This window comes from Phocoena phocoena, chromosome 10, assembly GCF_963924675.1.
Source record: "Phocoena phocoena chromosome 10, mPhoPho1.1, whole genome shotgun sequence".
NCBI lineage: Eukaryota > Metazoa > Chordata > Mammalia > Artiodactyla > Phocoenidae > Phocoena > Phocoena phocoena.
In genome coordinates, this window is record NC_089228.1 from 72,720,549 (window position 1) to 72,827,343 (window position 106,795).

Below are 106,795 nucleotides of genomic sequence, written 5' to 3' on the forward strand. Positions count from 1 at the left end.
TTCATGAGTTAGATCCCAGTACAGCCTGGGTGGAGAAGCACAAGACCCACGCTAAGAGGAGAATGCCCCCAGACGGAAAGAGTCACAGGCCCTAGCAAACTGCCTTGGCAGGAGCCACAGGAGCATGTGTGGAAGAGGGTTCGAAGGGAAACACACCCAGGAGCGTGGAATGTAAGATCCAGTTTGGCCAAACTCATGGCCATGGATGCTCATCCAGGATTTGGGACTTCATGTATTGGCTTGAGCACCTGGGAGAGGAATTCATAGTCTGCTAGCTTGCTTAACTGAAGCCTGGACTTAATGGTAACCTAGAGTTCATAAACTTGAAATGCCAGAATTTCCCTGGCATACTATAGAGGAAGGAATCCAAAATCTCAGAGAGATGGGAATGCTGGATTGGATTTATTATGTGCAATCTGCTTAGCCACCCCTAGCCATGTATTTTAAGGGAGTCTGGAAAACACTCCCTTCACCAACGCATTAAGAAATGCATTGGTAAGGGCCACCAGCATCCTTGGCTAGCTCTGACGGCTGTCCTCTGTAGGCTGGAGATGCTAATGGGGGATGCTGGATAGTGAAACTTAATTCCTTGATCTTGATGAGAATAATGGTATCCTGGTGCGGTAAAGAGCAGACGGTAGTACTTAACAGCCAAAGGCAAGGTAACTACAATGACCCAGAATAAAGCGTGGGAAAGAATGCTCATCAGGTGGACAAAGTGACAGGCGCTGGACCGCGGTCAGCCGTTTCCCTCAGGCACTCCAGGGCTTGTTCAGTGGACCCATGATGGCAGGGATGGAAGCTATGCTTTGGCTTAATAACATGGTCTTCCCCTCTCTGAGGCTAATCTGGCTGTAGCCAGTGCTGATTGACCATCCTACTTACAGCCTGATTGGGTACCATTCTCACCTGGTGTAGACTAATTTGACTGCCCACCCCCCGCCCCCAGTGTGGATGGACTGTGCTTTATCCTCAAGAGAACAGACACAGGGGATTTCCCTGGTGGTCCAGTGGTTAAGACTCCACGCTTCCAATGCACAGGGCATGGGATTGGTTCCTGGTCAGGGAACTAAGATCCCACATGCCGCTAGGTGCAGCCAATAAATAAATAAATACATAAATACATACATAAAATAACGTATATAAAAAAAGAGAGAACAGACACATATTCTAGGTATGAATTCACCGCTGCCTACAGTACTTCTGTCAGTGCCACCATTTATGGGCGTACAGAATACCTCATCCATCACCATGGCATGCCACATAACATGGCCTCCAATGTGGGCACACATTTTATAGCCAAGGAAATGTACAAATGAGCTCACACCCAAGGCATCCACTGGTCTTACCATGTGCCCCATGACCCAGGAGCAGCTGGCTTGATAGAATGGAGGATTGGCCAGCTGAAGGCACAGTTAGAGCAGAGCTAAGAAACTACACCCTACAAGGTGGAAGTACTATCCTACAGGATGCGGTGTATCCTTTAAACCAAAACCAGAATCGTATTATATGTAACTGAGAGGTGGGGGTAGCAGCAGCCTTTCTGCTATTATAGCTAAAGTCTGTAGACTACTGGAAGAACTTTTGCTACCCATCCCCAGAACCTTGCCCTCAGGGAATTTGGCAATCCTTAGCATTCGAGGGAGAAACATTTGCACTGTGGAATGATCACAGTATTGATGACTTGGAAGCTGAGATGGCCCTGGCCATTTTGGTTTCTCATGCTACTGAACCAACAGGCTGAGAAAGGGGTTACTGTAATGCCTGGGTTGACTAACCCCAGTTACCAGAGAAAATAAGCTTGCTACCACGTAACAGAGGTAGGCACTAGAACTGGAACCCAGGGGATTCACAAAGTGCCTCTTAATAATCCTCCTCTCGTTGTCCTGGTTAGCAGAAAACTTCAGCAACCCACAGTGTCAAGACTACCAAGGACTCAGACCCCACAGGAATAAAGGTTTGAGTCACCACCAGGTAAAGAACCCAGTCCCTGGTGGCGCAATGGTTGAGAATCCACCCACCAATGCAGGGGACACAGGTTCGAGCCCTCTTCTGGGAAGGTCCCACGTGCTGTGGAGCAACTAAGCCCGTGGGCCACAACTACCGAGCCTGCGCTCTAGAGTGCGCGAGCCACAACTACTGAAGCCTGCACGCCTAGAGCCCGTGCTCTGCAACAAGAGAAGCCACCGCAATGAGAAGCCCTCGCACCCACTCACTGCAACTAGAGAAAGCTCGCGTACAGCAACAAAGACCCAACGCAGCCCAAAATTTAATTAATTAATTAATTGATCGATTAAAAAAAAAAACTGCCCAGCCAAGGTGCTGGTAAAGGATAAGAAGAATACATCGTTGGAGGAAAAAGTAGGCAGCTCTGAATATGAACTTAGGCCTCATAACCCCCATTGTCCCCTGCTAACTTATGGGAGCTAATATTTTAGGTTTCAGTGGACATATGACATCACCTCCCAATGATATAGTAGGCAATGTGACCCAGTGTGTCCTCTGTGCTGGGGACATGGGTTTTTCTTCTGGAAAATGCTAAGAGGAGCTTCCTGCGGATGCTCCAGATTCCCCCTCACCCCACAGCCCTGTGCCCCGGAAAGCTGAGCGGCATCAGAGGACTCCCACACCCCGCCACTCGGATTCAGCCAGTGAGGGACCAGTCGGGGGTCTGAAGATGGGAGGATAGTGAAGACAGGGAATTTAGTCACGGCTTCCTTCCCTGCAGAATCAACACTACCTACAATGATTGAAGGTCACAGCTATTGTCAGGCACCCTCTCCACACAGCTCTCTCTGGCTCGGGGTTCCTGTCATCTGCTCCCTCCCCTCTTCAGACCTCAGGTGCTGACACCCCACTATTACTAACCATGAGGTACTGCAGCAGCCCCAGCGATTTCTCCATACCCCGCCCACACCTTTATAAACAATCACTTTATTAAACTCTCTTCAAAATTACCCATCAGTGTTCCTGCTAGGACCCTGGCACATAGAGCATGTATTTTAATTAGGATTCGTTTTGGCAATGAGCAACAGAAAATCTAAAAGAACAATACAGTACGCAAGATAAAAGTTTTTCTTTCTTATATAAATTAAACTTGGTGTTAAGCAACCCAAAGCTGGTATGGTAGCTCCAAGAAGATCAGATCATACTACTTTTTGTATCTTTTAAAAATTAACATAACAAAAGATTTCCAATAGCATTACAAACTCTTTAGAAAGAATCAAGACTTGGCTCAAGTACCATCTTCTAAAGCATTTGTCCTGATGCTCATTCCAGCTCTTGAAGAATAATCTCCCTCTCTCAGAACCCCGGTTTCTACCCCTAAACAGACACACACACACACGCACGCACGCACGCACGCACGCACGCGCGCGCGCGCGGGCATCTGTCACGCTAGAGTCCCTTATCTGTTTATGAGTCTGTCTCCTTCTTTGACTGAAGGGAGCTTCTCTTTTTGTCTTATTATCTCCAACCCCAATCTCTGGCATAAAACAGAGACCAATAAATGGGTCTGAATGAAAGGACATTTTAAGGCCTACAAAATATTTCATCATGTAGACTCACCCTAGATTGTTCCTTTATTTAACATTGAACATTTAGGTGATTTTAGTTTTTCATTTTAAATATTATTGTAGGATTTTCATTTGATTAATGGAATAGGTGCCCCTGGAAGAGACTTATACTTGCTGTTTCATCAGACACAGGCATGCTGACCCCATTTGCCCCTCTGGCTACAGTCTAATCAGATAGGTCAGATTTACACTCAGTAATTATCTGGTAATATCAGCAATCTTCTCTAAGAAGCCCTGCTACTTTTCCTTAATTTTCTTTTTCACATTCTATGTGGTTCATCTCAGTTTAACCACAGCCCTGGTTTTCTACCTGTGCACGTGAAAAAAGAGAGGAGAGGGATAATCTGCTGTGTACCAGGTACTCAGGTGTGTCCTCATATTTAATTGAATTCTCCCCAAAAGCTTGTGAAAAGAGTTTTGGAGAGACAGACCTGTAAACACAACCCTGTAATGAACGCACAGTTCCACCACTTGCCTGCTAGAGAATCTCCTCGAAGTAACTTCATTTTTCAGAGCCTCCGTTTCCTCGACTGCAAAACTGGGATGAAAATACCTGATGTGTGGTTGTGAGGATTAAATGAGATGTCTGTGAACATGGCCTGGCTCTAGGTAGCAGGTCTGCAAATGACAGGTTCAGTCCCAAGTGAGGAGCTCAGAGCAGGGTTTCAGCTCGGGGATCTAAAGCCAGCATGTCGGGGCATCCTCACCGCCCTGGGGGAGGGCATCTTTAGGACCAGCAAGACTGTGGGGTCAGGGGGAGATTCCTGGGGCTCCTGGAAGGAGGGAATCGTTTTAAGAGAGGGCAAAGAAAGCTTCCAGGCCGACCTGTGTCCAGGGAGCTGGGAGTGGGCCAGGGGAAGGGTAGCTGTCTCAGCGCGAGGGGGCCCAAGCGGGCAGCCGGCGAGGCAGGCGGCTGGCTGCGTGGGGTGGGGGTCTTCGGCTTTCTCGTCCTGGGAAGATCTTGAAATTCAAAAAAACGAAGCAAGCCGGAGGGCTCTTCCCCATCTGTATTGTGGTAACTGAGCCCGAGCTAGCACCTCCCCAGGCTGGAAGGCGGGAGAGTCGTTAGGGACACCTGCCTCTCTCCCTCCCCCGCCCGGCGGGAACCCACCGAGACTGCGCGCACCTGGGCACCCGCTGCGCCTGGGAACACTTGGCGCCGGAGGCCGCCAGGCTACCCCGCGGGAAAAGGGGCGGGAGCGCAGCCCTGGCTGCAGGGAGTCCCTTAGGACACCGGAGAGTGCTATTGACATGATTATTAAAATAACCATCCAGAAGGAAACGGAGTGAGGCTGGCACCAAAATAAAGAAATCCAGGAGCCAGGAAGAAGTAAATCCGCCAATGTAAAAGACATTAACACGTAATAGAGAATGTTTTGCAAATAGTGGTGACAGAAAGGATTATTTATGAATAATCCTGGGATAACTGATTAGCTCTTTGGGGAAAAAAAGAAATTTAGATACACACCTTCTATACTACACGAAAATTAATTCAATTCCTGATGGAGTTAAATTGGGGGCGGGAGATTAAACTACAAGTGCACAAAAAAGACAATAGAAGTAGGAATGTATCCATCCTTTGGAGGAGAGAGAACTTTCTAGGCTTGAAGGAATGAGATAAATCCCAATAGGGAAGATGGACATGTTGGTTCATACAAAACAAAACAAAAACAAAAAAACTGTAGGCTTAAAAAAAAAGTGAAATTAGAAGTAGTCAGTGAGGAGCTTCCCTGGTGGTGCAGTGGTTAAGAATCCGCCTGCCAAAGCAGGGGACGGGTTCGAGCCCTGGTCCAGGAAGACCTTACATGCTGCGGAGCAACTAAGTCCACGCACCACAACTACTGAGCCCTGTCACCTACAGCCAGTGCTCCACAACAAGAGAAGCCACCGCAATGAGAAGCCTGGCACCACAGCGAATACCCAGCGCAGCCAAAAATCAAATTAAATTTTTAAAAATACATTAAAAAAAAAAAAAAACATTAAAAAAAGAAAAAGGCTGGGGCTTCCCTGATGGCGCAGTGGTTAAGAATCTGCCTGCCAATGCAGGGGACACGGGTTCGAGCCCTGGTCCGGGAAGATCCCACATGCTGTGGAGCAACTAAGCCCGTGCACCACAACTACTGAGCCTTGCTCTAGAGCCCGCGAGCCACAACTACTGAGCCCGCGTGTCACAACTACTGAAGCCCGTGCACCTAGAGGCCGTGCTCCACAACAAGAGAAGCCACCGCAATGAGAAGCACGTGCACCGCAAGGAAGAGTAGCCCCCTCCTCCCCACCTTGCTGCAACTAGAGAAAGCCAGTGCGCAGCAACGAAGACCCAACACAGCCAAAAATAAGTAAATAAATAAATTAAAAAAAAAAAACTAGTAAGACACTAAGACTACAAGCAGACAACAGACAATACAGTGAAGGAGACAAGTAAGATGGGAAAATATGTTATCAGAGAAATGAATACCATTTTAACTGAAGAAATTAAGATTTTTAATTTTTAATTTAATTTTATTTTTTAAAGAAATGTTAAATGCTGATGGGGATGAAGTGGACCTTTCATACATTGTGGTGGTTTTATACTAACATAAATTAGTACAACAGGTGTATCAGGGAGACTTAAAACACAGAGGCCTCTGATGCTCAATCATTAGGGAAATGCAAATTGAAACCACCATGAGATACCACTTCACACTATCAATTATGATGGCCACTATCAAAATTAAAATTAAATTACCATATGATCCAGCAATTCCACTTTTGGGTATACACACAAAAGAACTGAAAGTACGATCTTTTTGTTTATTTGTTTGGTTTTGGCCATGCCACGTGGCTTGCTGGGATCGTAGTTTCCTGACCACGGATTGAACCTGGGTCCAGTGAGTGAAAGCACGGAGTCCTAACCACTACACTGCCAAGGAATTCCCTGAAAGTAGGATCTTTTTTGCGGTAGGCAGGCCTCATCACTGTTGTGGCCTCTCCCGTTGCAGAGCTCAGGCTCCGGACGCGCAGGCTCAGCAGCCATGGCTCACGGGCCTAGCCGCTCCGTGGCATGTGGGATCTTCCCGGACCGGCGCACGAACCCGTATCCCCTGCAACGGCAGGTGGACTCTCAACCACCGCGCCACCAGGGAAGCCCTGAAAGTAGGATCTTGAAGAGAGATTTGTATGCCCATGTTCACAACAGTTAAAACGGAAACAAACGTTGAGGGATGTCCACTGAGAGATGAATGGATAAGAAGCAAAATGTAGGATGTACATACAGTGGACTATTATTCAGCCTTTTAAAAAAATTTTTTTTTAATTTTTAATTTATTTAATTTATTTATTTTTGGCTGAATTGGGTCTTCGTTGATGTGCGCGGACTTTAGTTGCCGTGAGCTGGGGCTACTCTTCGTTGCAGTGCGCGGGCTTCTCATTGCGGTGGCTTCTCTTGTGGAGCACGGGCTCTAACGCACAGGCTCAGTAGTTGTGGTGCACGGCCTTAGTTGCTCCGCGGCACGTGCGATCTTCTCGGACCAGGGCTCAAACCCGTGTCCCCTGCATTGGCAGGCGGATTCTTAACCACTGCGCCACCAGGCAAGCCCCAGCCTTTTTTTTTTTAAATGTATTTTTATTTTATTTTATTTTTGGCTGCGTTGGGTCTTCGCTGCGGTGCGCAGGCTTCTCATTGTGGTGGCTTTTCTTGTTGTGGAGCACCGGCTCTAGGTGACAGGGCGCAGTAGTTGTGATGCATGGGCTTAATTGCTCCGCAGCATGTGAGATCTTCCCGGACCAGAGCTCAAACCCGTGTGCCGTGCATTGGCAGAGGGATTCTTAACCACTTTGCCATCAGGGAGGTCCCTATTCAGCCTTTAAAAAGGAAGGAGGTTCTCACAAGTTACAACATGGATGATGAACTTTGAGGATATAGTGCTAAATGAAATAAACCAAGCGCAAAAGACAAATACTGTATGATTCCACTTTAATGATGTAGTCAAAATTACGGAAACAGAAAGTAGAATTGTGGTTGCCTGGGGCTGAAGGGAGGAGGAATGGAGTGTTTAGTTTTGCAAGAATTCTGGAGATGGATGATGGTGGTGGTTGCACAAGAATGTGAATGTACTTAATGCCACCGAACTTGAAATGGTTAGGATGGTAAATTTTGTTATATGTGCTTTACTACAATTTAAAATTTTTTAAGTTAAACAAATCCCCCCCCCACAAATCACAGAGGCCTTTAAGCCAATTTTAAGGAAATAAGTATGAATTTGGAAAATACTTTATGACCAAAGATATTTATTGCCCCAAACTGGAAAACCCAAATGTCTGAAAGTAAAGGAATAGCTAAATAAACTATAGTACATCTGTAGTTCTATGTTTTAATAATGTTTATTTTCCTGATTTTAAAAATAATACAGATTCATCATAGAAAATTTAATAAATGAACAATTATAAAGATGAAAATAAAACTATCCAAAAGCCTAACATGCAGAGATAACCATTGTTAACATTTGGTCTGCATCCTTCTAGGAACAGTTATATATTTCTTATACAAAATTGGGTATATATTGTCCATTTAAATTTGCATCCTGTTTGTTTAGACTTTCTGTGTATGTAATCATGTATACACATATATAAAGAAAGGGAGAAAAAAATAAAAAATAAAAAAAAGAAAGGGAGAACATTTATTGACTTCTTACTATGTATAGAGAATAATGCTAGAGCTGCTTCATGGATGATCTTGTTAAATATCACAGAACCCCTTTGAGGTATTATCATTCCCATTGTACAGATGAGGCAATGGAGGATTAGGGAAGTAAGTAATTTGGTGAAAGTCACACAACTCCTGAATGATATAGTCAGGATTGAAAGCCAGGTATTCTGGCTTCACAGCCCACACTCTGAACCAAACTCTCTTCTATATCCCAAGTCATTAAACATTCTTTTGAAAACATTTCTTTAAAAGCTGCTGCATAGGGACTTCCCTGGTGATCCAGTGGTTAAGACTGTGCTCCCAATACAGGGGGCCCAGGTTTGATCCCTGGGCAAGGAGCTAGATCCCGCATGCCGCGACTAAGAGCCCACGCAGCCGAATAAATATTTTTTTAAAAAACTGCTGCATGGGGACTTCCCTGGTGGCGCAGGGGTTAAGAATCCGCCTGCCAATGCAGGGGACACGGGTTCAAGCCCTGGTCCGAAAAGATCGCACATGCCGTGGAGCAACTAAGCCTGTGTGCCACAACTACTGAAGCCCACACACCTAGAGCCAGTGCTCTGCAACAAGAGAAGCCACTGCAATGAGAAGCATTCGCACTGCGACAAAGAGTAGCCCCACTCACCACAACAAAAGAAAGCCAGCGTACCCCGCAAGGTAGACCAACATAGCCAAAAATAAATAAATTAATTAATTAATTTTAAAAAAAGCTGCTGCATAATATTCACTAACATAAATACACCAAACATCATTGAACCGTCTCCTAGCATTGAACAATTAGGTTGTTTCCAATTTCTCTTGGTTTTTTAATATAATACTTCAAAGAATATTTTTGTGCATAAATCTTTGTCTTATAATGACTGAATCTCTTATTATTCCCTTAGGGTATATACTTAGATGTAAAGTTTCAGGGTCAAAATAACAGCTACAGATAAAGTTTAGTGGAGTCACTGAAAATAGAATTTATAAAGTTTTTTGCGGGGAGGGGGCCGTACCCTGCGGGAACTTAGTTCCCCGACCAGGGACTAAACCCAGGCCCATGGCAGTGAAAGCACCAAGTCCTAACCACTGGACCACCAGGGAATTCCCTAAAAAGTTTATTTTTAAGAAGAGGTTTGATATGACAGGGCAGGGAGTATGTGGGAAATCTCTGAAATTTCTGGTCACTTTTGCTATAAACCTGAAATGGCGCTAAACAATAAATTGTATTTAAAAGGGTTGTAACTACACGGAAGTAAGTTTATTGGGCTTTTTGGCTATCATAAGGCCAGCCATCAGAAAACAGTTCAAGCCCTGGCTCTGCCACCTGCCAGCTGTGTGGCCTTGGGAAGGTCACTCAATCTCTCTGAGCCTCAGTTGTCTCACCTGTGAAATGGAACTCACAGTTGTTGGCTGGATGGAATGAAGTGCTGTATGTTAAGCCCCTGACCTACCGTCAAGTGCTCTGGATCCTGTAGATGGCAGGGGCAGTGACTGGGAAAAGGCTTTGCACACTGTGAAGTGCTCTTCAGATGGGAGGGGGTGTGGCATTTGACTCCTGGTGTGGTAGTGGCACTCTGAGCTCCATGGACCCGTGAGAGAGTGAGAGAAGGCTGGGTTTGGGGGCCAGGGTGAAGGTGGGAGGGGCCCCTCACCTGGGGAAACGGCTCCGTGGTGGAGCAGCTGAGATGCAGCTGGGCCTGTGGCCTGCGAGGCAGTCCTGTGGCCGCCTCCTCCCCCAGCCCACAGCCCAGGTCTGCAGCTGGGTCCTGCCTCTTCTCAGGTGGGCCATGCCTGGGACTTGGCTGTTGCTTCTCCTGGCCCTCGGGTGTCCAGCCCTGCCCACAGGTGAGCGCCCTCCCTGCAACCCTCTCTGTGCCCCGTTAGTCCGCCCAAGCCTACTCCCTCACTCTGGGCGTCCCTAGGTGTGGGAGGGATGCAGGCAGGCAGGACAGAGGTACCTGGGTCCCCTGGGGAGGGTCTCACCAGAAGCCCATCATCCCCTTCCCCATTGTATTATACCTCCCAGCTATCTTGCTCTGGGGCCCCCAAGTCCTGCTCCCCTGGAGCCCACAGTGTTGGGAAGAAGGGTATTCACCTCTCAGAGCAAGCTGGACAGGTGTGTATGATGGGGGGGGTAGCCTGGCTGTGTTGTGTTATATGGGGTGATGGGGCACGGGCAACATGGTGAGGTCCCACCCTCCTTACTGTCCAGTCTCCTACCCTCAGGGCTCAGGGTGTCTCACGTTCACTCCCAGCTCCCCCTAAAAATGGGCTCTCAGAAGTCTCAAGGCTTCAGTGACTTCCCAGTGTATTGACCCCCGACCCCGATCCCGGTCCTCCAAAGATCAAGGCTGGAGACAAAGGAGTCAAATTCTGAGAATTCCAGCTTCATCTAGAAGCTCGTGCATGTTTGCATGTGTGTGGTGGGGATAGGTCCTTGACTTTGAGTTGGGGCATCTCCTTGTTCTAAAGCTGGCCCCCAGTATGTCACCACCTCGCCCTCGCTAGGGAGATAAACCACACCCATGTGGATCGGGGAGAGCCCATGTCGGGAGGCCTGAGCTCTGGGAAGGAAGCAGCTAGGGTGAGGAGGAGCAATCCTGGCAGGTTTCATGGAGGAGGTAGATGCTGAACTCAGCTAGGGCAGTGTGTCTCTCTGTACAGCTGAGAAGGCTCAGGAGGTTGAGGGTCCTGGAGCTCATTGCCAGCCTTCTCTCCTCCCTTTGTGATGCCCTATCAATATTAGTATTGATGATACTTATCTGCCAAGGTGTTTTATATTCATGATTTTTATTCTTCACAGCAATTTTACTGGGCTGGTGTTATTAACCCCATTATATCAATGGGACAATTAAGACTCTAAATTAAGTGGACAAGTCAAGAGTCAAATCAACTCTGTCTGAGGCCATGTCCCAGGCTTGGTCCACTGTGTCATGTAGCAAATCTTAGTCATCCTTCCAAGTGGGGTAGTCTGTGGGATTTGGAGTCACCGAGGTCTGAATTCAAATCCTGAGCGGGCTACTTACCCTACTCCTGCTTCTAGGTCAGTTATTTGACCTTCAAGAAATCTTTTGTGAGGGAATTCCCCGGCAGTCCAGTGGTTAGGATTCCTCTGCAGGGGGCACAGTTTCAATCCCTGGTTGGGGAACTAAGATCCCACATGCCACGTGATGCAGCCAAAAAAAAGAAATATTTTGTGAGCAACCCCCCCACCTCTAAGTCCCCACGAGATTCTATGGCCTCCCTTCCCGGCACCCTGGGGCATTTCTTTAGCCTGGCTGCACCTAACTCATGGTGTGAATTTGTTTGTAGGTTTTTTTGTTTGTTTGTTTGTTTGATTTATTTTATTTATTTTTGGCTGTGTTGGGTCTTCGTTGTGACACGCGGGTTTTTCATTAGGGTGGCTTCTCTTGTTGCGGAGCACGGGCTCTAGGCACGCGGGCTTCAGTAGTTGTGGCACGTGGGCTCAGTAGTTGTGGCTCGAGGGCTCTAGAGCACAGGCTCAGTAGTTGTGGTGCACGGGCTTGGTTGCTCCGCGGCATGTGGGATCTTCCCGGACCAGGGCTCGAACCTGTGTCCCCTGCATTGGCAGGTGGATTCTTAACCACTGTGCCACCAGGGAAGTCCCTTGTTTGTAGGTTTTAACCTTTGAGATTTTATTTATATGAAAAGATATCCAACTGTTCTTTTTTTTTTGGCTGCACCAAGTGGCTTGTGGTATCTTAGTTCCCCTACCAGGAAGTGAACCCAAGCCATGTCATTGAAAGCACTGAGTCCTAACCACTAGCCCGCCAGGGAATTCCTGATGTCCAACTATTCAAAAATAAGATTTTGTCATATATTAAATGAGTCATCTTTACCAAAAAGAATAAGTTTTTGGAAAATCAGGACTATTCTGAAAGATATAGGACAAATGTTTGCAGTACCCACATGACTTACTTTTGTTTTTTTAATTATAAAATAATACAGACGTACACTTTATTTAATTAATTAATTTATTTGGCTGTGTTGGGTCTTAGTTGCGGCACTCGGGATCTCCATTGTGGCATGCGGGATCTTTAGTTGCCACATGTGAACTCTTAGTTGCAGCATGTGGGATCTAGTTCCCTGACCAGGGATCAAATCCGGGCCCCCTGCATTGGGAGCGCAGACTCTTAACCACTGGACCACCAGGGAAGTCCCCGGACATACACTTTAAATGGGTGAATTGTATGGTACGTGAATTATATCTAAACAAAGCTGTTAAAAAATACTACAAACTTACAGAAAAGTTAAAAAATACTACAAACTTACAACAAACAACCATGCATACTCCACTCAGATTAGCAAATAGTTAAAATGTTGCCATATTTTAATCAAATATTATTTAAAAGAAACAAAAAGTTACAGATACATTTGAGGCCCCTTTTGATCTCATTCCAGATTCTATTTCCTTCCCTTCCTCCTCAGAGGTAACCACTCTCTTGAGGCTGGCACAACAAGGTACTATAAGTATTTGTTTGCATCTGCTGTCTTTCTCATGGGACTGAGATCATTGAGAGCAGGGACAATATTTTAATTAATGTGTATCCCCAGTGCCTGGCACAGAGAGATTCACGTATGATAGGTGACAGAAGGATGGAAGGATGGATGGATGAATGGAAGGAAGGGAAGATGGATAAATGGATGGATGGATGGAAAAACATATAGATGGGAAGTAGAAAGAAGAGATGTAGAGTAGACGGATGATGGAAGAAAGGATGGATGAGGGACTTCCCTGGTGGCACAGTGGTTAAGAATCCACCTGCCAATGCAGGGGACACAGGTTCGAGCCCTGGTCCGGGAAGATCCCACATGCCGCGGAACTACTAAGTCCGTGTGCCACAGCTACTGATCGTGTGCTCTAGAGCCCGCGAGCCACAGCTACTGAGCCCGCGTGCCACAACTACTGCAGCCCACATGCCTAGAGCCTGTGCTCCACAACAAAGAGAAGCCACTGCAATGAGAAGCCCGCACACCGCAACAAAGAGCAGCCCCTGCTCGCCACAACTAGAGAAAGCCCGCGCACAGCAACGAAGACCCAATGCAGACAAAAATAAATAAATAAATAAATTTTTTAAAAAAAGAAAGGATGGATGAATAGATGGGAGAATGAAAGGATAGAGGGAAGGAAGGTGGTTAGATAGGTAAATGCAAGGAGAGAGGGATGGATGAGTGGGTAGAAGGATAGATTGATGGTTGGTGGAAGGATAGATGGAAGGAGAGAAATCCAGAGGGAAGGATATGAGATCCTGACCTGGGAGGGCAAGGACAGACCTAGCCCCCTACAAGTGCGTGCTCTCTTGCAGGTGTGGGCAGCACACCCTTCCCCTCTCTGGCCCCACCAATCACACTGCTGGTGGATGGGAAGCAGCAGACTCTGGTGGTTTGCCTGGTCCTCGACGTTGCACCCCCTGGCCTTGAGAGTCCCATCTGGTTCTCAGCTGGGAATGGCAGCTCACTGGATGCCTTCACCTACGGCCCTTCCCCAGCAGCTGATGGCACTTGGACTAGCTTGGCTCAGCTTTCCCTGCCCTCTGAGGACCTGGCAGCCTGGGAGACCTTGGTCTGCCACACTGGACCTGGGACTGGGGACCACAGCCAGAGCACACAGCCTCTACAGCTGTCAGGTGGGGACAGAGCCTGGGCCCCTGTGGTTGCTCCCTGCCCCTTTCACACACCCTGAAACCAGGATATGGTGGCAGGGAGGGCAGAATCCAGGCCATGGGGGCATGAAGGGCATCTAAGTGCCAACCATCTAGGTGATGCGATGTCTGGGGTCAAAGGAGGGTGGCTTCAGGGCCCTGAGTCCTGGGATTTGAAACAGTGATATCTCATTCAAATCCAGACTCTGATGCATGACTTCCAAGAGGTAATAATGTCTCCTCCCTCCTACGTTAATATCTTTCTATGTATACCCAGGGTTAATATCTATATCTATATCACCCTAAATATGACACCCTGTTAGAATCAAACAATAATTAAATAGTAAGTTGCTATCACTTACTTATTGTTTATTCTGTGCCGGGCACTGTTGTAAACACTTTACACTTATGAAGTAGGTCATATTATTCTCATTTTATAGGCACAGAAAGGTTACATAACATGTCCAAAGCCAGCTATTATTATTGACCAGATGACTTACTTTCTCTTTTTGAATTATGTTTGTTTTCTCAACCTCCAAATAGGAATGTTTGTTGAATAAATGTACTGCCTTCCAAAGAAGGCTGCTAAGAAAATTGATTCCTTGTCTAAAAGTGCTGAGGCATCTCTAGGGGCAGGAGGACAGCCAGGAGAGAGGGAGATCTGGGCCCCTCAGAGGACTTGCTGCAGATGGGCTCAAGATTCCCACTATGGGTTCATTTGTCCATTTATCCAGTGCTCCAAGAAGAGCTGCCCTGAGCAGGGCCAGGGCATAGCACTGGGGTGGAGGGCACAGCCCATCCCAGTGACTTACTCCTTTCTCCTTGACTCGCAGGAGAAGCTTCCTCAGCCAGGACCTGCCTCTGGGAGCCTCTCAGGGGTGAGTACCAGGAACCGGGACCTCAGGCCCTGTTGGGCTCTGGGCCTGATGGGTCCCCTCAAGAGGCTGCCTTGCTGGGTTGGGGCACTGGCTAGCCTGGGCCTCTGTCTACCCCTGGGTCAGGTGGGGATAGATCCTCTGACCCCAGCATAATTCCTGGACGCCAGTTGAGAAGCACAGGTGAGAGCTAGCAGAAGGGTCCTTGAAGCTCTCCTTGGGCAGCTCAGAGGGATGGTCTCAGCATCCGAGCCTTGGGAGACTCTTAGGAGTCTAGGGAGCCTCGGAAGACAGAGCGGAGGAAAGTCCCACCCCCCCGCTGGATGCAGTCATGAGCCAGGTTCTACTTCCCTACCAAACAGAAATCTGAGCTGGTGTCTCTCCTCTGCAACCAAATGCTAATTCCTGCCTGGCTTGCATCGCCTTGGTTGCTGGGGAATCAAAGTAAATGAAGGCTAGGAAGGTGTGTGTTATTATCACCAGTCAGAGCTGAGGTTAGACACCAGGAAGGACGTCCCCTGGGTTCCCTCTCCTCTGGTGAACCTTCTCGCGTGCGTGGGGCTGAGCGCCAGCCTCTAGGCCGCTCACAGGCTCCTTTTCTCCCGCAGGGACCCGGGGCCAGGCGCTGCGGCTCGAAGCGCTGCGGCTGCTGCTCTTCAAGCTGCTGCTGTTGGATGTGCTTCTGACCTGCAGCCGCTTCCGCGCCCCGCCCGCCGTGCGGGGGTACCCGGCCCGGGCGCCTCGCCCTGGGGACCCCGGGCTCCCCGCGGCCCCGTGGGCGGACCACCTTCTCCTCCCGCAGCCTCCGCCACCGGGAGGATCGTCCGCAGACCCCACCGACTGGATTCGCCGCAATGATGGGTGGACCACAGGCCGAGGGCTCAGCCTGTCCACCCCGCCGGCGCTGCAGCCCCGGGACGGCCGCTGGGTTCACACCCGCCCTCCGGGTCGGGATCCCAGGAGCCCTGTCTGGGAGGAGGGGGCCGCTGGTGCTCAGGGCGTGGCGATCGGGACCCGCCCTCAGCATTCCTGCCTCCAGCCTTGCAGCATTTCTCTGCGATCTGCCTCCTCCAGCCGACCCCAGCTTCCCCGGGGGCTAGGCTCCGTCTCCCCCCTCAGACTGACTGCTTTCTGAGGGAAAAGGCTTTGTCTCTCCCATCAGATTGGAAGTCCCTTTAGGGTGGTGATTGACCCAGACACTGGGACATTTGAGGTGCTTATAACTGAGAACAATTAAAGGAGAACTTATATGACACAAGCAAATGAAAAATATTTTAACTCCTGTCTGCTCTGGGAGGAGGGAATTTGGCAGATTTACAGGACACAGAAATCTGGGAAGGCTTCCTGAGGGTGAGAGCCTGGAAACTGCAGAGTGGGGCTGGGGTTGGGGTGGATGTGGTCCCAACTCTGTCTCCTTTCCTCGTCACCAGGCATGGGGCAAGGCCCCCTCCCCCTCTCTGTCTCCTCACCCTCGCCCTGACCTCTCTGAGAGGTCAGGGTGAGGAGCCCATGAACCCAGGAAGATGGGGCGCTGGTCCTGATGTGAAGTCTTGTACAGACTTGACATAAAAGAATAGGGCCAGGGGCTTCCCTGGTGGCGCAGTGGTTGAGAGTCCGCCTGCCGATGCAGGGGACACGGGTTCGTGCCCCGGTCCGGGAAGATCCCACATGCCGTGGAGCGGCTGGGCCCGTGGGCTATGGCTGCTGAGCCTGCGCGTCCGGAGCCGCAACGGGAGAGGCCACAACAGCGAGAGGCCCGCGTACCGCAAAAAAAAAAAAAAAAAAAAAAAAAGAATAGGGCCAGGATTCCAGAGTAATAGGATCATAACCACTGCCAAGAGCACAGATAGTAATTCCAAACGTATACATTATTAATCAATTAAGGGTCATCATTCATTTGACAAATATTCACTGAGCTTCAACTCTGAGCCAGGCACTAAAGAGGTTTTAGTTTCGTTTTGTTTTGTTTCCTAAAGAGGGTTCTTGCACTGATAGAATATGAGGCTCCCACGATGGGGTGTGACCTGTGTGTCCTCCGTTAGTCCAGCTCTTGCAGGAAACCCTGCCTTTTCCAGAGTTTCCTCTCCAGTGATCACCCCAAGAATCTCTGGGCGCATTCATGTGAATCCAGATGTCCCCTGGGGCAGTGCAGGACAGTGCCCGGGATCGACGGCCCTACTTCAGCCGTCCTTCCCCCGACGCGGCGGAGAGCAACTGTACTCTTAACACTGCCCACACACGTGGCGTCAGTGACTCCCAGCTTGCCGGAGCCCCTTTGCCCTTTTAGCTACTCTTCCACGAAAACCCTCACCTCTCCCCCACTGTCCATCTCTCACCAGCCTGTAAGGAGACTCTCCCAGCTCTTTTTTGGATCCTTCAAGGAGGGACAGGGCACAACTTCTGGGGAATCAACCTGTCCACCATCCCCACAGAGCCGGCTCCTTCCCTAACACACAGAATGAGGGAGGGGTAGGCTGGGTGGGGGTGGGGGCGTATCCAGCCATAATCTCAGAATTTCTCCAGCCACTGTCCCTTCCCAGCTCTCAGCCCAGATGTTAAGCCCAGGGCTCCTGCCAAACTAATCTGTCTCCGTAAATGTCCTCTCAGAGGCCCTTTTGTTTATCCTGGAAGCAGGCTTCCCTTAGCTTCAGCGCTCCTACCCATCTTGCCCCCCTTCCCCCAATCCTGCCCTGCCCCAGACTCTGAATCCCCACTGTGGCTGCATTAATGTTATTTCCCAAGAGGGTTCCTGGCCAGACTCTTGAGCCTCCTCAAGTCGTTTGAAGCCTAGAGAGCATGGAGGACCTCAGGACAATGTCCTGACCCTCTACACTGTGGAATTCTACATACCACAGCTCCTGCCTATCCAAAGTGCCTTGTCACCCACACAACTCTTTTAAGCTAAGAAACTAAGATCAGGGGCTTCCCTGGTGGCACAGTGGTTAAGAATCTGCCTGCCAATGCAGGGCACAGGGGTTCGAGCCCCAGGGCACAGGGGTTCGAGCCCTGGTCCGGGAAGATCCCACATGCCTGGAAGCAACTAAGCCCGTGTGCCACAACTACTGAGCCTGTGCTCTAGAGCCCGCGAGCCACAACTACTGAAGCCCGCTCGCCAAGAGCCTGTGCTCTGCAACAAGAGAAGCCACCGCAATAAGAAGCCCGTGCACCACAAAAAAGAGTAGCCCCCACTCGCCGCAACTAGAGAAAGCCCACACGCAGCCAAAAATAAATTAATTAATTAATAAATAAAAAAAAAGAAACTAAGATCAGGAAATAACAAGTCAATGGACTGAGCATCAGTCCTTTAAAATCTTTATAAAATAGCATAAATATCCAACCTCTAGGAAGGAAACAAGAGGCACTGGAAAACACGGATTTATGGACAAAAATGGAATTTGCAGACAACCTCCCAGAGAAGCAGCCTTGGTCTGTGCGTGTCCATAGAACACTGAGCTCAGGGCCAGCCTGAAGCAGCCCCAAAGACCCAGAGAGTCCTCCTCTTGATGACACAGCACAAGGGGGTTCCACTGAGCAACTCCTTGTGCTAGGCACCCTGTTGCTGGGGAAGCGGAAGGGAAATCAATCATTCATTAGCCAAGTCCCTGCCTTGTGGGAGCTCAGAATCCAAAGAAAAAAACAACAGGCCAGAAAAGGGAGCCAGATTACACACTAAAAAGAAAATTATTGCATGAACTTTTTACAATCTGCTCAGTAAGCCTTAATTCTATTAACCCGTTTGAGCGTTGCAGGAACAGGCAAGTCTTGAACAGCAGCTAGGAGGATCACTTTGTCATCATACAGATTAAAACTGAGGCTCAGAGAGGAAATGATTTGTTCTAGTTCTCACTGGGACAAATCTAGCGTTACTGGGCCCTAAGAAAGCTGCTTGAAGGCTGGGGACTCTTGGAATCGTCCAGGTCTCATCCACAGCGCCTACTAGAGTGACCGGCAATTAGAACAATAGCAACAGCAACAATAATAATAATAAAATTTAAGAACTGGTGCTCAGTTAGTACTAGCTTCATAATGACCCCAGGGGAGAAGCGACGTGCAAGGAGGCGGAGAAGGCAGTGAAGACTCTCTTTCCCATACCTTTCAGGACCAGGGCGCTGCTTCCTCTTCCCTAGTCCCGGTCCTCCAGCCCCTCCCAGAGCCTCCGTTATGGGATGGGAAAAGATGTTGCCATAGGTCACTGAGGGCACCATCCGCTCTCTCATTGGCCGAGGCCGAAAAAAGATCGTTCTCCGTTTCGCTAGAAGGCAAACCCCGAAAAGCCCATTGGCTGCCTAGTCCGCGGGCCTTCGTCGGCTCTGGGGACCGGACGAGGCGGCCTAAAGCTGGAGTAGGCAGGAGGGGCTCCTCGTTGCCCTGGTTACGCTGAGGCACGTGTGCAGTCCCGGAAGCGGCTCCGAGAAGCTGCCTAGCTCGCGCAGCCGGAGGAAGCGCAGCCGGGTCCGCTCGGGTCGGGTCCGGCTGGGCCATGGAGCCGTTACCTGAGCCCGCGTCCCGGCCCCGGCCCGGGCCCAGGCCCCGCTGTCTTCTGCTTCTCCCCTTGCTATTGCTGCTGCTGCTACTTCTGGCGGCCCCGGAACTGGGCCCGAGGCAGGCCCGAGCAGAGGAGACCGACTGGGTTCGACTGCCCAGCAAATGCGAAGGTGAGGGGGCGGGGCTTGAGGAGAAGCGTCGGGGGATCGAAGGCCCTGGGCTCTCCAGCGGGTCTCCACTCCCTGAACCTGCTATGTTCCTGGCCCTGTGCTGGATGTTGGGGACACAGGGGCGGGCGAGAGTTCAGGTCTCAGTGCACTTGGAGCTCAGAAATCGGTGAAAACAAGCACTTATAATCGGGGTAGTAGATGCCGTGGTAGGGGAGGCACAGAACTTTGGGGGCTGGGTGAGGAGCATCTAAATCTAGCCCAGAGATGGGGGGAAAGGCTTCGTCCAGGAAGCCCTGAACGATTAGGAGTTAGCCGGGTGAAGAGAAGTGAAACCACAGATGGAGAGGCCTACAAGCAAAGGACAAGTTTGAGGAACTGAAAAGATCCACATGACTGGTCTTGGGGGAAGAAGAGCTTGAGACGCTCCCTTTGTGCCCTCACGGCAACCTACTTTGTGTCATTGGAAGTCTCCCCCACTAGCTGTGAGCTGCGGGCAGCGACCTTGACTCAGATAGCTATTCACACAGTGCCTAGTAAGCAACCAGTAGTTGTATTTAGAATAAGTATGAGTGAAGGGGGTGGGGGCGGGAGGAGGGTCTGAGGCCAAAGGGTCACTTTAGGAGAAGAGAGCCTGGGGGAACTTCCTGAGGGAGGAAGATTTTAGGAATATGGGAAAAGAGTGAATCCCAAAGGCCTCCCAAGGTGTGGCACTGGAGAGAGAGAGAAGGAGAGGGAGTGGGAAAGAGAGAAAAGAGCGCCAGCACGTAAACCAGCAATTCAGGACTGGGAAGGGCCTACCTTTTATTTCCTCCCCTCCATTTCTCAGTTTCCTCCTCAGGCCTTTACACCCACTCCTTCCTTCTCCCCTCCCTAACCCCAGCGCCCCACGAAAGTTGGCTATAAATCTGTTGCATCCTAACACAAAGCGTACAGTCGGCCAGAGGTTCCCCAAGCACTGGGAAGTGGGGGTAGTTTGGAAAGCATAATCTTTCTGTTTGAGAGATTAAAGGTGAGATGATTCAGAGATGAGCTGACCTCACTGGTCGGCCTCCCAATGTGGATTCTAGCCTCTACTTTCTCCCTCACTGTCTTGAATAGACAGTCAGAGGGTTTTGATGCCTTCCTTTCTTTCACTCTTCTTTTAGTCATAGCCAACATCTTTTGGGGGTTTCAGTTCCCCTTCTCATTTCCTATCTTATTCTAATACCAAAGAGCCCTTACTGTTTCTCTTATTATTCTCATAGTCTAAGAAGTTCACATTTCTTTTCCTTAGACTCATAATAGCACAGAGCTGGCAAAGATCTTTAGATCATTCTAGTCCAACCTGATTTTGTAGGTAATTAATAAAAATAATTTTAAAGGGATTTTCAGTCATAGGAAGGCTTGGCAAACTCCAACCCTTAGGCTCCTCTTAATCGTGTATATTTACTTTTACTTTTCACTGTGACATCTTTGGTATTAAGTGCTGACTATCTGGCCAACAAATCCTGCCTCCTGGCTCAGTAGCCTGAGTGGAAGTGGCCTTGGCACAGAGGAAGGAGAACCTGCCCAGAAAAAAGTGGGTGGATGTGCATGAGGATCTGGGGTCTGTGCCATGAGTCTCCTCCAAGTCTGGCTCTGGGTGGGACCCCCAGAGGGGGTCTTGAAGAGGTAAGGTTTGGAAGAGTTGGGCAGCAAGGTTGTGGTTGATGGGTATAAGAGAGATGAGTTGATGGGTTCCAACCTCCGGGGCCTGGCATACTGCATGTTGAGGGTGTGGAAGCGGGGGGGCACAGGAGCCAGAAAAATGATGAGCTTGTACACAGTACAGGACAGAAGAGGGGAGGGAGCCCAGATGGTCCTGGATGGAGAGCCAGGGAGGTGAGACACCCACAATTCATTGCAGACTCTGAGGTCACTGGCTTACATTTTGGAATTTTCATGTGTTCCAAGTTCTCCAAGCCATCTATTAATGCATATGCTATAAAATTTCACCAAACAAGCCTGCAGGGGATTTATTTGTTTCAGTAGTAAGTTGGTTTTCTACCCAACTCTGCTGTTGGTGTTATAACAACGCTGATGGCATTTAGCCTGCAGACCACATTCCACTCGGAGACGTCAGAAGCTGCTCAAGCACCAGCACAGTCTCTCTGAGCAATATTTATCAAGTATCCAACTGATAAAGTCCAAGACTAGAGGAATAAAGAAAAAAGTCCAGTACATGATCCTCATTTTGAGTGCCCTTGTAGTCAAATCAGAGAGACACATGAGATGACGGAGGCCCTTAGTGAGAGCATGGATCCTGCAGAGTCTCAGAATGAAATCAAGAGCAGGTGGGATTCATCCAGAAGGGCTTCCTGGGGGAGGGGGTTTTTAAGGTGAGGTTAGGAGAATGGACAGACAACCCCTGAAGGGGGACATCATGCACTTTCCTGAAGCCCCAGGCACTGCCCACTTTCAGTGGTAGCACTCCTTCTGCAATGGTAATTATTTGTTTACACTTCTCTCTGCTCCATTAGACTGAGTATCTAGAAGGGAGGGACCTTCTTTCTGTCTGTGTATCCCCAGGCAATGCCTGACACAGGAGTTGCTTAATAACTGTTCAAGGAAGCGTAAGAGGAAATGAGAAAATAAATGAACAAAAACAGTAGAAACAGGCCTGTGGGGGGAATGGAGCAAATTAATTTGGTAGGAACAGAGAGCTGGTGTTGGAACAACATATGAAATCAAGAAATAAAACAGCCATAAAAGACATTTTGGGGGGCTTCCCTGGTGGCGCAGTGGTTAAGAATCCTCCTGCCAATGCAGGGGACACGGGTTCGAGCCCTGGCCCAGGAAGATCCCACATGCCAATGGAGCAACTAAACCTGTGCACCGCAACTACTGAGCCTGTGCTCTAGAGCCTGCAAGCCACAACTACTGAGCCCGCATGCCGCAACTACTGAAGCCTGTGAGCCTAGAGCCCGTGCTCTGCAACAAGAGAAGCCGCAGCAATGAGAAGCCCGCGCACTGCAACGAAGAGTAGCCCCCGCTCACCGCAACTAGAGAAAGCTGGCGCGAAGCAAAGAAGACCCAACACAGCCAAAAATAAATTAATTAATTAAAAATTTTTTTAAATAAAAAATTTTAAAAAGACATTTGGGGAACAACTGGGGAAATTTGAATATGGACTGAGTATTAGATGATATTGGAATTGTTGTTAATCTTCCGAGTATGGTGATTTTTATGGTTAGGTAGGAGAAGGTCCTTGTTCTCAAGAGATGCGTGATGACTTGTTTAGGAGTGATGTAAGTCTACTTACTTTCAAAATGGTTTAGCAAAATCAATGTGTGTATTGTTGACATCTATTATTATCACATTGCTTTATATTATATATTGGGGAGAGAGTGTGATAAATCATGACTGTTTTTTTGTTTGTTTTTACTAACAACTATTGACTGTGAGTGGAAGGTATATAGTTATTCGTTGTACTCTTTCAGCATTTCAGCTTTTCTATATGTTTGAAAATTTTTTAAGTAAAATAAATGATTGTGGGGGTGAGGAGCAGGAAGGAGCTGGGAGGAATGAAGCCAGTAGGAATAAGGGCCAGGAGTGGACAGGGGGCAGTGGATCTTGGAGCCCGCTTTCACCTCCTGAGCTCCATTTGGTGGTCTGGTGCTAACTCCTTTCTCTGCCCCAAGCATTGACTCAACCCAGTCCCGGAGAGGCGTCCACTCGGGTCTGTTTTGCCGGGAGCCAGCTCCCGTCAAAGGCTCAGATGCACTCAGTAGGCTGTGCTGTGTCTCCTTCCCCCAGTGTGTAAATACGTCGCAGTGGAGCTGAAGTCAGCCTTTGAAGAAACTGGCAAGACCAAGGAAGTGATTGACATGGGCTATGGCATCCTGGACCGGAAGACCTCAGGAGTCAAATACACCAAGTCGTAAGTGAAGTGGTAGGGAGGGGGGCACTGGCCTGGTCTGCTTTGTCCCTCGAGGCATCAGCAGCTTGAAGTTCCCTTCTCCCTTCTGGCTAGGCAGACCCACCAAAGGGAGGCAGCTCTAACTGAGACCTAAGTTTGCCCACTGGTTCTATCCCCAACTAATTGTGTGGCCTTCATAAATCCCTGAATGCCTCTGGGCTTCACATTCCTCATCTGTAAAAGCAAGACTGTTGGACCTTATCAGTGATTCCCAGGCTCTTGGATTTTATGGATTAATTTTTTTAAATATAGGATTACTGGGGAATTCCCTGGTAGTCCAGTAGTTAGGACTGGGCACATTCACTGCCGTGGCCCGGGTTCAATCCCTGGTCAGGGAACTAAGATCCCGCAAGCCTCGCAGCGTGGCCTAAGAAAAAAAGAAAAGATTACCAACTTTTAACTTTGCCAGGTATAAATATTAAAAACAAACCAAAAAACACTTCCATCAACTATGATCATCCTTTCAAAATGAAGTGATATCTTAACATCAAACTTTAATACATTTTACTTTATTTTTAAAAAATCTACTGAATCATTTAGCTTTATTAAAAAAAACAAAAACAAAACTTCCTTCCCGTAGAGCTGTTAAAATTGTGTCTCTCTGGTCTGTGTTCCAGCATTTCAGAGCCCCCCCCAGATGACCTATCTTCCTTCCAGCTCTGCCTTCCCGTTGGTGAGATGTGCAGGTGTTGGGGTAGCAGGGCTGGAGGGACGGACCACTACTCCACGGGGGTGAGGAGGGGAACTCAGGCCCTCTCGTGCTGCTGTCTCGGCAGGGACTTACGGTTAATCGAAGTCACTGAGACCATTTGCAAGCGGCTCCTGGACTACAGCCTACACAAGGAGAGGACCGGCAGCAACCGATTTGCCAAGGTTGGGTTTGTGCTGGCCCTTCATCCCCACCGGGGCCAGGCTGCATGTTTAAGTGTGTCTGCTGGTCTGGGTGCCACTGAAAGATCGTGCCCTGGGAGCATCCCTCCTCGGTCTCTCCCCGTTCTTCATCCATTGCTGTTGGCACCCCTCCCTCCTGAGCGGCCTGACTTTTCAGTGGCAGTGGGCACATCCCTGATGGTCTGGGCCTGCCCATTGCGGTCCTGCCTCAGCCCCAGATAGAAATGCTCCCGGGTGGCAGCCCCTCGGAGGCCTAAGCACTCGTGCAGGGAGAACTCAGGCTGTGCCGAATTGTGAGTGTTTAGAGGAGATGTCAGAAGACTCTTGGGGAGCGGTGACTGCCACGTCCCTCCTCTGGGCCCACAGGGCCCCTACCTGGACCTCCATCATGGTGCCCTTGTGACATTTATTGTGCTTACTGTGTACACGAATGCTTCTCTCCCTGGAGAATGAGCTTTCTTGCAACAAGGCCCATGTTTCTTTGTCTCTGCATCTTCCATGTTTGGTAGGAGAGTTGTCTCCCACATTTCTCCACCTAAGTACCCTTATAGCAAAGGAGATCCATCAGAAACCCCTGGGAAACCTAGATGAATAGTATCAAACCACAGAAGTCTTAGGTTTTATCTTTATAATGGGTGTTAGTGTTGTACTTGGTAATAAATCCATGTTTAATTTAAAAATGTTTCACATTATTTTCCGTAGCAAAAAAATTAGAACCAACCTAACCATTCACCAGTAGGGGAGTGGTTAAATAAATCAGTGTGGCCATTCAGTAGACCATTTTGCAAAGTGTAAAACGAAGAATGAGATAGCTTTTTATGAACTGAACTAAGATCATCTCCAAAGTATATTATTATTATTATTTTTTTTTTTTTTTGCGGTACGCGGGCCTCTCACTGTTGTGGCCTCTCCCGTAGCGGAGCACAGGCTCCGGACGCGCAGGCTCAGCGGCCATGGCTCACGGGCCCAGCCGCTCCACGGCACGTGGGATCTTCCCGGACCAGGGCAGGAACCTGTGTCCCCTGCATCGGCAGGCGGACTCCCAACCACTGCGCCACCAGGGAAGCCCCAAAGTATATTATTAAGTGAAAAAGGCAAGGTGCCGAATGGTGTGTATGATACATACTGCTGCTTGTGTAAAAAGTGGGGGTGGAAGAGAGGATATATTTGTGTGTATATTTGCTTCTAGTCGCGTGCATGATCTCTGGAAAGATAGAGGAGAAATAGTGTGTTGTCTCCGTGGAGAAGAATATTTTTTATGAAACCAAGAGTCCTCCCTGCTTCGCCTGTGCCTCTTCCCCTCAAGGAAGGACACAGGCCATAGGAAGAACCCGAAGCAGGGAGTGGGCCTGGATATGGAGGAGGTCACAGTGAGAGGAAAGAGCCAAGACCAACTTATTTCCTGGTAAAGGAGTATTTGTCCAAAGGGCCTGAGGGCAACAGCAGGCTTTTTTGGTTTTTGGGTTTTTTTATAAATTTATTTATTTTTGTCTGTGTTGGGTCTTCGTTGATGCGCACGGCCTTTCTCTAGTTGCAGCGAGCAGGGGCTACTCTTCGTTGCAGTGCGCGGGCTTCTCATTGCGGTGGCTTCTCTTGTTGCGGAGCACGGGCTCTAGGTGCGCGGGCTTCAGTAGTTGTGGCATGCGGGCTCAGTTGTTGTGGCTCACGGGCTCTAGAGCGCAGGCTCAGTAGTTGTGGCACGTGGGCTTAGTTGCTCCATGGCATGTGGGATCTTCCCAGACCAGGGCTCGAACCCGTGTCCCCTGCATTGGCAGGCAGATTCCCAACCACTGCGCCACCAGGGAAGCCCCAGTAGACCTTTTGGAAAGAAGGAGTGAGGGGAGGCAGGACAGGGCGTGTGTGTGGAGGGGTTGTGGGATGCAGGTCTCAAAGAGGGGAGGGGAAGGTCAGGACAAGTGTGAGAAGCTATAGGGGGTCTTGATTTCCAGCTGGGTCCTTGGGCCTCCAGCTCCACTGGGAGAGGAGGAGGCAGGGAGAGGAAGGGTCTCTGCCTCTCATGTCTGGTCGCCTCTTCCAGGGCATGTCGGAGACCTTTGAGACGCTACACAACCTGGTGCACAAAGGGGTCAAGGTGGTGATGGACATCCCCTACGAGCTGTGGAACGAGACCTCTGCAGAGGTGGCTGACCTCAAGAAGCAGGTACGGACCCCTCGGCCCTCAGAGGTCAGCTGTGCCCCACAGAGCTGGGTGGTGGGGGGTCCTCGGCTGAGGAAGGCCACCAGGAGCCGGGGGACCGTGGTCAAGTCGTTTCACCCCTCTGGCTGCAGCCTCCTCGGGAATCAGCCACCAGCCTGGTGGGCGGCGGGGCTCGGCTGGGCTCCTCTGGGAGAAGTCGGCGCCGGGCTTTGCCAACGCGAGGCGTTGTGGTTAACAGTGCGACGTGCTGGTGGAGGAGTTTGAGGAGGTGATCGAGGACTGGTACAGGAACCACCAGGAAGAGGACCTGACTCAGTTCCTCTGTGCCAATCACGTGCTGAAGGGCAAGGATACCAGTGAGTCTGAGGGCACGTCAGCCCTCGATTGTGTTGTTTGCCTTCCCCTCAGGGGAGGTGGGTAGGGGGAGGACAGAAAAGAAATAAGAAATGGGGGCATCGTAGCATCTGTCCTCAGGGAGCTGGATGGGACAGGGTGGGGTCAAGGCCTGACGCGCCCGGTGCAGAGTAACGTGTGGATGCCTCAGGTGCCCCAAAACGGGCCTGGGACCACAGCGAGGCAGAGCTGGGACGCGTTCCAGTCGCCTCCCCCAGTGGCTCCGCAGCCAGTGCTCCTCACCCAGCAAAGCAGTCTGTTGACGGTGTCTCTCCTCCTTGCCCCAGGCTGCCTGGCAGAGCGGTGGTCTGGCAAGAAGGGGGACACAGCCGCCCTGGGGGGGAAGAAATCCAAGAAGAAGAGCGGCAGGGCCAAGGCCTCGGGTGGCGGCAGCGGTGGCAGCAAACAGAGGAAGGAGCTGGGTGGCCTCGAGGGAGACCCCAGCCCCGATGAGGACGGGGGCATCCAGAAGGCTTCCCCCCTCACCCGCGGCGCCCCCGAGGAGCTCTGAGCCTAACTCCGCTCTCCTGCTGACCCAGAGCCCTGACCTGGGAGCTGGAGGATCTGGGCCCCGGCTCTGGCAGACAGAGCGGCACCGGGCTTCAGCTGTGCCTGCCTGGGCTGCGCCTCTTCTGCCGCAGACAGACTCCAGCCCTGGAAGAACTCAGATCAGCTGTGGGCAGCCCAGGCCAGCCTTTTCCCTCTGCCCAGCGTTCCTCTCCTGACCCAGACTTCAGGCGGGCTCTGCACTCTGAGGACTGCCCAGGACTCCAGTGTGAACTTGGACAGGCAGGTGTCGAGCTGGGCCCTGGGACTGGGGCTCCAGAGCCCCGCACCCCCTCGCTTCTCTGGCACTGACACCGGGAAGCAAGACTGAGGCCCCAGCTCCTCCTCTCTGCACCCACCCCTCCTGTGGACACCTTGCACTCTGCCCAGCCCTCCCCAGGGCTCACAGAGTAAAAACCTTTCGGCCTTTTTCGTTTGGATTTCTGAGTCCTTTTCAGCCCCTCAGAGGGGCCTGGAGCCCCCTGTGGCTCTTTCCTGTCCCTCACCTTCCAGCCTTGGTGGCTGAGGATGGGAGGCTGTTCCCATCCTCCCATCACTGAGGCCGAACCTGCTGACTGTGGGGAAAGCAAGTGCAGGGAGGGCCCGGGGGCGCTGGGGCGAGGGGTGGGCCTTGGGTATGCGGTGGGGCCCCTCAGCTGCTCTTGGTCTCCCCGAGCCCCCCAGGCTGGGAGGGGCCTCACTTGTGCCCTGGCACCTGGCTGCCCTCATTCCTTCCCTCCCTCCCGCCTCTCCTCTCCCCGCCACCAAGGCCTTCCCGTTGGTTGTGTAAAGTGTACGCCAGTGACCCCACCAGCTCCCGCCCCTCGTCTCCACCTCCGCCTGGCCCTGCCTGTTGGTCTTGAACCTTGTTCCCTGATGACCATACCTGACCACTCCATGCTTCCTAGCTGTTGTGCCCGGAGCCCGCAGGGGAGGGAGGACACCCCAGTCCCCCCAAAACAGCTGGTTGCACCATGTTCTCTGGGAGTAAGGGAGAAACAGGAAGGCTGGCCTCTGGGGAGAAGGGATGGGAGGCTCCGGCACCTCCTTGTCTGTCCTGAAGGCAGAGATCTGTGGTGGGTCAGAAGCAATAGTGGTGACAGCTGCGAGTAGTCAGTGCTATAACCCTGCAGTGCACTCGGGTGGGCGCTGTTAGCCCTGTTTTGTAGAAGAGGGAACTGAGGCTCAAGTCACAGGACACGCCCGAAGTCCTGTTGGCAGTGGCACAGCTGCATGCGGACCCTGGCTTTGAGACCCCAGCCCACTGTATTCCCACAGCCCCAGGGCCCCTCTCCCAACACCTGGCACTGGCCATGTGATTCGCATTGAACTGGTTTGGTTTCTTGCCTGTAACCCATGCCCACCAACAAGTCTCTTTTAGAAGGAAAATAGGACGCAGCCCCTGCTTCTAGAAAGGAGAGAAGAGTGGAAGGTCCCGCCAGCACTGTGCCCACACCACATCCCCTGAGCACCCGCACCCAGGCTCCCTCACACTCCAGGCTGGGCACAGCAGGTAGGAGGGGTCACTGCTGAGGTGCCCCAGGAGGATTTTCCCAGCTTCTGGCAAAAAGGCTCTGGGGTCCCCCCAACTCGGGCTCAGCCCCTCCCCGCTCCCCAGGGCTGGGAACACCAAGGCCATAGAGAGTGGAGCAAACTGGAAGCTGCTTCTCTGGCCCATGAGGCTTAGAACAGGCCCTTGGAGGATGATACTTTTTGGTCTAGCGCCCCCCTCCCCATCTCCAGCACTGATACTGGTGCCTGTTGAAGGGGCTATGGGCAGAGATTCCAGCCCAGACTGTGGTCCCATCCTGGACTCTGGTCTGAGCATAGGAGGTGACTGCGGGGGTCTGGGATTGGAACCCAGGGCTGGGGAACCATTTGCAGGCCCCTGGACTGTCTAGGATTTGGTGGACAGTCTCTGACCACCCCCATCCTGTCACTAACCCACAGCACTTCAGTACTTGGCTTAGGTCTGTCCCCAGAGCTTCACTGTCCTTAGAACAGGATGAGACAAAGACCTATCCCCTTACTGGGGTGTTGGCCCAGGGGCCCAATCCCAGGCCTAGGCCCAGACCAGAGGGAGGGCAGCGCTGTGACTGCTTTGCTCTTTGACCTGTGGCTGCTGCAGGATGAGTGCCCTCACTTGCCCCCCATTCCCCACAAGGCCAGGCGTGTTGCACACTCACTGGCTCTGCACGCACCCACCCCAGCAGGCAGCTTCTCCCTGGCCCAGCCTAGAAAAGAAGGAAGGCAGGATCTGGCTTCCCAGGTTTTTCTTTTCCTCTCCCCACCACACACACAAGCCTTTCTGAACTGGAGTACTGCCTCCCACTTTCCCATAAGGTTGAGGGGTCTGGCTGAGCTTGAGTGAACCTGATTTCAGTCCCTTTGTTAGAAACCCAATTAGAACTGGGTCTCCTACCCTCACCTGGACATGAGAGTCACTTGGATGCTTGTTAAACATACAGATGGGCCCCCCTCCATACTTGCTGGGTTGGGGAGTCTGTGTGGGTCCTAAGATGAGGCCAGCTGCAACCCACTCCACCAGGAGAAATTCGGGTGTTGTGCTAAGAGGGTCCAAGACCTCAATGAAGCCACACTGGAAGGAAGTCTTGTCCTCAGAAACAGGAATTATCAGCACCCCAGAGAGGATCTGTCTCTCTGTTGGAGACTTTTGTCATCCAGAACCACAAAGGCTGATGGACAAACCACAAGGCCAGTTTGTTCCAGTTCAGTGACAGTCAAGTCTCAGGGGTTGGGGTTCTGTAGTCTCAGAAGTGGCTGCATCGGGGCCTCTGTGTATTCGTTTTAAGGAACAGCTCCTAGGAGGCAGGCTCCTCTCTCTATTTCCAAGTTCCTGGGTGGTATTTTCATGCAACATCTTTTCGCAAGTTAGAAAGTGGTGCTTTTCACACCTTTGACTCCCCATCTGTCAGAAAGTTGTTTTAATAAAAGTTTTGTTAGAATAAGACACTTGACTGCCAGAATTCCTGCCAGAAAATGATAATAAATATACAAGCCCATGAGGTTTGCAGTTTGAATGGAAGCCCTTTAAATAAGGACACCTTGTGCAGATCACAACTTGTCCACATGTGCACAGCAGCCCTAAATCACTTTAGTTCACAAGTATGAACAAAAGTCTTCATATCTTTGATCTTGAAAGAAAAACACATTTTTTTCGTGACAGATGCATGGTCCATGCCTAACTGGTTTGTGGAAGGACTCTGTGTACTAATCCTAGCAGCAGAGCCAGCCGAATCCCTCTTGAACATCCACCGATGGCCTGGTTTGCACTATTAAGAAATTTCACTGGAGTAATAATAGTAGCCACTGTGTTTTGAGTGCATATTACTATGTGGCAAGCACAGCTCTACATGCTTTAATTAATTCATTTAATACAGCTGTGATCCACACAAGGCCATGGATTTTTAAACACGTTATCGAAGTAAAATACACATACAGAAAAGTACACATAAGTGTAAAAGCTCAATGAATTTTTACAAACAACACCAAAGTCACCAGCATGCAGATTGTGAAACGTTATTACCATCACTCCAGAAACATCCCACACACACCCTACAAAAAGAACAGGGATTTTTGTCTACTCTGTTCACTGCTATATTCCCAGTGCTTAGTACAGCGGTGCCTGGCACAGAGTAGCTGCTTTCCCCCCCACTGCCGGCCGTACCACAGGGCTTGTGGGATCTTAGTTCCCAGACCAGGGATTGAACCCGGGCCCTCGGCAGTGAAAGCTCAGAGTCCTAACCCCTGGACTGCCAGGGAATTCCAAGAGTAGCTGCTTAATAAATATCTGTTGAATGAACGGAGCACAGAAAGTTTACATAACTTGCCCAGGCCACACATTTAGGAAGTGGCCCAGCCAGGTTTTGAACCCAGATGGAATGGCTTCAGTGCCCCGGGGCATAGCCTCCATGCCATAGAATCTTGCAGCCATAGCTGGTTGGCTCGTCCACCATCCTCCCCTTAGACATGGCTCTCTCTTCTAGAAAGCAGACCAGCTGCTGTCCACTAGTCTATTTATGTCTTCAGAGTTTAAGGTTGGACATGCAGTTAGGAGTGAATTAACCAAGTTTTTCTCCCTTTTCAAAGTTTACAGTTTTGTATAGCTTAAAGGAAGCTTGACCTTTAACGCTGCCCTCGAGAGCTGGCTTCTCTACAATGTCTTTAAGAGGAATCCAGTTGTACTCATTCTTTCTTTAAAAGTGTACTCTGCATCTATCAAGTTTATACAGGCCAACAGAGCTTAAACTTCCGCTAAAATGGGTGTGATTCTCTACAGGAGATGTAGCTGCACATTGAGACGGGAGAAGTGGGCCAACCCCAGCACCAGCTCCAGGGGTGGCAACATCTCCTACCATCATTACTTTTCTAAAATAGAAAAGGTTCTCTGTCCAAAAAACAAAACAAAACAAGACACTCAAAAAGCCAGGTGTGGGAATTCCCTGGCGGTCCAGTGGTTAAGACTCTGCGCTTCCACCACAGGGGGCACGGGTTCCATCCCTGGTTCAGGAACTAAGATCCCACATGCCACGTGGCCAAAAATGTAAAAAAAAAAAAAAAAGAAGAAGAAAGTAATGTAGCCACCATTAATTAGTGTTGTAACCCACCAATATAGGGACCAATTTTATACTCATTTGATGGGGCTTTATTAAAGCAGAGTGAGTCATGTCATATATTGAAAAGGCTAAAAAAGGATCCATTGTAATAAATCTGCTAGCAGAGTTCATGTGGGTGGGTGGCATCCCAATGGTCAATCTGGACAGATAGTCAGCAGAGAAGAGTTTTTTCCAGCTGCTTGGACTAGAGTTTGGAAATTGGCATCCCTCCTCTGAGCAATGTATTTCTACCTGTTCTGAATCAAAACAAAACCAGCCAGAATGTCTTCCATTTGTAGTTACTGTATATACATAATTCACAATTCTAAGATTTTCATGTGTCCTCAAATAGGTATAGCCTTGGAGTTTGTCCAGTTGCAGCCATGTTCCCAACCTAAAATCTCTTTGCAAACATATTATACATTTGGGGATGAAGAATTTAGTCTTTTCAGCCAGTTGCAAATAATAAGCATTGCATATTAAAAATATCACCTTATTTTCAGCTAAGTCAAACTGTAAATTGATTTATATTCTGTGACCTTCTCTTCCATGGCCCAGGGTTATCTAAATTTGGGTTTGGGTTATCTAAAATTCACATAAAGTAACCAAGTAAAACAAAAGGCGGTTTTGATATATTTCAGTGGGTAGAAGACATGGACAAACAATTTAGCAATGAAGGACTGCCATTACTTGGTACGTTTTGGTGGTAATTACAGACGATTACAACAATTAAATACAATTTTCTACCCAATGAAATACCAATGAATAATATCTTCATGTAGAGAAGGTTGAAACAAACATTTGTTTTGGGTGACAGCATCAATTAATAGAAAAATTTCATTTGGAAAATAATTTCATCATAACCATCCACATGTTCACTCTTTTGAAAAACTGTGGGAGCATTTTAAATGTTCAGAGCTTGGGGAGTGAGTAAACAAGTTGCAGCACATCCTCTCAGTGTAGCCAAAAAATGCTTAAGGCCAAGTAATTTATGGTCAAGAGAAGAAAATATGCTTTTGATAGTTAAAAGCAAAAACAAAAAAAAGAAAAAAAGGCCCATGCAATTCCATGTGAACTGTGATCTCGACTTTTTATTTAAATGCCTCTGGATGAGAAAGAAATCAAATAATTACTAACTTCAGGACAAAAATCTTGTCTTTGAAATGAAAAGTACGTTTAGAAGCTATTCACAACCTATATATATTTTTTAAAAAGCCAAGTTTACCATCAGCATTCATATTATTTCAAAAAATCATAGACTCCCTAGTACAGTGTCTTTCTAAGCCTGTAGCCAAAGACCTGTCTGTAGGGTCAGTGTGAGCACAGACTCCACTGCTTGGGCATGGGCAGGCCCATTTGAGGTCGTCTGTGTGCTAAAAATAGAAAGGTAAGAATGATTACATATCTTTGGGGTTCCTCCAGCTCCCGGATTCTATAGATGGTAAGAGGGGGAGGGGATGGGGAGGCTCCTTTGTTCTAAATTCCATACCTCCGCTTTTTCTGAAGCCAGAAGAACAAAGACAGATGGGGAAGGCTGTTCTTGCTGTCTTGGGCTTCCCTGGGTGGCATCATTTTCCTGAATCCACCTCAGTCCAGGGTCTTGTCCCAGGAAGAGACCTTCTGCTTTGGGGAGGAAGGATGGATGTACAGTAACCAAACGAAACGACCAATTTATGAAGTGACAGTGAGCAATATGACAGCAAGAGCACCAAGCACTCCCAGCCCTGACCCTGGACTTCGCACTCTGTGGGCACCTCCGTGAAAAGCAGTTGGTCTTTAGAGGGGCGCTTGGTTGGAGAGGAATTGGAACCAGACTTCACCTTAGGCAGCTCAAAAAAAAGCTTGATGCCTCACCTACAGGACAGAGGTACACCTGCCCCCAGGTGGGTGGAATGATTCCTTGGGCCAGAACTGCTCCTGGACTTGAGTGGCCAAGCCAGCATTTACCCAGATACTCCCCATTCCTTCCTTCCTTCCCTGGCTGACCAGGCCCTCCTTCAGCTGGACAGGGTTTTTTTTTTTTTTAAGATTTATTTATTTTATTTATTTTTTTGTCTGCTTCTGGTCTTAGTTGCAGCACGCAGGATCTTTGTTGAGGCATGCGGGGTCTTTCGTTGTGGCGTGTGGGCTTCTCTCTGGTTGTGGCGTGCAGGTTTTCTCTTCTCTAGTTGTGGCGTGCGGGTTCCAGAACGTGTGGGCTCTGTAGTTTGCAGCAAGCGGTCTCTAGTTGAGGCCCGCGAGCTCAGTAGTGGTGGGCTTAGTTGCTCTGCAGCAGGTGGGATCTTATTTCCCTGACCAGGGATCGAAGCCGCGTCCCCTGAATTGTAAGGGGGATTCTTTACCACTGGGCCACCAGGGAAGTCCCTGGACAGTCCTTCTTTAGATACTCGAATACCTTTTTTTCCCTGCTAGGGAGGGTCCGGCCCTGGGCGCCCATCTCTGTGGACTTAAAAGTTTCTTTCCAGCTTGGGGCGGGGGTGGAGCGGGCACTCTCACTTCTCCCCTTTCTCCTGGCCCTTCCTGGGCCCTCCTGCGACCTGGGTTAAGTGGGCAGGGGTCTGGGAGGGTCCCTTCTCGCCGAGGGATCGGCCAGAGGGCCGGATCTTCAGGCGGGCGAGAAGGGCTTGTCCAGGATTGCCAGGCAGCGCCCTCCCCGCGGCCCGAGCAGCCGCGGCCCCGGGCCCGGAGCCCAGCAGGGGCGTGTCCCCACGCTCACCTGCCATTGGGCAGGTGGGGCAGCCGGAGCTTTTGCAGGGGCCGTATTATAAACGCGGAGCCGGTGGCAGCGGAGCAAGGGACGTCGCAGAATGGTGGACAGCGTGTACCGGACCCGCTCCCTAGGGGTGGCGGCTGAAGGGCTCCCGGACCAGTACGCGGACGGAGAGGCGGCGCGCGTGTGGCAACTCTACATCGGGGACACCCGCAGCCGCACCGACGAGTACAAGGCCTGGCTGCTCGGGCTGCTGCGCCAGCACGGCTGCCAGCGGGTGCTTGACGTGGCCTGTGGCACTGGGTGAGCCCGGGCAGGGGCCAGGGGACCGGAGTGAGCGGGAGCGGGGAGCGGGGAGCGGGTGGTGGGGAACCGGGGTGAGTGGCGACCCGGGGCATTGGGGCGACGGAGTTGGCTCGGCCCGGGCAGCTTGATCGCAGGACCACGGCCGGGCACGTCAGGGCAGCCTCCTCCGCCGACCCTGAGCGGGGCGGGGGCGCGACGCCAGGGCCAGGAATGAGTGTTTGCCCAGGCAGAACAGGCAGGGCGAGGCCGACGATGGCAGGACGGGGCCCAGGAGACCCAGGGTGAGAGCGAGGGTGTGGGCACATCGGGTGGGGAAGGCGGGTTCAGGAGGGCGGCGCAAAGGCCGGGCTTTGGGGCCACACCGACCTAAGCTCTGTTCGGGCTCCAGCGCTGCAGCGTTAACACTTGTTCGACATGTGCCTCGGCCAAAGTACTGTGCCAGGTGCTTTTGATACACCAGTTTTTAAAATCCTCACAAAACCCCATGAGGTAAGAAGGGATATCCATTTACAGCTGTAGAAATTTGGCCTCAGAGAGGTAAAGGTGGAGAGACGATGCGGACCCAGGTTGTTTAGGGTCTGACCTGTGCTCTGAACCACCATGCTGGGAGTTCCCTGGTGGCCTAGTGGTTAGGGTTTCGCACTTTCACTGCCGAGGGCCCGGGGTTCAACCCCTGTTGGGGGAACTGAGATCTCACGAGCCTTGTGGCGCAGCCAAAAACAAAAACAAAAGAAATCATGCTATACTACCTCCTGTGCTCAAGTTACCTAACTTCCAGGAGCCTCAGTTTGCCCCATCTCTCAAATCGGGATAACACCATCTACCTTACTGGATTGCCATAAGGATTAATGCACCTTTGTAGAATACCTGACTCGGTGCTAAAACAAAAAAGAAAAGTTGCTACCGGGTTCTCAGTAACAGATTTGCCAGGTCAATTGAGGTCAGTGGAGAGAGGCTGGGGACAGGATATAGAGGAGGCAGAAGTGTCCAGCACAGGGTCTCCTCCTTGCCTTCCCAGGCCCCCCTGACTGCCCCTCTCTGCCTGTCATCCCTGGTCCTGCCCAGGGTGGACTCCATCATGCTGGTGGAAGAGGGCTTCAGTGTGACAAGCGTGGATGCCAGTGACAAGATGCTGAAGTATGCGCTTAAAGAGCGCTGGAACCGGCGGCACGAGCCTGCCTTTGACAAGTGGGGTACGTGGGTCCAGCCAGGCGCCCTCAGCCCAGCCACCAAGGACACGGTTCTCTCTGCCCTGAGCTCCTTTAGCTCCTGTGGTGGGTGTTTTGTTTTCCTCAAGGGAGACAGTAAAACCACTGTCATTTCCCTGAAAAGGGAGGCTTAGGCACCAGAATGAGGTATTGAGTACGAGGGGCTAGTTTTAATTATGTTTATAGTGTCTTGTCTTTCCCCCAAATAAAAACCCGCTAAGCACAGAGCCTTTCTTCCCAACCATGGCTTCCTCCTCCCTGGGCCCCTCTTCCCCTTCACCCTCCATGTCCATAATGATCCCCTCCCCCTGACTGGATGGGGAGTCCCTGTGTGTGTCTTAAAGGGGAAACTGAGGCAGGACTCCACTTGGTGGAGGTGGGTACTGCTGGTACCATGGTGCCACCCTGATCCCTCTTCCCCTTCCCGGCCCTCAGTCATTGAAGAAGCCAACTGGATGACTCTGGACAAAGATGTGCCCCAGCCACCACGGGGTGGCTTCGATGCTGTCATCTGCCTTGGAAACAGTTTTGCCCACTTGCCAGACTGCAAAGGTGAGAGAGGATGTGGCCTTGGGCGTGGACACTGCTTTGAACTATATCCTTTCCATGCCCCTGGGGAGGAGAAAGATGGGAGGGAGACTGGTGCTGGGGGGCCCTGAGCAGACGCAGCCTCTCTGTCCCTGGCCGGCGGACTTCAGGGGACCAGAGTGAGCACCGGCTGGCCCTGAAGAACATCGCGAGCATGGTGAGGTCAGGGGGTGTGCTGGTCATCGATCATCGCAACTACGACCACATCCTCAGCACAGGCTGCGCACCGCCAGGGAAGAACATCTACTATAAGGTGGGGCCCCTGGGGGAGGGGCCGCCCAGAGAGGGAGGTGTGGTACCGGGGTCCAGGTTCCATCGGTAGTTGCAGAGGCTAACGCAGCTAACCACCACCTGCAGAGTGACCTGACCAAGGACATCACAACATCAGTGCTGACGGTGAACAACAAGGCCCACATGGTGACCCTGGATTACACGGTGCAGGTGCCAGGGACTGGCCAGAGCGGTTCTCCTGACCTGAGGTACCCACCTGGCAAGGCAGGGGGGGTGGGGGGGGTGGGGTGAGGGTGCTGAGACCACCAGTCCTCATGGTTGGCCAGGGGCTCTGTTGCAGTAAGTTCCGGCTCTCCTACTACCCTCACTGTCTGGCATCCTTTACGGAGCTGCTTCAAACAGCCTTCGGGGGCAAGTGCCAACACAGCGTCCTGGGTGACTTCAAGCCTTACAAGACGGGCCAGGCCTACATTCCCTGCTACTTCATCCACGTGCTCAAGAAGACAGACTGAACAAGCCCTCAGCTCCCACAGCCCTCTGCCCAGGCGCTGCCAGGCTCTGTCTGGGGAGGAGGTACCAGCAGCCCCACACCAAGCCCAGCCCCCTCCAGCGCAGATCTTGCGGGTGTGGGGAGGGGCAGACTGCAGCTGGGGGACAGGGATTTGGGTTCAGGCAGATGGAAGGCTGAACAATATAGTTCCTGCCGTTTTCAGGTTCTGTGTACCTTGTGTTTGTATCAGAAGGATCAGGCTCCTGCGGTGCCCGCCCTGCCCTCCCGAGTTTACTCCGCCACCGGCTTGCTCTTCTCCATGCCAACCTTTTAGACCACAACACCAGCAGGGGGCGGCATATGCTTTATTTTCAGCCACAGATGGGGCTCCCTCAGGACCTGATCCTTCCTCCTGAGCAGAGGGGCCTTAGTCCTGCAGCTGGCCTGGAGGGCGGACAGGTGGGAAGAGGATGCCTCCTGAGCTCTCTCGGGGCTCCTGATGCCACTCGGCACTCAAGGGAGTGCCTGGAGGTAGACAGAGTTCAGGTGGGTCGGTGGCACTGGCCTGAGAAAGAGCCTTTGCTCTCTCAGGTCTCTGTGGAGATACCTTTAGCCCCTGCAGGCAGGGTCCCGGGCTGCAGGAGGCTCCTAGCAGGCAGCAAACTTGCGCTGGATGCTCTTGTACCGGAGCAGCTCGTGCTCGCTCACCGAGGGCTGTAGCCGGGCTGCAGCCTGTAGCAGGTCCTCCGTGGTGAGCAGCAGTGCCGAGCTCCCGGGCTCCAGGCCTGGGGGTGACAAGGGGGGGAGGCCAGCTGGGGCACGGAGGCTGTGGTCTCTGCCCAAGCAGGGGAGCACCCTGGTAGGCACCTTCTTGCCCAGAGTCCCCCAGGGGTCAACAGTCCCTCCTCTGAAATCCAGAACCAGGCCTGGTGCCCACTAGGTCCTTGGCTGACCTCTGGGGCTGGTGAGTGGCTCACCTTCCTCCAGGTCCCGAACCCTGCGTTTGAGGGCAGCTGTCATGGCATCGGAGCATAGGGAGTAGAGGTCTGCGCCCGTCAGCTGGGGTGGGCAGTGGTCCAGCACGTCCACCAGGCTCACAGAGGGCTCGAGCCTGAATCTGTTGTGGGGATACAGGAAACAAAGAGACTTACCTGGCACCCCCTACTCTGTCAGAAGGCATCCCTGACCAGCTTACTGTGCACTCTGCACTTATCCCCTAACCATCCCGAGGCCCAAGCCCTGTGGGGGTCTCCCTCTAACAGGGCATACTTGCGCGTGATGGCGCTCAGAACACGCAGCTGGGAGGCGCGGTCCTCGCTCACTCCTACAAACACCAACTTGTCAAACCTTTAAGGAGACAGCTGGGCGTGAGTGCCAGGGTGCCTGGCATGAGGGTGGAGAGGCACCGGATGGGGGTCAAGGGACAGGCCCAAATGGGCCTGGCGGAGGTGAAAGGTACGGGGTGCACACCTGCCGGGCCTCAGAAGGGCAGGGTCCAGGAGGTCTGGTCTGTTGGTGGCTCCAATCACAAACACATCCTGAGTGCTGTGAAGCCCGTCCAGCTCGGCCAGGAGCTGAGACACCACCCTGTGAAGGAGGAAGTGAAGGTGAGAGAGTGCCTGGTCCATCCTCAGCCTCTGCCCTGCCTGTGGTGTTCCGTGCAGGCTGTCTCCACAGGGCCCCCTGCCCGGTTGTGCTCTGTGTACCCCTCCACACAGGCCCCCATCTCCTCAATGCCCCACACCCAATTCCACGGCCCCTTTTAGCTTCTGTTACACTATCGCAGAACCAGTAGGGCAGGAGCTCTTCGGCTCCGAAGACTAGTGCAACCTGTCTCACATCCCTCTGTCCTGGACCCCAGATTCCATTCTGGCTCAGACCCCCACCTGTCCATCACACCTCCAGAGTCTCCACTTCGCCCCCGGCTTGGGGCCAAGGAGTCCAGTTCATCAAAGAAGATGATGCATGGAGCTGCGGCCCTGGCCCTGGCAAACACTTAGGAGAGAGAAGGGCCCACAGGACAGGGAAGCCCAGGGTAGGTTTGAAGTCAGGAGATGGGGAGGGAAACCCATGTTGACAACTCATCACTAGCACTTCAGGTAAGAGGCCCCACCCAGCAGGAACCTGACCTGGGGAGAGGAAGACTAGCAGTGACCGCGAGCAGCCTGAGGGTAGGGGCGGCTCAGGGGGCCAGAAGCCCTGCCCCCACCCCCCACTCACCTTGCCGTACATTCTCCTCGCTTTGGCCCACGTACATGTTGATCAGCTCGGGCCCCTTCACGCTGAGGGAGGGGATGGGAGAGGGTGAGACTCCTCAGACGCAGAAAACACACAACACACCTCCTGCCCCCTGCCGCTGCCCCCAATCCACCCACCCTCCCTGCCAGGCCCCCTCGCCACCTGAGGAAGGTGAGGCTGCACTCAGTGGCCACTGCCTTGGCCAGGAGGGTCTTGCCCGTGCCAGGGGGCCCGTGGAGCAGAAGGCCGGAGCGCCTCAGGCCCAGGCTCGGCAGCTCAGGGTGCTCTAGAGGGAGCTGAATAGTCTCCAGAATCTCCTTCTTCACCTCCTGCAGCCCGCCCACATCGTGCCAGGACACCAGGGGGATCTAGGAGATGGAAAGGGCACAGTTGGACACGTGCTGGTGGAGGGAGCTCCGGTCCCACCTCCAAGGACCTGGAGTGTCTACCTTGGGGGCTCCGACGGCCTGGGAGTGAGCTGACTGCAGCTGCTCCAGCGCCTGCCCAAAGTCCTCAGCCAGGAGAGGAAAGCCAGCAGCACACAGCTCCCCCTCATCCTCCGCACTCAAGCCACCTGCCCAGCTGCAAAGGAAAATCCAGGGAGGCCTCTGGAGGACCGAACCTGAGGTCTCCTCCCCATAAGGGCCCTCACCCTCCTCCCTTCCTCACCAGCCCCTACCCACCCATACCGCCTCTTGCCGCCTTGCCCCTCCTGTGCCCAATTTCTTTACCCCAAGTTCTTGATCCTGGTGCAGGCTGCCCGGCTGCTGTGGGTCAAAAGGGCATAGAGATCCCCTACCACAAAGCCCTGGGGAACCACAGGAGAGGACACGTGAGCAGGTCACAGTAGGCAGGAACCCTTGCGGGGCTGGACCCCTGGCTGGAGCAGAGGCCCATCACTGATGCCTCGGGTTTTCTACCCTCACTTGCACACTTGCATGGCAGCAGGACTGAGTACCCCCGGCAAAGAGTGCAGGGCGGCCCGTATCCTGCCTGGGTACTCACTGCACACCGCCGTGCCAGCTGCGCCAGGTTCACCTCTTGGCCCAGTGGGAGGTGGGCAGTGAGGGCCCGCAGGATGCTGAGCCGCTGCCCCTCTGACAGCACAGGCACCTCCAGCTCGTGAGGAAACGCTGTCTGCACATCCACAGGCAGGTCCTGGGCCCGGCTTGTGGTGGCCACGACCATCAGGGGAGGGCAGCTGCAGACAGGGAGTGGGCAGCACTCAGGGCAAGAAGGTGGCCGGCAGCCCCTGAGCACTGCCTCGTCCTGAGGCTGGTGCAGGAGGGCAGGGAGGAGGGTAGGGCTGGGATGGGACAGGGAGATGGGCGCCCCAAAGCTTCCTGGATGGGGCATCCCCCCTACACAGGGCGCTCAGTGAGGGCAGAGGCTGTGCTTTAGTGTCCCCCAAGAAATACCAGGGACTGCATCCTCCTCCCTCTGGGTACCCCCATGCCCCTCAGCTCAGGGCTGCCTGGAGAGCAGCCAGATGGGCAGCAGACGTCTAAGAAGCCACTGAGGGGGTGGTGAAGAGAGGGCTGGACCCTACCCCCTTCCAGGCCCAGCGCTGGATGATACCTGGGGAGGGGGTCTTCATCCAGGAGGAGGCGACGCAGTGTGGCCACCACACGGGCATCCTCGCCTAACCCATCACGGTCCCGGCCCAGCAGGTCCACAGCTGTCAGCAACAGAACCACAGGCCGGCAGCGCCCGGCCCGGGAGAAAGTGGCCTGCAGTTTTGTCTCCACAGCCCCGCTACTGTCTGCACAGAGGCTGGAGCAGGGCACCTGGGGAGGGGGTCCCGATGGGCCTGTGAGCAAGGGAGCAGGGGTGACTGGGGCAGGAGAATGGAGGGAGGAGTCACTAGAAGGTACAGGCCATCTCTTTTTGGAGGGCAGGGATGGGGGAGGAAGGTAACACTGGCCAAGTCCTAACTCTTCTTTACCCTAACCTCATTTCCTGGACTGTCCACCAAAACCTTGGAGCATCCTCCTTCTTGAAAGCATCTCTCAGTAGCTCAGCATCACGGGACTATGCCTGACCCACTGGCCCACTAGGCTGAGGTGGCAGGGTCAGGCTTGTAGCCAGGGGGAGAGGGAGAATCTGGGCTGGGGAGGAGACGTGGTTGGGATCTACTCTCCAGGGACCCTCACCTTCAGTAAGTGGAGCCCGAGGCAGCTGCAGGCGGCAGCGACTGCAGTGGTCTTCCCACTGCCCGGGGGGCCCCGTAGAAGGACACTGCCTGTTCCTGTCAGCAGGGCACCCCTGCAACCAGAGAAGAGACGTTTGTTTCCTCCATTCTGCCCAAATGTGAGAGTCCCCAGTGACACAGGGCCCCTTGGATCCAGAAAGCAGACACTATCCTTGAAGCAAACCCCCTCCCCAACCCTCGGGGCTGTCGCCACATGGTGAGGCCATATTTCCCACACCACCTTGGTACTCTGGCAGGGGCATGGAGCATATCCAGCAGCTGAGACTAATTCTCTTTTGTCATCAAGAAAGTCTTGGCTATTCTGTCTGGTTTGGATTGTACTGGGCGGAATTAGGGAGGCGTGTGTGGCTACACTTAGGCCACTGGTATGAGGACCTGTGTCTTTCAGGTACAGGATGGTGAAGGTCAGGATGGCTAGTGGGCTCCCCAAGGGGAATGGCAGTCTCAGAGACAGTTGTCCCCAGTGGAGATTCTTCCTCCATAGCTGACCCTGGAGGACCGTGGTTATCCCAGGAAAGGAGCCTGGGAATTTGCTTACAGAAAGGACATGGGCTAGTGGCCTGGGCCTAACAGTTGGAGGGAGGTCCACCTAATTCTTCCACTCTGAACAGGGCATTAGGAACTACTTGTCTGGCCTGCCGCTCCTCCAGGGACGTTCTCAGCAGGCTTTTCTCACACAGAGGCCTCACTCACCCTGGCTGGAGGCGAGGCTTCAGGGCAGCACAGAGCTCAGTCACCAAGCCCTCCAGGCCTGGAGGAGACAAGCTGCTCCAGGGGGTGGATTCACCTGAAGGGAGCCTTGGAACAAGGCTCAGGGTAGAACCCACCTGTGAAAGGTGGGAGGAAGCTTTAGTTTCTAGAAGTTTTTTTTTTTTTTAATTTATTTTATGGTTAACTTACAATGTTGTGTTAATTTCTACTGTACAGCAAAGTGATTCAGTTATATAAACATACACATTATTTTTCATATTCTTTTCCATTATGGTTTATCCCAGGACACTGAATATAGTTCCCTGTGCTATATAGTAGGACTTTGTTGTTTATCCATTCTATATATAATAGTTTGCATCTGCTAATACCAAACTCCCAGTCCATCCCTCCCCCACCCTCCTTCCCCCTTGGCAACCACAAGTCTGTTCTCTAGAAGTTCTTTCTGCTCCTTTCCCCAAGTCTACCCCCACCGCTAGGGCCTCACCAAGTACAAGGAGGTGTGGGTGGTGTCAGCTACGTAGGCCCTGGTTGGCCCATCCGGAGCTTCCCCAACTGTTTTCTTCACTTTAAAAAACATCTCCCGCCACCTGCAGGAAAGAGGCCCAATGAACCCCAGATCCAGAGCACACACACCCCTCCCCAAGGGCAAGGTGGCTGTCTCAGTCAGAGGTCCACTGCAGGGACAAACTCAAGAGCAGCATAAATACATGTCCCTAGACATGGCGGAGGTGGGGAGGAAGTGGGGAACGTGGAGGAAAAGGAAAGCAGATGGTCTTTCTTATCTCCCTGACTGGATCACATGCATTTTGAGTGCAGGAACTGTGCCTGTCCTCCGCATCCCTCATGACAACATCACCTGAGGGTGTGTTTCTTCAGGTAAAAGGCCTGCCCACCCACTCCAATGGGAGAAGCCACCCCTGCACCAAGCAGTGACCATCTGACTGTTTTCACTGGCTTCGGAACAGTCTCTCCCTCAAATACGTACCCACCAAGGCCACCCAAAACCTCCGAGGAAAGAGTCCCTTGGCTCTTATTCAGGCATCCACAAACCCTAACTGCGGGCAGGTCCCTTCACAATGACATTTAATGATTAATGACTCTGTTTTGGCTGCACATTAGAATTATCTGTGAAACTTAAAAAAAAAAATCAACATCTCTCAAATACTGTATGATTCCATTCAGTAGATTAGTGGCTGCCAGGAGCTGAGGGAAGGAGGGAACAGGGAGTGACTGCTAATGGGGAGGGGTTTCTTTCTGGGGCGATGAACATGTTCTGGAATTAGTGATGTTGATGGCACAACCTTGAGAATATACTAAGAGCCACCGAATTGTACACTTTAAAAGCATGAATTTTGGGCTTCCCTGGTGGCGCAGTTGTTGAGAGTCCGCTTGCCGATGAAGGGGACACGGGTTCGTGCCCCGGTGCGGGAGGATCCCACATGCCGCGGAGCGGCTGGGCCCGTGAGCCATGGCCGCTGGGCCTGCGCGTCCGGAGCCTGTGCTCCGCAACGGGAGAGGCCACAGCGGTGGGAGGCCCGCGTACCGCAAAAAAAAAAAAAAAAAAAAAAAAAAAAAAGCATGAATTTTATGGTATGTGAATTATATCTCAATTTAAAAATTAACATTTTCCTTCCTTTGGAAAAAAATAAAGACTGCACAGGTCCCAGCCTCACCCTGCTGCTCCAATAGGTCTGGGGTGGGACTCACGCATTTGTATTTTTCGAAAGCTCCCGGCCATAACCAGGGCTGTGCAGTCACTGGCTAGTGTCAGAGTGAGTTAGGGTTACTCAGCCTACTAAGGGGGCGGGTAGCAGATAGCAGTCACAAGTCCAATTTTCCAGATAAAGAAATGAACTACTCCCATCTCTAATCCTCAGGCAGAACAGCAATGACAGAACCTGGGCCTCTTTAAGGTCCAATCAGGGTGCAAATTCCTTTGCTCAGCGCCTCACAGTCACAGAACTGCTCCCTCTGGCAGCACAGGAGGGTGGGGGTGGGAATGCTTTCAGGTGGAGGGGGAAGCATACCAGGTTAGTATTATGAAACTCACGTAACCATAGGCAGTGATTGTGGTAAAAACTAGAACATAAGGAAAACGGTCCTACTGTTATTCATTATAAATAAATGATGGAAATAAATAAATAAATAAATGATGGGTGGGTCCATAACCTAGACTCAGTCAGGCTGAACATCCTGTCAGAGTGCATACAGCAGGCAGTGGAATCCAAGGAGGAACAGCACTGAGGCGGGGAGGGGGAGGGAGACATGCCCACCCCCTTCCACGGAGAGTGGAGGGACCACCTCAGTGAGCACACGGGCCAGACCTCTGGAACATATCTGGACACTGCTGAGGAACACCGGGTTGCGTTCCCAAGAGCCAGATGGGAAACAGTGGAGCTGGAACCCATAGGCCTGGCGTGGGAAAGCAGAACGCTGGGGAGTCTGAAGGGGCTATAGTGGACTTCCTTGCCAGGGATCACAGAAGCCTCCCTGCAGGGCTTCCCTTACCAAGTCCAAGAAGTGGGGCTAAAGCACTCATCTCTGTCCTTGGACCCACCTGTCCATCCCAACCCTGCTTTCCAGGACCTGCTCAGGGGGGAAGAACCATGTGCTCAGCACTCAGAGGAGGGAGACAGGTCTCCAGGGGGCTGGAATGGCAGAGGTCCAGGAACAGGATGGGCTTGCCAGTCTGCCTCAGGAGGGCCTAGTGCCTGTTTTCCTTTCAAAGTACAAAGGGTGGGCATTCTGCAGTTTTCCTACAGAAAGCTAGCTCATAGACATTTGCTATATTTAAGATGGGATACAGAGTAGGAAGTGATGGATAGCAGCCTGGCATTCTCCACCAGGCCCCAGTTGTAGATTTGAACTGGGAAAGCTCAAAGAGGTGCCCTGCAGCGCCAAGTGGGATTACATGGGGCACTTCCAGCCCCTTCCTCTAGGTACCACAGCCCTGACTGAGACTGGGGAGACAAGAGTGCTGGCCAGAACCCAGCTCTGAATACCGACCAAGGACGAATCAGGCGCTCCAGACAAGGTGTCCCTCTCTTGGCAGAGGGCCCAGGCTGGCTCGGCCCGGAACCTTGGGCACTATGGCTCTTATGCCCAAGTTCCTGCAGGCGGGTCCCACCACCTCAATGAGATTTCCTGGAAAGTTGGGTTAGTGTACCTACCAGCTGTCTTCTCCTTCTAGTAAATCCCTACAGGAAATCAGTCCTGGGGTGTGGAGGTACACATTCTTCCCCCTTCACATTAGGCCAAGTGGTCTCTGAATTCTTCACCTCACCATTTTACATGCAACTTCTGTAGTCAGAGTCAACAGGAGGAGGAGAAAGGTTGGACTCCTTGTTTTGGGTCCCTAGCTCAGTTATGCTCTATTTCTCATTCTATTGAGGATAAGTAAAGAGGGAAGGCCTCCCAAGGACAGCAGAAATCCCTCCCTCCCCTGCCTTGGGAGACAGGATTGAAAGCAGCATGTGCACATTCCATCCATTAGGGTAGAAATCAGGGCCTGGGTCTCCCCCTGCTGAGTGTATGGGAGGTGTGGCCTAAGCAACACTGGTTAAGAATGGAAAGCAAGGAATCTCACCTTGGTCTAGGCCATTAAACTGTTCTAAATGCTTTACTTTATCTAGGACCACCGATCGATTTGAGGATAAACACCCCCAAAAGCTAGCAGGCTGTGGTTCTTAATTCTTTTTTCAGTCACACGCCTATTTGAGAACCTGAAGAAGGTATGTGCCTTCTGTCCAGAAATATGCGTGACAACAACAAAATGTTCTTATGCACAAAATTATTCCATTCAACTTGAGGACTCCTGCACCCAGGTTAAGAATCCCAGCTGTAGGAAAGGAGGCAGCTGCGTACCTGGGCAGTTTCTCTGGGCTTCCTTCCAGGATCTCTACTTGTCCGACTGTTGGCACACACAGAACATCCCCTTCCTGGACTGCCCTGTAACACAGCAGTGGCCCTGGTCAGCTCACGATGGGAGTCAAGAGCATGGGCCTGACACGTGCCCGCACAGCTAACCCCAACATGCAGACTATTTCTTAGGGGCCTCCTGCCCACCCAGAGATCCCAAGCAGTTGTACAGAGAACAAGTCTGACCTAGAAAGAGCTGCAGGAAATGGCAGAGAGGCTAGAGAGGGGATCAGAGACCAGAGGGAGGCAAAGCAGGATCCCGGCTGCTTTGGGGTCTTCCCAAATGAAAGTGGTTTCTCAGTTTAGGATGGCTGGATTCACCTCCTGGTCCAGATTACTCTTCTATTGTCCGCCTGACACAGCAAGAGGCTTCTAGCCATAATATTGCCTTAAACTGTGGCCTTTTAAAATCAGATGCTCTGTGGTACCTGAATCTAAGGCATGGGATAGGAGGAGAGCAATGAGGGTAAGATGCTATCCTCCTGAAATGGGGACGCAGCTAACCTGGGTGTCTGAAAGTGCCGGTAAAGAACATGGTCATACGTTCCATTAGTGCTGTAGTGAGGAGAGGACACAATTTCGATGTGTAACTCTTTGGCAAACGGAGGCCCAGGCAGCACTGAGCAGCTTCCTTTGTCTTCAGGGGTGCTGGAGCCCTCCAAGTATCTCTATTAGAGAAATAACCACCACCTTATAACCTTCTCCCAAGGAGTCAGGCTCTACCCAATCCCTTAGCAATCAATATTTCTGCTTCCATCCTTTATCCTTTCCATAACCATAAGGCTTGTGGGAGAGGAGACCTAAGGTAGCAGAGCTGAATACCTATATCTTCCTGAGAAAACAGAAACCTCTCCTTCTAATGGGCACCAGGAAGAGATTTCTGACTCTGACTTTTCTGACTCTCCCTCCAAAAAGTTCACCAGGAAAGATAACCATTCCGTAATACCTTTATACTGGCCCAGAGCCAGTGAAACAGTAAAGACATTTAATGCCCACAAGTCATTTGAGTGACACCAGGCAGCCACTGGGAATATTAATTGGACATTAGTGGGGACACTCTGAATTCAGGCTGTAGTTAAAGGATATGATCACAATGAAGCTGAAAGGGCTGCGTTAGCTGAATGAGCTCCAGTCTGAGTAATCCAGTATTTTCCCTCCATTCAGAAGGAAATCCACACCTAACTCCCAATCGTGCGTATCTTATATCTCTTTTTGACATCCCATAGCACTAACTGGCTATGCCAGCATTACCTAATATAACTTTCTACAGTGATAGAATTGTTCTATATTAACATGTGGATGTTGAACACTCAACATATGCCTAAAGCAATTAACGAACTGAATTTTTTACTGCATTACTTTCACTTGATTTAAAGTGCCACCAAGGGGCTAGTGGCTTCCATACTGGAGAGCGCAGGCCTAAACCATACACCTTAATTAAAAAGAAGACTATATTTGTACCCCCAAAATAATTACCTTCTTGAAGTAAACTTCTTAAAGGCAGAAACCAAAAACTCCTCCTGGATATATTTAATAAAATATTAAACTTAAACACCAAGCACTAAAGATAATAAGGAGCCCTTCCCTTCAAGGAATTTACAATGTACAGTTGAGCCTTAGACAGATTACATGATCATAACAACACAATAAAATAAATGCTCTCTGAAAGGTACAATGCAAAATGCTATAGTAAGAAGAAGTAATGTTAAATTTGTGGTGGTGAGATTATATAAGGCTTTGAGAAGATAGCGCCACCTTTAGATGGGCCTTCAAGGAAAGCATGGTAGGATTTTAACCGAGGCTAAAAGAATAGGAAGGAACTTGAAGTCAAGGATAGCATGAGCAAAAGTTGGGGGTATCATCCTCCATACTACCCAGTACAATACTGGATACACTGCAGCAATTCAGCAAACAACTGACTAGATTTAGTAGAGTAATATATACAAGTGGTAATTTGTCTGTAATCTTCACCTTTCACCCAAATCGTGAAAGCCCTTCCCATGCACCACCAACATGTTTTTAATTGTAGAGAATGGGTAAACAAGGCTAAGAGGCATTAAGTGAAAAGTCCAAGATCTAAAGGAGTAAGGGACCTAAATTCTACAGCTCTGATCTTCTAATTCAGTTAAGACAAAGAAGAGGGGACAAAGACGAGGAAGCATTCCTGACCTCAGTCTGGTATCCTACCTGAATTTTAAGCTCTCCCACCTCCAGGGGATCACAGCCGAGATTAAAAGCCAGAGTAGCAGGCACGAGGGCCAGTCCGTCAGCGAGGGGCTCTCCCAGCTGCCCAGAGCTGGGTCCCAGCCTTTCACAGACGTCCCAGCGAGGCTCTAGGACCTGCACCGTGGCCAAGTGTGGCTGGGAAGTGTTCGATGACTCTCCAGCCCGGGTCACCCACACCCATTCGCCCTGGAAGAGGCTGAGGCTACGGAGACAGCTCCGGCTCACCCCCAATGCATCTCCAGTCCCTCCCAGAACTCCCCGGAGTCGCCGGACTGTGCCAGAGGCCGCGAAGGAGGACACCACCGGCGGGGGTGGGGGCCGGCTGCTGTCCTCAGTCTCCGGACCCAGTTTGGCCCGCCCACGGAGCTCAGTCACAGCTAGTCGCGTCCCTGGGCCCAGTAGCCCTTGTAACGCCGGCCGCGTCTCCAGCACCCGCGGTCCGGGTACTGGCAGGGTCTCTCCGCGCCTCACCAGCAACGGCCCGACTCTCGGTCCGAGCCCGGGCCCAGACGAGGTGCCGAGCAGCGCCCAGCCCAGCGCCGGGGGCCGCCGCACCGGCCGCGCCCGCACCCATGCCCCGGAGCCCAGGGCCAGGAGCCGCAACAGCGCGCGGCTCACCAGCAGCTGCGGAGGCCCCGGCCCCTGCTCTTCGGTGCCCGCGCCCGGTCCCTCCAGGGCGGCCACTAGCAGCGCCGGCCCTGCCGGGCTCTCCCCGGCAGGCCGCAGCGCCAGCACCAGGCCCAGCCCCGCCGCAGGCCACGGGCCCCCGGGCGGCAGCAGCACCGCCAATGGGGGTGTCTCCGTCGGGAAGGGCTCCAGGACCCGCAAGACTGCCAGCGCCATGGTGACAGAAAACCAACAAGCACAGAGCACAGCGAAGGATGGCGCCTTCGGGAGCCGGAGAGCCAGACGTCCAAGCGGCTCACACGCCGCTTCCGCTTCCGTCAGGGGAGGTGCGAGGGAAGTGGGCGTGGCGTCTGGTGCAAGAGCTTGCTCCAGGAAGGTGAGCTGAACCTTGGATCGATCCGGGTGGTGCCATGGTGGCAGTAACGCAGTCACTGTGGTCGGGTAGTCTACGCAAGCACCCTTTGAGAAGTGTTTACAGGGATTTACCTTCCGCGCCTGCTTGGGGAGTAACGTCCTGTCAACTACCCTCCCCATAACATGTACTTAACCGTTTATTGAATGATCAATGAATGGTCATTATGTTCTGCATCAAACTCGGCCCACTGCTGGGAGCTATGGGTGGAGTGTTTAGGAAGGAGTCCACTCTGTGGAACTGTAGGCACTGAGGTTTGAGGGTTGTGGGGAAGGTTGCAGAAGGGAGTGATAGGATTATAAAACTGGCTCAGACGGGCTTATGGGGATATGTAGTGGCTGCTGGCTGAATTACTACATGTGATTCATGTAGCCCTGGAGTGTTTGGTGCTGCCACACCTGTTCCAACACATCCTACACAAAACCCACGTTCCAGTGTTTTTTGTCCTGTTTGTTCTACTCCCACCAAGCTTGAAGCAACGACAAAGTAGCCTCACATTTTCATCTCTCCAAAACCAGATGCTCTCCCCCCACCAATCCTTGCAGACTGGAGATCCATTCCTAACTTTCACCCTACAGAGGAGTGAGCAGCAGAGCAGACAGAAGAGAGAGGTTCAAGGTTTCAGTCATAAGTACCAAACCAACAGCTTGCTTGCTTCCCATCTGTGCTGTTAAGAGTTCATCCTTGTCTCCACCTCCACTGCTCTGTATAAAACACTTGGACACTGGCTTGCCGCACTTTCAGTTATTAACAATATTCTTGCATTTAGAATCAATGGATTGGGGACTTCCCTGGTGGTCCAGTGGTTAGGACTCCATGCTTCCACTGCAGGGGGCACAGGTTTGATCCCTGGTTGGGGAACTAAGATCCCACATGCCGTGTGGTGTGGCCAAAAAGAAAAAAAGAAAAAAGAAAAGCATCAGTGAATTGGTTGGTGGCAATCTCCTCCTTCCAGACCTTGCATTCTCTTCCTTGCATTCCCTGCCTAACTTTCTCCTTTCCTTCATCTTGAGGCAGTCTTCTACTTTGTACATTCTACTTTCCTGAAAATCTGAGAGGTGAATATTAGATTTACATGTTATAAGGTTTTTTTTGATGTGGACCATTGTTTTTAAATTAATTAATTAATTAATTTATGTTTGGCTGCGTTGGGTCTTTGTTGCTGTGCACAGGCTTTCTTTAGCTGTGGCGAGCGGAGGCTACTCTTCATTGCGGTGTGTGGGCTTCTCATTGTGGTGGCTTCTCTTGTTTTAGAGAATGGGCTCTAGGCATGCGGGCTTCAGTAGTTGTGGCACGTGGGCTCACTTGTTGTGGCTCACAGGCTCTAGAGCGCGGGCTCAGTAGTTGTGGTGCACAGGCTTAGTTGCTTCGCGGCATGTGGGATCTTCCTGGACCAGAGCTCGAACCCATGTCCCCTGCATTGGCAGGCGGATTCTTAACCAGTGAGCCACTAGGGAAGTCTGATGTGGACCATTTTTAAAGTCTTTATTGAATTTGTTACAATATTGCTCCTGTTTTATGCTTCGGTTTTTTGGCCGTGAGGCATGTGGGATCCTAGCTCCCCGACCAGGGATCGAACCCACACCCCTGCACTGGAAAGTGAAGTCTTAACCACTGGACCGCCAAGGAAGTCCCTATAAGGTATTTCTATTCCCTAGAGAGACAAGAAAATATTTTTTAAATGTTTGATTATATTTCCTAGTCCTAAACCTGAAATTGCCCAGTTCTACATCTTTAAAACAGCTTGCAAGAGTATACTAGGAGAACTTCCCTGATGGTCCAGTGGCTAAGACTCCACGCCGCCAATGCAGGGGGCCTGGGTTCGATCCCTGGCTGGGGAAATGTATCCCACATGCTGCAGGAGTTCACATGCTAGTTCGCATGCCACAACTAGAGATCCTGCACACAGCAACGAAGATCCCATGTGCCGCCGCTAAGACCTGGCACAGCCAAATAAAAAAAAAAAAAAAAGACGGACTTCCCTGGTGGTGTAGTGGTTAAGAATCCGCCTGCCAATACAGGGGACACAGGTTTGAGCCCTGGTTCAGGAAGTTCCCACATGCCACAGAGCAACTAAGCCCGTGCACCATAACTCCTGAGACTGCACTCTAGAACCCCTGCTCTGCAGCAAGAGAAGCCACCGCAATGAGAAGTCCGAGCACTGCAATGAAGGTAGTCCCTCACTCGCTGCAACTAGAGAACGCCTGCGCGCAGCAGTGAAGACCCAACACAGCCAAAAAAAAAAACAAAGAATGTACTAGGTACCTGAATTCACAAGGATGGAAGTTCCCATTTGATAGTTCTAAATTATTATGTGGCTCTGTCCCCTGCCTCTCAGAGGAACCAAGGACTGGGAGGATGGTGGGGTGAGTCCAAACAAGATATGCCTCCTTTACACAGTAGCAGGCAAGCTCCAGGCCTCATGGCTATCGTGCTCCTTGAGGTCTTGGGAATGGGTAAATACATCTGGTATCCTGCCTGGGTCAGCATCCATACAGACACAAATATCCATCCACAAATAAACGTGCTTTCCTCCTAGGCTTTTCCCCCAGCAAATAATGGTTGGCATGCCTTCCACTCTGCATTACCTTGAAATCGTCATTTGTCATTGAATGCCAAATATTACTTCTGTAAGATAGCCAGGAGCCTAAATTTTGTTGCCTTTACTTCCATACCTCTTGCTCTTCAACCTGCTATAACGTTCCTTCCATTCTTCTGAAACTTTCCTGCAAAGATCATCTGTAACCTCTTAACTGCAGAATATAGGTGAGGTTGTTTGATCTTTTGTTTTTTTTGACAAAAAATGCATTTGTTTATTTGAAGTTTAAATTTCACTGGTTTTCCTATATTTTATCTGGCTGCCATGCCAGGAGCATCCTATTTTACAATGAAATCATGCCTAAAAGGAAGACAATCAGCAGCAGCCTAAGTTTCATGATGAAGTATTTAAAACCACTACAACATGCATTGTTGAAAGAAGAACACAAACAAAAACTTATTTTAAAAAACATAGGCTATACTAAAGTAGAAAACAAAATCCAAAGGGAAAGATAAGTCATCACTCAAAGATCCTTTTTTTTTTTCTTGTGGTACGCGGGCCTCTCACTGTTGTGGCCTCTCCCATTGTGGAGCACAGGCTCCAGATGCACAGGCTCAGCGGCCATGGCTCACAGGCCTAGCCGCTCCGTGGCATGTGGGATCTTCCCAGACCAGGGCACAAACCTGTGTCCCCTGCAACGGCAGGTGGACTCTCAACCACTGCGCCACCAGGGAAGCCCTCAAAGATCCTTTTAATACATGTGGATGGAACCCCATTGGGTTCCAGTATCCTCCTAAGTTCTTCACATGTCATCCATCCTTTGTATCACGGAGGTGACAAATCATCCTGAATTCCCTTCTTGGAGCAGAAGGGACTTGGACCTGCGTGCAGGGTCCTGGGAAAGTCACTTGGAATGTGTTTTCTGGTGGCATTTGAAAGTCCCCAGCTGACGGAAGGCACTGTGACACTCAGGACACAAGTAGGGTTTGAGCACAGAGTGAGTGTGTCAGTGAATGTTGAGGTTCCCGCTGTGGCTAAAGACTTTGTCACAGTGCTCACATCGGAAAGGCTTCTCCTTGGTGTGGATCCTCTTGTGAGCGTGCAGCGTGGAGTCGTGGGTGAACTTCTTGGGGCAGAGATCACAGCAGTATGGCTTCTCTCCTGTGTGGATTCGCTGGTGAACCTGCAGGTCCGAAGGCTGCATAAACCCTTTGGAACAGATATTTCATTTAAAGGGTGTCTCTCCCATGTGTGTCCTCTGGTGAAGGGTAAGCTGAGATGGATAAGGAAATCTCTTCTTGCATACCATATTCATAGGGTGCCCATCCCCAGGCTTCTTTTCCCTCAGGAAGACTGGTTGGTCCCACTGTGCTAGGTGTACCAACAGAACGGGACCCAAGTTGTCCTGAGAATTCTCCTTTGTCCAAAGACGTGGCTTCTTCCTGACGCACTTCTTGGGAAGTGGGACTGTTGGCCTGTTTCCATTTGAAACATCTTAGACTCCTCGGAGAACCTCTTCTGTATCCACTCTTAGTGGAAACTTCTCCCTCAGGACCCTTGAGAATTTCAGCCTCTTGAGATGCTGTTTGATCTTGATCTTACTCAACCTTTCTCTGGGATCTGACACTATTGACCAATCCTCTTATACTTCCTTTGCCATTATGACACCAGTTTACCTCCTACATCTCTGATGGCTTCCAGAATTCATCCTCAACTCCTCCCTTTCCCTTACCATCCTCCCCACAATCCTGTGAATCAACAAATCCTGAGCAACCACAGGCTTATTCTTAAGCCTTCTCCAGTAGTCAACCTGCTACTGGAGTTGACTTTCTGAAACATTCCTCCAGCCACCTCTAGGTTTGTGTAATTTAGTACATTGTATCTTTTTTAAAATAAATTAATTTTATTTATTTTTGTTTGCGTTGGGTCTTTGTTGCTGCTGGCGGGCTTTTGGAGAAGGGGGGCTACTCTTCGTTGCAGTGCGCGGGCTTCTCATTGCCGTGGCTTCTCTTGCTGCAGAGCATGGGCTCTAGAGCGCAGCCTCAGTAGTTGTGGCCCATGGGCTTAGCTGCTCCACAGCACGTGAAATCTTCCTGGACCAGAGCTCTAACCCGTGTCCCCTGCATTGGCAGGTGGATTCTTAACCACTGAGCCACCAGGGAAGCCCTACTACATTGTTTCTTAATCATCTATTTATACACGGCTGTTAACTTCACCAGACTCTTAACTCCTTGAGGGCAGGAACTGATCTTATCCATTAGGACACTGGCTTTGGCAGGGTGGGGAGTAAAGGATGTATTTCCGAGACACTCAACAATGAGGTAGCATTTCCTCTGCGTTCCCAAGTGCTCAGGTCTAGCCGGTTCCCCAACCCTAGAGCATATGCAGTAGGAACGGGGATCCTCTTCCCAAAGTTGCAACAAACCCTAGATTCTCATCTCATTTCACCCCGGTCCCGGCCTGCCAGGCTTCCCCTTTGATCCTCCTCAAGCCTTGTCTTGGAAAGGATGCCCTCGAGGGCTCCTGGTAGCTCTCTCCACCGATTTTGCGTAGGCAATTAGTGTTACGTTACCCTGACGAAGAAAGGCACCCTTCATTTTAGGGCTTCTTTCCTTCAATTCGGACTGGGCGGAATCGCAGTGGGGAAAGAGTGAGAACCACTTTAGAATTGAACGGGCCGCGAAGAACGGCCGAGGCTGAGGCACACCAGATGCCGAAGTGCAGCACTGGGTGCAAAGCCCGGGCATCCCCTGACCCGCGCCTCTCACGCTAAGCTCGACCCCCTTTAGGGCGGGACCTCCCACTTCAGCCAATTCTGGGAGCCGAACCCTGGCGGTTTGTACTCTTCCTTTCCAATGAGAAAAAAAGGAAGCCGCTTGGTTCCAATGACCAATCGGAGAAGGCGGCGCCTGGTTGTCAGGCAGGTTTGTAAGAGTTCGGGCCAATTGGAGACACAGACACCGCTCGACCCGGGCGCAGCGCGCAGGCGGTGGCGAAGAGAAGCCGAGCGGGCCGAGCGCGGCCGAGCAAAGCCGGAGCCGGAGCGGGGCCGCAAGAGCCGGACCGGGTCCGGACGGGTCGAGATGCCCTATAAACTGAAGAAGGAGAAGGTAAGCGTGGCCCTTTCCCCCGCGCCTCCGCCTCGGGGCCTGCGCGGAGCTCTGGGAGGGGCCCGAGCCAGGCCCGGGACAGCCCCAGACTGACCCTCCCGTCCGGCCCCCGCAGGACTCCCGGGGCCGGCCCTCCGCCCCGGCTGCTGGTCGCACCCCCAGCCTGTGCCGCAGCTGAGAAAGCTCCCTCCCTTGTCCGGCGTAGAGTCCCCCGACATGCACCTCCCTCCACCGACCCCCGGCCCAGGGTAACCTCCTCCCTCCAGATCCTGCCCCACTTCCAGGTTACTCCCTTGCCTTTTCTGCCCCCATCCCGCCCCCATCCCTTCCCCATCCCCTCCCCATCCCCCACCCGTTTGCCGTTTGGGACAGCCGCTTATCTTGAGATTGCACCTCCTTCCAGAGCTAAGCCCCCTCTCCAGCCTCGCGCAGCCCCTTCTCTTCCCTCCTCTTCCCACCCGCCTGGGCCTGGGCCTGGGCCTGCCTTCTCCACCGTCCCCTACAGCCCCTTCTCCCTCCCTGCCAGGCTCCTTGACCTAGAACGGCTCTGCTTTCTCTCTCCTCCACCGAATCTGGCCTAGGCCCCTCCCTCTAGTTCTTCCTTAACACACAAACTTGTAAACCGGGACTGAGCCCTTCCTTCTGCCGATGGAACCTCGGAACGTCAGGGTGTCTGAGCGCATTCAGTGCAATCCCTAGTGATACAGATGAGGAGACTGAAGCCCCGACAGGGGGACAGGGGAAGGGACTTGGCCAAGGTCACACAGCCTGCTGGAGGCCCAGCTGTAATATCAGGTCTCCTGACTTAAAGGCCTCTTCTGTTCCAAAACCCCTCTAACAGGCATCAACCCACTCCCAGGTTCATCCTCAACCAGTCACCTTTCCTAATCTGGACAGGCTACTCCCCTTATTCCTAATTGAAGATAACCTTTGCATTTTTCCTTTTTTGTACCAGTGCTGGGTTTCTGCCTTTCCTGGGCCACACTGTCCTCGAATTGGGAATCTGCCCTCACTATCAGATTAGCTATCCTTCTTACTCCACAGGGCAGCCACCCCTGGACACCCTTGCCTTTGTCTTGTTGTCTTGACACAGACTGTTTCTTGATGCTGCCTTCTTTCGCCTTCCTCTTCTACCTCCGAACTGCCTTCTCCTCTTCTTCATCCCTGTCTTTCCCTACCCTCTGTTTCCTGCTGTTGCTGATGTCTGACTCAGAGGTGTGGTTCCTTTGAGGTACAGACGCACACAGAGGATGCTAGGATACCAGTTCCAGCCTCCCCCAGCTTCTTCTTTCCTGGGGCTGGTCCTTCATGGTGGGTGCTAGCTCTGGCCTGGTGTTCTGCTCACCCACTTTATGACCCCAGAGGTGTCTTGCTTTCATTTGCCCTCTGATTGGCTGGGTTGCTGGGCTGCCATCTCTGACCTTATCAGTTAAACTCCCTATCCTGGGGCTGTTGGAGATTTGCCAGGCAGCTCGGATTCTGGATTGTCCCCATAACCTCTCAGGGCCTGAGATTCTGAGTGTTGAGTTGGTGGTGGTATAGCAGGCACTGAACCTCCTTGGGTGCTGAGCTGGGCAGGTTTGGGTGCCCCACCCAGGCCCTGTGTCTTTGGGGAGCAGGCATGCTGAGGTGGTTTGGGCAACTTAGCGGTAGGTGATGCACAGAAAAGTCAGCCACACCAGGGGCTGAAGGGCTCCTACAAAGAGTGTGGAGAGCAAGGCAATTCAGGGGAAGCTGGTGAGGTCCTCACTGATCTGTAGTTGTTAGTCTGATGGAACAGATACTGTCCCATCCACAGAAAGCCTTAATCTACTAGAGGACTGAGAAGAAAAAGAAAAATTCTTAAGACTTGCTAGGACCACAGGTGTTAAGTGTTTGGTTGGGAAAGAGTATGGGAAGGATTGGTTTGCATGGGGCCAGGCATCTCTGATCCCCTTTAAGGTTTAACTTTCCACTTTTGATTTCTAGTTGCATTTGGCCTCCTTCAGTGGTTGACAAGTCCTGACGATGTCACTGGGGTTTGCCTAAAAGGGGTGGGGGCAGAGAGGAGGCGGGGATGGAGGGTCTGTTTTGCTCATCCATCACCTCTCCCCTTTGTCCTTCATCTCTGCTGGTCCCATGCCTGGCCTAACCTCATGGCCTCCTCCCTGAAGCCCATCCTGAACCCTTAGTTGGGGGTGAGCTCTCCCTCCTCCTCTGGATTTGCAGAGTACTCGGTAGGTCACTTATGGCCCTTTTGTGTTCCCTTGGACTGGAATTAATTGTAGACAAGTCTTTTCTTCCCCCTTGAGGTAATAACTAAGTTCCATTTTGGTTTGGCATCTCCTTGTACACAGTAGGTGCTCAATGGATGAGTGCTGAGTCAATCCTTGGGGAGATTTTCATCCTTCCTCTTCCCTCATGTTCTGATCTAAGACTTCTCTCTTTTAGGTTCCTGGGTGGTGGCGTGCCTCTGCTCCCTCCCACACTCTTCTTGTTCATAATAATAGTAATAACATTGACTAACATTTCATTTTTCATGTGCCAGACACTGTGCTAAAGGGAATTAGGGGTACTTCCCTGGCGGTCCAGTTGTCCCGTGCTTCCACTGCAGGGGCCACAGGTTCGATCCCTGGTCGGGGAACTAAGATCCCGCATGCTGTGCGGCACAGACAAAAAAGAAAAAAATTTAAAATTTAAAAATTTTTTTAAAAATAAAGGGAATTAGGTACTTTGATTGTCAGCACTTAATAGGTGAGGAAACAGGCTCAGCGAGGCTAGTTAACTTGCCCATGATTGTATAGCCAGTAAGAGCTGGGCCAGGAACATAGGGCTGGCTCTAAACCACATTGCCGTGCAACACTGGACAGCTGGGCTGGGCTGAAGTGTGTGCATTTCACCTGCTCTGCGGGAGCCAGGGAGCAAGGGTGGTGGCCTGGTTCCCATGCCCACCCCCCAACACCACCCCCCAGGCGGCCGGGATCTTTCTTCTGCACATTGCCTGAGAGATATGTCTGAGTGCTGCAGGGTGGGTGGAGGGGTTCAAAACGGAACAAGGAGCTCACGATCAAGGAGAGAGGTGAGACGTGGGTGCAGATGGGCCAGCTTTGTCCGAGAGGCCCACGTCTGGGGTGTGTGCAGACGGTCACCTCAGTGTTGCGTCCTGCCTGCACCCCCCCCTCATCCTTTTCCTCTCCACCCCACACTCTGCACCACTCGCTGGCCCCTCGGCAAGGGGTGAGTGTGCCCCGCCTGGTCAGTGGGCCCTGGGAGAGTGCCTAGCCACCCAGAGCACAGGGCTCCTTCCCACTGCTATGACTGCCTGGAGCTGCTCCACACCTGGGAACGGCTTCCTGCCTCCCCACCCCCACGAAGCCTTCCCCCTGCTCCAGCCTACGCAGAGCTCTCTTCTCCCTGAAATCCTTTTGCCCCCATGGGTATAATCACTGGATTTAACACTTCTCACTGAAGGGGCTCAGGTGCTATCAAGGGGCAGAATCTCAGAGCTAGAAGTGATTTCCAAGGTCCTCCGATCCGATCTGCATTTAAGGCTCGGGACCCTTTTGCATCATGCCTTGGAGGAGGCACGAATGCACCTCTGCTTGAATGCTCTTGGGTTGGGGAGCTTACCGCCTCACTAGGCAGCTGGTTTCTGTGCAGCTGCTCCAGGAGAAAAGTCTTCCTTCTTTGGAGCCTCAGCCTGTCTTCCTGCCACTTCTGCCTGTGGCTCTTGGGCCTCTGGATCCACATAGAACAAGTTGCATCTTTAGTCCACATGGCAGCCCTTCATTTATTCGTAAAGATCCCTCTTGCTCCCCCACCCGCCATGACTCCTCCCTTCCATTGTTAACTATCCCAGTTCCTGCAGCTGTGGCTCTCAGGACCTGCTTTTGAATCTACTCCCTCTATGGGTTGTATATTCCCCGAAGAAAACCTAGCATTTGTCTTTGTCCCTCCCAAAGTGTGATGCTCTCGACTGAACCAGATCCTCCAGAATGGCCCCATCAGTGCCAAGGACGGGGCGCTTCCACGTCCCCTGGTGCCAGGCACTCTGCACAGGTCTGTTAACTGGATGGCAGGTCACATGAGCTGCCGTGGCAGTCACAGCACATGGATGATTTGTGTTGAGCTTGCAGTCAGACCTAAATCCCCAAGTCTTTTTCACATTTTCCTCATCCTGTCCCTGGGCAGTTGCTTTTTTTTGGCCCAAAGCATAGGAAGAGATGCTGGGCAGGCCAGGGCTCTGAGCCAGCAGCTAGGTTCCCAAGGGAGACTTTGGACTAGTGCTCATTCTTTATAGCAATTCTGGGCCTTATCCCCATCCCTGTCCTTGTGCTCGTCTACCGAGGCGTTCTTGGGACGATTCCTTTACCTGTTAGCATCCCTGGGCCCCACTGATTATGCCAGTAGCAGTTTCTAGTCTGGGTGCTGTTTGTGATATCCTAAAAAGGCTTCCAGGTCTTTCCAGACGGCCTCGAGGGTAGAGTGGTGACTCCCTTCCCTCCAGCATGAGAGCCTCAGGCCCCCTCTGCCCGCTTTAGCCAGAAGCCAGTCTGAGCAGCCTCTTCCATGCTGCTTCTCCCTTGAGCCTCGTCACCCTGGTTCTTACTTGACCGAGGCCCTAACGCATACAACAGCCTTGTGAGGTGAAGGAGCACGGTCACGCTGGATTATTGTGTGTTAGAGTTGTCTTCCTAACCAGATTCTGAACTCGTTGGTGCCTTTGAGGGACTGAATCTCCCTTTGTGTACCCCAACCTGCCACCCCACCGCCCCAGGTTTAAGGTAGGTGCTCAGTGGTGCTGATTGACTGATTGATTCAATTGGACGGAGGAGAATTACAACAGAGACCTGAGGGATGAGGATGAGGCCTCTCCCTTCCTTGGCATCTGTTAACTCTACCTCCGTCTTCTCCCTTCAGGAGCCCCCCAAGCTTGCCAAAGGCGCGGCCAAGCCCAGCAGCTCAAGCAAGGATGGTGGAGGCGAGAGCGCTGAGGAGGTAATGAATGTGGGCATAGCCCTAGTTACAGTGCAGGCGCCAGTTCCACCTGCTTGATGGCCAGTGGGGTGGGGGATCTCAGGGGGCCGGAGATTATTGGGGCAGAAGGGAAGGATACTTTCATAGCCAGGGAGGGGCCTGGACAGCGCATCCAGACTGCCCTCAGGCAGGCTTTCCCTTTGGCAGCTATGAACCAAATAAGCCCTCCAGTTTTTCCGATTCCGCAGGGATTCCTATGAAAGTCAGTTCTCTGTCTACCAAAGTGTTGAGAATTCCTTTTCTCTTAGGGCAAAAAGCTAGGGGCACTGAGTCCTGGGGAGGAGGGAAAAGTACACGGGTGCACATGGGTGCTCAGTGGGGTGACTTCAGTGTAGCTCTGGGTGGGGCAGGGGTGGGGAGTGCCTGATGTCCTTGAGTCGGGCAGGGCTGGGCCCAGCTCTCTTGGTCCCGATCAGATGGGAGCCGCTGAAGGACAGGCATGAGCAGAGGTCAGCGCAGCTTGGCAATCTAGGGCTGTAAAGCAATAAATGGCAAGCAGAGAGCACACAGGGGTGTGGAGGGACTTAAGGAAGTCCAGAGTGTGTCCATGGAAGTTTGGGAGTGTGCTCAGTGAGATGCTTGGATGCTGAACGGTCCTGGGAGCACACTGAGCAGGTGCCTGTGTTACCCGGAAGCTGGTGATCCTTGCTTTCTGTGCTTCCTCCCTCCTGTGCTAAACTGTTCAGAGGGATGGAGGTGAACAGGAAATGGAGCTGTCTAATTCTGAGCAGGTCTTGTGGATTGGGGGCAGGTCATGGAGAGGAGATCGATTAACAAGTGTTTGGTTGGGGTTAACTCTGGATTTGGATTTTTCTGGATACTTCTGGTCCCTGTCACCTCCAAAGAGAGCCAAGCACTTTTCACACCTGCGACCATCATTTTACCCTCACTTGAGTGATGGGAGGAAGCAGGGAAGGTTTTCTCCATCTTACAGACGTGAGAGTTGAGGACCACAGAAGAGAAATTCCTCCTTCCTCTGCACATACACTGGCATCTGAACATGTCTCTAGGCCAGTCCTTGTCACTCAGTGCTGGCACTGTTGGTTCCCGGATGTGTTTCTCTCCACCAGACTGTGAACTCTGAGGGAAGGAGCTTGCTTCTTCCCCACACCTGGGTGCTGACGCCCTTGGTTCACAGGAGATCACCAGGAGATGCTTCTGGAGGGCACACCCTCTGGGCTCAGTCTCCCCTTCAGGAGCCGTGACATGTGTGGGACCCACAGGGAAGGTGGCGGGAGCCGGCAACTGATACTCAAAGCAGCAAGAGACTTGGAAACAGGATTTAAAGGGACAGAAAGGAATAGCTTGGGGGGCCACTCCTGCCTTCTACCTGACTCCCTCCTGCTCATTCAGTTACTAGACAGATTGGCTGTCATTTCCTGGAAGTAGCCCTCCTTGACCACCTGCCCCCATCCCCATGCCCAGGACGCGGTCAGGGCCCCTGGTACCCAGCATCACTCCACGGCAGTGCTTAACCACAGCTGTAATGAAACAATTCCGTGGGAATTCATTGTGTGTCAGTTGTCTCCTGTGTTAACACTTAGCTCCTGAGAGGCTCTCGCTCACACCGAAGGGCCTGGCCCACCGGAAGCACCAGCATTTGAATGCATTAGTGAATGGATGAGCAAACAAACCAACTTCAAATTAGACCTGGAAGGAACCCTCTCCTTTCATAGGAAAACGAAGGCTCAAGCAGCTTAAGAAATAAGCTGAGACCAGCTGCTGTGATTTCTCCACCGCCCTCTGGAAGAGGAGAGTGTCATGTTCACCTTGGGCTCTGTTTTATGAAATGCCGCTCAGGGCTCACCTGTCTGAGGCAGCTGCAGGAATTCTCCATGATTTTGCAGAAATGCACCCAGGTGGCCCCAGGCAGTGGGACATGGAATAGTTGGGGGCCAGGCTGTGAGGCCCAGGTCATCAAAAGCTGTTTGTCACAGTCCTTCTCTTGCCCTTTTTCTTTTTTTTTTTTTTTTTGATGTGGACCATTTTTAAAGTCTTTATTGAATTTGTTACAATATTGCTTCTGTTTTATGTTTTGTTTTGTTTTTTTTTTGGCTTCGAAGCATGTGGGATCTTAGCTCCCGACCAGGGATCGAACTTTTACCCCCTGCATTGGAAGGCAAAGTCTTAACCACTGGACCGCCAAGGAAATCCCTCCCTTGCCCTTTTTCTAGTCCAGAATTTTGGGTTCTTACAGCCAAACTTACCTCGTGTCAAGCATTTGCCAGTCTTTCCAACTGATCTTAATAATCTATAGCAGCCAACATTTATTTTATTGAGCAGTTACTTGTGTATTAGTTTCCTAGGACAGCCATAAGCAATTACCATGAATTGCGTGGCTTAAAATACCAGAAATTTATTCTCTCATAGCTGTGGAGGTCAGAAGTCTGAAATCAAGGTGTCAGCAGGCCATGTTCCTCTGAGGTTCTAGGGAAGAATCTCTTCCACGCCTCTCTCCCAGCTTCGGTGGCTTTCAGCAATCTGCTCCTTGGCTTGTAGAACCATCGTTCCAATCTCTGCCTCCGTCTTCACTCAGCGTTCTCCCCGTGCCTCTGTCTCTGTGTCCAAATTTCCCTCTTCTTATAAGAACACCAGTCATCTTGGATTTAGGGCCCACCCTAATCCAGTATGACCTCATTTTAACTTGATTACATCTGCAAAGACCCTGTTTCCAAATACGATCACATTCATAGATGTTGGGTTGATGTGAATTTTGGGGGGACACTGTTCAACCCAGTACAGTCTGTCCCAGGCACTGTGCTAAGTGCACATGCATTTAATCTTATAATCGTCTCATTTAATCTCTACAGCAGTCCCTGAGGTCATCTGTTATCATCATTAGCCCCATTTTACAGAGGAAACTGAGGCTTAGTGATGTTAAGTAGCTTTTACTCAGCAGTAAAACAGCAGAGCTGGAATTCAGCCCAGGTCTGTGGCCAGTCCTCCCGTGTTCTTAATGACCTAATAGACTGGTTCTAAGATCCTAGAAGAGTCTTAGAATGGAAAGGAGCCTTGAGAGATTAGGTCAGACTCTGCTACAAGGCAGGGGTCTTTCCTGGCCTGTCTTTGGAAAAAGCATTTCAGTGCTGTGGACTTTTCTATGTGCTGTGCCCTGTCCTGAGTTCTGGGAGCAGGGACAGAGGGAGGAAGAAACGATGCTGGTCTCCCCCACTTCAGCCTGACATCACTGTAGCCAGAGTTGTTACCCTAAAAACATTTTTGGTCCTATCAGTCCTTTACTTAAAAGCCCCTCTTGGCCTCTCATTGCTCACAAATTCAAATACGCAGCCTCAGGCCTCCTGGGCTGGCCCTGCCCTGTTCTTCCAGCCCCTCTGGACTTTCCGTCTTCCAACCCGACAAGCCTTATGTGGCTCAGGGCTCTTATTGGTGTCATCCCATTGGCCTGGACTGCTTTATCTCTCTCTTTTCATTCTTTGCCTAAACCCGTGTTTATCCTTTAAGAGACAAATCAAAAGTCACCTCTTCAGGGAGGGCTTCCCTGATTCTTCAGGCAGAGTTTGTCACTCAGCCCTCTGAGTTCCTGAATCCTTTGCGGCACTCTGGTTTTGCATTGCCCTGTACTAATGGCCGCTTTCGTGTCTGTCTTGCCCACTGGACTGTGAGCTCTTCGAGGGCAAGGGCCATGTCTTATTTACCTTTTAATCTCTAATGTGTAGCATGATGTTTACTGAATAAATGAATTAAGAATGGGTATGGGGGGGCTTCCCTGGTGGCGCAGTGGTTGAGAGTCCGCCTGCTGATGCAGGGGACGTGGGTTCGTGCCCCGGTCCGGGAAGATCCCACATGCCGCAGAGCAGCTGGGCCCGTGAGCCATGGCCGCTGAGCCAGCGCGTCAGGAGCCTGTGCTCCGCAACGGGAGAGGCCACAACAGTGAGAGGCCCGTGTACTGAAAAAACCAAAACAAACAAACAACAACAAAAAAAGAATGGGTATGGGGTTAGCCAAAAAGTTCATTTGGGTTTTTTGTAAGCTGTTACGAAAAACCCAAACGAACTCTTTGGGCAACCCAACAGCGCTCTAGGTGTCAATACAGGAGAGAATGCCTCTCTGATTTTCAGGGTTTGAAACTAAAATGATCTTCACTCAGCTAGTTAATTCATTATGCAAAAGCTATAACATTAATCTTTGCGTTTTTCACTGATAATTTTATCTTTCATCTTTCTCCTACAGTACCTTCTATAGTGCTTAACTTATATTTCTGCGTCCTACTTTATGTTTAAATATATGGGTTTAATGATTACCGGTGTCTGTGTTAGGGTCAGGTTGGAATGGAATTGGTTCAGAGTGGGCAAGTGTAGTTGCAGTCTCCTGAGTGTGAGGGTGGTGTATAAATTCAAAGCCCGACTGGAGGGGCTTCCCTGGTGGCGCAGTGGTTGAGAATCTGCCCGCCAGTGCAGGGGACACGGGTTCGAGCCCTGGTCCGGGGAGATCCCACATGTGGCAAAGCACCTAAGCCCGTGTGCTAAAATTACAGAGCTTGCACTCTAGAGCCCACGAGCCACAACGAAGAGTAGCCCCCACTCACCGCAACTAGAGAAAAGCCTGCGTGCAGCAGCTAAGACCCAATGCAGCCAAAAATAAATAAATAAATTTATATTAAATAAAAAGCCCCACTGGATTGCAGGAGGCCCGAATCTAGGAAGGCTTCTTGGAGTTTGGATCCTGTTGCAAGTTTAGAAGTGGGAGGAGTGGTTGTTCAGGCAGAGGAGACAGCCACTGTGGAGTCTCAGAACTGGGAGCAGGCAGGTCACCAGCTTGCCTTTGGGCCGTGTCCACCCATGCTGATGGCTGCAGAAGGTTCTCCTGGGAATGCAGCTGCCTCTCGTCTCCAGCCCAGGTCAATAAAGGAGAAGTTGGAAGCTAGAGCTTTTAGGAGAAAGGGTTGAACGCGAAGTGAGTTGCTGGCACACACCTATACTCCCTTCTGACAAGTATGTTTCCAGGGATTTGCTGGCTGCCCCAGCTGTCTCTCAGCTGCTCCTTGTATCCGGGGCCTGGGAGCCAATGGTCCTTATAAAACCAGGGTGGCCCAGTGGGCTGGGGGCGGGGCAGACTAAGCCGGCTCAGCTGCTCTCTGGCCACCCCAGCCTTCAATAATGCCATCCTGAAGGGGAAGGGACCTTAGGCATCACTCATTGGGTGGCTTTTTAAACTATGATTTTCAGCCATGCAATCTCTGTTTCTTAAAACCTTACTTGGGGGCTTCCCTGGTGGCGCAGTGGTTGAGAGTCCGCCTGCCGATGCAGGGGACACGGGTTCGTGCCCTGGTCTGGGAAGATCCCACATGCCGCGGAGCGGCTGGGCCCGTGAGCCATGGCCACTGCGCGTTTGGAGCCTGTGCTCCGCAACGGGAGAGGCCACAACAGTGAGAGGCCCGTGTACCGCAAAAAACAAAAACAAAAACACCTTACTTGGAGAGTGTTTGGACTACTGATCTAGTCCAACCCTCTGCTCGTTAGCAGAGAAAATTGAGGTCTTGCTTTTCCCTTTTTGGGAAGAAGGCCTCCTTTCTCTGGATGTCCCCTCAGTGCGAGGTTCATGGAGATGCAGGGTTTCTGCATCTTATCTGGGAGGATGGAGAGAGACATATTCTTCCCGAGTCTTGTTCCTCAGTTGCCACTGAGCCCCTCAGCCTAGTATCTCTGATGTTTCTCCTTCCCACTCTGCTCCCACCACTGTGCAGGGCTTTGTTCTGAAGGTCCCCGGTCAGGACAGGAGGGACTTATGGAGATGGGCCTGGGCTTGGTGTCCCCCGCCCGCCCCACCATCAATCAAATAACCAGTCATTCGCTGAATGCCTGTTAGGTGCCAGTGCCAGTGCTGAGGAGACCCAGAGGGGCACAAACCAGGGTCCTGGCTTTAAAGAGACTTGCTTTCTAGTGGGGAGATGACACATGAGCAAAGTGATCAAGAGGTGTCACTGGGGATGATCCCAGAGCCAATGGAACAGACAAGCAGTGTCAGAAGGTTGAGGGTGGAGGGTGGACATGCAAGTCCTGGAGTGATTGGAGAAGGCTTTTTGGAAGAAGGTGGGTTTTGAAAGATGCAATGCCTTCTTGGGTTCTCCCATTTTATTTTATTTTTTTTGGCCACGCCATGTGGCTTGCGAGATCTTAGTTCCCCATCCAGGGATTGAACCCGGGCCCACAGCAGTGAAAGCCGGAGCCCTAACCACTGGACTGCCAGGGAATTCCCTGGGTTCCCCCATTTTATTTATTTATTTATTTTATTTTTTATTTTTTTTAACATCTTTATTGGGGTATAATTGCTTTACAGTTCCCCCATTTTAAAACAAGAAGGATAATGAACTCTAAGGAACATTTGAGGTGTGCTACTTTCAGGAATTTCCAGGCTGTATTCCTAAAATCCAGGGATGGGAAATAATAATAATAACAAGAACAATAGTAGAAGGTACTGCTTACAAGACACTTCTGTGTGCCATATACTGTTCATTTAAATCCTTATTACAACCCTGTGAGGTAGTACTATTGCCATCCCCACTTTACAAATGAGGCACAGAGAAGCTCTATGACCTCCTGGAGGTTACTCAGCTAATAAATGGCAGAGCCAGTAGTCAAACCCAGGCAGTCAGGCTCAAGTCTGTGCCCTTGACTGTTAAGCTCCACAGACAAGGACTGGGTTGTTCCTGCGACAGGGAAATGGGGAGAGTCTGATGCGCACCAGGCTCTGGCCCCCTGGCCTTTTGCCTCTCTCCTTCATCCTCTACCAAGGTGTGATCCATCCTCCGTATACAGGAAGAGAGACCCCAGACTTCAGGGTGCCTTGCATTGTCTAACCAGAAAAATCACACTGGTTGAGTGTAGTCATGGCAAGGGAGGTGTGTGATGACTGCTCTTGCCCCACTTCTTTGCATTCCCCTAGTCAAATTGGTGTCTGGGGCTCATTTCAGGAGGAGGAGAGGGCCAGATGGCCAAAGCGGTAATGAGCTACACTGGACCCAAGGCCTGCCCTGGGCTGGATCCAGCACTCCTTTCTTGCCTCTGACCCCCAGATAGGTCACAAGCTTGACGTAATTGTTTCTATAAAAAATTCAAGAGCATACGAAGCGTAACATTTGTCTTCCTCCTTGCCCCTTATCCCAGAGAGTTTCATATTCTCCCATTCTTATTTTATGAAGTAAGAGTTTATGGAGGGGGCTGGAGAGGAGGCGGGGATGGCAGGTGTGAGCACAGGAGGACCGTTTTCCTGTGGTGTGGGCACCCAGCTGGACGTGACCTCACTCCTCTGGTCCTGTTGCAGTCTCTTCTCTGGTTGGGGGGAAGGGCTGTCCTGTGGTTCAGCCTCTCCCCTCTCCCAGCAGGGGGTTACCTGGACAGTACCTGTGAGTGGACAGCCCTGCAAACACCTGTTTGTGTGCTTCTGAAAATGGGCTTCGTGGGGCTCTGACACCCGTGTCTGGGAGGAAGTAAAGAAGTAACTTTTGGAAATTAGCTGTATTTCTCCCATTATACTGTCTTTTTTTTTGGCCGTGCTGTGTAGCTTGCAGGATCTTCGTTCCCTGACCAGGGATCGAACCCAGGCCCCGTGCAGTGGAAGCATAGAGTCCTAACCACTGGACTGCCAGGGCATTCCCTATTTCTCCATTATAAAAGCAGTGTCAGCCTGTAAAAAATTTAGGAAAATAGGAAAAAGTCATGTCTCATTCTGTCATTACAGGAGATAGTCATGAACACAATGCACTTGTCCTTTCTTTTTCTTAACTGGATTTTGGGTTCTGTGCATGTCTTAATATGGGTGAGCTCATTTTGTATATACAGGTTTGTATTATCCTTATTTTACTTAGCATATAGGAAGCAATTTTCTCTCATTCCATAGCTTTAGTCTTTTTGTTTTGTTTTTAATTTTTATCAGCGTGGTGATAGGTGCATTGTTCAGAAGGTCGGATAATACTCTCAGGCTTGCAATGAGCAGGGCAGCCCTGTCGCCGGCCCCTCTTCTCCTGTTGTTTCGTGGCAACCACAGTCACCTCCTAACTCTTTCCTTGCAGATTGACTTTTATACCTCCAAATAAGATCCTTTTACTGCTTTTTTTTTTTTTCCTTTAATTTGTGAGCTTTAGATATCTCTTGACTTCCTAATGTGGAAAATTAAGGCCCAAGTGTCTTATACCTCCGTGCAGACTTTTCCCCTCCTCTCAGAATACTTATCACCCGTTTTGGGTAAATTACTCTGACTGTGTAAACATTTTTCACAGCTGAACCACGTATGATTACATTTAGTACATAGTTTTCATAAACATAATTTTAACTCCATGATTTCCATGTATTTATATACTTGCCATTATAAATAAGACCATAAAAAGTGTTTTTGCACAAAGCCCTTTTTTATATTTAGGATTTTGCTTAATCTATATTTCTAGTAGTTAAACTGCTGAGATATGGGAAGGAGTTTCTTTAACTGAAGTCACACGTTCAGTAAACGATAAAATAGAGTCATCTTCGCTGTACTGCTTGATGCATTTTTACATATGTTTATGCTATGAACCACCTCCCAGACTCAGTCAAGATACAGAATGTTTCCATTAGTCAGAAAGGTCCTCGTGCCCCTTCTCAGTCACCACCCGCATCTCCCCAACCCACACCGCTGCCACCCCCTCCCCGGCAGGAGAGCCACTTGTCTGACTTCTGTCACTGTCAGTCCATCAATTAGCTTTGCCTGTTCAGGAACGGGAGTGAGCGTTTTGAAGGCTCTTGATGCACAGGCAGCGGGCATCACTTTGGGAGACATGCCTTCTAGACCGCTCCCTTCCAGGGCCACATCCCACAGTTATGTCTGACCCTGGTCTTGGCTCCTTGGGGGCAGGAGGCAGCTGCTTGCTGCCCAGGCCCGTAGAGGCATAAACGGACCCGGGGCTGGGCGGTGGGCCAGGCCTGGGGTGGGAAGCGTAGCTTGGCAAGTGCACTCCAGTGACTCGCTCGTTTGACCAGGCCCAGCCCCAGCCTCAGCCGCAGCCGCCACCGCAGCCGCCACCGCAGCCGCCGTCATCCAACAAGCGTCCCAGCAACAGCACGCCGCCCCCCACACAGCTCAGCAAAATCAAGTACTCAGGGGGGCCCCAGATTGTCAAGAAGGAGCGACGGCAAAGCTCCTCCCGCTTCAACCTCAGCAAGAACCGGGAGCTGCAGAAGCTTCCTGCCCTGAAAGGTACTTGGGAAAGGTCAAGAGGGCTGCGGCATCAGACCTAGGGGACAGTGGGTGTTGGCGGAATAGAGGTTTGGGGGTGTTTGGGGGAGGGTGGAAGCTCTAGAGAATGTGAGGGGGAGTTGCGCTGGGGCTGGGGGTGGGCGTCAGGGGAGCAGGATGGTGGCAGGAAGGGATCGGGGAACGCCCTGCGAGGTGAGCAGGGCATAGCAGTGAAGGACCACAGAGGAGACCTGACCATGGCCCATCCGCCCCTAGACTCACCAACCCAGGAGCGGGAGGAGCTGTTTATCCAGAAGCTACGCCAGTGCTGCGTCCTCTTTGACTTTGTGTCAGACCCACTCAGTGACCTCAAATTCAAGGAGGTGAAGCGGGCGGGGCTCAACGAAATGGTGGAGTACATCACCCACAGCCGCGATGTTGTCACCGAGGCCATTTACCCTGAGGCCGTCACTATGGTAGGCACAGGGAAAGGGGAAAGCGGGCAGGGACTGGGGCCCCGGAAAAGCCCAGACCTGCCCAGAGAGCTCTCACCTGGGCCCTCCCTACCCCTCAGTTTTCAGTGAACCTCTTCCGGACGCTGCCACCTTCCTCAAATCCCACTGGGGCCGAGTTTGACCCCGAGGAAGATGAGCCCACCCTGGAGGCCGCCTGGCCGCATCTCCAGGTACCAGAGCAAAGGGGGCAGGGGCCTGGCTGTGGGCAGTGGGGCACTCTGAGCCCTGCAGCAAGGGGGCTCTCCCAGTCCTTGGGGAGTGCCCCTAAGTGATGCTCCTTTCCCCCCGCAGCTCGTGTACGAGTTTTTCTTACGTTTCCTTGAGTCTCCCGATTTCCAGCCAAACATAGCCAAGAAGTACATTGACCAGAAGTTTGTCCTTGCTGTGAGTCCCTGAAGTTCCTGCCTTCCCCTCCCAGTCCATGAACTCTAGCCCCACGTCCCCTGACTCCAGTCCAAGCTGCTCTTTTTGCTTCTGCTGAATATAGGTACTGTATTGGGTTTCAGCTGTGTCTGGTGCAAATTGACCATGGGGGTTAAACAAACCTACTCTGTCCATAAGAAGCTTCCAGCATAATGGAAGGAAACAAAAAAGCAACACTGTTACCGCCCGCCCCACCCAATGGGGAATGCAGCACGTATTCCCAGACATCACCTGGGGTAGAGCAGTGCAATAGAATCACTCTTCCCAGAGACTCGTCTCCACGCACCCTCTTCAGAGGGCTTCCTCTGGCCAGGACCCAAGTCACCCCAGCCCTGGCTTTCCCCGGCTCCCGCCTCACTGCCGCCTCTCCTCCTGCTTGCTCCCAGCTCCTGGACCTGTTTGACAGTGAGGACCCTCGAGAGCGGGACTTCCTCAAGACCATCTTGCATCGCATCTATGGCAAGTTTTTGGGGCTCCGGGCTTATATCCGTAGGCAGATCAACCACATCTTCTACAGGTGAGGCCAGGAGCCTGGGCTCAGGAGCAAAGCAAGCCCCTCACTAAGATGGGGTGGGAGAAGGGTGGTAGGCGGGACTCCACAGAATGCTGGAGGGGCATCAGGGGTTATCAAGAGAGTCTTTGTTCTTCCCTCAGGTTCATCTATGAGACAGAGCATCATAATGGGATTGCCGAGCTCCTGGAGATCCTGGGCAGGTGAGAGGTGGGGCGGGGGCACACATGCCTAGAAAAGGTCGGGAAGATTGGTGCATTGAGCTTAGACCTGGCCCTTTGGTCCTGACAACCCTCCCTTAACTCCCAGCATCATCAATGGCTTTGCCTTGCCCCTGAAAGAAGAGCACAAGATGTTCCTCATCCGTGTCCTGCTTCCCCTTCACAAGGTCAAGTCTCTGAGTGTCTACCACCCTCAGGTGAGCTGCCTTCCTCCTGCTGATCCCCAGCCCTGGCTGCAGAGAAAAGAGGGAAGGGGAAGCATTCCAGCCGTGATGGGGCGGCAGAGGGAGCAGGGGGCGGAATTCCTTTCCACGCCTCCCCTTCTGTTCTGGGGTCTGGTTTCTGTCACCGACCTCTCTGTGACCTTCTGAGCCCTGCACCTCACCTCCTTTCTGTCTCAACCTTCTGCAGCTGGCGTACTGCGTGGTACAGTTCCTGGAGAAGGAAAGCAGCCTCACTGAGCCGGTAACTCCCCTGCTGGGCCCCAGGGTCCACCTCTCCCTGTCAGCAGCACTTGCAAGTTGGTAGCTATCGAGCGGTGCTGTAAGGACTCACGGGCGATGTAACCCGACAGGGGACATGGTTTCCTCTCTAAAGGAGAAGTAAAACCTTTGTGCACCTAGGAAGCATCCAAGCCGGAGAAACACGAGCACTTAGCTGAGGCCACCCAAGCTGTGCCCACCGGGGTTGGGGGGAGAGGGCAGGGTGGCTTCCTGGAGACCCAGACAGGTGTTGAGTGAGAATTTTATTCCTGTGTCCTCCTCTTCTCGCAGGTGATCGTGGGCCTTCTCAAGTTCTGGCCCAAGACCCACAGCCCCAAGGAGGTGATGTTCCTGAATGAGCTAGAGGAGATTCTGGATGTCATTGAACCTTCAGAGTTCAGCAAAGTGATGGAACCACTCTTCCGCCAGCTTGCCAAGTGTGTCTCCAGCCCCCATTTCCAGGTGAGACCCAGACCCAGAACATCCCAGCCCCTGCCTCCCAGAAAACTGAGGAGGGTCTTCAGCATAGCGAGCCATGTCCCCACTGAGTCTCGCCTGTCCCCACCAGGTGGCAGAGCGTGCCCTCTATTACTGGAACAACGAGTACATCATGAGCCTGATAAGTGACAATGCTGCCCGAGTCCTTCCCATCATGTTCCCTGCACTCTACAGGAACTCCAAGAGCCACTGGAACAAGTAGGGAACTGGGGTGGCACTGGGCACTGAGGATCTGGTTTTGGAATGTGGGAGGGTGTGGATGGACTCAAGAGCCAGTGGTCTCCTCTGGTCCCTCAGCAAGCAGGGCTGGTGCCCACTGCATATTAATAGGGCCTTGAGGGACTGACCGGGGAGAAAAGATACCCACGTGAGAGATCTGTGCTACCCAGCAGCAGAGCAGTGGCCTCTGTCGCATCTCTTCTTGAGGTCAGATATTCTGCAGCTTTGGAGATGTAATTCCATGTTGTGAGAAGCTGATGTGATCCTCTTAGTATGTATTAAATCCCAGCATCGTTAAAAGGCTTTCCTGTTTAAAGCTGTGCGCTGGGAGGCCATTAGTGTGGGCTAGAAGAGTAGGAAGTAGTGGGGAAAAGGGAGCTCTTGGAGCTCCGGGTGCAGGAAGGATGGGCAGGCACACTCATATTTGTAAAGGGCCTGAACTGCCAATCTCAAGTCACGTGATTTGGCCAGAGCGATGAGCTTACACTGTACAGAGGCTGGTGGGATGGGAGTAGTACATGAGAAAGCTCTTAGCACAGACACCTTGTGGGAGAGAGCAAATTGAGGTCCCGGCACTGAGGGCAGGCTCTGGCCTCTTATACCTCGTCTTTCTTCCTGGTGGCAGGACAATCCACGGCCTGATCTACAATGCCCTGAAGCTGTTTATGGAGATGAATCAGAAGCTGTTTGATGACTGTACACAACAATACAAGGCAGAGAAGCAGAAGTGAGTCTCTCTCTCCTTGGGGGTGTTCCTCTTCCACACCAGCCCCCTGTGCTTCTCTCTCAAGCCCACCCCAATCCTGTCTTTTTGTTCCCTCAGGGGCCGGTTCCGAATGAAGGAGAGAGAAGAGATGTGGCAAAGGATTGAGGAGCTGGCTCGCCTTAACCCCCAGGTGAGGTGCTTCTGCCCTTGCCCTGAACTGAGGGGTCCAGCCTGGGTTGGGGGAGGGTTTGTCTGAGGAGGGGCAGGAAGCAAACAGGGTCCTCAGACTTCCCAAGTGGCTCTCGCCACTTGTCTGCCTCCTTTCCTCTCAGTATCCCATGTTCCGAGCGCCTCCACCACTGCCTCCTGTGTACTCGATGGAGACGGAGACCCCCACGGCAGAGGACATCCAGCTTCTGAAGAGAACGGTGGAGACAGAGGCCGTGCAGGTGGGAGGGCACGGGGACCAGAAAGACAAGACAGCCCGGGGAGGGAGAGGAGACAAGAGCCGCAGAGCCAAGGAATCAGGGCAGGAAACAGTGGGATTTCTCAGGACTTGGTCACCATTCCTCACCTCCTGCACATCCCCACACAGATGCTAAAGGACATCAAGAAGGAGAAAGTGCTGCTTCGGCGGAAGTCAGAGCTGCCTCAGGACGTGTACACCATCAAGGCACTGGAGGCGCACAAGCGGGCGGAAGAGTTTCTAACTGCCAGCCAGGAGGCGCTCTGACCTCCTCACCCTCCCACCACAGGGCCACAGCCCCACTCAGCCCTGGGACACTGCCCCAGCCCTCCACCTTCTGCTCCCCACTGGCTGACTTGGGGCAAGGCAGGGCCTCTCTGCTCTAGGGAGGGGGATGAGGCACTTGAAGCGGGGACACCCGCAGAGTGGTCCCTCTTCTCCCCCGAAACGTGTTCATGCCTCCCCGCGGCTAGTACAGACAGGCTGAGCGCGGCAATGCTCAGCGCTCAGACAACTTGGGGATGCCTGGCCCCCTCCTGCTCCTTATCCCACAGCTGCCTGTGGCTGCTCTGAGAAATACACACGGGAATAACGTGCTCCTCTCCTCTCCCCTGCAGCCCCAGTTGAACTCCAGGTGTCTCCTCCTTGTCTCCCTCCCCTGCAGGCACATAGGGAGCAGCAGGAGATGATTCTCACCAAAGTTATGTCAAACCCATTGGCCCCTGGAGTGAATTAGCTGGAGGGGAGCCAACCCCCAACAGCACAAATAGGCCCCCAGCCCCAGCAGTGTGCAGGCTGATGGGGCTGCATTATTTCCTCTTACCCCTGCCTGATCAAGACAACATAGGAGAGCAAAAGAAGAAAAGCATAGGCTTTGGACAGTAGGTGATGAATATAGGGCCCAGATGGACCAAGAGAAGGGGATGAACAAACACCCTACCCTGTACCCCCTCTTTGGTGAGCAGCAACCCTGGGATCACTGACATGGAAGGGACCATCCTGGGGCTGACTGCTTTCCTGTGCTGTTGGTCCCCAAAGCTAGGAAGAAGGAAGCAGGGGGCAGTGCCCTAAGCATGGCTCCCCCCAATACCTATTTATTTCCCTGTTTGTGCTGATACTGGGCAGGCTCTCACTTGTCCCTTTCAGGAACCTTGGAGGGGCGACGGGCTGGGGGGGGGGCCGGACCCGGGTTCCAGGGGCACAGGCAGTGCAGCTTTTGGCTGTGTACATAGGGTGCTTTATTCCCCACAAAGTGATACATGCTAAGGTGGGTTGGGCTTGGACCGTTGTCCCCATATGTACAGAACTGAATAAAGTGGGTCTCTGAGAAGAAGTCTGATTTGCCTTGACGTGGAAGGGAGATGGGGAGGATGGAGGTGGACATTACAACCAGGATGTGTTCAGTCCTGTGCTGGTTCTGGCCTGGAATGCAGGGAGATAAGGCATCTCTCAGGGTGATCACTTCCAGGAAGGGGCAGCCTGCCGGGCTTGGAGGGCCTTCTGTACCACATCTTCCCACTGGGCATCTGATATCTCCCGAGCCCAGGCAGGAACCCCTGGCGCAGGTAGGCTTACACCAGCCATCGTCCTTTTCACCAGCTCCACGTGTTCTGAAATCACAGGCAGACCAGTTAGGGGGTAGAAACGGTAAGACCAGCTCCTCTCCCCGTTCGTTGAATTAACCCAGAGCTTTTGGGCTAGTGAGGTCACTGAATCTGTCCTGTTATTCCTAGGCAAGCCTGCCCATCCTCCCCCAGCCTAGAAGAATAGCATTTCACCTGGATTCTGAAGTCTGCAAAACCTTAGATTACAAACTTGTTTTAGGAACAGGGTGTTCCTGTGACTTCCCTCTACTGGCACTAACCAGTTCCCTTCCTCCATTATTATTCCAGAATAAAAGAATGATCTCTTTTACCTGGGTCCATAGGAATAGAGCTGTGGTTGCTCGATGCTATAGCTCCCTCCTCGTCTTCATCCTCGCTTTCTAACGGTGGGTCTGGCAAATGAAGCCCCAGGGCCTGCAGAGCCAGAGACGACAGTTCAGGGCCAGTCCAAGGACTCCAGCTTCACCTGCTCAGGAACAATGCCTCCTCCACCATACCTGGATCCGATCCTGAATATCAGCAACTACATCTTCTCCATCCCCCACTGGTGCCAGCTCCACCTCCTCTTGTTCAGGATCTTGGTTCAGGGGCTGGTAGGAGTAGCCAGCTGGTCCTGCCCCCGTTTCCTCTTGCTCTTCCTCTGGTTCCTCACTGCTCCAATCCCCAGTGCCTTCTGTAGGGCCCTGGTGTGGCCCGAGTTCCTCAGTCTGATTGGGGAAGATACGTTCAGGACCCATGGTGTCTCCCCCTAGAACTACTGCTGCCATCGGGCAGGGGCTGCAAGAACAGGGCGGCAGGAGAATAGTGATGAGATGAAATTAAGTCCACCTTCAGCCTCTCATCCAGCTCTTTGTGGTCTCCTACGTCACGAAACATCTAAACGCCCCAAGTTTCCTGCCCCCCTCCCCACCATCCAAGCCTCTCCTGGGCCCTTCACCTCTTAAGCCGACTTATCTTCAACGGAGGCCCACCCGCCTTACTCCGCCAGTTCTTAACAGCCCAGCCAGAGGCCATGCCACCTCCCAAAAGACATCCCTTCGAGGACGCCCCTCCCCACCAGTCCACTTAGGAACTCCGGGTCGCCAAATAAGCTCCCCTAGACAAGGCGTACCCACCCCCTTCTCTCCTCTCCAAGGGGTTCCCCTCTGTACCGCCTGACGAACGCCCTTCGGGTCCCAGAGGCTTCCTTCAAACGGCCCCAGCTGCGGCGGCCCCAACCGCCCCACCAATTCTCGGCGCTGGCGTTTCCGCGCGCCTTACCCGCTCAGAGCCCGCTGCCAAACTCTCACCTTCACTTCCGGCGCGGCAGGACGTGCCGGGGTGCCTAGTCCTCCAACCCTGCCGCGCGCTCATGATTGACGCGAGCGAGGACGAAGAGTCCGCCCCTTGCCCCGCCTCCACCGTCTTCTTCCCGGACAACCAAGGACTACATTACCCAGTAAACCCCGCGATTTATTTTTATTTTATTTTTTTATTTAAAAAAATTTTTTTTGCGGTACGCGGGCCACAACAGTGGCTTCTCCCGTTGCGGAGCACAGGTTCCGGACCCGCAGGCTCAGCAGCCATGGCTCACGGGCCCAGGCGCTCCGCGGCATGTGGGATCTTCCCGGACCGGGGCACGAACCCGTGTTCCCCGCATCGGCAGGCGGACTCTCAACCACTGCGCCACCAGGGAAGGCCAACCCCGCGATTTTTGACACGTATCTGCACATGCCCAGAATCTCCTCAGGCTCCTGCCCACTCTTCAGCCCCTGACGTCCCTCCGGAACCCCGTGAACTACAAGTCCCGGTAGGCTTCGGGCACTTAGCTCTGACTGCATGTTCGCAGACAGCTGCCCGCCGGAAGGATAGAGCCTGGTTGTGTTTATCTCGTTGGGGATCGAGTCGTCGGTTGGCGTGCAACGGGTTCTAGGCTGCAAGCAGCGCGAGGACCCGCGGCCCCGCCCCGGCCCGGCCTGGCAGGTAGTCCGGGGTGGGTTGAGGGACAAGGAGAACTATAGGGGCTGGGGATGTCCATGGTTAGCGCTGGAGTCGTGGGGGACGGGCCTCAGAGTGAAGAGGTGGGGGTGGGGAGGGAGCTAGGGGCATGATGGGAAAGGAAAGTGTTAATGGGGAAAGAAGGGCTCCGGGAGGATGGTGAGGAAACCAGTGGGAGAGACCTGGTAGCCGGAGGAGGCACTAAAGGAAATTGGAAAGAAGATCGGGTTATGAGGAGAACAGGGAAGCTGAGGATAATGGAAGAAAAGGGCGGGGGTGTCTGGAGTTGTGCGGGAGGGGAGGTTGGGATGACTGGGAGATGACAGGGATAGCGTCATATACAGGGAGGAATATCTCTGGCGGAAAGCGGTCAATGGATATTAGCTTTTTTCCCCTTAGTGGAAGAGGGAAAATGGAGGGCCGTCGGGGTGGAGCTTGGAGTTGTGGGAGAAGGAAGAAGGAGAAAACGGCAAAGCTCTCAGGAGATCAAGAAGGGCCAGAAACGGGGAATGAAAATTGCAAGAGAAAGCAAGGGGGATAGGTACATGAAGGGAATTGAAGAAGCTTGAGAATGCGGCAGTGATGGAGGATGGGAGAGACCCAGGGATAAGAGGAGCCCCTGAGACCCTGGGGGCTTGTTCTTCACGAGCTTGAGTTGCTTGTTTTTTTTTTTTTTTTTTGGAGGAGAAGCTAAGGTTTTTTTCTCCACCTTTGGATGGAATTGCTTCTCTCTTGTCCTCTGAATTCTTTGCTTTACCTTGATATAGCTGAAGTGGGGAGTGGAAGCTATGAGGGAAGATGGACTCCGGTTCTTAAGCTCTTCAACCTTCTTCCTATCTGTCCTTACAAGCCCAGATCCAAGAGCTTTTGGATTGAGGACAGGAGTAATGAAGTGAGAGTGGTTTCCTGAGGGGCTATTTCAGGTTTGGCAGAGTGGCTATTTAAAGCATGGGGTTGGGGGTTGAGGGAGGCTGGGCAGGGGCAGGAGGGCTGGCAAAAGCCAGCTGAAACCTGTGTGTCTTTCTTGCGACGGGCCTCCCTTACTTGAGCTTTTTCTTTGCCTGAGATTCTGCCTGGCTCTTCCTTCTGCCAGGGCTTCTTTTTTTTTTTTTTTTTTCTCCCTTCTGCCAGGGCTTCTTGAACAGGGAGCAGATGATCTACTCAAACCCAGCAGGTGCCTGCCAGAGCAGGCAGTGCCAGCTGCAGGATTTGCCTGACAGAGCCTTCAGATGTACCCATTATCACTAGGTTAGCGAGTTGTCTTTAAGAGACCATGATCTCTCATGCCTGGATCTTTTTCTTGTCCTGCCCAAGGGCATTTTGCTTTCCTTTCCCTTTCCAGTGCACACCCCCACCCCTGTCCCCTTTCAGAGACCCAAGTGGGAGAAGAGCTGCTGGAAATAGCCCGTTCTCTACCACAATGGCTAGGTTGGGCAAGTGGCAAGAGGAGAAAACCCTACCCCCTCAATCCCCAGCACACACATACCTTTCTGGCTTAAGTTCTTGGCAGCATGCCAGGCACAGCTGTCAAAGGAACCCCTCCTGCCTGTGAGGGGCCCTGGGTGACCCTGATGATAACAGCTCTGCTTGACAAGAGCCCCCTATGAGGGGCTAATCATCCATGAAGGTCCCTGTCCGGGATCAATCCCACCCCATCCTGGATAGAGGAACTGTTCCACTCTAAAAGCCTAAAAGCTTTTCTGCTTGGAGGCACTCATGCCAGCTTTCAGTGGACTGTCTGGGGTTGGCTGGGCTATTAATAGCTCTGAGTATTTTGAGATCCCTCTCCCCACCTCAAAGAGCACAGAGATTCTTAGAGAGGTGGCAGGCAGTAAGCAGAGCAGAGTCAGAAAGACAAGAGAACTCCCTGACCTTTGAAGGGGGCTTGGAGCTTGGGCCAAGCCAGTGACAGGGTGCAGCCGCCATGAGTAGGGGACGACCACGTTGAGCCCTTGATCAGCAGTCTGAGCTGGCAGTCAGGTCAGAGTGGCCCCACCCTTTGCTGTTGGAGAACACAGGGCCAGGGCTAGCTTCCTGACCTCAGCAGCTCCCCTGGAGCAGAGCCAGCCACCTGAGCTGTGGAGGGGTGGTGTGGGAGGGCCACCAGGGTGACACTTAGAGGCAAGGCTAGTCCTGGGCAGAGTCACGGTGAACCAGGCAAAGGCTTTGCCTGAGGAGCCCCCGGCCCTAACTTGTGTGCAGGTAGCAGAGGCAGCAGGCCGTGCCGGGGGGGCATGTTGCTGTAACCAGTGGCCCAGGGGATGTTACGGTGGACGGTGCACCTGGAGGGCGGGCCCCGCAGGGTGAACCATGCTGCAGTGGCGGTGGGACACCGGGTGTACTCCTTCGGGGGTTACTGCTCTGGGGAAGACTACGAGACGCTGCGCCAGATTGATGTGCACATTTTCAATGCAGGTAAAGCTAACGCAGGGATCATCCCTGGGTGCCCACATCAGGGAGGGCAGTGGGTGGCCGAGTGAGGTTTGATGGTGGCCCCCACGGCCAGAGGGGGTGGGGGAAACGAACATGTGGTTTGGGAAAATGTGGACGGCCTGAAGAGAGGTTCCCAGGGCTGAGCAGAGCTGTGCCCACAGTGTCCTTGCGTTGGACAAAGCTGCCCCCAGTGAGGCCCGCCACCCGCGGGCAGGCTCCCGTGGTACCCTACATGCGGTATGGACACTCCACCGTCCTCATCGACGACACAGTCTTCCTTTGGGGTGGGCGGAATGACACCGAAGGGGCCTGCAATGTGCTCTATGCCTTTGACGTCAGTGAGTATGAGTCTCTGGAGGCTGTGTTCTGCCAAATAGTGCCTCGCGGGGCTGGGGAAGGTGTGGGCTGAGGGGGGCTGGGAATAAGGCGCCCCAGAGTCGAGGAGGGAGCACCAGCCTGCTTACTGGGCCCACCCTCTCCCCTCCTTCAGATACTCACAAATGGTCCACACCCCGAGTGGCAGGAACAGTTCCTGGGGCCCGGGATGGACATTCGGCTTGTGTCCTGGGCAAGACCATGTACATTTTCGGGGGCTACGAGCAGCTGGTAGGTCTGGGAAGAAACGAGAGGTTTCCCTAGGGTGGGAATGAGAAGGAGGAAGGGGAAGTGAAAGTAGTGGAATGGGAGGCTTTGGTTTGCTTGCAGGTTCTGAGGTGGGAGGGACGGAGGGTCGGAGAGTGACCCCTGCTCCTCTCTTTTATTCCTTCCTTCACTTCCTTTCTCTTCCTTGTCAGGCGGACTGCTTTTCCAATGACATTCACAAGCTGGATACCAGCACCATGACATGGACCCTGATCTGTACAAAGGTTGGCCCTTCTTGCTCTCTCCCAGATCCCCACCCTCAATTTAAGGAACCATAGGAAGCTCAAACAGTGAAAGCTGACCCCTCCCCCTCCAATCTCTGCTCCTCCCCAGGGCAACCCTGCACGCTGGAGGGACTTCCACTCGGCCACAATGCTGGGCAATCACATGTATGTCTTCGGGGGCCGTGCAGACCGTTTTGGGCCATTCCATTCCAACAATGAGATTTACTGCAACCGCATCCGTGTCTTTGACACGAGGACTGAGGCCTGGCTGGACTGTCCACCCACCCCAGTGCTGCCTGAGGGGCGCCGGAGCCACTCAGCCTGTGAGTGTCTGTTAGGTCCCTGCCGAGTCCCCGTCCCCCCATTGCCCCTACATTCTTGACATTCCTCTCTCCTTCCAGTTGGCTACAATGGGGAGCTGTACATTTTTGGTGGCTATAATGCAAGGCTGAACCGGCACTTCCATGACCTCTGGAAGTTTAACCCTGGTAAAGAGCACTGCCTTTAAGGGAGGAACAGGGAGCAATTGAGGGGGCGTGGAAAAGAAAAGAATAATCCTGAGTGGGTGAGGGGCGGGAGTGGAGAGGATATCTGGGCTAGCAGGTGTTGAACCTCCATTTAAACTTCTCTTTAGTGTCGTTTACCTGGAAAAAGATTGAACCGAAGGGGAAGGGGCCATGTCCCCGCCGGCGCCAGTGCTGCTGTATTGTTGGTGACAAGATTGTCCTCTTTGGGGGTACCAGGTTAGGAGGAGAGAGGGGAGGGCTCCAGGAAGGGCCTAAGCCTGTGACTAACATGGGAGACATTTGAGCAAGAGGGTCTCGTGGGTAGTCTTCGCTCCTTCCTTCATCTCTCATTTGATCCCTATAGTCCGTCTCCTGAGGAAGGCCTGGGAGATGAATTTGACCTCATAGATCATTCTGACTTACACATTTTGGACTTTAGTAAGTACACTTATTCCCTAAATGCATTTGCCCTCAGGGCCCCTGTCTTTGGGTGGTGATATGCAGGACTGGACCCTTTCCTCGGCTTTGACCATGTCCCTCTCCCCCACTCCTCCTTTAAAGGCCCTAGTCTGAAGACTCTGTGCAAACTGGCTGTGATTCAGTATAACCTGGACCAGTCCTGTTTGCCCCATGACATCAGGTACAGTGAATGGTTGGAAAGGAGGGACTGGTTGAGGGTGAGTGGGCGGCGGCACAGGCGTGACCTGATTGGCTTGGTCTCAGTGTGCAGGAGAGAGAAGATTTTGTTCTGTAGTGTACTTGTGGAGAGGGAGATAGAAGGGAATATAAAACTGTCAGCTGGGTAAGTTTTATGGAAAAAATGTCCAGTTTTCAAACCAAGCTCACAGGCATCACTTCCTAATTCCTGAGCTTATACAGTTATTTTTGTTAATATGCTGAGAAAGTTTGATTAAATCTTAGAACCTAGTTGCAGAGAAAAAAACAAGTTTAGGAGCCTCTGGATCACATTAATTCCAGAATTAAGGGAGGTCCTTCCTAGCTCCTTCCCTTATGAACTCCATTCTTAGGTCTAAATCAAGCACTGAAAGTGATCTTGTGTATAATTGTGCCCTTCTGGGTCATTCTGTGACACTTTCCTCTCCTTGATTCAGTTCAGCTTAATTCTTACTTGCTGAGGGTCTGTGTGTTCAGTATTTGGTGATAGAGTACACAAGGCTGAACAGATGGATCCCAGGCTGGCCCAAGATGAACACATGTGCAAGTGCCTAGTACCAAGTAGAGTAGAGCCTTGGCATAAGGAGGTACTTCGTAGAATGACAGTTGTCAAAAAGAGAGGAATTTAATTTTAATATGGTGGGATGGCTGGGGAAGGCCTCAGGGAGGATAGGAGAGCTGAATTAGGGCCTTAAAATGATGGGAGTTGAGAGCAAAACCCGACATTCCTGGTTGGGGGGAGGGGCATCCTGGTTGGATCTGAGCAGAGGAGGAAAGGTAGGTTGGGAAGTTTATTGAGATGTATACACAGATGTTTTTCTCCAGGTGTTGGGCACAAGAATATCAATATGTAAACATAAACAGGAAGTCCACATGAGCTTGCAGGTGGGCTAGTGGGTGGTAGTGGATTTGGTGGTGGGTGGAGACCTGATTGTTAACCCTCATAGGGCTGTAAGGAAGACTTGGCCGTGGGTGGTTGAGCTTTAGGAAGTTGAAGGCACTGGTGTGTTCATTGCTTTGTTTGAGCAATTCTTGACCTGGGGGCGGAGGCTCCCCCTTCTGTCCTTTCTGCCTGTCATTTTTGGCCTTCCAGGTGGGAGCTGAATGCCATGACCACCAACAGCAATATCAGTCGCCCCATTGTCTCCTCCCATGGGTAGGAGGAAGTTTCTGCCGCCTCCCTTCCTGAGCCTGCTGGTATCTTCACTGCCCTTGCCCATCTCTCCCCCGCCTGCCCCTTTGGACCCTGGACTTGGTATACCTCCACATGGAGTTGTTGGACTAGAGGTGTTTTCTGTGCTGTGAACTTAGTGGGGAGCTGCAGGGGGGAGGGCTAGGTCCCTTCCTCCTTGGGCCGAGGGCCCCTTCCCCTTGGTGCTCTGTCCCATTCACCTCCCTCCAACTGCTCCTGGGCCTCTGCTCTGCCCCAGGTCAGCCATGCTCTGCTGGGAAGCGAAGGGAATGGGGAGGAGGGAGAAGCAAGCAGTGTCAGCCTCAGGAGCTTCCCCTCCCCACCCCTCTTTCCACCTCTTCCCGCTGCTTGAGCCCTGAGCATTGATTGGGAGCTGAGAGGAGTTGCAGCTGTTGGCATGAAATCTCCTTCTCCCTGACCTGGGGAGGGGAGGACCAGCAGATAATCCTACCGTTCCTTGAGCTGTTGCTGTACCCTGACGCTCTCAGCCAGCTCAGATTTTATAAAAATGAATTGAAAGTCTCCAAACGTGTGCTCTCTTTTGTGTGGAATAGGCAAGGGACGGCAGGAGTTTGCAGTGGGGCCAGGGTGCTGAGGTTCTGGCTTCTCAACCAAGAGCATTAGGAAACCAAATACCGCCACGGCCTGGCCGGAGTTTCTCTTCGGCGCGGAGTGCAGCGCCAAGCGACAAAAGGGAGGGGGCAACGTTATTTACGGTGGGCGCCCTTTTCCGCCCAGGAAGGGCTCCCCGGCCGCCCACCAGCGGCCCGCCCGGCGCTGGACGGGATCTGCTCTATTGTCACCAAGCCTCGCGGACTCAGCCTGCCGGAGATGCCGGAAGGAGTGGGGCGGGGCGGTCGCTGCCGGAGCGGAAGTAGCGCCATTAGTCTTCGGCGCGCTGCGCGAGCAGATGCTGAGTGCAAACTCCCCGGAATGGGCGGCCTCCGGGTCTCCTCGCGGGTCTCGGGACGGCGGGGGCCTGGGGCCCGGGGACCTGCAGAAGGGTGAGGGGACGGCGCCGGGCCGAGGGGCAGCCGCGGAGGCGGGGTGAGGGGCCAGTGGCACCGCGTGTGGTGCGGGCTCGGAGCCTGGAGACGCCGTGACCGTGAGACTTACGTTCTCTGAAAGATGCAAACACCGGGAGCGCCCCCCACAACGCACTGGAAAGTGGGGAGTGAGGGAGGATGCTTCCTGGATTAGGACATCCTGGGACATCCTGAGCAGTATTTTAAAGGGCGAGGAGGGTTTTTCGCAGGGAGGAAACGTTATGTTCAAAAGCAGAGTCAGGAAGGGGGATGGATTGTTGGGGAAGGCTTAGTAGGTGAGGATTCAACAAATTTTGCCAACATTGTTGAGCATCTGTTGTGTGCAGGCACAGTTGTAGATGCTGGAGATACAGTAGTAAATAAAGCAGCACAACACTGTCCTCATGAAGCTTACCTTTTAGGGGTTAAAAAAAAAACAAGCAAATTAATAAAACAAAACACGGAATTGCAGATTTTTAAAGGATAAATTTTTTGAAAAGGGTGATAAGAGCTTTGAAGAGAAAGCAGGGGAGGAGTTACAGTTTTGAGTAATCACAGAAGGCCTCACTGGGTAGGTGACATTTGAGAAACCGTTTGAAGGAGGTGAGGGAGCAAGCAGTACAGCTGGAGGAAGTGTTCCAAGCAAAGTCCGGTGCAAAGGAACTGAGGTGGGAGCATACCTTCCTGCTTAGGAACTGCTTGGAGGCCAGTTGACTGGAGAGGAGTAGGAAGGAGGAGATGGTAGGAGATGAGATTAGAGCCAAAACCCGGGCTAGGTCACATGGGGTCTTCAGGCTATTACAAAGCCTAGAGTTTTTCCTCTGAGCAAGATGGAAGCCATTGGGGAATTTTGAGTTCTGGAGTGACGTGATGTGTAGGATATTATGTGGAAATGAGGTGGGAGTGATAAGATCAGATTTGCCTTTTTCTTTTTCTTTTTTTTTGGAAAGAAAGTTATTAAAGAACTTAAAGTGAAAACTTCAGGTCTGAAGTAGTTTCCTTTTTTAAAAAAATTTTTATTGGAGTATGGTTGATTTACAATGTGTTAGTTTCAGGTGTACAGCAAAGTGAATAGTTATATCCACTTTTATTTTTTTGTTTTCTATTATTTTTGGCTGTGTTGGGTCTTCGTTGCTGTACGTGGGCTTTTCTCTAGTTGCGGTGAGTGGGGGCTACTCTTCGTTGTGGTGCGTGGGCTTCTCATTGCAGTGGCTTCTCTTGTCGCGGAGCACGGGCTCCAGGCGCGGGCTTCAGTAGTTATGGCACACGGACTTAGTTGCTCTGCAGCATGTGGGATCTTCCCAGACCAGGATCAAACCCGTGTTCCCTGCATTGGCAGGCGGATTCTTAACCACTGTGCCACCAGGGAAGTCCTATCCACTTTTTATTGGATTCTTTTCCCATATAGGTCATTACAGAGTATTGAGTAGAGTTCCCTGTGCTACAGTAGGTCCTTATTAGTTATCTATTTTATATATATCAATAGTAGTGTGTATATGTCAATCCCAATCTCCCAATTTACCCCCTCCCCAGGTTTTGCTTTTCAGATGCCTCTCCCAGGCTGAAGCGGGGAGCATAGCTTTGAGAGGAGTGAGACTGGAGGTTGGGAGAGCAGTGAGGAGGCTAGAGTACTGATTGAGGTGAGAGGTGCTGAGCGTATCCTGAACCAGAATAATGGCGATGGTAGCTGAGCAAGGGAGACAGAGGTCCTTATGGGGAAAGCTGTGAAGGAGTGATTTAAAAGAGCCTTACATATACACCTTCTTTAGCAAGGTGAGGCCCCAGGTACCTGGAAACGATGGGGAATTAGGTGTCAGTGTAGCGCCGTTACAAGCTGTGCTGCCCAGGACCTGCAGTGATTGGTCTGAAGGGGATGTTGGAAAGGATCAGTTACCTATGAAGAATGAAGATGGGATGGCACCTTTGCAGCAGTGGCAGATGCTGGGCTGAGTTGCGGTTCCCTCCCACCCCCACCTACCTTTCACAGGCACATCTCACATGTCATTTGAGGAGCTGTTAGAATTGCAGAGCCAAGTGGGGACTAAGACATACAAACAATTGGTAACTGGAAACAGCACTAAGAAGCAAAGTTCCAGACCACCGGTCCAAAAAGCATGTGTTGCAGATAAACACAGGTGAGGAGCAAGGCCTGCCCCAGGAGTTGGAGGATAGCTGGGACCTTGAGTAGGTGTCTGCTTTCTTGGGTGGCAGGTGGGAGGCCTGTGACAAGACTGGAGTTCCCTTGACCTGTTTAATTTCTTCATAGGCCTCTGGAAATGTCAGCCAAGGTCCGGGTGCCATTTTTGCGTCAAGTTGTTCCCATCAGTAAGAAGGTGAGGAGGAGCCAGTAAGCTCTTTCTCAGTGAAAGGAGACTGAACAGTTCTTTTATATTCTCTCTGTTCGCTCCAAAGGTAGCCCGGGACCCCCGCTTTGACGACCTGTCAGGGGAATATAATCCTGAGGTGTTTGATAAAACGTATCAATTCCTAAATGACATCCGAGCCAGAGAGAAAGATGTGAGTAACGTGAGCTCGGTCTGTGGGGATTCCAAATGGTGAGACTAGAGCACAGGTCAAGAGAGTCGGGCAGAGGGGAGCAGGGCGAGCAGGGCGTGTCACTTTACTAGCTGTGTGATCATTGACAAGTTAGTTAACTTCTTTTTGCTTCAGTTTCCTTATCACAGAAAGATAATTCCTATCTCATAGTGTTTATGTGAGTTAACATATGCGAACCTCTTAGAATAATGCTTGGCACAGAGTTTCACCTAACATTTACAGAATGCTAACTGTCATACTCATTTTCCAACGTGGAGCTTGTGAAAAAGCAGCTGAAGAAGCGCCGTTCAGGGGAGGAGCGTGAGAAACTGCAGCAGCTGCTTCAGCAAATGGTGAGTAAGTCAGAATACGGGGGAGGAAGGTGAGAGCAGGTTGAGGCAGGAGGTGATTCACAGTCCCCGCTCTTCACCTGTCTCACCGATCTCATCTTTGCTCCTCAGGAGCAGCAAGAAATGGCACAGCAGGAACGGAAGCGGCAGCAGGAGCTGCACCTGGCCCTGAAGCAGGAGCGGCGGGCTCAGGCCCAGCAGGGCCATCGGCCATACTTCCTGAAGAAATGTGAGTGGGGCACAGCTATGACAGGCTAGTTACAGGAACAGGGGTTGGGTGGCCATAGAGGCAGGATACTGTGTTGGGGGTCCATGAGCTCCCTAAGGGGGGCACGAAGGCTGGATCCCATGGTAAGTTGGAGGAAAGTAGAAATAGTAGGGAGTTGTTGTTTGTAACCATTCTTGTATCCCTAATGACCATGGGCAGGGAGTGTCGTTTTTATCTCTGTCCCACCCCCACATATGTGGGTAGGGCACAGAGAAGGAGCTCGTAGCTGGTTGAATTGAGGAGGAGCAGATTCATAGAAGTCAGCTTGCTTACACACACCGGTGAACTCGAGATGAGTCACATATCACTGCATAGTGGTTGAGAATTACTGACCTGGGGAAAGGGAAAGAAGCGGGCTTCCTCCTTTGCTTACCGGCTTTCTTTCTCCTTGTCCTCTAGCTGAGCAGCGCCAGTTGGTCCTAGCTGAGAAGTTCAAGGAGCTGAAACGAAGCAAGAAGCTAGAGAGCTTCTTGAGTCGAAAGAGGCGCCGAAATGCAGGCAAGGACAGAAGACATCTCCCTTTGAGCAAAGAGTAGTAAGGAGCTGTCCTCAGCTCTGCCACTGCCCCAGTGAGAAATGCATCTGTGGGGACACATTTGGGCTTGGCCTGTTCTGGTCTTTCCCATTCGAGGGCAAGGGTCACAGCTGCCTGGGAACCCAGCTGGCTCAGAGATGACTAGAGGGCTGTTGGACTGCCTGAGGGCTGGACAAGAAGAGCAGCTCAGCCTTCTGCCATTCCACACTTCTTCTGCTTGGATCTGGGTCATCATGTCCTCAAGTCCTCCCATTCTTGCCTTAAAATAATGATTCTGGTATAGAAGGAAAAGGACTGGTGAGTGACATTGAGGCCAGTTGAAGGCCGTAGAGTCTGTGAGTGGCTCCTGAGACTGGGACTTTATGTAGGAGCCAGTTCATAAACACTCGTGTCACTCATCTTTTTATTCTGCTTCTATTGTGGGTGGCCTAGAATTACCATTTCAGGGGCCACGTGTTGGGTGGGCAATAAATCTAATGCTCCTACAAAGTGGGAAGTCAGATCAGAGACCCTTCCTATTTAAACTGAACAGATGACACGATCATTCAAAGACGGAACCAATCCCCCAACTCATCTACTTAGCTTTGGTCTTGGATGCAAGGGGAGGTAGAAGGTGGGGACAAAAATATGATAATACGTAAGCACAGCTGGCTCTCAGTACTGTTTGGGTGGAGAATTCATATTGCCTGTGTGGACTGGAAAATCCTCGAGCTGACAGTTCAGTTTAAAGTGATCTCAGGTTGATAGTGCCTTCAGGCACCTGGCAGAAGCAAATGCATTCCTCTCTTGAGGATTGTACTTTAAACCCAGGCCTCAAGGAATTCCTTCAGATAAAATTTCAAGGAATCTAAGCTTACAGTGAAAACAAAGCAAACAAGGGAAAAAAACCCCCATAAGAGTCATTAGGAACAACAGGCAAGAGAATCAGACCAGCAAAGACTGAGATGTTAGAAGTATAAAATACAAAATATAAAATATCTTACTTACGTTTAAAGAAAAGCTATGACTGATGAAAAAAATACCAAAAAGGACCAGATTGATAAAAAAAAATTTTTTAATGAAAAATATACTATTTCAAGTTAGAAACTTTATGGTTAAGCTGCAGATTAGACACACCTAGAAGGAGAATGAACTGGAAGTAGATGTGAAGTTACACAGATGGAGCCCAGGGATAGAGAGAAATGGAAACTGAGGAAAAGAGGTTAAACAACACGGAGGTTAGAGTGAGGAGATGTGAGACAAATAAGAGTTCCAGAAGCAGAGAGTACGTTAAAGGGGATGAGAATTATAATTGATAATTTATAAACCCTAAGAATCAGGAACACCAGTTAATCACAGACGGTGGGGTTGGGGACCTAGATAAATCACAAAAACCACAGAACATTAGAAAGATTAACATCTAAAAAGCAGCTATAGGGAATTCCCTGGCAGTCCAATGTTTAGGACCCAGCTTCCACTGCAGGGGGCCCCCTGGTCGGGGAACTAAAATCCTGTGTGCTGTGTGGCGCAGCCAAAAAAATAATAATTTAAAAAATAAAAAGCAGCTATAAGGGAAAGGAAGAGGTAGAATTAGAAGCTAAGACATCTGTTATTGCTTGATGCTTCTGGGGTGGGGGAAAAGATGTAGTTCTGATGACAGAAATGCATAAAATGCACTTCTCCCAGTGATTGTTAGATGAGGGCTCTAGCTACCAGGATAGTTCGCCTGTCCCAGGGGGAGTGAGGGAGCCAGTGCTACAGGGTCCCCAGTGTCACGTGTGTCAATCCTAGTTTAAAGCCAGAAGACCGATTCTGGCTGATAAAAGCAGAAATAGACTATTGAACTACTGGGCTCACAGAAACTCTAAGAAGGCTGGAGAGAAGCTCCAAAAAAGGAGTGGGGGATAAAGTCAGAGCAGTTAAAAGCACTGTAAGCCCTACCTGGGAACCAGCGTCGACGTGAAGATGTCAGTGCCGACACCAGAGGTGCCCCACCTCCCCCTGCTCTGTGCTAGACTGAGGCATTCCTGGCAGAGGCATCGACTCACCTGGCTGCAAAGGCGATGCTGGGAAAGCCAAGTGTCTGGTCTTTCATATGGTGGGAGGTGGGCTCTACCTTCTCCCTAGGTTTGTGGTAGGGAGTTTCTAAGCACAAGGGGGTTCAGGTGAAGGGCAGTCAAGAAACCGTAACGTATGTCCACCACACGGCTGTATTGGTCCCCAAGCCTCCAAACTGCTACTTTTCCCCTTCAATGAGGAGCCAGAGGAGATGGAGAGCCCTGAGCTGCAGCTGTGGGTTGGTCTGGTTAGTTTTGGTTTTTATTGTTAACAGCTTTGTAGAGATATCATTCACATACCATACAGTGTATCCATTTAAAGTGTACAATTCAGTGGTTTTTAGTATATTCACAGAATTGGGTGACCATCACCACAATTTTGTAACATTTGTGACACCCCAAAAAGAAACCCCGTACCTTCTAGCAGTCACTCAGTTCTTCCCAATCCCCCCAACTCTAGGCAACCACTAAACCACATTCCATCTCTAGGTTTGCTGATTTGGGGACATTTCACATAAATGGGAGCATTATGTGGTCCTTGGTGTGCAAACCAGCTAAAGGGATATAAGGAATTGGGGCTGTGAGGATGGTCTCACAAGGGGATCAGGGAAGCAAACTTTCATCCCGAGTCAGCCAGGAAGTGTTTGCCCTGTAGAGATGGAAAGTCCTGAGGGCAGGGAAGGAGGCTCAGATCTTTACTGGTGCGGGTGAGAGAAGGGCAATCACGACTGCTCACCTGGGTGGCTGGATTTGGGTACCAGATCAGGCAGATCAGAGTCAAACTGGGGTTAGACTGTGGAGGACAGTGGGCAATGTAGAAACAGGGCTGCGGACAGGAATGTGCAGGGTTTTGGTGTCATGGCTGGTGTGCTCTTCCTTTAGGGACTGTTGGAGGTTTGTCCATTGCAGATGAGCAGGTGGGTACCCTGTGGGAGACTTTGTGACTGAGTGGGACGAATAAGGGGTTGAGCAAACGCCGTGGATGAGACTAGTGGCCTGGAGCTCAGCCCACACCAGAGCCCGTGGGGCAGCAGCAGTACAGGAGGTGGCAGTGGGAGAAAGTCCCACCTGGTCCCCGCATGTGGTGCATGCTGGCCTGGCTACTAGAGCCCGGGGGCTCTCTGGGTTTCTGTGGGAAAGGATAGGCTCATAAAGAGCATGAGAACCCAGAGAAGCAACAGGCGCTGGCCCCACAGAGCTGGCTCAAAAAGGAGGACGTGGCCTGGGCCAGTGAAAGAGAGACAGGCCATGATCTCTGGCACAAAGGTGGAGGAGCAACCAAGTGACAAAGTGCAGCAACTCCAGTGTGCCCACTGCTGCACCAGCCTGCTGCTGCCTGTCTGCTGCCTCAGAATAGCACGGACCAACAGGACAGTTCTGCTGTGAGAACCACCGATGGCACCACAGGGCCACCACACTGCAAAGCAAGCAGGGGCCCTCTGTGTTCACACTTTGCTTTGTTGCCTCATTCTGGGCATCCTGACTCCCAAGCCCTGGCTGTTTTTTCCCTTACAGATTTTATTCCAAATGTCAGTCCTGGGTGGCACCCAGTTCCCTCCGGCCAACGTGCCCTCTCCCACCACCTGACTCTTCTGTAGCTTTCTCCTAGTCACCTAGTCATGGATTCAGGACGCCTGGGTCACTCCTTCCCTCCTGCGCTAAGGGCCCTGCCCAGACACAGAGCTCCACCCCTGGTACCGGGTCCCCTAGCCCGACCTGCCCTGCCTCAGTGGGGGTGCGGCCAGGGGGGCCCATCAGCAGCACAGAGCAACAGGCCTGCCTCTGGAGCTAGCTGGGGTGCAGCTCTGCACAGCCAGAGCTGGGCAGAGGCAGGGGAGTAGAGAGGGGCAAAGAGGAGGAGCCCGTGGGAGCTGCAGCTCCTTCTAGGTCAGCTTCTAACCCAGACCCTAGAGTGTCCGTGGGGAACACATTAGGGTCCTGGGTGCTTGTAGTGGCCGCAAGGGTCCTTTACCTCACCGTCCCCTTGTCAGCCTTACCTCGGGACAGCGCCGTGCACCACACTGCTGAGCGTGGTGGCCAGAAGAGGGACTTGGTGGCAAAGCCTTCACCGTGTCAAAGGCTCCCACACGTGAGTCCCACAGTGACTGTCCAATTTCCACAAACAAGTGAAATGGAGCCCTGCTGGATGATCTGCCGAAGTTGCAAGCCATCCAGCACGTGGCAAGATGGGCTTGAATCTCCACCCTGCCAAGGTGAAAGCACATCTGACCACATACCCTCTGTGAAGACCCATCCCTGGAGTCCACTTTATCCCCCGGCCAGGAAGGGGATGCTCAGTCACACCCGACTCCCTCTACCCACCTCCCCAGCCTGCCATCCTCACCGAAGAGAGACTCCTCATGAGTCTCTCCTCATGAGACTGCCTCAGAGCGCAGGGCTCTTCTCCCCTTCCAGCCAGGAAAGCCCCTGTCCCTGTCAGCTCCCTTGCGGTCACCACACAGGCCAAGTAATCAAACTGCTGCATTTTATTCTGTAGAAAGCGCCGCCCTACATAACCCTGAGCCCGTCTCCAGGGCTACCGGAAGGTAGAGAAGCTCTGGGTGCTTGTGCAGGAGGCATAGGGCACGCCCCGGGAGCGAATCTGCAGGGTGTGGAAGGTGAGGGGTGGGTTTGGGCCCGAGGAGCCGGGGTTCAGGGACTCGGTGTGAGGCTCCATCACAGTCACGGGGACTGCGTAGGACAGCATCTGGGGCCGGTCATCCTGGCGTCTCACTGTGCCCTTGCCCAGGAGGTGCAAGACACAGGAGAGGACATCAGCACTGCTGCAGGTGGACCCCCTGCCAAGGCTGCTAACCAAGCCCCTGGGAGGACACGGGCCCTTCTGCCAAGCCTCCAGCACCTGGTATGGAGCGGGGAGGAGAAACGATATGTCAGACGCCCAGCTTACCGTACCTCTAGCTCCCAGCCCCAGGACAGCGAGGCCATGAGGGGCACCCCAACCCCACTCCTGACCCACTACAGGCTCTACAGTGAGCCAGGGACTTCAAATGTGGATCCATCTCCTCCTGTGGACTGCCCCCTGCCCCTGGCAAAGCCTCCTCACCCAACGCCCACCCCCGCCTACCCGGCAGACAAGCTGATCAACGTGCAGGCCCTCGTCCCCGTGGGCCTTGAGGATTCGGACAATGAGGCAGTTGAGAAGGTTCCGTCTCTTCTCCAAGTTCCGGCCCTCTTCGTCCTCAGCTTTCAGGTATGTCTGAGCTGGGATGAGCCACACGTTGCCCCTCCGAGGCCTGGGTTCCTCGCTACCATCTCGAATCTTGAGCACCCCTGAAATAAGCGCTGGTCACTTGGTGGGGGGGGGGGCCTCGAGGAGGCTGGCCCCAGCTCAGGGCAGAGGCCCCGGGGCCCTAAGTACAGACCTCCTGGGGCATCTTTTGTCTCATGAAGGTCCAGGGGGCCCCTTGAAGAGGTAAGAGGCCCAACTGCCTGATTCAGCATGTCTGGAGACAGCCCCGAGAGCGCCAGCAGACTCTCCACGGAGACGGCCTTAGGAAGAGAGGGGAAGCGTCAGGGCCTCCCCAGGAGGTGGAGCAGAGAGGGTGGAGGGAAAGAAAAGGAAGGACAGGTGGGAGAGAGCAGGGAGGCGTGAGGGGCTGGGCCACCTTCAGCTCATTGAGATGCAGCAGCAGCCACATCTGCATGGTGGACACATGCAGCGTCTGGTCCCCAAACTGCAGTTCAGCCCGGCCCAGCCACGTCCACTGCAGTCGCCTCTGCGGGGCCTGCTCTAGGGCAGGGTAGCTCTGACCTGAGTGTCAGGGAGGAGGAGGGAGTCAGGGGGGCTGGTGAGGACGCACCATCAGTGGAGCTTTGTCCCCGTTAATCTCTGCAGAGTCTGGGGCCCAGTGTTTCTGGACACTGTGGTTCCTGGTCTGAGCTTCCAGAGCTCAGCCCTCTCTGTGTCTGCCTCCTGGGTAAGGGGAGCCCACCCTGTGCCAGGCAGGCTGTGATCAGTGCCTTCGAGGAGTTCCCCAATTTTTAAGGGAGACAAAACCATGAAGTGAGGAAGGACTGGGGCTCTCATCAAACTGGAAACGTCTCCCCCAGGAGTGTAGGAGCTCCCTGAGGGCAGTGTCTAAGTCTCACCCCCTTTCCTTTGTCGCTGCCCAGCCCAGGATCAGCCCCCACTGGGGAGCTTAGGTTACGATGACTGACCAGGAACGAGACACCCACCACTCTCTGGTGGTCTCAGGTGCCTCCTGCCTCCATCCTCCCCACCACCCACAAAGGGAGTCCTGGGTCTTAAAGACAGAAAAGACAACAGGCTGGGGATCTGGCGCCTGTAGCCCCACCCCAAACCTAAGCTCCTGCCCTTTTCCTCAAATCTACCCCGTGAAGGCTGCCAGCCCCAGGGGTCACCCCCAAGCCCAGGTTCTTTCCCGGTGTCCCAGCCCCCAGTTCTCTCGGCCAGGTGCTCACTCTTGTTGTAGAAGTTGGAGTATCGGTTCAAGGTGCCCCTCAGGTAGGCAGGCAGGCAGGTTCTGGGGTTGAGCGTGTGGCAGATGGAGGCAGTGGGCCAGCAGCGTGGTGACAGGACGAGCACAGACACTTCTGGCATCGCCCCTTCATAGTAAAGGTCCTCGTTCTCATCCTCCTCCTCCGCCGCCTCCTCTCCCGCCCCGGCCGCCAGTGCTGCCCCAGCTTCCAGCTCAGCTTCCTCTCCGGTCCCTCTCTCGTGCCCCCTGCCGCTGGCCTCGTGGCTCACCTGAAGACGACGGAACACAGGGTGCCCCAAAGCCAGTGGCTCCTCTGGTCTGCCCCGTGCCTCTCTCTGTGCCTCCCACCCTCCCACTTGCTAATGCCCTTCCCCAGCGCCCACCTGTATTTTCTTCTCTGTGTCCTCCAGCTTCAGGAGCTCCTGATCAAGCCGCTGGAGCTGGTACACGTGGAACTGGCGCTGCAGCTCCTCCGAGGTGCTCAGGCTCCGCAACATCTGCTGGGGCAGGCGGTTGGGGAAGCAGGGGCCGATCTGCTCCAGCACGGCCCCCTCCAGCCAGCTCGAGCCCACGCTCAGGAGACGGTCCGCCATGTAGTGCCTGCAGCACGCACAGCCCAGGCCGAGCCTCAGCGTGGGGGCTCGGCATGGCCCCCCGCTCCAGGACTCCAGCCTGCCAGGAACCCGGCCTCCCAGCCCCAAGGGCTGGCCCTGCCCGTCATCCTGCGTCCCCCCACATCCCACTCTCTTGGTCCACACTCACTGGTAGTAATGCTCGAAAGTGGTGGCTATCTCCAGGCCAGAGAAGATCAGGACGGTTTCCAGGCATCGCTGCAGTTGGGCCAGCATCTCCATCCCCCGGGCCCCACCGATCCGGCTGCCCTGGATCCGCTGGTCGATGTGCCGTGCAAACTGCTCGCTTACCTGGGCAGTGGGGAGAGCACAGGAGAGAACGGAGGAGGTGAGTGGGAACAGGGGGAGGTTCTGAGGAAGGAGATATGAATGGCCAGCAGGTTCATCAACTGGTCAGCGATTTTATAAAACTCTTATAAAATCATTAATAACTGCATACATTAACAATACTAAAATGATGAAAACTGTTTTTTGTTTGTTTTTTAAAGAAGATGTTGGGGGTAGGAGTTTATTAATTAATTAATTTATTTTTGCTGTGTTGGGTCTTCGTTTCTGTGCGAGGGCTTTCTCTAGTTGTGGCAAGTGGGGGCCACTCTTCATCGCGGTGCGTGGGCTTCTCACTATCGTGGCCTCTCTTGTTGCGGAGCACAGGCTCCAGACACGCAGGCTCAGTAGTTGTGGCTCACGGGCCTAGTTGCTCTGCGGCTTGTGGGATCCTCCCAGTCCAGGGCTCGAACCCGTGTCCCCTGCATTAGCAGGCAGATTCTCAACCACTGCGCCACCAGGGAAGCCCTGAAAACTGTTTTTTTCACATTTAGCATGTCTAAAATCAAACTAACAATAGTAACTCAATGCAAGGAGACACAAGCACACCTCAGAGATATGGCGGGTTTGCCACCGCAATAAAGCAAGTCACGCAAATTTTCTGGTTTCCCAGCGCATACAAAAGGATGTTTACATTATACCATAGTGTATTAAGTGTGCAATAGCATTATGCCTAAAAAACAGTGTACATACCTTAATTAAACAATACTTTATTGCTAAGAAATGCTGACCATCACCTGACAACACAGGGTTGCCACAAACCTTCAATTTGCCAAAAAATGCATTATTTGCAAAGCACAATAAAGCGAAGAGCAATAAAAGGAGGTATTCCTGTAAGTTATGTGCACAAAGATGGTCACACCACGTTGTTACAGCCATGCTTCTGGCTCCCACTTCGCTGCTCTCTGTTTACCAGGGCACTCTGCTTAACTGTGCATCTTCTCTAGGAGACTGTAAACTTTGAGGGAAGGGATTTCGTCTATCTTCAGCTCTTATCTCAGTGCCTGACACATTGTGCCTATTAAATATTTGTGGAATGACAGGAATGGTGGAGTAAATTATAGTATCGATACATCTGTTGGATGGAATTTATACCAAAATTTGAAGACAAACAGCAACACTGAAAATGGCTTTTCATGTAAGGGTCAAAAGAAAACAGGATAAAGCATTTTAGCTACTTGTGGATAAACTATGTGAAATCAAGCACACAAGTAGAAGAAAGTATGCCGAGATGTATTAGGATGGTACAAAGCGGGTCATTTCTTTCATCTTCCTTTTTTTTTTGCGAGGGGTGGTGGGGGCTGTGGGCATGGCTTATGGGAACTTAGTTCCCCAACCAGGGATGGAACCTGGGCCCACAGCAGTGAAAGCGCTGAGTCCTAACCACTGGACCACCAGGGTATTCCTGTTTTTTTGCATTTTTGATAACATGGTTCTATGTTAGTATTGTACATGTTCCTTGTTGCGTGGGAATGGAAGGGTGGGCCATTCCGAGAACGGGAAGGGAGAGTTTCGGGGGAGAGGCCCCAGAGGAGGGGTGGATGGGAGGCTTACGTGGGCAGCTCTGAGGAAAGGGAGCTTCAGCAGGGCACCAGCACAGCCGTTCTGCAGCGCCAGCAAGAAGGCTGCCCGTGGCCCAAACAGCTCGGAGCTTGACTTCTGCAGATTACTGAAGTGTTCGCAGTAGCGGGGCACAAAGTCATCATCCCGCCAGTGTGAGGTCAGAAAACTGCTGACCTGGAGGGTGGGAAGGGGCGGCAGTGTGAAGGGCAACCCAACAAACCAACGGCACGGTTCCGCCCTCCCTCCCCGCCCCCCCTCCGCCGCTCCTGCCCACCTGCTCCTCCACCACTGCCCGCCAGCAGCGGGTCAGGTTTCTCATGATGCTGCCAGGAAGCCCCCGGGTGGCCAGGGAGCTCCAGTCATGGCTTCTGTTTCTGCCCTCTGTGGAGACAGGGGAAGGGGCAGAGGCAAGGCGGTGGCAGCCCTCAGCTCCTGGGTCCCCATTCGAGGGTGAGCCTGGGGTTCTTTCCTGACATTCTGCCACCCAAAATGATGCTCCCAGGTGGGGGTGACACAAACCAGAAGATGAACAGGTTGGGCATGCAGGGAGGGGGGGTGAGGAGGGACAGACACCTGTAGTATGTGAGTTGGGGGAGGGAAGGCCCCCAACCGAGCTCCCGCCTGAGCCCCCAGCACTCACTGGGCCGAGGAGCGGCCACCACTGGAGGGGCTGTCTCGCAGGGCTCCACGTGCACCAGCAGGTGGGTGAGGCGGCGCACTCGTGAGGAGAAAGCTGCTGCGCGGCTCTGCGGGTTGTGGGCAGCCTCCCGACACTCCAGGTACTGGTCCAGCAACCAGCCCAGGGGGCTGACACCATCCTCATCTGGAGGCGGGGGAAAAACAAGCCAAGGCAGGGCATGTCTCCAGGGCAGTGGGGAAGCTGGGCTGGACAGGAGTGCCAAGAAAGAGCAGCAGGACAGAGCGATATGGCAAGCGAGGTAGCAAGGTCCCTCCTGACCATGTGGTGTCAGCTGGCAGCCAGGAGACACGGGAAAGGAGGTGGCCCCTGGGCTGTGAAGAGGGGGCTTGGGGGTACTGAATGAACGCAGGTATCCATAGGGCCAAGAGCATAACCCAGGTGGCTCTAGGCCAGAGCAAGAAGGGGCTGATGAGCAGGGCCGAGCAACGGGATAGTAAAGGGGCCAGGGGCATGGACAGTTACCGGGGGAGGTGATGTTCTGCACCAGGGGGCTGACCAGGGCCTCCCAGCAGGTCTTGCCCAGTGCTCGGGCAGCTTCACTGTCTGGGAGGAAGCGATCGGCAAAATTCTGCTCCTGACGTAGAGCCCCGTTGAGTCTGGGGAGAAGAGTGGGGAGGAAGGTGTTGGGGGCTGAAGGCCTAAGTGACTCCTTAGGCCTAAGAGTCTACCAGCCTAAGATCGCCAGCTACCCCTCTCATGCACACAGGTACATACGCACTCACACACACCTAGAGCTCAGGTGCAGGAGGCTCCTGCGGTCCTCCGCGATGTCCTGGCTCCAAGCCTGCGCCCTGACCATGTAGAAGAGGCGTGTGTGGCGACACAGCTGCTCCCGGAACACCGGCCAGAACGTGGGCTTGGGGCCCAGGACCTCTAATCCCCGAATGCGCGTGTCGATGCCGCCCTGCAATGTGCAAAGGCCCATTTCCGCCGGCCCCATACCCTCCTCCGGAGGGGCTGGAGAGGTGGCCCAAGATCTGCAACGGTTGCAGGCCGCAGAGCCTCCTGCCCACGGCCGTCCCCCCTCCCCTGCCCCACCTGCTGGCAGCGCTTTACGCGGATCTGGATGACAGGCCAGAAGCGGTTCAGGTTCTCCAGGAGGACCACCCGGCTGGCGGACGGCATCACGTTCACCTGGTGGCAAGGGGGTGGCAGACAGAGAGCGCCGTCACGCGTGTGGATGGGAGTGCTGAAAGAACCCTAGTCTGCTCCTGTTGCCCGCTGTGTCCCTCCCTCCCCCAGCCCTGGGGTGTGCGGGGTCCTGACCGAGGGGTCCTAATGCCACCCTCACTGCTCAGGGCCTGATGCTGCCACACGGGCACAGCGATGGACTTCATCTACTATGGGGCTCAAAGCAGGGAGGAATAGAGGCATTTTGGGGTCTGGGCAGGAGGGTGGATCCCTTGAGGGGTGGCCTAATGGCACAGGGGTCCCTACCGAGTTGAGTTCCGTGTTAAGGGAGGTGGCGCTGTCGCCCCCGAACACCACCACCCTGGCCGGCATGTAGCTTGAGTCTTCACCAGCCACCAGCAGAGCCAGCTGCCTGGGAGCAGGGCAGAGGGACCAATCGGAACCGGATCCAGTCGTGTTCTCACAGACACAGCCGAGGGGACTCTGGTCACCTTCAGGGGGGTGTGGGTGCTTCCCCAAGACAAACAGCAGGGAAGTCACAGGACAGCGTGGGTGTGTGTCTAGGCACAGGCGTGGAGCACGTTACCTGACGAGGACGCCCTGTTGCATGTGTAGGGTGATGTAGTGGGAGCCGGTGCTGCCGCTGGACTCCCAGTAGGTCTTGGGGTTGCGGTCCGTCAGCTTGCTGGCCCGGTGCGGGTTGGAGGACACCTCCACCTTCTCCCAGCACTTGTCCTCCTTCACCTCCACGCTGGAGCCTGCGGGCAGGCGGGAAGGGGTGGCGGTCACAGCCCTGGCAGGTGTGGAGGGAAAACACATGGAGGTGTGGGGACGCGGGGTGACGGGGGGACAGGCACGAACCCTGGCACAGGTATCTGAGGAACACGTCAAAGAAGGGGATGTTGATGGGGCGGTGCGTTCGTCTGTGGTCTTCGATCTGGCCCAGCACCATCTGCAGCCCGGACATCGGAGAGAAGGGGTGTGGGGAGGGGGCAGGAACATGGAAACGCACGTGGAGGAAAAACCCCAGCAGCAGCGGGACTAACTCCGTAACACTGGCAGAGCAGGACCAGCTGGGGAAGCGGGGCCAGGAACAAACGCCCCCAGGTTCACGAGATTCACCTGCCTTCCAACTTCAGGAACACAGCCCCTTCCCCTGCCACTGCTTGGGTTTCATACTCTTACCCAGCTGTGAACCCAAAGGCTTCCCCCTGCCCTCCCTCCTGACCTGGATACAGCCTCCCAGGATGTTGGTGGTGAGTTTCCGGTACAGGTGCGCATGCTTCTCACACTTGAACACCATGTCCCGCAGCTCCTGAGCCAGCTCCAGCTTTCCCAGGTGCTTTTCCAGGGCTTTGGAGATGGCATCTCGGGCTCCCAGCTGATTCAGCACCACGGCATAGTCCCTGCTCACCGAGGCCAGGTGGTGCAGGAAGAGGATCAGCTCCTGGAGCACCTGGGAAGGAGGCAGGGGGAGGTGAATAAAGGGGACAGACCACAAGCGTCTTCAGTAGTACTGACTACACACCAACTGTGTGCTGGGTGCCAGGGCTACTGCAGTTCACCGAGTGAGGAAGTAAAAAGACAAGGATGAGGAGACATGAGGGCTCGGTGGAATTAGAGAACAAAACAAACTGCCATGGAAAAGCCAAGAGATGCCCCGGACCCTGGGGGTCTTGACTACTGATTACGCTGGCAATAGGTGCAGGGGGCATCCCCGGTTGTTTCTTTTCAGGCCCAGCTGTCCCAAGAACCAGCTGTGGGGCTGTTATGAGATGCTCAACCCCCAAGCACAGACAAGTGACAGCAAAGAGGGGGCCGAGAGGGACCAGATGTATGTGTGGACGCTCAGTAAGCCCACCACAGAGCTAAAATCTGGGTAGCCGCCAAAGGTGTGTGCTGCAGACACCCGCTGCCTCCATGACCCTAGTTCTCTGACCACTTCCCAAGCCTTCTGTGCTCAGGAGCGCTCTGTGGCAGGGGACTCTGGGATGTGATGGTCCCCTCTGCCTCCTTCACCCCCCTTTCCTTCACAGGCCCAGCCAAACAGGAGCCACTGAGGCTCTTAATGTAATATAGATATCATCCTTTATGTAACAAAGGATATGGCAAATAAGATCCCCCATTTGGGTTATATCTGCAAAATAAAATACAGGAAAGATACATAAATTAATACAAACGGTTACCATTTGTAAGGGGCATGTGGGTGGCATTGGGAGGACAGGGACTCAGGTGGGAGTGAGAATTTTGTTTCTACCTTGTTATATTGTTTTGATTTGTGAACTGTGTGAACGTACGACCTATTTTTAAAACTACAATTCAATTTTAAAAATGAAACCCAAACCAAGAGCACAAAGTCTCCATGGTGCACTCTCGAGCCCTGCCCAGGGGGTCTGCCTTGCCAGAAGCTGCCTGGTATCCTCCCCCTCTCAGCATCTCCTCAGGGCAGGGCAGGGGTACCTCTCGGTCAGTGTCTGGGGACCGCAGGCAGGCCATGCAGGCGTCCATGGCCTCATGCCAGGGGAGCAGCAATGCCTCGGGAAAGTCCACCAGCCGCATCAGGATTCTGGGGAGCAGGGGGCAGTAGGAGAGAGATGTGCAGCCTGCCTCAGAGACCCCTCTGCCCAGCAGCGCCCCTCACCACCCCCTCACCTCAGAACGGCCAGGTGCAGGGCCTTGTTGGCCACGGGAGTGTCAAGGCTCCGCATCAGCGTGAGGAAGGGCTGGGGCTGCCGCTGCAGTTGCAGCAGGAGTGGCTTGACCTCGCTCTCCCGGGGCCCCTCTGAGCTGAGAGCTTGCTCCAGATCCAGGAAGATTTTCCCAGCCAGACCGTAACCCTCCACCAGATGCTGCAGGGGAGTGTTGGGGCACTGAGTCGGGGCTTCTTTTGCTACAGGAAAGGGGAAGTCACAAGAGTTGGCCATTGTTAGTGACGTGAAAAATCATAAAAGGAGAGACATTCATAACTCTCAACTCTTGTTTCCTCATTTCTCCTAAAAGTATTTTACATTTCTTCCCCCTAAACACCAAGTTTTGGGGATCTCATAGCATCTCTTAATGTACTTTTTTTTTTTTTTTTTTTGTGGTACTCTCACTGTTGTGGCCTCTCCCGTCGCGGAGCACAGGCTCTGGACGTGCAGGCTCAGTGGCCATGGCTCACGGGCCTAGCCACTTCACGGCATGTGGGATCTTCCCGGACCGGGGCACGAACCCGTGTCTCCTGCATCAGCAGGCGGACTCTCAACCAGTGCGCCACCAGGGAAGCCCTCTTAACGTACTTTTAAGACAGCTTCATGACAAACTTTTGATTTTGTATTCTTAAAATAGCAAAGGAGCTTCCTATCTGCAAATAGCAGAGCATTTCCCTATATCTGGAAGCATGCAATAATCTGTTTTTCTCTACAATAGAAAAAATTCAATGTGAGGGCTTTCAAGGCTTCAAATTTCTTGCAATGTTCTAACTTGACACTCTCCTTCATACTTTGGAGAGAGGACAATATCTGCTTCTCTATTCACTGCTTATCTCGAAATTTCAGATTCTTCCTAAAGTGCCATCCCTTCCAGACAGGATTGCACAAAAACCAGCACAGACATCTCTCCCGGGCTAATGCCCTCCCAGAGGCCAGTGTGCAGAGCTGCTGTCTGTTTGGCACCCCACCTTCCACTCTGGCTGCATCTGCTGATTCCTGAGGCTGGGCCTGGGCTTCCAGCAGGGATGGGTAGGCCAGCTGCCCTGCCAGGGCCTCGAGCCCGTATTTCCTGTAGACATGGCAGTTGAGCAGGTCCCTGAGAGCGCTGTCATCGAGTCGCTGTGGCAGAGCCAGCAGCAGGTCCTGGGCCAACTCCATGGGCACGGCCAGCTCGGCCAGGATCTCGTCGTCCAGAATCTGTCATCGGGGAGAAGCTCTCACTGCAGGCGGCTCTGCCGGCGCAGAGGCTCCAGAGGCACTTGCCAGGGGAAAGGAGTTCTGCATACACCTTCTCCATCCCCAGTCTCTCATGGGGGCTGCTCCCAAACAGCTCGCCAACATCTCCGAACATCCTAGACCCCTCCCCTGCAGCCCTTATGCTATCAACCTCCACTTCCCTTCCCGAGTCTTCCAAATGCTCTGTCACAGTCCAGCCCTCCAACCTCTGTGTGTCTCCGGGCAGCTCTACCTCCCCATCCAGGTTCTCCTGGAGGATCTGGAGAACCTCCTGATGGTCAGGTCCATCCAGCTTCTTGATGAAGAAGAGGAGCTCCCACCACTCGGCCTGGCTCAGGTGTTCACTCTCCTCAGCGTCCTCATCCTCAGGCAGCACGCAGGGCACAGCGTAGAGCTCTGCCATGGGCTTCCACCGCCAGGAGGGCAGGGCTGTGGAAATGAGAGGGGCACAGGGACGTCACTGCCCGCCCAGCCAGACCGCCGCTCCTCTGCACAGAGCTGATCCCTGCTTCCCCTCTGGGCTCACCTACACCCACAGCTCCACTGACTGCTGCCCCCTGGTACTCATCAGCCTCAACCACGTCTTCGATGTCTTCTTCAAAGCCCAGAATCTCCAGCATGTGCCAGTGTACCCAATAGGTGCGGCCTGTTGACTCCCACAACACCTGGGGGATATGGGAAAAAAGAGAGGGAAGGGGAAGAGAGCTCTCACCTAATGACCGGCTGTGGCCCGATGATGAGGACACACAGCCCTCAGGGTGACCACCTGGCCAGGTTTGGAAAAACCTCTAAAGAGCAAAACCTGTGGTATATGGAGAACACGTACACGCACACAAAGGATGCCTTCCCCAAACGGGAACAGGCTCTCTCCCCTCACCTATCCTTGATGGCTTATGCCCCACACTTCCTCCTGGCCTTAACCACACTGTCTTCCTGAACTTGACCTTTGGGATGGTCCTGCTGTATCAGTCTTCTTCCTGGGAGAGAGTTCTCCTGACCTCAGAGTCTCCTAAAGGCAGATTTTCTCAGCCTTCCAAACAGCCCCCCTCTCCACCACTGACCCCCTTTAAACCATTCCAATTTTCTTGGGGTTTTCTCCTTGGGTGGCCTGCAGTAGTCCCCTGTGTGGAAGCCCCAGCTATGCCCCACCCAACACAGACCCCCAACGCCACCGCGCTCTGCTCACCTGCACAGGGGGCACGCCATTGTTGCTCTGACGGAACTCGCCCTCGTCCCCGGCACTGATCTCCTCGTAGTCGTCCAGCATCCGCACTCGCATGCCCGGCTGCAGCGCGTCCCGCACGTACAAGGCATAGGTATTGCCACTTGCGAACTCAGAGCGAGGACGAAACCGCCTTGACCTCCTAAGGGAGGGCAGGGCCTGGGCGGGCGGGTGCCCTGGGCCTCCATCTGCCAGCCGGGGCTGGAAGATGGAACAGGAGGGCCGTGCCGAGGGCCCCTGTCTGCTCGAGGCCCAGTCCCAGCGCATGGCCTGTACCAGCTCCGAGATCAGGGTGCCCATGGCCATGCTGAACTCCAGCTCCAGCCGACCCCTCTCCCCACTCAACTCCTCGGGAGTGGAGCTCTGGGCTCCTGGTTCCACAGCACTGTCATTCAACTGATCCAAGAGGGAGGTGACGTGCAAATAGCGCTTCACCAGGGAGAAGAGCAGCCTTCCTGGGACCTGTAGGACACAATCTTTGGCCTATGTCCCCCTTGTTCCAGCTTTAGTGCCTCTTTCCACACTGTCCTCTGTGGACAGGTGCAAAGGCCTGATCCCTAGATTTTGTCCACAGCCACCTCCCAACACTCCGCACAGAATACCTGGGGCAGCTGAATGCCCTCGAAAGACATGGGATGTTCAGAGAGCGTGGCCTGTGCAAACAGTGCCAGCAGAGCACAGCGGCTGTCAAAATCCAGGTGTTTCTCAATGGCCTCCTGCTGGCTCAGTGACAGAAGGATCTGGGTCCGGGTCCCTGTAACCCACACCCCAATCAGTAACAGCTCTCTAACCTTGCCCTTCCCAGGCATCTCTCTTAGACGCTCTACTCTCTCACTCCTTCTGCTGCCACACACTAAGAATGACATGATTTGCTGATTTGCTTCAAAACCCAAAACTTACTATCTTATCCTAACCTATTACTGTCTCATACACAATAGTCTAATAGTCTAAACTCTTCCTCTGCATAGAAAGACAGTTAATCGGAAGTTCTTGAGGATTCAGTCTCCCCTTTCTGCGAGATGCCCACACTCACCTTCCCACCTCCTTTTCTTCCAATCCTAAGACAAGGGCAACAGAATCATTTACATACTGATGAGATTAGAGGCTTCCGTCACAGGGACCTGTGAGACGCTAAGCTGACCCAGTCCCTCTCCTGCTCCCCTTTCCTCCCCACACTGCCCCTCACCAGCATCATGGGAAGCCAGGGCTTGTATCATCCGGCCTGCGCTCCAGCGAATTTGATAATCGGGACTACTGAGCATGTGCATGAGCAAGTCCAGGACCCTTGGGTCTTTGAAGACCCCCGTGAGGGGCTCAATGCTGGCGTAGGCGCTGAGCACATGGACAGTGTGAAGCAGAGGGGCGGGAGGAATGGTGCCCTCACATTCCTCCAGCTGCCGAAGGGCCCTCTGAATCAGAGACTTCACATCGGTTTCCATCTCCCCCAGCACAGATTTGTCCAGGGCTCCAGCCTCCCCTGCTGTCTCCTGGGAGGGCCCGATGACCTGGCCATCTTCGCCCAGCATCTTGTGGCAGTTGGCATAGATCTCGTCATTGGACATCCATAGCAGGATGTGCTCAGCCTTGCAGTCCACTTGGTTAGAACCCCCTTCCCCGTCATCCCCACGCCGGAGGATGAGCCAGCGGATCTGGTACTCAGGATGCCCATCATGGCCCACTCGCTGGCGTATCAGCTCATCAGGATAGGCATGCAAGCCGGGCCCCAGGGGCACCCTGAATTCCCTGTAGCGGAGTTCCCCCACCATCCTGGCACCTGGCAACACAAGGAAAAGAGAATAGGCAAGCTAGAGTGAGAGGGGAGGTCAGAAAATCAAGGACACCCAGAAGTTGGGACAGCAAATGTGGCAACAGCTGTCTGGCTGGGTGGGGTAAAGCAGGGCCCAGGAGTTGCCTGCTGCATGCTGGGTGGGGCCAGGCCTAAGCAGAGGAACACTGGGGTGTTTGTTCTGAAAGAACTCAAAATTTGGGGGCTAAAAGGAGGGCCCAAGGCCCTGCATGCAGCATGGAGCGAGTTGGTTTGGAGCAGAGGAAAGGGGACAGTGGAGGCAGGGCAGCCTTAGAATTAAAGTGAATCCCAGGGCCCTGGGACAGGCGGCAGCAGACCTGAGAAGGGGGTATGCGAAGCCCAGAGGGGTGTGTGTGTTTTGGGGAGCTGGGGATCGAGACCCCGAGTGAGTATGGGAAGGGGTGCTAGCTCCAGTGATTGAAGCATCGGAGAGTGAGTCTGCAGGGGCCAAAGACCCAGAGACCTGGTGGTGGAGTGAGGGCACAGGGCGCGACGGGCTAGGAGAAGGGGCTGGTAGGCTGGAGGCGCCTAAGGTTGGAGGCGCTTAAGCAGCAAGGCCAGTGGGGGCGACGTGAGGCCCCGAACAGCGTGCACAGGAGACCCGATGGGTGAGGGGCGCGAGGCTTGTAGGACCGGGTCGAAGACAGGAGAAGCCAGGGGCGCGCGGCAAGGTGCGGGGGAGGGGGCTAGGCCAGATAAACAGAATCCCGAGGCACGGCAGAATCGGGGGCGCGAGGCCCGGTGGGCGAGTGGGCGGAGGAAAACCCGGGCTCGGGGCGGGGGGCCGCGGCGGGGCTGTGGCCACCTCAGAAGTCGATGGGGGTCCCGGCGTGAGGCCTGTCCTTCGCCGAGCTAAGGACGCGACGCTGACTATGGCGGCGGCGCTGGCGGAGATTTGGGCTCCGCCTGGGCCCCTCGAAGGGGTCGAGGCGTAGAGGCGGGAGGGGGCGTGTTTCCGCAGGACAGGCGGCCGCAGGGGGCGTGGCGCGCGGGATCGAACGCCCTGGGGGCGTGGCGCCGTCAGCTCCCGGCCTGCGCGCAGGTCTGCGGCCTCCGGGGCCTGGCAGGGCGGGGTCTGTCCCCAACCAGCGGCGCCGCCCGCCTAGCTCTGGGGGCCCGTCGCCCGCCCGCCGGGAGCCGCCGCTCATTTCCGCCAGGCCCAGCGGAAAGCTAGGGGCCCTGGGAGAGCGCCGGGGCGGAGCCGCCGGTGCCACCTCGGCGACGCGCGGAACCTCCTCCTCCGCCCTTTCCGTCGCCCTCCTCCTGGCACCGGAAGCGCCTTCCCCGCTTCCCAAAGTCAGAATT

The 106,795-nt window shown here is 52.8% G+C and overlaps 8 protein-coding genes and 1 pseudogene across 23 annotated transcripts; 5 read left to right on the forward strand and 4 right to left on the reverse strand.

Moving 5' to 3' along the window:
• Nucleotides 1–10,028: 10,028 nt before the first annotated feature.
• On the forward strand, nt 10,029–15,879 carry PTCRA (pre T cell antigen receptor alpha). The gene is given in 6 exon segments (XM_065885669.1): nt 10,029–10,086; nt 12,691–12,723; nt 13,569–13,889; nt 14,738–14,782; nt 15,388–15,758; nt 15,760–15,879. Coding segments are annotated over 6 exon segments (948 nt in total).
• A 3,268-nt stretch (nt 15,880–19,147) lies between these two features.
• On the forward strand, nt 19,148–27,797 carry CNPY3 (canopy FGF signaling regulator 3). The gene is made up of 6 exons (XM_065884769.1): nt 19,148–19,434; nt 23,209–23,332; nt 24,148–24,244; nt 26,301–26,423; nt 26,659–26,776; nt 27,101–27,797. The coding sequence occupies exons 1-6, from the start codon at nt 19,260–19,262 to the stop codon at nt 27,322–27,324; spliced, it is 861 nt and encodes a 286-aa protein (XP_065740841.1). The 5' UTR covers nt 19,148–19,259; the 3' UTR covers nt 27,325–27,797.
• A 6,985-nt stretch (nt 27,798–34,782) lies between these two features.
• GNMT (glycine N-methyltransferase) lies at nt 34,783–37,738 on the forward strand. 2 transcript variants are annotated; one of them, XM_065884771.1, is made up of 6 exons: nt 34,783–34,988; nt 36,057–36,184; nt 36,635–36,751; nt 36,898–37,040; nt 37,145–37,266; nt 37,359–37,738. In XM_065884771.1, the coding sequence occupies exons 1-6, from the start codon at nt 34,783–34,785 to the stop codon at nt 37,528–37,530; spliced, it is 888 nt and encodes a 295-aa protein (XP_065740843.1). In that variant the 3' UTR covers nt 37,531–37,738. The 2 variants fall into 2 exon arrangements, with proteins under 2 accessions (XP_065740843.1, XP_065740842.1); XM_065884770.1 differs by having other exon boundaries at nt 36,955–37,040; nt 37,359–37,530.
• Nucleotides 37,739–37,896: 158 nt separating this feature from the next.
• Nucleotides 37,897–49,720, reverse strand: PEX6 (peroxisomal biogenesis factor 6). 2 transcript variants are annotated; one of them, XM_065885169.1, is made up of 17 exons: nt 48,775–49,720; nt 47,092–47,255; nt 46,534–46,617; nt 43,154–43,256; nt 42,652–42,785; nt 41,900–42,011; nt 41,325–41,533; nt 40,752–40,947; nt 40,478–40,554; nt 40,196–40,328; nt 39,909–40,114; nt 39,729–39,790; nt 39,395–39,503; nt 38,979–39,095; nt 38,778–38,855; nt 38,486–38,625; nt 37,897–38,293 (listed from the first exon to the last, which is right to left on the reverse strand). In XM_065885169.1, the coding sequence occupies exons 1-17, from the start codon at nt 49,654–49,656 to the stop codon at nt 38,157–38,159; spliced, it is 2,943 nt and encodes a 980-aa protein (XP_065741241.1). In that variant the 5' UTR covers nt 49,657–49,720; the 3' UTR covers nt 37,897–38,156. The 2 variants fall into 2 exon arrangements, with proteins under 2 accessions (XP_065741241.1, XP_065741242.1); XM_065885170.1 differs by having other exon boundaries at nt 38,157–38,293; nt 49,039–49,656.
• Nucleotides 49,721–53,295: 3,575 nt separating this feature from the next.
• LOC136129632 (zinc finger and SCAN domain-containing protein 5B-like) lies at nt 53,296–54,099 on the reverse strand (annotated as a pseudogene).
• A 1,123-nt stretch (nt 54,100–55,222) lies between these two features.
• Nucleotides 55,223–75,053, forward strand: PPP2R5D (protein phosphatase 2 regulatory subunit B'delta). Of its 6 annotated transcripts, none has more exons than XM_065884528.1 (16): nt 55,223–55,501; nt 60,401–60,481; nt 69,484–69,703; nt 69,959–70,158; nt 70,257–70,367; nt 70,489–70,581; nt 71,007–71,137; nt 71,275–71,334; nt 71,441–71,549; nt 71,764–71,817; nt 72,126–72,296; nt 72,403–72,530; nt 73,177–73,278; nt 73,375–73,447; nt 73,590–73,706; nt 73,853–75,053. In XM_065884528.1, exons 1-16 carry the CDS (start codon nt 55,247–55,249, stop codon nt 73,988–73,990), a joined length of 2,043 nt encoding a protein of 680 aa, XP_065740600.1. In that variant the 5' UTR covers nt 55,223–55,246; the 3' UTR covers nt 73,991–75,053. The 6 variants fall into 6 exon arrangements, with proteins under 6 accessions (XP_065740600.1, XP_065740602.1, XP_065740605.1 ...); XM_065884530.1 differs by having other exon boundaries at nt 55,375–55,501; nt 60,401–60,478; nt 69,493–69,703; XM_065884533.1 differs by having other exon boundaries at nt 55,400–55,501; nt 60,401–60,478; nt 69,511–69,703.
• Nucleotides 74,938–76,672, reverse strand: MEA1 (male-enhanced antigen 1). 3 transcript variants are annotated; one of them, XM_065884538.1, is made up of 4 exons: nt 76,588–76,672; nt 75,825–76,104; nt 75,639–75,741; nt 74,938–75,333 (listed from the first exon to the last, which is right to left on the reverse strand). In XM_065884538.1, the coding sequence occupies exons 2-4, from the start codon at nt 76,092–76,094 to the stop codon at nt 75,182–75,184; spliced, it is 525 nt and encodes a 174-aa protein (XP_065740610.1). In that variant the 5' UTR covers nt 76,095–76,104; nt 76,588–76,672; the 3' UTR covers nt 74,938–75,181. The 3 variants fall into 3 exon arrangements, with proteins under 3 accessions (XP_065740610.1, XP_065740612.1, XP_065740611.1); XM_065884540.1 differs by having other exon boundaries at nt 75,825–76,187; nt 76,588–76,622; XM_065884539.1 differs by lacking the exon at nt 76,588–76,672 and adding an exon at nt 76,479–76,559.
• Nucleotides 76,673–77,150: 478 nt separating this feature from the next.
• LOC136128723 (kelch domain-containing protein 3) lies at nt 77,151–88,477 on the forward strand. Of its 4 annotated transcripts, XM_065884534.1 has the most exons (14): nt 79,566–79,719; nt 79,899–80,075; nt 80,228–80,343; nt 80,532–80,603; nt 80,713–80,926; nt 81,005–81,091; nt 81,238–81,346; nt 81,474–81,547; nt 85,989–86,136; nt 86,268–86,334; nt 86,414–86,518; nt 86,815–86,889; nt 86,998–87,115; nt 87,554–88,477. In XM_065884534.1, the coding sequence occupies exons 1-14, from the start codon at nt 79,566–79,568 to the stop codon at nt 87,688–87,690; spliced, it is 1,653 nt and encodes a 550-aa protein (XP_065740606.1). In that variant the 3' UTR covers nt 87,691–88,477. The 4 variants fall into 4 exon arrangements, with proteins under 4 accessions (XP_065740609.1, XP_065740608.1, XP_065740607.1 ...); XM_065884537.1 differs by lacking the exons at nt 85,989–86,136; nt 86,268–86,334; nt 86,414–86,518; ... (1 more) ...; nt 86,998–87,115; nt 87,554–88,477 and adding exons at nt 77,151–77,289; nt 81,671–81,749; nt 82,878–83,508 and having other exon boundaries at nt 79,511–79,719; XM_065884536.1 differs by lacking the exons at nt 85,989–86,136; nt 86,268–86,334; nt 86,414–86,518; ... (1 more) ...; nt 86,998–87,115; nt 87,554–88,477 and adding exons at nt 77,195–77,299; nt 81,671–81,749; nt 82,878–83,508 and having other exon boundaries at nt 79,507–79,719.
• Nucleotides 88,478–92,261: 3,784 nt separating this feature from the next.
• On the reverse strand, nt 92,262–106,442 carry CUL7 (cullin 7). Of its 4 annotated transcripts, XM_065886364.1 has the most exons (26): nt 106,397–106,442; nt 104,774–105,457; nt 104,286–104,437; nt 103,648–104,145; nt 102,988–103,126; nt 102,694–102,890; nt 102,194–102,422; nt 101,188–101,425; nt 100,996–101,101; nt 99,764–99,991; nt 99,397–99,487; nt 99,122–99,293; nt 98,842–98,947; nt 98,443–98,538; nt 98,133–98,308; nt 97,867–98,000; nt 97,345–97,527; nt 96,979–97,085; nt 96,696–96,878; nt 94,948–95,108; nt 94,552–94,785; nt 94,169–94,437; nt 93,352–93,497; nt 93,109–93,235; nt 92,811–93,016; nt 92,262–92,585 (listed from the first exon to the last, which is right to left on the reverse strand). In XM_065886364.1, the coding sequence occupies exons 2-26, from the start codon at nt 105,447–105,449 to the stop codon at nt 92,262–92,264; spliced, it is 5,178 nt and encodes a 1,725-aa protein (XP_065742436.1). In that variant the 5' UTR covers nt 105,450–105,457; nt 106,397–106,442. The 4 variants fall into 4 exon arrangements, with proteins under 4 accessions (XP_065742436.1, XP_065742433.1, XP_065742432.1 ...); XM_065886361.1 differs by lacking the exon at nt 106,397–106,442 and having other exon boundaries at nt 104,870–105,449; XM_065886360.1 differs by lacking the exon at nt 106,397–106,442 and having other exon boundaries at nt 92,811–93,028; nt 104,870–105,449.
• Between the last annotated feature and the right edge of the window lie 353 nt (nt 106,443–106,795).

What these genes read in the sequence shown, in the direction of transcription:
- PPP2R5D (XM_065884528.1), top strand. Translation starts at nt 55,247, where the DNA reads ATGAGAAAAAAAGGAAGCCGCTTGGTTCCAATGACCAATCGGAGAAGG. An exon ending in ACCAGAAGTTTGTCCTTGCT is followed by an intron (nt 70,582 to 71,006) that starts GTGAGTCCCTGA and finishes GCTTGCTCCCAG; the next exon opens with CTCCTGGACCTGTTTGACAG. An exon ending in AAAGCAGCCTCACTGAGCCG is followed by an intron (nt 71,818 to 72,125) that starts GTAACTCCCCTG and finishes CTCTTCTCGCAG; the next exon opens with GTGATCGTGGGCCTTCTCAA.
- CUL7 (XM_065886364.1), bottom strand. Translation starts at nt 105,449, where the DNA reads ATGGTGGGGGAACTCCGCTACAGGGAATTCAGGGTGCCCCTGGGGCCC. An exon ending in TGCATCTCAATGAGCTGAAG is followed by an intron (nt 93,236 to 93,351) that starts GTGGCCCAGCCC and finishes TCTCTTCCTAAG; the next exon opens with GCCGTCTCCGTGGAGAGTCT. An exon ending in GACAAAAGATGCCCCAGGAG is followed by an intron (nt 93,017 to 93,108) that starts GTCTGTACTTAG and finishes CGCTTATTTCAG; the next exon opens with GGGTGCTCAAGATTCGAGAT.
- CNPY3 (XM_065884769.1), top strand. Translation starts at nt 19,260, where the DNA reads ATGGAGCCGTTACCTGAGCCCGCGTCCCGGCCCCGGCCCGGGCCCAGG. An exon ending in ACTGCCCAGCAAATGCGAAG is followed by an intron (nt 19,435 to 23,208) that starts GTGAGGGGGCGG and finishes TCCTTCCCCCAG; the next exon opens with TGTGTAAATACGTCGCAGTG. An exon ending in GGAGTCAAATACACCAAGTC is followed by an intron (nt 23,333 to 24,147) that starts GTAAGTGAAGTG and finishes CTGTCTCGGCAG; the next exon opens with GGACTTACGGTTAATCGAAG.
- GNMT (XM_065884771.1), top strand. Translation starts at nt 34,783, where the DNA reads ATGGTGGACAGCGTGTACCGGACCCGCTCCCTAGGGGTGGCGGCTGAA. An exon ending in GGAAGAACATCTACTATAAG is followed by an intron (nt 37,041 to 37,144) that starts GTGGGGCCCCTG and finishes CACCACCTGCAG; the next exon opens with AGTGACCTGACCAAGGACAT. An exon ending in AGCGGTTCTCCTGACCTGAG is followed by an intron (nt 37,267 to 37,358) that starts GTACCCACCTGG and finishes GCTCTGTTGCAG; the next exon opens with TAAGTTCCGGCTCTCCTACT.
- PEX6 (XM_065885169.1), bottom strand. Translation starts at nt 49,656, where the DNA reads ATGGCGCTGGCAGTCTTGCGGGTCCTGGAGCCCTTCCCGACGGAGACA. An exon ending in CCCACACCTCCTTGTACTTG is followed by an intron (nt 42,786 to 43,153) that starts GTGAGGCCCTAG and finishes CACCTTTCACAG; the next exon opens with GTGGGTTCTACCCTGAGCCT. An exon ending in TCTGGAGGTGTGATGGACAG is followed by an intron (nt 39,096 to 39,394) that starts GTGGGGGTCTGA and finishes CCTCCTTCACAG; the next exon opens with GGTGGTGTCTCAGCTCCTGG.
- MEA1 (XM_065884538.1), bottom strand. Translation starts at nt 76,094, where the DNA reads ATGGCAGCAGTAGTTCTAGGGGGAGACACCATGGGTCCTGAACGTATC. An exon ending in ATATTCAGGATCGGATCCAG is followed by an intron (nt 75,742 to 75,824) that starts GTATGGTGGAGG and finishes CTGGCTCTGCAG; the next exon opens with GCCCTGGGGCTTCATTTGCC. An exon ending in CTCTATTCCTATGGACCCAG is followed by an intron (nt 75,334 to 75,638) that starts GTAAAAGAGATC and finishes CTGTGATTTCAG; the next exon opens with AACACGTGGAGCTGGTGAAA.
- LOC136128723 (XM_065884534.1), top strand. Translation starts at nt 79,566, where the DNA reads ATGTTACGGTGGACGGTGCACCTGGAGGGCGGGCCCCGCAGGGTGAAC. An exon ending in TCGGGGGCTACGAGCAGCTG is followed by an intron (nt 80,344 to 80,531) that starts GTAGGTCTGGGA and finishes CTTCCTTGTCAG; the next exon opens with GCGGACTGCTTTTCCAATGA. An exon ending in TCCGAGCCAGAGAGAAAGAT is followed by an intron (nt 86,519 to 86,814) that starts GTGAGTAACGTG and finishes TCCAACGTGGAG; the next exon opens with CTTGTGAAAAAGCAGCTGAA.